This window comes from Limanda limanda, chromosome 21, assembly GCF_963576545.1.
Source record: "Limanda limanda chromosome 21, fLimLim1.1, whole genome shotgun sequence".
NCBI classification, from domain to species: Eukaryota; Metazoa; Chordata; class Actinopteri; order Pleuronectiformes; family Pleuronectidae; genus Limanda; species Limanda limanda.
In genome coordinates, this window is record NC_083656.1 from 15,425,703 (window position 1) to 15,569,881 (window position 144,179).

Consider the following 144,179-nt stretch of genomic DNA (forward strand, 5'->3'; position numbering starts at 1 on the left):
ATAAAATCTAGTTTTCAAGGTATCATAGAAATGTGGGTCACTTCAGGCAATGATGCAGCACTTCTCCTTCTCGTGGCCCGCAGAAAAATAATATGAGCCTTTACACTGGATACTTACCCATTAAATGAATGTATTTTTTCTGCCTTTTTATATAAAAAAAAAGTTGGTTTATTAAATATATTATATTAGACTATAATTAGATCACAGAATAGTTTTACTTGTTATTAGCTAATTAGCTGATTTTATGACTGGCTCTTATTTACATGATTTGACAGAGGTCATACAGAAATATATATAAAGATGATATGGCAATTCTCAAAGTGAAGTCAAAGCATCTATATTGCCCCCTGGTGACTGAGAGCACTGTTTGTCATATATCCCGCCTCCTCCTTGTTAGCAGATAGGACATGGACCAATCTCAAATGTCAGAGTACACATTAAACAAATATATCCCAAAAATGGTGTCTATCATTTAAGGTGGTTCTGTTCACATCAGGATTGGTCAAATGTATGTGTCAGCTGGACCACGATACCAAGGATCCACATCATAATCACAAGAGCAAAGACTGGCTCCAATTGACGTCTACTGTATTTGGGATAGTTTGGCTTTTTTTTTGCAATATTGACAAAAATGTCTATTCAAAATCTCTCATCTCATGTTAACAAAACTCAGACAATCACTGCATCATGACGTCTGTTGAAAGAGCTTTTTGTCGCTCTACAAGAATCCATGGGAACTTAACAATACCCAGCCACAGGGTGAATTATGGCAGTGGAAATGTAAAATACAAATATGACAAACATTACAAATTATCACTGATTCCTATGCGGTTATTTTGAATAAGGATTTATTGCAGGACATTTAATATTTGACATTCTTAACAGGGGGAAATGTATTCCTCTTGATGAGATGGTTGGTTAAAAGGTTGAAATGAAAGAACATATAAAACTAAACATTTCTTCAGACAAAGGCTAAAAAAAAAAAGAAAAGAAAGCATGGCCAGGGCTCTTTACCTCTCTGGCTTTTTACTTGACTCAGATTGCGGTTTTGTTGCACAGCCTCCATGAATAATCTGAGACAGGCCTCATTTACAAATAAGTGCCTCAATTGCTTGGAACTGGAGGATACTGTGTGTGTGTAGACACTCGTTGGAAGGATTTATAAAGTGTTTATATAAAGTGTGACGCGGGCGGATGATGCCAAATGTAGGAAAGGATCTCGAGTTTAAGCCAAAATGCTTGTTCGAGGAGAAGCTGATAACGGTTTGGTTTGACTGCAATTATAATTAATTAGTGACCAAAAAATCTATCGCCACTGCCAACACCAATTTTTTATAGGAACGCGCTCATGCACACGCATAGTCGTACATGAGTCGGGCTGAGGTGTGAGGCCTGGTTTTGGAACAGCTACTGCTTCGTTAATGGATAATTACATTGTAGGAATGTTTATCACCAATCTGTTTGCTGAGCAGCACCAGTTCCTTCTCTGTCGAAACTACAATGCCTTTCGATTGCTGCCCTTATTCAACTTTTAGAAAAAGCCTTGAGCGCTACAACAGGGTCTTGATCTCCACAACTGCTTTCCTGACAACAAACGTCAGAGAAAATGACCCTGGGTGCTCAGATTTAATATTTCAGTTTGCATCGAGGACAAATCTGGGGCCAACAGTGGCGTAAGCAGATAAGGCAAATCAAAAATTCAATTAAATTGATAATCTCACAATTTTCACCCCTTCTAATTTCTTCCACAGTGATTATTTGAGGCCTAAGGCACCAGCTCATCTGAATGTGACATTTAAAAGCAGGTGTGGCAGGAATATGCAGGATCTTTGGTAACCAGTCATTTCTCTAACGGATACTCAGTGACCAGTATGGACTTGGCATTGGCATGGGTGATTGAGAAAGCACTATTAACTCAAGCCTCTTTATATCAAACTATTACTTTTTTTTGATTGTTAATTTTGTATCTGCCAATTGGACCATAATCATGTAATTATGACAAGCAGTGATAAATAAAGGGAGAGGCTCAGTTGATTTAAAGCAAATCCATGCAATTCTTTTTTTACCTTGTAATAGCGGTTTCAAAATGAGATCTAGATTAAACCATACTGATAGCACCGCATGTTTGGCAAAGAGGCTCACATTTAGTTTGAGATATTTTAAGCCACATTTGCCATTTAAATAATGGGCCACTTTAGGTCCACATCTATTTTGTTCTGGCCACAAGAAGACCAGAACTGTTGCATCATTGCCTGAATCCGTATGCTATCTGGGTCTGGTGTCCCTTTCATTCCCACTCCTTTACCTCAATGTCTATTCTTGCTATATGTAAGTTTGGTGAGTGGGTACAATCTCCTGTGAGAAGTGTGTCATTGACTGATAGTCGCAGCCTCAATTGTCAAAATCAGGCCCATTAACTTTAAGAATAATGCTGAACTGATCAGTTTAAATGAGTCAGACGTCATCAAACACTAGTGTTTATATCCAATATTCAGCCAGGTTACTTTTAAAATATACAGAATTCTAAGCAGAGTTTGGTGTATGTGTTCCTGCAGGAGCTCTTCTGGTTCAGGAAGCTGGGGATCATGGGTAATATCCACAGTCCAGTTGCGTTTCAGTTCACTGAGTAGTACAACACAGAAAGAGCTCTAGACAAGAGATAAATAGAGTTGCTTTAATACACAATTTACATTACTGCTTCCATTTTCTCATGTGCTGTGGCTTCTCCCTGGCTTATCAGGGGTAGTCGGGGTATTTAAGTCAGGAGCCTGCAGTCAACACTGTCGGCCGGGGTAACACTAAGGTCAAGTCTGTTGTTGATGCTACTTATCAGATGAGATAAAGCAGGCAATTGAAGGTTGAGCTGCAAAGGTTTGTCGTTCTGTCTGCGCTTGATATTTCAAACAAATTACCATGTGAGCGTATAAATGTTGAGTAAACATCTTGGCCGGCCCAGATGTTGGACTCCCATCAGCACATAGCAGTATGCAGAAAAATCATCAGCACTACACTTTAAAGCTCAAGCCAAAAGGGAAGCTTCTCTGCCCATGTTCAGCCAAATCATGTTCGTAATTTGCTGAGAAATCTTGCTGACGAAATACCAAATCTAGTTAAGCCGACCTCCACCTTCATAGAAAAGCAGAAGACGAGGATGGTACACAGAAGTGCCAGGGCTCAAAAATATTATCAAACATGTCCTGTTCTCCTCGAGAGTTCCTTGACTTCCTCGTTTTGATTTCTAATGGAGAATATGAGATTAAAGACAGGCTCAAGACCCAGAGTACCAATAAACATAGACAGAGACATCAAAAGAGACATGGTGAGAAAGACAGATGTGCAGAAGGTGAGAGTCTCGTGTTTATGATGAAGATCTGCTGAATTACTCTCCCTGACACTGCTGGCTATGTACGATTTATGCCAAAAGTGAATACTGAACTAGATTGAAGCACGGCTTATAATACAGGCTGGGAGACGCAGAGTCAAGCAGAGCGGGAGACGTCTGAGTTATATCACCGTTTTATTGATTTAACAGATCTCACTGATGCTCAATGACCTGTCCAATTGTCTGGAAAATATGTGGACACGTTGGACTCGTAAATGACGATTCAAGTCAGAATGCCAGTTCTACTTGGTGAGATATTAAAGTGGTTTATATACAATAGATCTTTTCTAGTCTTATTGAGCACTCAGAGCACTCAAGATTAACCTATTCATACATATATTGCACTCCTACACATCACCCTGTTCACACTAATGCACATATTTTGCAAGACAAACTTTGGCTTGCTTATTTGAGCGTTTGGTGTCATTTCTGTGTTCTCATGTGGACAGAGATGTTTTGTAAAAGAAAAGTGATGAGGACAGAAATTATTTTAAACACAGAGGGGAAAATATCCACACACACACGCGCACACACAGACACGCCTGCGATTGGTGTACGTCCAGTCTCTATTCAGTAAATATACATTTATATGGATGCACATAGCATTTTATACTCATTATTTTTGGATACCAATTTACTCAAGTACTTTTCAATACAAACTTTTATTTCTTTATTGAAGGGTGCATATTCTATAGAAACTTTGTATTTTGATTCAATTTTTCATAATTCTTTTGTTGCTCTACTGCCTTTTTAAACTTCTTACCTTATCTTATCTTAAGTCTTTAGTTGCCCCTTCTGAATCCTTATGATCTGACTTATTACAATGTCTTAGCTCAGGCTGAAAATTCAGCATTAAAGATAACACCGAGCACCTCATCACACATTGTAGCTCCTCCATAATGGCCACATAATAGATGGATACGTTTATCATTTATATGATGGACGCCTACAGTATGTCCAAATAACAAAGAGCCATCATCACTATGTCTGCTAGATGGATTATGCAAGGTCATACTTGTTAACTTTTTTAGTATCCACCTAAAGAGAGTTTACTGGGGTCATCAATGTGTTGCTGTAGCTGGTCCAAGACAAACAGAGGAGCCCCGGGGCCCGACAGTGTGGACGCCACGTAGCAGGACAGCATTCTTGTTATTTTAATGTCTACTTCACTTGTGTTTATGGCTGTGCTTTGCTTATTTATGGTATGGTGCTGTGCTTATGTGGGTTCCTCAGAGTGCTGGTCGATCCATGTGATACACCAAAGTTTCTGCTCCTGTGCTTTGTACCTCAAATGCAGCCTGAAGCCTGTTTTCATCACTAGTTCTGTGTGTTCTTCCAAATACCCAGCTCTGGCCAAATCAGTGGTTTTTTTGGGATCCTGAATCCAAAAGTTTCTGCACCCTGCACCAGTCAGGGCTATATACGAGTCAATTATGGTGTTCTGCCCTACTTTGAAACACGGGATATAAGGTGCAAAAACATTTACACAGGACCACATCATTATTTTTATACTGACGATGTATCGAATGAATAGAAGTGACGAATCCACAGACAATTATTATCCAACCTGTAAGCCCCCCTCTGCCTTACTGGGCTTCTAAGCCTCTTTTAGCCCATTGTTTTGATATTGTGGTCCATGGCCTGCTTTCCAGCAGCAGCAGGAAGCTGTTTTCATTGAAGAAGCAATGTCTGGAGGCAAACACGTCCCCAGAAGTTGGTTGAGACCAAAACAGATTTTTGGGCTTTAGGTAATCAGGTCACCAGCAACATTAATGTTTTCTCTTATAAATGAATGTTATATAGAAATGTCTTACCTTCTTTCTTTCCCCGTGAAGGGAAAGCTACGTCCTGCCTTGGCTCATGTTGACACCTCAATTTCTGTGCGATACTGAGCTGCATTAATACAACATCTTGCCTGAAGATGAATGAAATGGCGTCTTTAAAGTAGATGATGTTGAGGCAGAGAGTGTTTCTGCTTTCTGACAGAATTATGCAACTAAAACCTATTTGAAACCTAAGCAACATACATAATCCACAAAAGAGAGGCCTCAAAGCAGAACACGCATATATATATATATATATAAATATATATATATATATATATATATATATAATTATTGATATTAATGTGGGGAAAATCTTTCTGCTTGAAAAACTAACCTTTGAAACTAGCAAGATCCTTTGCTAAAATCCTAAAAAAAGAAGAACATAGAGAAAAATAAGAACATAGAACATGTTAAATGAGCTGATTACATCTTTATCTGTTTAGGACCTTTTCCAGTATAAACACTGACCTTCTCAAGACCGTTAGACCGCATGGAAAGCAAAGTCTGGTCCTGATGAGGCAAAACATAATTTGTGAGGTCCTGGTTATAGGGGTAAGGTTTTGGTTAGGCTGTTGGAAGTAAACATGGCGTCCTAACAAGGATAGCTGTCCAAACCTTTGTGTTGAGTGTGTGATGTGTTTAATGCCTGGGGGGATTCATTCCCCTAAAAATAACTCAATTATTTGATTTTCCAAAGGTTCTAAACACCACGATTTATCCAAGCGATATCCTATTACTCTCTTGGCGTTAACATCCAAGCTTGGCTGGAAATACAGAGTGCCTGCCCATCGCTTATTCTTGGTTTTGATAAAAGACAAACGTTTGCAAAGAACAACAATAAAAATAAAAATAAAATGTAAATTTTTTTTGAATTAAGTTATTTTTTGAACTCACATATCTCTTGGACATGAGTGCTCTTTCTTTTTTTTCCAAAACTGCCTCGAATTGTTGTGCATATTTTTCTATGTGTCATCATAGTTGAAAATGTTATTTACTACTCTACAGTTAATTCTACAGTAAATAATTATTGTTCACGTCAGCTTTTCGCTCATAAAGGACTGATGAGTAGGCTTGACATTTGTGTGGAAATTGCAGCATTGAAGGCTTTTTTAAATAATCTCAAATGAAGGGCTGACTGTTAACTGAACAATTAAAAAATATAAATTACCTCATCTTACAAATTATTCGACTTTATAGACAATTACGTTAAAATTAGCATCGATGTTGCTGTTGCCAAGCAGCAATGTTCTCATGGCATTACTACTTGGACGCAAGCACATTGGTAACATGACATCATAACCACAGCACACAAGTTCTATTTGAAGGCAGCATGATGGGTTTATCAAAAGCAACTGGTTTAGGAGAATCGCGAATCTTGGTTTAATCATGCACAACCTTGAGTGAGTTCACCTGAGGGAGGGAGACATATGCTGCTTTCAATGAATCCAGAGAATTTCCTAACTTTTTCTAGAGGGGCTGTATATGACAACGCATATGTCCAAGTCCTGCATTCTCCATTCCTGTTGTTGTGCACGCATCTGACAATTTCCTCCTGTGTCCTTCATAGGTGAAAGGCAAACTCTGCACAATCTCCAGACCCATTTTTCCTATCGTTCATGTCTAAAAAGTGCTACAGTGGCTAATTTGTACTAATGCTAATCAAACATTTAATGCCTGTTATACCAGCAAGGCTTCCTATTTTACAGATGAGGTTTAAAATTAAATAATTTTCATTAACCATCTCCTCAATGGCTGTTGGTTACTGCAGGCTCTACTGAATGATAACAGCTCCTTTTATTCAAGACAGTGTCACACTCAACCCCACTCTTTGTTGGGAAGTCTCTGCCGCATCATTTCCTCCCTCCGTCTCGCTCTCTGTTTCTCATTTCTGGCATCTCTCGTCGCCCGTCAGTGTGAAATTCCCTGAAGGTTTGGCAGAATTCGTGAAATTTCTCCAATCAGACATCTGCTCCAGCGTTTCGCTGCATTTTCATCTGGCAGGAGATTTGAGCGGAGCTGCTGCTTTGTCGCAGCTTTGTTCCAACTACTGGGGGAATAAAGCTGGGGCAGCTCAGGTAGTTTTCTGATTGCCTCTTATCCTCAACGATCTACAGTGAGTGTGACAGCACAAAATGCTCCAGTGTATTCACTGTGAAACCGAAATACAAAGCTGATGTTTGGAGTGAGCAGCAGAATGCGCCTTTCTTATCCTCTGATATTATAAATACAGTCAGTTAGAGCATCTAAAGGCAGCTGTATCAAAAACAGTGTCAGGTAAGCCAGTCTGTGTATTTGTATGTGAAAAGCATATCTCACAGTTCTATCAAACTTATATATAAGCAACACGCATGAACGGTAATAAAGCAAATTCTGTTTCATTTTATGAAAACATTGATTTAAACAGTTTTCTAACTGAACTCTGCACCATAGACCGTTTATGAAAAGCTCTGCAGACAACGTCCAGCACACAAACACTTAAAAGTAACAGAACATTGTAGAACTGTTTAAGGACTCACTGAAGACAAGGAATAATTCTGAAGTAGCTCCTGAGCATCAACACAGGACAGGAGGAACAGATCATTCCAAACAGGCAGGGTCAGAACAGGCACTACCCTAGTGAATCACAAATAAGGAACATATCTAATGTTTGTTTTCATTTGGAATTTAATGGTAAGTAGTTATTCGTAATTCTTCCACAACCTAACAAAATATACACCAGGTCAGTGTTTGCCATTTCACTTGCAGAGGATTAGTGTGTGGAACAAACTGAAGTAGAACACAGTGTGAGCTGCTGAAGTTGGAGGAACAGAAGTCCCTTTACAACTCAGAGGATATTCTGGGTGTGTGATCAGCCGTCAGTGAATCACTACAACATGAACTGGACTTTTGGCACCAGTTTGCCTGAGTCAGTGGGCACTGCTGCCCTGATGAGCAACTATTAATCATAGACTGGTTTCAGCCAGTGCATTGAGGTCCAGTTTATATTATTTGATTGGAATCAGTCTCTAAAAAGTGTCTCATTCACAGCTGCGAGGCTCATAACATCAAATCATATCATGCAGGCATACAGAAATACATGCTTTTATTTCTAGAACCTCATATTAATATTCTACAACAAAGGTTTGATTTCGAAATGGAAATTCTTGCAACTTGCCAACTGTCGAACTCTGGAGAACAATGACAAAATAATCAGACATTTCCAGAATAAAGCTGTCATACCGCTTGGAAATATTCATGAGTTATGACTATGTGTTTAAGAAATACCAAAATACTCAAATTTCTGTCACATCAGCACCACATTATCATAAGTATCAGGGATTTGAGCAAGACACTGTGTCCATTCTGAAGAACCACACAGACTCTGAAGAAACTGGCTCTTTAGTGGAGGAGGAAATGCTGATAGTGGTCGACTGCAGGACTATCATTGGTTACATATGCGTTTTATTCAGACGGGTTTCTTAGTTTTGTAGATTTTGGATTCAGCACTAGTGGGACTCAAGCTAATAATTTTGTTTTATTCTCCACAACTCTTTTCTCAAAACAAACATCTTTATTCTCATTATACATCAACTATATTTTCAAATCTTCCCAATTTTCTTCAATATGGCCCTAATTCCCTGTCGGAGGAGAGAGAGGAAAAACATCTACATCCACAGGAGGCTGTTGATATTCTACTTGTTTAGGGATCTTCCTTCCTGACGAGATTTGGAGCATCCTTGTCTTAAGGAACATGTGTGAACATAAGAACGTCCCTTATGAACACATCCGTGGATGAATAAAAACAGATACCACCCCAGCAGCGATCCTATTGAGTAAGGAGAGATGTGTCTGGTGTCTGCTGTTCGTGCAAAGTAACTTCATTCACTCTTACAGTCAGTCAGACAAGAGCAATTCTTTAACTTTAACTTGTATCTGTATCTGCTTTTGCATCACAGGCTGAATCACTGCTGCTTGCTTTTTTTCATTTGCCAACTCTTGAATCTCGCTATAATAGGCAATCCATCACGGTGAAGATCATAATACCCCTTAAGGGGGAGCTGATTTAAAAAATGTGTGGTGGTGGTTTGTGTTCAAGTGTTGATGAAAACCACTGACAACACAGGTCATGGCGGCTTTCGAGCAGCCACGTAATTCAAGAAGCGACCAAATTCATGTGATCCCTTTCATAAAGTCTGTGATTCACTTTCTGACAACACCCTCCAAACATTGAATGAAATACTAGCAAGAATAACAGGACCTAAGCCTAACCTTGATATTAAAAACCAACAAAAACCTAACCTTACAGGGATTTTTTACACAAACATTTAAATTCACCATGATTTAGCCTAAATGTCCGCTGTGATCCACACGCAAACATAAGGAGGATAACAGTGGACATTTAGAATACAAACATGGTGTAAATTACCTAGTTTCAAGTCAAATAGGAATGCCGGGTCTTACGGACACTTGAATGACACCAAATGAGCAGTATGAAAGAATTGTGTGGTTTTTTTCTGTCGATTTGAAGAATTGGTCACCGTTTACTTTAATACAATTGTATTGGATTTGGCTGCAAAACTGGTTACCCCTGAAACTCCACAAGTGTTTTGTGGACTCACCCACTTCACCCACCCCTCCATCAGCATAGTTGTGAGTAGATAGTGAATTTTCATTTTTTTGGTGAACTGTCCCTTTAACATAAACCTAACCTTAATCTAACATTAACATAAATCTAACCTGACCCTATAACCTTATGGTCCTCACAAAGATATACAAGTACACACAAACTCAGAGGCTCATTCTCCTAAACTTTTATTTTCTGTCCGTCCCCAGGTGGATGAGCCTGGCGTGTGATAGTGACTGTGCTGATAAACATAATATGTGTTCTGGGCCTTCAGGACCTGCAGCCTGTGATCTGTTAAAGGTACAGCTGGCTCTTACAGCCACAGGTGGAGGGGCCTGGGGGGTGTAATGCTTTTTCCTTCACTGAAGTCCTCATGATTGTGGTCGAACGCTCTCTCTCCAGAAGTCTTGGCTCATCCCGCGCGGCTGTCATCAGTGTGTCTTTGATACAGGTAGAAATCCATCGCTGGAAAGACACCGAGCCGGACTGCTGCAGTGAAAGTGATGATAAAAGGCTGAAAAAATGCACAGGAATGACAGCTTGTATTTGTGTGAGTATGTTGGCAGCGGTGCGTGAAATACTGTACAACACGCATACTGAAAACAAATCAGATTCTGGTTCCTTTTCTTTTCCCTATTCTGCTTTCCTCCATAAATCTGAATTGGAGTAAAACTGTGTCCAGTAATAAAGCTTATATAGGTTTTATAGGACATAGTTTTTAAAGGATACTTTTTATGATACATCATTGAACTGTAAAGTGAGAAAATGGTTTTTGGGTTGTTGACTGGTTATATATATTATTTTTTTCAAAATCATCAAGTGCTATTTTGAACATCAAGACAGATTTCATCCTAAATGGACAATAATACAGAAACGAAGATTCCGTGTTGTATCAACGCATACAACACACGAAACACAATGTAAAAGCCAAATAGAGATTAATAGCCTTGAATCATATTAATATGACATGAGTCTCAGTATGCTCTGCATAGATACAGCTGGTAGAAACAGCCTTCAGAGGAGTACTTTGCATTTCAGAGCCTGTACTTTTATACTTTTATAATTTGAGTAACTTCAGAGGCTGTACATATATACTTTTATAAATCAGGTACATTTCAGACCCTGTACTTATATACTTTTACTTGAGGCAAGAGGTTGAATCAGTATCTATATTTCTACATAGTAATGAATGTATGTACTTTGGCCACCTCTGAATGTCACATCTATAATGTCAACTACCATATTTTTGTCTGGCATTTTCTCATCTGACCTGATGGAGGCAGTAAAGGACCACGTACAAAACCAGTCGCTTCTCGGCATCAATAGATGTGCGTCTCAGCACGTCCAGCACAAGAAGCTGATAATTACAGGCAATGGATAGAGAAGCATCGGCACCATATGCTCCCAGTTTCTCTGCTGCTCTTCTTCTCTGCTTTAACACCTTTGGGTTCAGTTCCTGCAGGAAAATAAAGCCTCTGAGGAAACGGAATCCTACAACTGTCATGCAAGGCCTTGAAAAATAGTATCACTCTGTTGCTGTTTTCTTTTCTTTTTTTCAGCTCATCATTTAATTTATTTAATACTGAGAAATTCATAAAAGCTATGAATACAGTGTGTGTGCGTGTGTGAGTGTGTGTGTGTGTGAGAGTGTGTGTGTGAATGTGTGTGTGCCAACCTCACGCTCAGCGATAAGATCCCACTCAACACACCAACACACATGCTCCGTGTGAGTAGGAAGCATGTTCAGCGATACTGTTTCCAACTGTGCTGAGGTAGAGAAGTCAGATGGAGCTCCCATATGTTCAGGCACCATAACTTTATAAAAGTTTAAACTTTACAAAATGTTGTGAACTGTTCTTTATGTAGGAAACAGATGTGTGTAACTCAATAAAAACAATCCTGATACCCAAATCGTAGAGAAGTAGCTGAAGAGACAAGTTCCTTGAAGTTATAACAAGTTTTTCTGGAGAACATTGGATCACTTGGCATGAAGGTATGTTGCTCTATGATAGTAGAGTGTAAATAACTTTGAACCTGTCTTAGAAAAACTTGTGTCATTACAGTAGTTACTCACATTTCTGAAAACACACTGTTTGGAATCTGCTATTTCAATGCATATGAATGCCGAACAGTGGCATAATGGAATGAAGCTTTAAGATACAGTTGATTTTTAACAGTTTTCATATGGATTATTTCTTTGTAGGTGTATTTTAATAGTTCAAAGTAAAGTGTTGATGTCATTTTACCAAATAACAAGAATATGATCCTTTGAAAGGGATATTATTTTGTAGTCCCGTCAAACCCACTGTTGAAATTGAAAACAAAATTAAACATTATCTGGAAGGGAATCTTAAAGATACTAATTTTATGCATAGATAGACCCTCAATCAATGAAATTAATTGTGGAACCCACATTCTCAAATCTGTCTCATAAGGCTTTAGATGTCAACAGAGGTGATTCATTTTATTTTCTGTTTTTGTTTTTTTTAACTTACGAAAGAGTATTAGGGCCAAGTTAAAAAAGATAAAATCTGAGATTTTGATAAAAGTTGTAATATTAATAGAATAAAGTCGCTATTGAGAAGAAACTCATATTACTAGATTAAAGTTGATAGTGAAAAATGATGAGTTATGTTATTTGCCCACAATATTGCAACCCAATACTCAATCTTCCTCATTCAACGAAGGCAACAGACTCATCCTCTGATATGATCTTGTAAAATGACACGTATCATAAAAATGTATTAATTAAATCTTAAGTCCCCTGATATTGTGCTTTTTTGTGATACTACGACTTTATTCTCAGAATCTCTGTCGCATGAAGTATTTTTTGTAGTAGCATTACCTCTGTTTGTCTAATTCACTCCATCTCTTTCCTCCTCTCTCACACTCAGGCCCACTGTCACAATCTGCCCTCGTCAGTTACAGTACATGATGTCAAGGATTATCAGCCGGCAACGCTCTGCTCTTGTTAATGATGTCATCATTAGGTCCCTCGTGGGGACGTTGAGGTCAGCCGAGGAATGATAAAGGGCCTTTAGTTAAACACCAGAATCGTGTTGTTAGCCCCCAAATTGGCAGTACAAACAAGATTACTGTGTTTTTGGAGGAAGTCAGTCTTCGGAGACTTGGCTGTGGTACCGAGCGCTGTTCCAAGAGTCTGGGTTTCTGTGGGTGGGAATGTGGAGACGGGCACAATGTGGGAGGCTCAAACAAAACACTGTCTGAGAAGAAATGAGACCAGGAGATTACATATTGTGTTACGGACACAACATTCTGTCAATCAAATTGTGCAGCTGAGGTCTGAAATAGTTTGAGGTTCCTCTGTGTCTGGTCCATCAAGTTGCCTGTCACTGTACTGCAGTGCAACTAGTCCTGGTTACAGTAGATGCTGAAAACTGAACATGAGTGCAAACTATTCACAGCAAGTAGCTTGGACTTCTGTTAGATACTGTACAAGTTACTCCACAATCGTTTTCAGACATGAAGTTTTCCTTGCACATAAGAAGAACACAGCAGGAGTCAGATGCGTTTCACAACAACAGCGAATTGCCATCCAGGCGAGTGGGGGTGGCGTCTCGGTAAAACCTGCTGCAGAAAGCACATCTTTGTTTACAGAACATCGACAACAGGCTCTGATCAACTCATCTTTTTTGGCATCCTCTGTATATGGCTCCACTTTAGAAACATTGAGATTAGTTCAAGATTGCAGATCCAGGACGCATGAATCTGGTGAGCACGGAAAAAAGTTGTTGTGTCAATATTATGGCTTTTATCACCATTAAATGTTATCTTATTTTTCATAATATTGTGACCTTTTGTCTTTGAATTACAAATGTATTCTATTTATGTTACAATATTATTCTTGAAATCTTAATTCTTCAATATCGCCTGAATAATCTGTTGTACTATTTTCAAGGTCTCACTCTTTTCTTTGACCAAAAAATACCTATACACCTCTAATTTAGAACACATACAATTGAACTGTAGTGTTACTGAGACTGTATAGGAATATTTTTCTTGTTTGTACACAAAGCCATGATAGTTGTTTCTGTACTTCCAGTTATGCTAGACTAAGCTAACCCCCATCTGTTTCCATCTCTCATCTTATCGCCATAATCACATGAAAGTGAGATCAACCTTCTCATCAGACACTTGGCCGACACATATCCAGAAATATCAAACCTTTACATTCAAATTGATTCACACCCATTGATTTAGGGAATGATTTCATTAAATAAGCTTGAAAACTAATGCTTTTAAAGTAAAACCCCTGTAAATCAGGGGTTTTAATATAGAGTACAGGTGTATTGCTGGAGGTAGCCAATGATGGGGAAGCCCCGGGCTGAGCTAATAATTGCTGTGGATCAGCTGTTTGCCTGAGTCAGCACGTAATCTCCCCAGCCACTGCAAATGATTGACACTTCAGCACCCGCCCTCCAACCCCCGCACCTAGGAAGACAGTGTGTGTGTGTGTGTTTTGTGTGCGTGTGTGTGTGTATGTGTGTGTGTCAGTGTGTAGACATAGATGACCTTCACAGCTGCAGTGTCACTGACATCAGCACTGCAGCTTTTGGAAGTTGGAGACCTCTCTAATTAGACCTGGGTGCCCTGTCATCACATGCTGCTGTTATCCCCGAGACAGCTGGATCACTCACACTCTCTCTCTCACACACACACACACACACACACACACACACACACACACACACACACACACACACACACACACACACACACACACACACACACACACACACACACACACACACACACACACAGGTGTCCAGGGCTGACACAAATAACGTAGCAACCTTGTGGGAAGCAGAACGAAACACAAGACAACAAACGTAGCACCAAGTCATTTGACCACACTAAAGCAGGTTAGAAGTACACAGGTGCGTGAACATACTGTTTAAATAAACAGAGAGTAAGGTCGTAATATTATGAGATTAAAGTCTTAATTGAGAATAGATGAGCAGTAAGGAGGAACAATACCACCCCACTAGAAGACGACGAAGAAGATGTCAACTTGGAAGCACGAAACATGACATCCAAGGGCCTGTCGATGTGTTGTTAACAAAATCTCGACTACAGAATTTTTACGTCACGTCCTGCATGCAGTTTCAAACCATCAGCTGAGCGCTCTGGAGATTTTCTTGTTGATGTTACGCTCCCGACAGCACAATCTCCTCCTGCTAGGCCAAGGTAAAACTTCCAGAAAAAAACAATAATTCCAGACCCAAAAGTTTGGACATTTTCCGGAGTTCATGTCTGACAACGGCTTAACAGTATTTCAAAGTTTGTGGCATATCCCTAACCTGCATAACGAGGATATCTTATATGGAGTCTTTTAAATATTTCAAAGGCGATGAGAACCTGACACAGTTTAAACATGGAAACAACACCAATAGAAAATTCAGACACATTTCCCCTGAATGGCTGCTCATCAATAGTTTTTATTACCAATGACTGAAATGACTCAGTGGGTTAGATCTTGTTTTTGCTGCTGAGAATAATCGATCAACACTCATATAAACCCTCTGAACACTGCAGCATTAAACAACAGAGATAGACAATAGAACACGGGGCCTCATGTGACGCTCTTATTATTCCTTTATTTTCCGACCATTTCTGCATCTAAACCAACCTAAACAGCATCTAGCAGTAGCCTGGGTCACAGCCAGCTGCAAGCACATCAGTGGGTGACTAACCTGGCAGGATGCTGACTGTGGCAGCTGGTAGTGATTCAGCAACACAGAGAATTGAGAATTGAACCTTCGAAACCACACAGACTGAATATATTTTCACCGAGTTCTGGGCAATGGGCTCTACTCAAGCCAAATGGCCTCAAGATTACAGGCATCCCAGCACAAGTCTCCGTTCTTCTGAACAGAGCAATTGGCAGGTTTGTATCGAAAGCTCAACAAAAGCTGTTGTAACGGAACAATGTTTAACACCGTCACTTGAAATAATTTGGTCGGATGTGAGAAAATGCAGGGAGGCAGAAATGGAACTGCTAATTAATTTTGTCTTTGCAATCGTTCACTGCTTACCTGGTTTAGATCTCGGACAAATTCCATAATGTGAACTGCAACACCAAATACCTATGGCTGCAGTAATAGATGGGGATCTAAATTCTTCAGGATTATTATGAAGCACTTTCAACATCCTTTCCATTCCTCCCTTGTAAGTTGCAGACTTTTAGCAAGAAAGGATAGAGTGAAACCGCCCACCCTGTCAAAACCCAGGCTGGATATAGACACAAATTACTGCCTATTGCTAATTTCCCTTGTAATTACAGGTTCAGGCTGTGCTCTAGAATTCACTGATTATCCTCGGCAACACAAACCAGAGCTGTCAGAGTGACAAAAGAGGGAATTTCCAAGGTTGAATTCCGTTGAAAAGGTTTAAATTTAAGAGCAAGACAGACAGTGAAGAAAAAAAGGCCTTTGGGTGACTTTTCTTATGCATCCTAGGATCTAACAGGAGTTTTTGACCAAAGTGACAAGTCCATGTTTGTTCTACCTGCACTTTCTCCAGTTGTACCGCTAAATTTCAATACTTTAACAGGAACCAGACTGGAATTGAAATGAAAAAATGAAAGATTCCACAGAGCCTATGTTGTTGATCTTGATGAGAATTCTTAACCCCCAACCCCACGAGGGAAAAGGAAATGCAGCGTAGAAGTGCAACCACAGTGAGACAAGAGGTAAACAATGAGAAAATAGGGAGTTTCTCCGATGCTGTTTCCCGTCCCTCTCGCTGCCGCGTTGACTTCTCCTGGAGAGCCGTGAAATGGAGAGGTGTCCTTTGACATGCGTCTGGAGCTGCTTGCCCCAACATGCAGCCACCTGTGACCTGCGTGAACCTGCAGTAGCCTCGGCTGGAGACAGAGGGCCGACCCACACAGTCCTAACATGCTGCTGGAATACTCCCGTGCCATAAGTACGTTGTACTCTCTTACGGTTCACATAGTTTGCTCACTTGATTATTTATTCCATTGTCTTTGTTGTTATTTTATGTATTTGGTATTGGAGGATTATGGGCTTCCATATGAGACGGTTGGGGGGACAGGTAGGAGGAACATTCTACAGTTGTGGGTACATTGGGCTTTTAAACATCTCTTTGTACATCCACTTGTAGATACACTAATGCTAAACCTCAGTAAGGACTTAATTAGAAATAAAACCACCATCAACCACATACATCTACCTACTAAATCCAGAAATCTCTGTCTGTCTTTTTGAGGCTCACATATCTCAAGAACCATTCATCTAATTGGCCTCACGCTTGGCATGTATATGGTTAAGGGCCAAAGGAAATGCAGTGTCGAATTTTGTGTCATTTGGACACGCGATGCGTTCAATATTAGTAAACTTCTGATCAACAAGTGGCCGTCACTCTGTAGCAGCAGGGGTTGGGACTCAATCACGACCACAACAACAACAACAACAACAGCAACAACAGTAACAACAGCCCATTCCAGAAAGGCAGGTTTACCAAGGCCACTGCACTGTCAAATCATTTATGTCAACTTAAACTGCAAAATATAGCATTGTAGGGTAAAAAGTAGCATAGCAGCAAGTGTAGCGTACAGAACAATGCTTCTCATACTTCAAAGCAAGTCGAGGGAGTTCACATCAAGGTCGTATAAACGCGTTGTACTCATTCAACTGTCATACTCCATCTATTCTTCTCATTCTTTTGTAACGTAATATGACCTATCCACCCTTAATCCATTGTCACATCTATAACAAGGACAGTCAGACCCAGATAACATATATTGTTCAGTTAGGTAGTACATGCCACTTTTATATACAAACATGCTTTGGAGCGCAAACCACATGTGCTTGAGCACTAATGTGGAAGCAGTTGTTGCCCCCTGTGACACCATTGGGATGAACTTGAAAAAATATGTACCTGCTTTTTCATGTAATGCTTTAATGGTGTATGAGCAAAATGAGTTGTGCTGCAGTTGTTTTCAAACTGACTCCGTGCCCTGAAAACAAGGAACTGTAACTCCTCTCATCTCAACATGCAATATTGTGAAGTGAACTTTCAACTGAGCCGCACCGTGTCACCATTCCATTCTGCATGTGTGCCATCAGGGAATATCAAACACTTGCAGTTCTGCAATCACATCTAAACCCACAAAAGAGATCTGAAATGCCGTCTCTGTCTTTTTCCCTTTTGCTTGACCGTTTATGATGAAATTACTCTAATTAGGCATAACTAGAAAATGGCTCTGGTGAATTTACCTCATTTGGTTGCTCTAAATGGGCCTTGTTATGGCCTTTACGTAAGCAGCACAGACCACAGCCTGAACTGTTACTTAAGCGATGTTATCAAACATGTACTGCCCAGGTTTCACTGTGGCTGCATATGAGCTTGGACAGAAGAAGAGGAATGAAAAATAAACAATAAACAAGGCCAAAGAGAAAGGAAAGTTAGAGGATGATACAAATAGGAAAGAAGATAGTTGGAGCTAAAATCAAGTTGGTAACTGACAGGATTTTTTGATCAAGCGTTGCTGTGCTTCATGGGAATTACCACCAAAGTTAGACTGCACCATTCTCCAATCAGATTACTTGGTTCAAACTATTTACTGTATAATTATATTTACATTCAGACCTTTGTGGGACGGACCTTGCCCAGCCAGGGCTGCATATTCCACCTCCACACCTTCTCTCTCTTCATGCTCTGCAGGCAGACATGTAGATAGCCCCGATAGAAGCATATGACATTTATACAAGTAGCCCTGGATCTGAAGCCATTATAAACAAGAATTATCAACTTGCGGTTGTACGCCTCCACCGACCAGTGCAGTTAGTCTGAATACATTTATTTCCAGACTTATGAGGTCATTTTGACCTTTTAACCACTAATTTCCATTTAATGAATCTGTGTCAACTGGTTTGAGATATTACGTTGAAGAGGCCAAAAACATGTTTTCTGAGGTAACAGCGACCTTGACCTTTTACCTCCAGATTTCCATAAGGTAATTGTGTCCAAGGGAATGAGCAAGAAGTAATGAAATTCACAATAAATGATCCTGATATGTCATGATCACAAGAAATTGAGGTCAAAGGTCTCTAATCTTTGACCAGTGCAACAGTTCATTCCTGAATCCGAGCGAACATTTAGACCAAATTTGAGAACATTCCCTCAAGGCATCTTTGAGATGTTGTGTTCACAAGAACAGTAGGTCACCATCAGTTTCAACTTTGACTTTTGACCAGTAAAATCAAATCAGTTCATCCAAATTTGAAGTGATCATTTTTACAAGAATGGGACAGATGGAGAGAGAGACAACCCGAAAAGAAGCTTCTGGCCAATTGCTGTCATGGAGGCATAACAAAATGATATCATGGTCAACTGAGTGGTATCAAATTCTGAGTACTGGTAAAAAAATCCCCTCCTACGAATGATTATGCTGTTTTTGTAGTCTCTGTTGGGAGAGACACAGCAGACACACAGTTCAGAGCCTGAGAACTGTGAGTGGGCGAGGAGAGCGGACAAGGCAAGTGGTTGATGTTTATCCAGTCAAATATTAGAGAATTCGCTGAGAGGACACTTGAAATACATTCACCAACACTTTTTGGTGCTAATGACCACAGGTCCAAATGTCCTTGAGCAAAACAATGCAACCTAAACATACCTCAGCTTGAAAAGCTCTACACATTGTAAATGGAGTCCATGTACATGTTTGGAGACTATATCAGCATTGTCTCTTTCTTATGGCTGCATGGTGTCAGAGTGTTGCCTGATGCACTTGTAATCACACTAAAACACAGTCATCACACAGGGTCCTGAAGTGCACATATTCATCAAGAAGAAGATTAAAGGAGAAGTATTTTTTGGGGCAGGGGGGTCCTTTAAAAACCTGTAATCAGGACGTTTTGTATATCCCGACCAGCTTTTGTTTTTGGCGCCATTACCAGTAGACAAGGGGATCTCTGCAGGAACCACACAAGGTCATACTACAATTGGCATTTTCAGTGCCCACTTTACAATGGTGCTTCATAGCATATACGGCAATAACATAAAACCATCAAAATACAATATATATCACATGCCACAATCATTTAAAATTGCTAATACATAGGTGCTATTACAGAGCAACTGTTTCTGCAACCATTCATTGGATGCAATACTTGTGGTCACCTGATCCACGTTAGCATTCACTCTTTTAATTCTGCTTTTGGTCTCCACCCACTCTGGAGCCAAAAAATCTGGCTCTTCAGCTGCTTGGTATACTGTTTGGTCCAAAATTAAATATCACAGACACTATTGGATAGTTCATCATGACATCAGGTATACAGGATCTCAATACAGGTTTGATTTGAGATCCGGGATTTACTCAAAAGCAATGATAATTCGCAAAATCAGAGAATAGTGACGTATTAACAATATCAAAATGGTTGTCAAGAGTCTTTCGGGGATTTTAGGGACTGAGATGGAATGGGCGAGCCAAAAGAAAGTCATTTACAACAGTTACAAGAAAAACTGCCCTGTCTAGTATTGTAAGAGAATCTGAGGGGGAGTTTTCCTCTGAGAACTGGACTTAAGCAAACTATCATATGAGGTCCAGGGCTGGATGGAAAGTTGAGGTCGATGATGCAACCACCTCTTTGTTTTTTAAACCTTGAAGTCAGACAGTCGGCCTTGACCACACTGCGTTAACATCTCAAAGGCTCCACACGAGATTCAGACATTCCCCGACCAAGTCTGAGGAAGCAGGCCTGCAAGGCAACAATATTTGCCTTCCAGCTTCATATATCAGTAAAATAACAGAGTCAACATCCCTCTGGCTTTAGCTATAGCTTATTCTGCTACACACCTGCTTTGAAAACACACAGGTGAACCGAACAGCCACGAAACAGGACAACAGGAGACAGGGCTTGTCTTTTCTAGATGTTCCAGAGTTATGAGTTGGTGTCGGGAGGTGATGAGTAAGGTTGGTTAACATATAGTAATCCAACTTATTTCTCATCTTATATTTTAGGCCAGCAAGCCGAGCACTATAACCCCAGCAGATAAAAATAGTTCTGCTAGAATGACACAGATTCTGAGTTGCAGGGCAGTACGAAATCCAAGGACATGCAAGATTCAAGACATCACTTTTAAGTCCGAACGATATTTACATATTGTAAAATGTGCATCCAGTAATAACCTGTCCCCTCTAGACTTTATTTTGTATTGCGTAGACTTTTCATTAAGGCCTAATGAACATAAATCAGAGTTTTTACATGTTTTTACATATCAAGGCTACATCCACAAGACTTTTTCTATTTAATTTCATTTTTTCATTCAGATCATTGTTTCTATGTTAACATCGGCCATCCACTCTACTCCAGGGTTTTCAATGACCAAAAAGGGGGGAAAGTTTGGGGAAATGCAACTGGCTCTGTTTTAGTTTGAAGGATGACCAGATGGATAGAATGACGCAGTCACCCTCATCCGCTCCCTGATTGGTTCCCATCAGTAATGACTCACCGATCAGCAATGAATGCCAAAACACTGGAAACAACACTTGTCAGTAACATTTTCACCTTCACCTTCATATGGTTCTTTCTGACAGCTGCATTTACCACTCTGTTACCTCACATCTGTTTACTTTCAGTTGCTGCAGGTCAACTTAACTTCTTTTATAAATGTCACTTCTGTTATATTTGAACACTCCTGCTTACTTATGTGTAATTACAGCAAGTAATCCACGCACTGATCTTTCCCACACAAGTCGAGCCCAGTGGACAACACAGCCAGCAACAAGAAAACAGGATGTCTGCTTTATGTTTCACATCTTGACACGTTGGTAATTACATGAGTTTTACTGGAAAACTGAATCGTTAGTGGTCAACTGCCAAAAACACACACTGACCATTGGGACCCATACTAACTTCTTATTTCAAATATTTCTGATACAATGCTTGATCTAATTGAATTGTCAATTTTCAACATTTGTCGGTGATAAATGTTTTTATTTTGGTAGTTAAACTGTCACCATTTAATCAGAGATTTAGAAAACAGTTTGGCCAGTGGAACATGTTTCGCTGTCATCCTGGACTTAACCATCAGATCCAGGTGAGACCGACTCATTTATCACTGGGTCCTGATTCGTGGTGACTAGCGGCTTGGCATAGGTATCTAGTTATCTCTGAATCTTGGAGCCAATAGTATGTTCAACCCTCAGTGCAGGAACAATTAAACATCTGCATAAGCACAGAAGCAGAAATTTGTTTTGGACGTAACTGCTGCACTAACAAGAATCTTGGTTGTAATGGTAATACTTTTTTTTCATGATCATTAATAATTGTTACTGCTTAGGTATTTGCTTTCTTGAATTTGAATGATTTCGACGATAAGAGAGCATTAATTAAATCAGACACAAGCACAATAAAATAAATCACAGCATTAGTTCAGTTGATGAAAGCAATGTTCCTTTCCGATGAAGCCCATAATAACATCTCCAATTTTCTGTGTCCGCTTTCTTATTAAAGGTTGATTTCAAGTAGTTGGTCTCCTGAAGAAAACTATCTCGGGAAATATTTCCTGTATTCCACTAAATCCTTCCTTCCTTCCTTCCTTCCTTCCTTCCTTCCTTCCTTCCTTCCTTCCTTCCTTCCTTCCTTCCTTCCTTCCTTCCTTCCTTCCTTCCTTCCTTCCTTCCTTCCTTCCTTCCTTCCTTCCTTCCTTCCTTCCTTCCTTCCTTCCTTCCTTCCTTCCTTCCTTCCTTCCTTCCTTCCTTCCTTCCTTCCTTCGTTTCATCCATCCATCCACAGTCTATGGTTGATAGTTTGACAGTTGTTCTCGGGCCACAATCGATACACCAACAGCGCGTGGTCATCGCATCTTTCTTTTCATTTCAACATCCATGTTATCAGGTTCGAGCAAACACACTTCCCACATATGTGACCGCTGCTGTTCTGCCAGAGACTCAGGGCCTCACACTATTTTGTCCATGTGCTGCGTATGGTTCACAATAAGATTTACTGTGAAAATGATCTATTCACTGTATTTCCTTTCTTCATTTTCTGTTGAATATGTTACAAACATAAATATTTGCAACACTTCCTGTACTTGTTTCAAAGTAAAGGCATCCTGGTTACGTACATGACAATACTTTTATTCAAGGATTTACAGTAGTTCCACCAGAAACCTCAAATAGCAGCTGAAAGAAACTCAGCACTTGTGTGAACTACAAACGCAAGCAAGATGCAACAGATCAGCAACACAGCCTTCCAGGGGCTGCACATGCACCTCGTGTGGCCCAGGCGGGAGGTGGGAGGTTAGAATGGGTCAGATTGACTAAATTGTTTTGAAAGATCTGCAGGAGCACAACGGCTGGAATGAAATACCGCGAACAACAATCCAGCTCATTTTATAAATTTGTTAAAGAAACAAAAGTGGAGCAGAGACGCTGTGAAAAAGGAAACTTTTTACAAAAGGATTGGCTCCCTGTGTTTATGTGCCCTCTGACTCTGAAATTCAAGATCTCACACACACTGAATCTGTAAATCCCCCATGAGCTTTCACGGTGGTGTAAATTAGAGTTCAAAGTGAAAAAAAAAGAAGAAACAAGCCACTCTTCCCCTGAAGCACCGCGAGTCTGTGGCTCTCATTAAATCCACACACACACACACACACACACACACTCACACAGACACACAAAACAAATGCACACACAGTATTTACATTTCCCTAAAGCTGAATCTGAGTTCGTTTTTTTTACGCGTTCGGCGCTAACGCAAAGGCAAACAGTAACGCCAGAGGGTCTAGCTGTCCTTAAGGGAGGTGTGTGCATGTGTGTGTCCTGCTGGGTGACCTGGTTAATGAAGAGCCAGTGTTGGAGAGAAACCACGACGGGACCCTCGGAATCGTGCAAGTCCCAGCAGAGCTGACTTGGCTGCTGTTCAACTCACCACAGAGGCCTGATGGCTGAGTGAGCAGAAACACTGAGTCTGTGTTATGGTGCGTAGCAGTGGTCCTCAACCTGAAATAAATTCTGCCACACAGTACACCGACTGTTTTGGCAATACTGTGAAAATCAAGGGTGAAGAGGGGTGATCTCTCAGCAAAATGTATCTTACAGAAATTCTAATAAACCTTATTTCTGTTATTTTATATGAATGATAGATCAAGTGAGTGCAGCTAATGTAAATGCAGAATTATTAGTGAACTCTGTAGTTCGCCTTAGCTCTATAGGCATGTCTTAGCATCTTAAAAAGGTATCCAGTTCAACCAAATATGCAGTTAATTTGATTTAATATGTGAATATGAGATTTAAGTCATGATTTAGAAAAAAAGTCATAATACTTTACAAGAAAAAGTTGTAATTTAATTAAAATAATATTTAGCCAAAACCTGTGTTCCCTGTAGTTTCTTTAAGATCCAAACTCTTGAATCAATCTCATTGTTTCTCGAGAAACTACAGATTTAATTAACAATCTGTGTGGTTATTTCATCAAAATATCGCCAAAGATCACCACATTGCTTCTAGTTAAATTAAGACTTTATTCTCAAAATCTCTGACTGAAAATGGCCTTAGTTCTCTGTCATAATGGGCAAACATGGGGATGTGTAATACAAAATACAATTTGTGTCTCTTGTGCGCAAGGAGAGGTTTATCGTTAAGATGAGCCTATTCTCAAAATCTTTTTCTTTTTAATTCCCCTTAAGTGTCAATTATACTCCTTTGTAATGTAGGCACTATTTATTTTTATATAGTAAAAATGTGCAGGTCTGAAGCTCTTAGGTCTAAATGACTGATGCAGGATTTGCTCAGTCACGAGAGCAGCAAGGAATCTCCATGAAGGAGGGGAGGATCATGTTGGTCCCGAGCTGAATCCATTAGAACCATTGCCTCAATTCCCAGCGACGCCTGAAGCAGACTCTCCCTGAGCCAAATAATGAGATGTAAAGTTTTCTACAGAGAGAAAGTTAATTTAAAAGGAGCAGGAAGCAGATGAAGATTTCGGAGTTGGGATATGACATTAACAGGGGGAATTTCTACAAAAACAATAAATTATGACTGAATGAAAATAATAATACGATAAAGTAGCATTTTCCACTTTGCTGATGCATGCTAGACCTTCGGGAAAAAAAACTTTGGATTTATCACAAATGAATGCTGAAATAAAAACGAGCTGTGTCTGACGTCTCGGTGATCCTTACCCAAAGCCTTTCATTAGGAGGGGCTGTGGTCTCTATAAGCAGAGCATATATACTCAGTCAGCCTGGCTCCGGGAACTCCAGAGAATAGTTATATTTTTTTATTAATACATGTTTAAGTGCTTTGGTCTGGCTGAGTATGAGCTCATCCTGCAGATACCTGGGAAGAGACTTCCAGTGAATGTGCTCAGAGACGGTAAATGAGAAGCAGTGACAGCGCTGATGGATGTGTGTGGCCCTGTTTTCATAAAGTGCATGAGACACATCAACATCCGACACAACCTGAGCGTCCAGGGAAGGTTGCCAAACAAGTTAACTGGACTTAAAGTGATTTCTGACCAGCGCTTTGGCCTTTGTGTTTCCAATGATCATCATTTTGCAAATGAAAGGTTCAACTGGAGTTTATGAGCCAAGGCAATTTAATTTATAAAGCAGCTTTCATAGGGAGCGGTAGATTCAAGGTGCTGTACAGGGACATTAAAAAACAATAACAAAATCTGAAAGAAGCTTAATTCAATTTTCAAGAAAAATAAAAGATTAAAAAGAGTAGAATAAAAGAGATAAAAAAGTTAGAAGAAAAGGTAAAAGGAAATAAAACAAATAAATATATATTAAAATATTTAAATAAGTTAAGAATATAATGGAACTGTGAGGAATACAGAATGTAATGAAATACACTGATGGATAACCTTATGTAATAGCTGAGTTAAGGTAAATTAGGAGGAATCCTAACCTCATCAGGCAGCACTTTGGTGACTGAAAGCTGCTCCACTGTTTAAGAGGCAAAAGATGTAATGTAGACATAATAATGTAATTGAGAAGAAAAAAACAAAAATACTACAAGAATAAAAACAAAATCATTTTTAGGAATCAGCAGCCAGTTGAACATTTGCTCGCTGCACCTGCACTTGTCCTGGATCCAACATTTTGATTTTGGATCAAATTCAAACCCGTTTCAATATAACACAGATGTAACCAACAATTGCTTAAAGAAGTTCCCCTAAAAATAATTTTTAATTCAGGACACAACTTATCCATGCTATTGTATACTCATAATTCTTCTCGTGCTCTGTACGTAGCAATGTTCCAGGATGGATTCATGACGCATTAACTGAAGCTGTTACAAGTATGCATATGCAGCATAGATGTGGTTTAAGTAAGACACATGCATATTTATATCCTCTTGATGCCAAGATCTTACAAGCACATAAAACAAAAGCTTACATGATGGGGCCTCAGCTCAGTAGGTCAGCGGGGGAGAGAGAGCACTGGGCCTTTCTAATTATTTCCTCGGGAAAAGAGAGGAGATGAAATGGGGAGAGGATCAGGGACAAAATCTAGTTATATTCTGAGGAATGTGTGTCCCTTTCCTGTTTGACTGTGACTGCGAGCTCGATGAAATTCATCCTCATGAGCACAGTGGGAGCACTCAGCCACGACGGGAGGGCAAAGTCAAAGTCAAAAGGTGTCCGAGACGACCGAACGACCGAGAGCAATGGATGAATATAAAGAGTATGTGTTTCCTGGCTATGCATTTCTACAAGTCGTTTTTTAGAAACTGTTAATGCACCCTAACCCTTCCAAAAAATATTGTATTTCAAAATATGACTAAAAATTGACTATTTTATGTGTGTAGTGGTTAAATTACAGATTTTTGATCAATGAAATCCCAGAAACAACATTCTTAAAAAAATTTCACTAAAGCTTTACGATGCATGAAAGTGTGTGGACGTTGACGATTATAAGGAGGATGCCAATGTTGCTTTTCCTTTTGTTGACATTGCCGCAGGTTAACAGAAGAAAAAAATGTGCTCATCTCGTGAGAGACTTGAAAACAAGTGAAAACAAGTGATGAAAATGAAACAATGCCCAGTGTTGGGGCTGCAGTGCCCTTGTAAGGGAGTTGGGAGATAGCACTGGTTACATCAACCTCCGGAGACACCGAGGAGGTTGGGGTGGTAGGGTGTGGGGGGGGGGGGTCTGCAGGAGAGGGTGAAGTCAGACCGAGGCACTGACGTCTGCTGCGATTATTTGCTTGGAAAGAGAACACGAATGGAAAGAATAAAATACCACTTAGGACACATCAAATATGTATGTATTCAGATACACATGTGTGAACAGTTGTAAATGAGAACACTTACAAACACACCACACACTTACATGTTTATGCACTCTGGCAGTTGCCTGTAGCAGACGTAACACCTGCGTGAATCCAAGTTTCTGCAGCATCTATGCTAAATGTGTTTTTCTATGGCTCATGTTCCATCACTGTTATAATGTAAAGAAGTCAGAGTTTGCTCTTTTTCTTTGCCAGAAACTAGTTTCATTGTGTCATGTTGCACTTATCTAGATCTACTACTGTACATTACATTGTTGGCAGGATGAATGTATCTCTCTACCTTCTGTAAGCGCCACCACTGTATACCCATAAACACAAAAGCAGGCACAACCCAAATCATTATTTTTATCCACAACCTAAGTTCCTCATAAGAGGTCAAGCTAGTGAAAAAGAGTACATTTTAAATTTACCTCAGGGGTTTAGCCAGGTCGATAAGTCCAGAGCCACACGCAAACACTGAAACACATTAAAACTGTGAGAGATTAGCCACTTTCGCCCCAGCGACAGTCACAGAGCAGCAAGGCTATTTGGGCTCATTCGTCACCGGAGTGGCTCCCTAAAGACCTCCACATTGTTCTCAAGCATGGTGGGGCCACGTAAAGTTTGAATCAGACCAGGCGCCCGACTAAAACCACTGGGGTGAAATTAGACATGGGGGCCCGCTTTTTCTCACTGCCCCTTCTGGGGGGATTAGATGACGTTTAAAGTTATTGGTGGACTAATATGTATGATTAAAAGGGCTGATTATTGTGCAAAAATTGAGGTGTATTTTATTGGCCTCCCTTAAAAGAGGGGGGGGGGAGGGGGGCTAAGAGGGTTCTTGGAGCAGTTAAAGAGGCTCACTCGAGGTCCAGGCTGAGATTGTGATGCCTTATTTAACACTCGATCTGTGGATAGCAGGCGGTGAACTGCTAGTGAACCTTAAGGGCCAGCATTAGAACAATATGTGTGAGGGGTAGCTGGCCCTTTAGTCGCCTTTTGTAGTTTCAGTGCTGTGTTTTATTAGCATAACCTCCAGGGCAGTAAAAGAAGGGGGCTTTTAATGTGAAGTAAGCCGAGGTATCAAATGACACTTAAGGATGTATCCAAATTAGACGGGGACACTTCCAGACTGTGAAACTGTCTCAATCAGGGTCACTGAGGACGCCTTCGTGAAGATGGTAGCACCGACGGATTTTCCCTGATATGTTTCCATGCAAATGTGATTTAAAACAGCATGTGTTCTAAGAAAGAAGTGGAGGTAACTCCATGTTCCTGTTAGTCCTCAAAAACAACTACTTGGAGAAATAGGTTACAGGAGTGACAAAAGTCAGAAAGTGATGTCGGTGGTCCTCACAAAAAAAAACAGGCACGTAAAACACTTCTGTTTACTAATTGGACCGGTAGCCGTGGTAACAGTGTGACATCATGTCGTCATTAACAGGTGCCTCATCCGGTTGGCTGTTCATGGGAAAGTTTTAATTACAGGTTCCCGGTCAGCCGTCCACACCAGCGCAGGCCAGCGATTAGTTGTTATTTAAGGGGCTGTTGTCAATGTTTACGAGGTGTCAGGGGGACGGGAGGCAGGCTCCTAGTTACTGCACGGGGTCAAAGTCAAAGGTCGGGCAGAGGGAGAGCAGGGAGAGCAGGCAGGCAGGAGGGGTGACCAGAGCTCAGTCCAATAAACGAGAGGAAATTATGCTGACCACTGGAATGGCTGCATCTGTTTTCCTGTTTACCTGATGGTTTCAGTGTGATTTGTCCATTAGTTGTCAAGATTTAACACAACTTGACAGCGAAGTGCGAGAGAAAGATGAAACCATGAGGCCAGGAAAGAGCTGAATGGTTTTGGGGTGGATAGTCCCACATGGCAGCTCACACTCATGGTTTTTGAGACTGGAACTCGGACTGGCTCGGGGCAAATTTTTCAATCTGAACCCATTCAAGACAGAGAGAAAACTTACTGAGCCTGACCCGAACTCGACAGGCATTCTGTTTTTATTGGTTTCTGAACTTGACCTAAGCCTAATGCAGTTAATATAAGCTGCACTGGGTTTGTGTTACCCTCTCCCTGACATGCTGACATGCTTTTTGGTTGTGTTCCCTGCTCACAGACATCGTAAAAAATGGGTAGGACCTGACCCAAAGCAGAATAAATTGTCAAATTTCTTTTACCAAATCTGGCACGGCTATCAGATCCCGACATGCTCGGCTCTGGTATCCACACTCTTGTCAAGAAAATGCTTCATAATGACTGTAATAAATTCCTGACATTTTCCTCCAGCACCAACTAGAGGTCAACACTCAGGAACCGCTGACTGCAGATTCATGAGCCCTCACGTGAACTGTAATAGCTTTGGTGATCCCTTGATCTTTCAAACTTGTCAGCTACTCCAAAAAAGAACCACGGCCACTATCAACCAATCAGCAACTGTCTGTTCCACAGCAATGCAAACACACACTGTACTTAGAGCACATGCTTTCTCAACAGTTGCGGTTCCAAATCTGGGCAGAAGCAGATGAAAGGCACTGAAGGACATTTTTGTGATTTTCTTGCCACATAACTGTCATTGCTTGCAATATTAAAAGTGACAAACATTGCTCTTGATTTCAGGTCTCCCTCATTTGTATCCTCTTTAACCCTTTCATCACCTGCCTGTCCTATGTGAACTATTCTGCCCCAAACAGACATCAATACCTTTTTCAGAACTAAGAACTATACAATCATTGAATTTAGTATTTTCTGTGGACACGTGTTTCCCCCCACAGGATGGCTGTGGCACAGTATCAAAACCAGCTAATACAAAAGTACCTCACATTCATCATGAGGACAGATGTTCGTATCTCCTGCTTGAAGGGGTTGGAGGTGAGAGGGGACATCAGGATCTGCCCGGATTCAACAACAACAGTGTGGTACAAGATGAGAGTAGCACAAGAGAGGGGAAATTGCTCTTGTTGTAGTTTCTCCTTCTCTCTCAGAGGAGGTCCTATCTATCGGGGTCAGAAGGGGAGCCAAACCCTGGCTCTGTTTCTACGCCAGTTAGAGACCCCCACCTGGCTGCCTTATAACAAACCAGTCAGCTGATGAAATACAGAGATCCTGTGTCTAATGGAGAATACAGAGTCGAATACTCCGCCACCAGTGAGTGTGTCTGACTAATCCCCGTTGCGTCGCTATTGATTATACCGTATTTGTTTGCGGTTTTAATTTTTAGCCACAGAAACATTGCTTGGAGGCAGATTGGCTTTAGAGACACGAAAAATGTATTTTGTTGATGTATTTGGATTCAAACATGGAGAACTGACTCATCAAGAGAAAAAAAGAGTTATATTTCCTGTAAACGTGGATAGACCCGTTCATCTGACCCCTTTGAGCCTGTTCGCCTTAGATGCTGTTCTATTGCATAGTACAGCAACATTCCAGAGCAGAGCAGACTCGCTGACGTTGACCTAAACTGGTTTATCAGCATCTAGAATAGTTTTTTCCCCAGATTCATCAAATGTGTTGGTCCTGAATGAGGCTCCATCTGTTATCAACTTCAAAGTTATTATATTTCATACCTCTGTCTGATATTACAGCATTTTGGTAAGGAGTGGGTCACAGTAAACTGACAAGTGAACAAACAGGCAGCATGCATTCAGACAGGCGGGCTATTTACTGACAGAAGAAGTCGGGCATTTTCTGTGTTGGACTAGATCACTTTAGTAGGCTACATTACATTGAGAGTATACAACTGGGCAACCATATTTTGGGAGAGGAAGTCATAGTGAAAGGCTCTGAGCCATGCAAAATCAGCAAAGCCTTATATGCTGCAAGGCTTTGAAAGGGCCTCAGCGAGCAGCACACCAGTTTAAACCATCTACCCAGAACAGAGCGTCCACTGGGATCCATTTGGCAAACACGTCTGGCCACGACGAGGCTTAGCAGAAAGCATATTATTTCTCTCTCTCCCTGTTTACCTTTATTTCACTCTGCAACTTGCTTTACCTCACTCTTATTGCGGCAGTCTAGACAGAGAGAGGAACGGAGGAGGAAGCTGATACTGAAGCCAAGTCATGTGCTGTCGAGAGTGTAGGTGACTGACACACACACACACACACACACACACACACACACGCACACACAAACACACACAGCTGGTGAGGTCTGGTTGAGTTGAAACAAACAAAAGGTAGATTATGACAATTAATGGCCTGGTCCGAACCCTGGTGTTTCCAGAGCATAGTTATAGGTCAAATTAATCAGCTCTCTGTGGCACACACATACACACACACACACACACACTCACACACACACACACATACACACGCACTATTCAGACATGTGGGAGCCATTTCTCCACCTACCTCCAGCTCTCTATGACAACAGAGAGGAACACAGCAACATTTGGGAAAAGAAAACAAGCCACTGAATCGACGGTGATTACCAAGCAACTCATAGTTGTAATGGACCAGGTGCGATTCTGATACTGTCAGTCCAGTGTAGGAGCTGTTCGTCCGTCACACAGCTACAGGGCTGGACGCTTGGCTCTGAATGTTGGATTCTATAAACGATGATGCAATGTTGTGACTTTTCAAGCCCTTGTTTTAATATGTTGTTGGCCTATTCTAAGCTGTGAGGTAAATCTGCCATCGAAGACTTTCATAAACCATTAATTTGGGATAATGTTCAATATATAGGACCATCGAATATATTATAATATATGGCTATTTTTATCCAGTGCAGAAGATAAATTACCTTTTGGAAATGTAGGCAACCTGTGTAGTTTTAAAATGGCAATAAAGGCCTTGCACCTGGAAAGGAGTTGACTGCTGAGAAGTAAACATGGACTTAAACGATGCAGGGTTCCAACAAATTGCTGGTTAAATGCAATATTAGACTAAATGAGCCATTCTGAATTAGATTGGGTAATGATGTCAGGAATATTTCTTAAAGGGATTGAAAATAATCTTTTTGAGATATTAATGGAAACAGGCAGCTGTTGAACATGTAACGGAGAATTAGAAGGTAAATAGCCAGATATTTCAGAAGTTGGCAGAGACCAAACCCTGAGCTAAAAGAGAGTGAACATTGGACTTACATCTATCAGGTGGACAGAAACCTGAGCCTAACTGAATGCACATTTTGCTCCATCTGTTCTGGCTGGTAATTATATGATAATTCTTTACAGTATGTTTTAAAGTTGTCAAGGAATTAATTAATTCTTGCTGCTTTATGACTGAGGAGAGAACTACCATGACCGATAGAAAGTTTACATCCTATCAAAATAATGCAAAACAAATCATTAACAATTCAGATATTATTGTGGTTGTTGTTATTGCAACTGGACAGAAAATACCAAGGAATCTGGAATCTAAAATATTAGGAGTTTCAGGGGTTTTAGATAAGTTTACAAATGGCAATAATGATGACTACTGTGAAGAATTAGATTTTATATTCACGGTGAATGCATTGTATACAGCTTCAAGGGCTTCATACCAAGAAGCAATTGTGATGATCTTCACTGGCACTCCCTGCTGACGCAACCTAGCATTCTCTTTTTAACCAGAAGTACGTAGAAGAAACAGCAACCCTGCTGAAGTCTCTTTCTCTCTTTTTTTTTTATTCAGTTGTAACCAAATGCAGAAGCAGCCAATAATACAAAGTTCAACTGCCAAAGCCACGAGAGGCTGAGTAACATTGAGCAACATTTAAACATGTTTGATAAATGAAAGAACTGAGGAGGGAGGAAGACAGAAAATGATTTGTTAGTTAATCAGCATCCACCGCGGAATGAGAACAGAATTTTAATGATGCCCTTTTACTTGCAGCATATGTAGTGAAATGTGCAACTGTTTTAATTTGCCCTCATTTGTTGTAAATACTTTACCTCAAGCGGCCGAGCGTGTAACTCGAAACGCTGAAGAGCAGCACTGTTTTCTAGAGGTCGAGCCCATTTATTCCTGAGAGCGTGCTCCGTCTGACTTCATGATACTTCAGCTAATACAATAATCCATAATTCAAAAGCTTGAGGGAAATGACTGCTACAGTTGCATATTCAAACACTCGCTAAGGCACACCCATGTGCACACACACACACACACACGCACATTGCAGATAAACCCTGCAGGGGAGGTTTGTGGCCCCTGTGATTGCACATACATGAACATTTGAGTATGTTAGTTATGAAAACAGTGGGAGCCAAGGAAATTGAGGGTCAGCTGGTTTTGCTAACCTTTCTCTCTTCAGGTGAGAAAGTGCCAAAAGCCTGGTTTCGAAGCAGGAACAAGAGAATATGTTATAGATGTGCACAACCATGTGCTTGTGGAGTTTGGGACATGGCCTTGAAATTTACTACTTTGTGGAACAAGTGACCCAATAACACCCGTTTCCTTGTGTGACCTGCACGTGGCAACGCAGTGGAAGGGAAAGAAGGCACCTATAACCGCAACTTTTTAACCTCAGATTCTGTACATCTATATTGTATTCTTATTATCATCTGCTTTGTCTTAGTCATATCATTAGCATGAGTCATTCCATCCATCTGACTCATCTCGTATATCTCCCACTGTGTTTCAGCCTTTCCTTGCCTTCATCTATATCCCTGATCATTTTCTGACTCTCTGAAGGCAGGACCTAGTCTCTTCTCATGGACCTGTGTCTTTGAGAATATGAGTCATAGGCACACACTGAGCACTTAGCAGTATATTGAAACTGAACAACACCATGATGTGATGAGACAAACCAAGGTGTCATGGTAATGGTTGAGGGGTTGATGGAAAACAGCCTCACCCATCTCTTCTGCTCTCTTTTTTTTGTTGTTGTTGTATATAAGGTAGTATATTTGATCAAGTTTTAAGCCACAGGGGTCGGCTGTTTATTGCTCAAACCATTAGCCAAGCTGGTGAACATAGTGGATAATTTATGAGCCAAAGAACCAGATATTTCCCTCAGACGTTGGCAGAAACCAAAACATGAGCTAAAAGAGATTGAATATTGGACTTACATTTATGAGATGGACAGAAAAAATGTGCCTATATACAGTATATGCTATTTTTGCTCTGTCTGCGCTGTGTGTGTTTACAGGGAACTGTTTGCTCATATGTTCACCATAGATGGTAATACGCCATGTGTTTACAATTTGTGTGATTTCCCCTCAAGTTCTCAAAATTAAAATCAGTTGTTGCAGCTTCATGATGGAGGAGAGAAGTACAGAGGGCAATTTTACATCACAGCACCAAAACATCTTGAAAGGGATAGAAAATAGAAATAATGCAAAACAAATCACCAACAATTCTGCTATTATTGTGGTTGCATGGACAGCAAATACCAATTGCCCTCCGGGGACTGATAAAGTTGTTGTGAATATTGAAGGAATCTAAATTGGCTTTGATCACGCTTTAATGTGAAAACACACATACTCTGCCACCGTTCTTCTGACCAACAAAGGCCAGAGTCCAAATCTGCAGTTCGACCACAGGTCAGTGTCAGTATGTAGCTGAGGATGTGCTTCCTGCTCAATGTGGAGGTCGGTCCAGTCCACTCTCAGGCAGCAGGCCAGCAGCGGCCCACTGATATCGAAACCATGTGTGAGATAATGCCCCGAACCACAAACATGACATCACCACACTCTGTAAGTCTCTGGACAGCCCCTCGCCCTCACCCCACCCCACCTTCCTCTTCTTCAACCACGCTGCTGCTGTTGCTGTTTTTCTTTGACCTAATTGTAACTTTTGTTTGGAACACAGAGGCAGCACGCATGTCTCTTCTCAGCATTGTCCTGTTTTACAGTAACACAATTTCACACCTGGTAGCAGTCCAGCACAGCTACATGCGTCAGTGCAAACATGAGGAACAAAATGATCTCCAGCTGACTGAGGCTCGAACATTGCTCATCAACTTTCTTAGTCCAAAAGTCCTCAGCTGTTCCAGGAAAAAGAAACGTTACAGCTCTAAGTTGGCTTTGATACAACCCAACACTATCTCAGGGCTAACACATCTCATCTGGCTAACTTCTAACAAGTCAGTCAGTGAGCCCCTCTATGATAGCTACACACTTTGCATCATGTCTCTTGAATGGGTTGTGCCATAGGGTCATATATATGATCAGATATACATATAACAGCAGCTCACCCGGTGCAATATTGCAGCTCACCCGGTGCAAGTCAAATATTTGTTAAAAATACTATTAGCAGCCAGCAAGAAAGCTGTAACACGAAAATGGCTACAGGCTGAACCTCCAACAGAGACTGACTGGATAGATACTGTAACTGATATTCAAAATATGGAGAGAATGTTTTTTTCACTGAATGTACGATTTGACAAATATCTGCAGTATTGGCAAAAATAGATTGTGTTTTTAACCTCACAGGATCATCACTGACCTGTTACTATATGAATTGACATTTATCATCATCAGTGTACCATCTGTAAAAATGTATAGGTGACCAAAAAGTGTTCTTCTTTCATTTTGTTTGTTTTGTTTCGTTTTATGTATGTATGTTCATTGTATCTTTGTTTCTTTAAAAATAAATTATAAAAAAAAAAAAAAAAAAAAAAAGCAGCAGTGAATGATACCTTTAGATACTGAGAAGAAAATATCATCATATTATGAATTCAGACTTGAGAAGTATATTTTTAAGCTAGAGTCTTCCCAAAGCATTGTATGGTGAAGTTAATCTGACACTTTAAAGCCAGCATGTGTAGCATTTGAAATCTTCTCACTTTGGGAGTCCCCACATTGGAACATCGCAGGTCGACTTCAGGACACACCTCTGCCTCGTCCAATAGAAGAATAGTTTGTGCATTACTTAGTTTATTGTCCTGGAAGGGGAAACTGAGTTTCACAACACTGCACATTGATTTGTTCTCTGCTCTTAGCACAAAGTTGCAGCACAAATTATTCAGTACCATGAAATAAAAATTTCCAGCATATATAGAATTTTTCTGCAAAAGCCCAACGAGGTAATTTGTCAGTACCCTTGGACACGAACCAGGACAAGCTACACACTACCCCGAGTGTACCAGCAGCAGGTGTGCCAGTCTTTACGGTAAAATAAATAATAACAGTGCTTAGAGTTATTGGCCCGTCAAAACATCTGTGACGTTTTTACCATCCTATGCAGGCAGGCAGGATTCGGCATAAAATCAAGTATGCAGTTTTCAGCAGGCAGACAAACCTGAGGACTGGGCGCATGTTCATAATCACTTACCCACCCATCCATGCCCCAGTGCTGCTACTGCCAGAAATGAATCCAATTATATGGTTGTGGATTGGGTAGTCTGAATCTGAAATGTTGTATAGGACAACAGAACCGTCAAACCCCAACCTGCTGCCACCGCTGCACGTGTTCCTAGTGAAACAAAACTGGTGATAATCAGCACTATACCACATGTAAATCACATAGGCTGTATTAGTTGGCTCAGTGATAGACTCATTCTGCAGAGTTTAAACAGTTGCCGAGCTGTGGCCACATACAGTACTGCCTACATCCCCCCCCCTCCTTCAGCTAGCAGAGTGGCGGTGCTCCACATGGAGGCCGAGTTAAAGTCTTATTGGCGGCTTTTCCAGGCCAAGGGTTGAGCCAGTAAGTTAAACAGATGTTCTCATAAAGCAAATACAATAGTGAGATGTCCAACCCCAGTGTCAGGGAGGAGGTGGGGATAGATTGATGGATAGTCGAGGGAAATAGAGAGGAGGAGGGATGGGGTGCGTTCAAAGACTGCCAGATAAGTGGATCGATGGACAGATAGGTCTTGAAAAAGCTCTGCAGATTATCACAGACGAGGGAAACAACAGGAGGAAAGTCAGTCATAACAGGAGGAGCAGATAACAGTCGGCACAGACATCATCCAACACACCTACACTATTTTTGCCCTTCTTTTCTAGACTTTTCTTTGGGATCTTTATTTCCTAGGGCTCTTTGCACCACACGCACAGACACACACACACACACACACACACAGTCTAAGAACTATAGGCCCTGTTGAACTTTCTCCCGTAGGTCAAGCGGTGAGGGAGGACAAAGTCGTATCTATGCTCTGCAGTTCATATTTGTGTTGGAGGCGCCACGCGGCCTGAGCTCCATGTTAGCTTGAGGTAATTACACCTATACACTACCAATATCCCCTCCCATTACTGCACACTAATGGGCGTTACTGCTCTCTCTCTCTCATACATACACACACACACACGCACACACACACTAAAGTATAAATACAATCACAGTAACACACACCACTTTGTCCAAGCAGTAGAAGCAAGTGACAACATCAGTTAGCTTCGATCTGACACGTCAACGCTCATGTTTTTCTTTGGTCAGACTCAGACCCACCCACAACCCCTAGATGAAGTGTGTGTGTGTGTGTGTGTGTGTGTGTGTGTGTGTGTGTGTGTGTGTGTGTGTGTGTGTGTGTGTGTGTGTGTGTGACAGGTAAATGAGAGAATTCTGCTTGTCACAGTGTTCACGAAAGTTAATGATAACGTTTTGGCGTCTTTATGAAATTATTTTAACTGGGGAAGCTGCAGAGAGGAGAGGGGGCACAATGATCCCACCAAATCCACTTTTGATATTATTTTAGATTTATTTAATAATAGGCAAATTAAACTAATTAAAGTGAAGGTGAATTGTTATTACTCTCCTCTTTTTGAGTCAAATACACAATAATACACGAGTATATACTGTATATAAACAGTTTTTGGACCTATTCGCAGAAATACTGTCAAAGCTTCATAGTTTGCAAGCAGACACACTTTATTACGGTCAATGGAGCATTCAGGTGTTATTCCAAGATGGTACCACCAGTGCTAGCTTTGTAGTTATGTCAGCTAAAAACTCTTAATTAAGCCCCTTTTACACTGATCAAGAAATTCACTAATATCTGGCTTTTGTTTGCGATGGGAGAGGATACAACTGAAATTCGGCCCTAGTTCAAATCATTCATTAGAGAAGTGAGAGAGCTTCTCAGTATCGGGCGCGTTTGTGACGACAAACATGATTCCCCGGGGGGAATAAAAACAGAAAGGCAGACTCTTCTCTCCTCTTCTGGCAATGGATCAGTCGCCTTTTATTTCTCCAGCGGGTTTACCACTTTCACACTTTCTCTAAACTGTGTTTTCCAGCTGCTTTTGGTGTAAAAGAGATATTAGCTGTGCAAGCACACACAGCGTTTCTCCCTATGATGTGGCAAAATGGATTCTGTAGCTTAGAGTTTGTCATTCTTCTAATAGAACAAGACAGGAACAATGAATCCTCCTTGTCATTTGTCATCTGGGGGAAGGAGCCTGGAACAATTTGCATCGTATTCTCAGATTCCTCCAAAGCTAAACTCATTTGATGGCTTTATGAACTTTTCGTTCTGTGCTTTATGGCCGGGAAAGCCCCGATCAGGCAGTAAATAACGGATGATTTATGCACTCGCATCCCACTGCTGCACCTCTGCGTCTCGTCCACGAGTGAGGATCAAAGCCAGGTATGTGCCGAGGTCATCCGCCCCTCTGTCCCCATACACACACAAATACACATATGTTAATATCTGTACGTATTGGTCTCTGGGATCCAGTGTGATTTGACCTGGTTGAGGCACAGCTATAGATCTGATACTCCCTCAGCAAATTCTGTCTACTGTGATAATATTTGAGATTTTCAAAACACAGTAAAAGGCAATTCAGGAGCCAAAGGGGGCCAACTCAGTTTTCCAGAGCAGCTCTTTCAGAAACCTGAGCATCTGATAAAATGTTTGTTATTGTCAGCCCTTGGTTTCGTTAACCTAAATCGAACTGAGACACTGGTCCTACCTGTGAGACACGTATGGGCCGTGTCACAATCTAAATTTCAAACACACACTTTCACTCTGTCTTTTAACCCAGCAGCGCCGCACACTCGCACCGACAGAACAAACACACTCCCCTCCCTCACATGGAAACGGAGCTCTGAGGCTCTTAAGATGTGAAAACAGGTTGGAGACAGGGGGGGTCAGATTTTAAATGCTGTCTAATAGCAAATCCAGGTGACTGTGAAACTGATCCTCAGTACAATAACAGTAAAACACACAGCGCACATGCACATCATTAGGCCCATCCATGGCTGCACACCGCAGACTGTGGATGTGTATGAACAGCTATTGAATATGAGGACGGTTTAGAAAAAAGCTACACTGGCAAAATGACAAGGTTTTAAGATTTGTCATCTCCACCACAAGAGGAAAATGTATTAAAGTGAGAGCAGGAATCAGTTTGTCACTCCTGTAATGTGTGACTGCACAGAAGGCACACACACATTTTAGTACACAAAGAGGAACAGGATATGATAGTGTTTGACTAGAGGAGCAAGAAGAATTCAAAATCATGCTCCTCACAAACAAAGCCATTAACAATCAAGCTCATCATTAAAGAGCTCATAGAACCGTGTTATCCCAATAAATCACTTTGCTCCATAAATACAGGCTCTCTTGTGGTTCCTAGAGTCGAGTGGAAGCCTTCAGCTACCTGGCTCCTCTCCTGTGGAACCAGAGCTTGGGTTCATGAGGCAGACACCATCTCAAGTTTAGACCTAAAACGTTCCTCTTTGATAAAGGTTATAGGGCTGGATCAGATGAGCCCTGATCCATCCCTTAGTTACGCTGCTATAGGCCTTGACTGCTGGGGGAACTATCATGCACTGAGCACTTCTGTCTCTCCCTCTCTCTGTCCCTGTCTAAAAAAACTGTATACATATATATAAAGTTTCTTATCCTATCTTATCTTATATAATGTTGCTTAATGTCTTTTTAAATATAATTCCCAATTTTCAATGGCTATTCTTGTGATAGCAATTGTCTGTTCTGTCACATAACATTTTTGATATATGCTTGGTTTCCATAGCAGCGTCAATATAACCAATCTAAACTCGTAGCTATTTCTTGACTTATTTCAAGAGCTTAGGTGTCTGTAAAAACATAAATTTCATTTTTGAAAAGGCAAGGCAAGTATATTTGTATAGCACATGTTAACAACACGGCAATCCAAAGCGCTTTACATAAAATATAAAAGGCATCGTGACAAATTGTAATAAGATAAAACAATTTAGGAAGCAATCAAATGAAAAGAGTTCAATCTAAAAAATGTAATAAATGTCTTTTCTCTGGGGAGGACATCTGGCCAGACCAGCCGCTAATTATGTATCTTAGTTTGCTCTCACATTTTAAAACTCACCCTGGCGCCCACGTCTGGAGCCAAACGTCGGGGTGTACATGTGACGGGCCTTCAGCCAGCTCTGCACTAAATACAACAGAGTGGTGGTCCAGCACTGAAAGATCTGAGCCAGAACATAACTTAGCGCCTCTTTGAGAGAGCAGGAGAAAAAGGCCGACAAACACGGTCGGATCCTTAATTGCACTCATGTAAATAAATCAAACACATTAGCAGCAGAGCGCCGAGGTTTTCGCTCCCCTCTGTTTAACAGTACTCCTCTGCTGTGAGCTCTGGTTAAAGTCAAGCAGGAGATGGCGAGCGACGCACAGATTGCAGTAATAATAATGATAATAATAATCAAGCATAAACGTGGAAACAGCATGAACACGCAATCCTGCACATAACGTTGTCCCTTGGTTCCATCAAGCTGGTGTGACATGGCTGAAATATTCGGGAATTGGCTCAGTTCAGACATTTCATTCAAAATTTTGATTTGGGACTAAAGCAATGATACTAAATAACACAAAAAAAAAAATCAATAAAAAGGTTGAATTACAAAACAAAAGCATTGCAAATATCATGACCAGTGCAACACATATCGCAGCACTAACAGTCCCTGAAGGCACTGCAGTCTTTTTCAACAAAGGCAAAAGTTGATTGTGTCCGTGGACAGTGCTTTCACACTGATTTAAATAAACATTATTATTATAAAAGATTCTTGAGAATCTGTAGCCTGCTGGAAATGTATCAGAAATCAGTTCTGAACAAAACGTCTCTGTTGTACCGTCGTATCATTAATGTGCCTTTTGTATTTTGTCCAGAACTTTATGTTTGAGCAGGTTGTGAGCAGACAGCACGTCTGCTATTTCACAGCCACTGACGGACTGGACCCAGTTAGATATAATAATTGGAGGGGAAATTATTATTACGAATTGGAAGACGCCTGGACAGCTTCCTTTAGGGGAAAAGTTGCTGTACTTTATATGATAATATTAAACGAGGTGTGGAATGTATACAGTTTGATCCGAATTAATTATTCACAAATTAAAGAAAATTACATACAATGGTATGTTCTTCAGGGTGGTCCCTTCTTAAACCCAGATGATAAACATCATGGCAACTGTCAAGGAAAGAGAAGTAGATATGGAATATTGTGCTGCTTACTGTTGTTTTCTAAAGAGTTTCTGGAGATGCACTTGCAATGATGAAAACACGATTTTGATAAAAGGGAGTAAAAACTATTGCATTTATTTAGTCTCTAAACTGTAATCGCAAGTGAGCATTTCTACTCTGCAAGAGTGGAAAAGTATCCTAGCATCCTTGCCTCCATTTATGCACCACGAGTGTGTGGATCCTAAAAATCCTCGGCTGTCGACACAAAAAGCTGATGTCTTATAATGTCCATGTGCAGATAGCAAAAGAAAAGGAAATTACATGAGTGAGACTTGTGATTCCTTGATAAACATCCAATTATCTTTTCTTCTGTAAGCATGTTAGTCCAGTCTTTAGACAATTTATTAAGTTAAGCCATGGCTACAGATTTAAACACACCCAAGCCAGAGGTTCTGCTGGGATAAGGTCGCACCGCATCCAAAATCAATTAATAAGCTAAGAGTTCAGTCTGACAATAAAACAGAGCAGTGGAGTCCTTTTCTCTCCTCTCTGTCTTTTCTCTCACTTCCTCCTGTTATTGCAGCCATTTTCATTTAACTATTGCAATAATAACGTTACACTTAAAATGTGCACACTTTACACTGTATATAAAGTTGGACGACCTGTCTCCACTTCCTCCCACGATCCAGAAATGAAGCCAAAATATCCCGGATACAAAGGCTGCCATCTTGCGCATTTGAAGCATGAGTCTGCCCAGTAGTGATCGGGGGCGAGAGCCATGGGAGCCAGGTCCTGCCAATACACATGCTGAACCAAAGGGGAATCATTCTAAGTTTGGCTCATGTCCCATTCACTAACATGGAGGAAGCAGGATTTTTTTGCCTGTACAGCAGCCAGCCACCATGTGGGGATCGTGATACAGTCCAAGGTAAACACACACATAACCCTAACCCTAACCCTAAACAGAAACACAAAGAATCCACAAGAATCAACAGTCACAAAACAACAACGATATACAAAAAAGTTTAATTTGAAAAATTTGTGTCACTAATAGGATCAGAGAGAGTGTTTAAAGATGGAAGACATGACGTCATAAAGGCAATAAATCCTTCCTCCCTCATGTCAGTGGATGAGACATGGACCAAACTTAAAACACTGGTTGGGTCATTTAGGTAGTGCTTATTACACTGGTGTTTGTTCAAGTGCTAATTTTTCTGTTAAGTTTAGTTTAAATAAGTTATTTGATGCTGTACAAACTGGGGAACATCATGATCGACAGCCGAGACTGACTCTCAATTTGCCCCCAGTATTTCGGGTCCAAGATATTTTGGCTATATTTCTGAAAAGGGGTAGGAAGTGGAGACGTGTTGTCTTTATATACAGTCTACGAGCAGGAAGAACATTGGAAACAGCTATCGTGAGAACAAGTCACCAGAGACAAAGCATTTTTATGTTCTCTTACTAACCAAGCGCCATTTCGGCTTCGCTCTTTAAACCTGCTCTATTTGTTGTACCTGGGACGTTTTCACTAATTCTGAAACATATTGAACCTCTTCAAAATGATTCCTGTCCTTGTTTTTCTAGCGCTAGCCTCATCGAGCCTCATTATTTTCAATGGCAATAGTGTTCTGTACCAGCTGCTTCTTGCCAAGTGCTAGCAGTTAAAAATACTTGAGTGTTCAACTCACAGACATAAAAAAGACTTTAAGTTTTTCATTTTTTATAGTTGCAGCGACAGGTACGGCCAGCGCTTTAAACGTGTTTCTTTTAAGCCAAAAGAAAGAAGTAGCCAACGGAGACCGAGGCTAACACTTCCTGTCAGTGGAGGACGTTATATGAGGTGGAAATCCAGGTCCTGCTGGGTTGGGAATAAAATGGAAGCGGAATGAAGAGCGCACCCAAACACATTCATATATATTATGGCAGATGTGATACAGGGGTTTAAATCAATCAACATAAAATGTCTTGTTTCATTGTTAAATATCCTAAAGAGAAGATTGTGTGTAATTTCATATTTTGTTTCAACGTCTTCCAGAGGGTTACACATTCAAAACTCCCTGAACACATCTTCTGTTTTCTTCTGTTAACTGTTTGTGTCCTCTCTGAACCTGGGGGTCAAAGGACGTCTGTTAAGTATAACCTCATGGCATACATGGGACACGGTCATGTCGTCCGACCACCGTCTCTCACTCTAATCCCGGCCTTCCGTTCCCTCTTATCCCTACAGCATGCCGGGAGTTGTGTTTCATGCCGCCTGGGGCTGGTGTTCATTTAGGGGCCGTCGTCAAGATTTCCCTCTTTTTTATGCAATAACTGACTCACAAGGTGACTAAAGCAGGGGGATAAAGTGCGTATGTGTGCTTTATAGGACATAAGCTGGCAGGATAAGGCACCGTATTAAAGAGGATCCAGACAGCCGACCACCCGCTGTGTACCCAGAAACCTGAGCAGGTTGTGTAAGATACTGTTTCTTACGGCTGCGTTCACACTTCATCGCATTCTGATTCCTTTATTCTGCAGCACTTACCCGCTCAGTCTAAAGAGCAGAATACAAATGATTTAATTTCTGATCAGTAGAAAAGAAATGGAAATAGTTTTGTCTGTATTATTTTGTGCCACAGAAGTGAATCCGAAAAATAGTTAACTCGCTTTTTAAATTAAAATATATTTAATAAAAATGGGATTTGTGTAACATCTGTGTGTAGTCATAAACTGACTTTCAAATTATAATATATAAGTGTACAAGTACAAGTATAATGTAATATAATATTTTAACATTTGTCAGTTTTTACAATTAACTGGAATGATTACAGTATAATGGGAAGTTTTTTTTCAAATTTTTTCAAATGTTCATCCAAAAAGTTTTTGTAAAAAAAAATGACATTTAGGATAAAAACACGGTGTAAATGAAATTGTTTCCAGTCGAATATGAATGTCGGGGATTGCGGTCACTTGGATGACGCCACGCAAGCAGAATGGAGGCATGTTATGTTTTTTCTGTTATTTTATTATGTCTTAAGAAGCGGTCGCAATTGACTTCAATTGTATTGGAATCAGCTGCAAGGCTGTTTACCCCTGAGACACCAAAAGTGTTTTGTGAACACTTCACCCACCCCTCCATCGGCTTAGTGCTGAGTAAATAATAAATACATTTTCATTTTTCTCTGAACTATCCCTTTCAGGAGCTTCAGGATCAGTCTTTTTAACTGTTTATACACAAAACACCCAATTTTACACACTGGAGGAAGGAAATGAGGAGAGAAGGATCCTGCACCACTGCAGAGTGTGGGTGGGTTCATTAGAGAGAGTCTTTCCTCCTCCACATAATCATTTGACCCTTTGTTAGGCATAAAACGTTGATTGGTGCAGCTTTAATGTCTGGAGCCTCCTTGATGACTGGGTGAAAAGAGAGAACATTAACCTGGTTACCTCTATGTCAAATCAAGTCCACTGTACATATAACAAGCTTTTATAGACTGATTTGTCACAGACTAGGCATACACACACACACACACACACACACACACACAAGAAATGCAGTAATGACTCACTCTCGCTCTGGCTGTTTGACACAGTAGCCTTTTAAAACACCAACTTAAACCTCTGTCCAAAATTATAGCCATATCGTGTTCACTATCTGGTATGAGTCGGCCTTTCTTTCTCCTCCGGGTACAAGCACATTGTTTATTTTCGTCTCATGCTCCGAGCACGGAAAAAGAGAGAGCCGGTGCTGACGGGTTGTAAACACCCAGATTAGACGGTGGATTGAATGGTGTCACTGAAACTGGACCTCCGCGTAATGACAGGCAATCACTGGGTTAACATGGCAGATTACATGATTCACAGACGCCAGTGGAAGATGGCGATGAAACCCAGAGCCACGCGGGCACACACACACACACACACACACACACACCAACTATATACACAAATGCATAGAGGCCCAGCACACACGCAGCCATCCCATACATCCACCATAATGGACGGAACAAATGCGTAGGGTTTGTTTGACCTTTAACCTATCGACTGATCCAACACCATACTTTCGGTAAAGGGCCTCCTCTTCCAGTAAACTCTTTCCTCTTCCTTCCAGTAACTTTGTGTATACATGGTACTCAAACCACAGAACCGCACGTGACGGAAAGTGATGAAATAAAATTGAAGATGGAGAGACTAGTCATGTATTAGGTGGAAAAAAATTGACATGTGAAACAGTTTGTCCAGGTCTTGGAATACAATGGTGAGACATGGTGAACATGCTGGATCCATTATCACCCAGAAGGAAACCAGGCCATATTCCTGCCTCTGCTTTGTATTCATATTGGGGAAACCAAGTGAAACTAGTCAGGATTTATTTCACAGGCAAACCTGTAAACTGTCAAAAAAAGACCCCCAAACCCATCATTTTCCAATCTAGTGCCGTGTAATGCCCCTGATCAGGCTGTGGTGTGACCTCGTTGGCTCGGTTCTAGGAAGCTGCGAGGCGATTGGCCGCCTGTCGCGGCCGTGGAGGTTTATGGCTCCTGGTGAACCTCCAGGGAGGCTTGTAACAGTGCAGAACAACAATAGAGTCCATGCTGTGTTTAGTCTGTGTCTGTGGGGGCTTATAGCAGATTTTGCACTTTGAAACAAGAGCCCGGCTTTTTACCAAAGACTTTAAGACTCTCTCGCAGCTAGCTTATTACATCTTAGTTGACTTTTCATCTGTCTCCAAGGCACACACACACACACATCGTCACACCAGAGCCAAACCAGAAGCATAAGTTGATATTCACGGCTTCTCAATACGCCAACTTCTAATGCAGCTGCTCTCCTTTTCTAAGTGACTGTATAAAAATTACACTGTTTTAAAATACTTTACGATAGTGCACAATCCATGTTGAACAAAATAAGTGGAATTAGCATGTGTCAAAATTATGGAAAGTATAACAAAATGATGAACCGTTCACTTAATACCTCAGCGTTTCCACAACTTTAAAGTAAGATCTGTCCCTTTACCTTCATTTGACACTTTTAAAAGGTAAATATTTACGTGTCAGTAAATGTATGTCAGTCTGCGTTAACATGAAACTACTCATCTCTATGAGCCGACTCTTTTGCATAATGTTTGGAACCGGCCCCCTTCTGAGAGCCATTATCTTTTTCCTTGATTAATTTGTCACAATTCACCATACTTCAAAGTACAAGCACACAGTTGCCCTATATCTACAGTTTTCTTTGTGGGGAGATATCTCCACCTCCCAACGCCGAAGTGTTCCTTCAAAACAAGTTCCCACCAACTCTATTCTGCATGGGCGCTGCACCCTGGACTTGTGGTTTCCTATAAGAGCATGGAACTTCAGTTTGAGAGCAGGACTTATTGATTTCATCTTCAGATGTTGTCATGTTTCCACTCAAAACCCTTCGCTCCCACTCACACAGTCCCTGCTTGTGCTTAGATCTGCACTGCTTGTGCTCAAACACTGTGCTTGCACTAGATATGTTGTTGATTAGACTGATCTCCTTTGCTCCATCTTCAGCTCTTCTCCTCATTCTCACAATGCTACTTCTTCTGCTTTTTGGTGCAACAAGTCTGTCTAGATTCCTCCAACCAGTAGAATACCAGGTGTGGTGTTGACAGATGAAGCTGTCCCGCTCTCAGTGCAGCCGGACAGTTCTCCTGCGATGACAGCCGAGGATATTGATCCCTTTCATCTGTTAGTGACCCATCTGATAGTTTTATGGGACAGTGAAAATCTGAGTATTGAGTATTGTAAGTATTGTGTTTCACCTTCTCTAAAATGAAGAATAGCATAAAGTTGTGATGAAATAATAGAATCACTGGACTATTAACAAATTAAATTTGTCTCTTGATTTCCCTGAATAATGTGTAACGTACCAATGCAGGTCTATATATTGTTGTTGTGATTTTATGTACAGTGCACCAACCACACCATGGCAATTTCCAATATATGCAAATATATGTGGCAATAAAAATAATTCTGATTCTGAAGGTTAATTTAGGTGGTGCTCAATATTCAGACCAAACACACATGCATGCACACATGTACACACACATACACGCCCACACTTGATGCTTGTCTCTGTCAGACATCTCTTGGTTTCTGTGGCTTCTCGGCAGTCCAGAAGGAGCCTAGTCTAAATAAATGTCAACGTGCGACCAGGGCTTTAAAAAACCCCGAAGCTCATATTCTGAGGGAGAATCAGACTTGTCAATCACATCACGCATCCGTCCGCCCCAGGGCTACGGGCGACAACTCCGGTGGGCTCGACTTCCCCCTACCTCCCGTCCCTCTCCAGTCTCTGTCCTCTTGCCATGAGAATGGGGAGAGATGAGGAAGTCCAAAACACACAAATGATCAGGTGCTGAACATTTACAGCGCTCGTGTCTTGCAGCTCAGCCCTAGGGTCTCGTTGGGTAAAAGCCAAACCGCTCCATTTTTTTGGGGGGGTATTTTTATTTTTATAAGAAGTGTTCGGTCCTTGGCAGATTATGTTTAAGGCTGGGGGAGTTCAGGCTTCTGTCTGGCTTGTGGTGAAAAGCTGTAATAAAGCTTCCCTTTACCCCACTGCTGAACCAAAGAAGTAGCGATGGTTTTGTTTTAGATGATGCAGCTGATATCAAGGTCTTATTGAATATGTATTAGTGTTCAGAGTCATCCACTGATTCTGTTTAACTGCCTGTGTTGTTTTCCTTTACATTCCAAATTAGATTATCACATTAAATATGTCACTGTTGATGTTCAAAAACAAATACTAAACTATACAAGTACATGAATCAAAAAAACACAATTTCAAGAGGGCTGCACTCTGTGTCATCACTTCTTTATTCTGCTGACTACTTAGATTTTTTTCATAGATGGCTGCAATCTTCTTCTATCTTTAGTTTTGTTTGTTGTTCTTTTGGACCTGCACAATAAGAGGATGTGGACAGAAGGATAAAATCTCAATCGAAACCTAATCGATTTTCATTTTGCTCACTTGAGACACATCTAAACCAGGTGTAAATGGAGTTTTTATAAGTTTATTTTTTGCGCATAATCTATTATCGTGTCAAACAATGTTACCTTATCTACATCCTTTATGTTATGGACGAAATGAATGGCTCAGTCCCTCTCTGTATGTATCTAACATGGAGAATAACAGTTTGTTTATGCTCTGGGAGTTTTATTCAAAGCAGAAACAACATGTTTATAAAAACAGATGAACAACTTGTGAATATCAAACATGAATGAGGTCTTGAACACATCGAGTATGTTCCAACTGTACCCTCAGATGGTCTCAGAGAAAATTCTGCATTGATGTTGACTTGGTAAACATCCACTGATGGGACACACACCCAAATCGCTCGTATAAGAACATCGGAAGCTATTTAGGGTTCAGTGTCTTGCCCAGAAACAGATTGAGAACAGCAGGAGCCAGAGGGTGCACCTCACAACAACACAATTTCTTCATGCGCATTTCACCGATCACCAAGGAAACTCTCTGCTGTCAGAATGTCATAGGGATAAGCCTCGTCAAGGTTTGCTTATTTGGGGACCACAGTCGGGTGGAAAACCTGAGCTGTGAGCAACACTTATACTTTCATAGCTGTGAACATGAGCATGGCGTTAACAGATGTTTTCCATTCCTAACAATCGCCCTCCTCCATCCACTGCTCTTACAATCCAGTCAAAATATGTTTTTTACTGAGTTTTGGTCTGTGTGTCCACTAAACATACCTCACGCCAGGTGGAATTGTCAGATATCCGCAGTGCTAACACTAAAAAAGCCATATCTGTCTGTCAAACACACACGTACACGCACGTACATGTATGTGTAGTACCTTGTAATAGCCACACACACATCACACCACTATGGGAAATTACTACCAGGCTCGCACACATTTTGCTGGTGGCTGGTATGTTACACAACACTAGTCATTTTGGCAGGAAACCAATCGTCACTGGAGGTATTTTATTCTAAATATCTACTCGGCTGATAGAGTGACAGTGGCACCAGCCGTGTTGGCCAGCGGACACAAGAGTTGTTTGCCTTGTTGAATTCACACACACACACACACACACACACACTCTGCAGTGTGTCCTGCACCAGATGGGTGAAATGCAGAGGACTAATTTCCCCAATGCATGAGTGTGTCTTTGCATGTTTGTGCATGTGTGTGGGATTAATAAAAGTGTATCTTCTTATCTTCTACACACACACACACACACACACACACACACACACACACACACACACACACACACACACACACACACACACACACACACACACACACACACACACACACACACACACACACACACACACACACACACACACACACACACACACACACACACACACACACACACACACACACACACACACACACCAGACTCTGAAGAGGGCCACGTCCAACTTTAGCTGAACCTTGATTAACAGTGTCACTCTAAATCACAGGGCTGATTTCAGCACTAAACCAGACCTGAGGCTGATTGGGGAGGCATGAGGGAAATTACGAAAAGAGGGGGAGGGAGGAAAGAAGGAGGGACAAGAGGAATGAGGGAAGAGGATGGATGAAGCAACAACATCAGGGAAAATAGGGGAGATCGTAGAGGAAGAGCAGAGGTACGGAGAAGAGGTGGGTAAATGGAGAAACAGTAGGGTAGAGGCAACAATCATACAAAGAGAGATCTGCTGCTTTGACAAAAAAGGAGACCGGAATGTAATAAAGACACAGAGAATTCCCTCAACGCGACAACCTGTTGTGAAAAACATTTAAAACCAAAACACATTTCCCGATTATGTTTTGAACGTGTCAGAAGCATTTACTGTGGGGTAAACCTTTTGGACAATAATCGCCCCCGACATGTTGAGTTGAATGGGACGGCGTGAGCGCGTAGCAACAGTAGCGGGAAGCATGTGTGTGTGTTTGTCTGTACACATGGTCCCACTTTAATGTGAACTCTGCTGACCGCACTTTAAAACATGCACGGCAGTTGGGCCAAAACCAGGACATCCAATAAAAGTGGCTCAGGTAGAGAGAGGGGGAGAGAGAGACTGGCACAGGCAGAGAGAGAGAGAGAGAGAGAGAGAGAAAGAGAGAGGCAGACAGAAGTGTGCAGGTACATATGCAAGACTGTTCATTTATGTACTATCTGTCTGAGGTCCCTTTAATATCTCTACTAGGCCTTTACCTGCTCATGAATGCCAACAAACTCCGCATTTGATGCTAAGTGCAAATGCTGCAGTGTTTCTGGACTTCATTTCCCAGCAGCCATCTGTCTGGAAGAGGCTAACGTCATGTTACCTGGTAATATACAAACCAACTTGAAAAAGACAAAGCTGTTATGTTACACAACTAGTAAACATTACGTTCACCTGTGTCGCAATAAATAATTCAACAACAGGGAAAGCCGACTTAAACCAATAACAGGATTAAAAAACCATAGCAACAATAAGCCTTTCCCAGCAGTGGCATCACTTTGAATTGTCCCCTGGAAACACTTACTTTGTGATTACTTATTTGTGTTTTACGTGTGTAAATTAGGCAATAAGCTATCTCCCTCTGCTTCCAATTTTGTCTGTCTTCATACCTTTCTTTATTTACAAAGATAAGATTGATATCAATCATCGCATCTCAATCCTGGATTCAAACATAAACACATTATAAACACATGCAAACACATTTAACTACAAAATAATGGCATGCAGTTAAGTTGATCCATTGAAATTTACTTTCAAATTGATTTGTGCTTAGATGATTTTCAATTCTGTGAAAAAGTAGGGAGATGTCTTCTACTATTTCTCCTAAATCAAATTCTGTCAGAGTTGCCACACACCATTTGGATTGAATTCAGAGATTAAAAATAGTCCTTCACACGTGGCAAAACTGTTTTGGCCCAGATTTGGCCCACATCCCACATCTGGCCCTGATACCACGTGGAATAATGGCACTCAGGCGGTCCGATCCTGTTTGCCACATCAGGGCCACAAATGGCCTGAATTTGTGTTGTGCATATCCAGATTACACCTTGCAGAGAGCACTGCATGTTTGCCAAAAAAAGGCCCACAATTGCTTTGGGATATTTTGGCCACATTTGCCGTAAATTTGGGTTTGAATCACATTCTGTCACTTGGCAGTGCTCACTTAAGTATTATCATGGAGCAAAACACCCATCAGGGATCACATTGCGTAGTTGTTTATAAATCCAAAGAAACAAAACACAAATGTACTGGTGACGTAGAAGCCCAAGCAAAGAGAATAACAGAGGGAAAGTGTTCAAAAAAACGAGAGTGAAGGAGAAAGTGTTTGACAAGAGAGAGGAGGGGAAAGACCAGCAACAAGTAGGAAAACCGGTTAATGTCAGGAGAGCGCACGTGTGACGTCAGTGTGGAAGGTGACACCTCTAGACCAATGAAAGTTTCCACTACACAGACACATGCACGTATACACACACACACTAGTGGGCTCCTCTGTGTTTTTAAGGCAGGTTGAGGTGTGCGTGTTGTGTGAAACGACATTTGTGGCGTCGGGTAGGTGGTGGCATGGGGTGTGTGAGGGGCGGAGTGGCAGGGAGTGTGTGTACGTGAGGGTGTGTGAGGGCGTGTGTGAGGGTGTGGTCCGTCAGTGGGTGTTTATGTCTTGGTGGCATGCAGCAGCCGTCTGCACATTAACAGGAGCATGCCGACGGTAGGTGAAGTGACAGTGATGTCATTGCTACTTTTCCAATGTGTGTTCTGTGTTTGTCTATGTGGGTATTCATGTGTGTGTGTGTGGGTGTGGGTGTAGGGTGTGTGTGCTCTACGTGGATTTTCAGTGTCACCTCAACACTCTTGTTTACCATGTTTGTGTATGAGCCTACTCTGAAAGACTCAAACCTCATCCCCCAGGAAACACCAAACCTGTTTTATTTACATGCTCTGTCATTGGTCACTGTTTCCTGTTTTTTCACCCAAATACAGAAAATGCACCACAAGTGATGGTAAGTGACGTTCAGAGTGATGGAACTGTTCTTTCATTCTAATGAGCAATAGTTACACTTCTTTTGAGTACTTTAGGTTTGTTCAAAATAAACACAAAGTGAGTTTTAGAAGGAGAACAGTTGTACACAAAGCCAACACATAGACATGATTAAGTGCAAACACTCTCCAATTACCGTGTGCCACAGTTTGATGCAGAGAGTGACTTGAAAATGTTTCCACTTCAACATTTGTTAGACAGAGGAAAGGAAGAATCATTTTGAAAAAAATAGAAGTACAGCAGTATGCAGAAAAAAACAAAGCAGTAGAAAATCTCTTAAGATGGACTTTAAATTAACCTTTAGTGCTTATACTATCTGCTACGTAGATAACAACAACTTTTCAGCACATTCATTCCGGCTGTCAAATTCTCATGATTAAATCAAGGCAGAAATTAGCTTCTGAATGAATTTGTTTTCACCCGTATGTCGAATTTCATATCACAGTCCACACTTTACATCTATTTGACATGAGTTTTTCATTTGTGTTTCATAGTGATCATGACTCTTTGGCGCACGGTCATGTCGTCCATCTATGTACAGTTTATGGTACTGGGCAACCCTGCTCCTCCCACCAAATTAAACCAGCCTTTCCTCACTCTTCTGATAATGTGTTACTTGTCTTTAAACACCAGGGGCATGACAAATATATAACTAGAAAAGCTAAATACCTACGTGGTGCCTGTTGACCTAGGACAGCACCTGGCACTAGGTTAGTGTTGATCCTAAAAAACTCTTCTCACTCATGATGCACCACTGTCCTCCCAACACTGCTCAGTGGCCAACGTTACACATCTAAATCACCCAAATCCACATACACACAAAACACTTGATTATTTTAACATGATGTAATTTGCATGTGACGCTGAGGCATCAAGCTTCACTGTGGACTGTCCCATGGAGAAGGATGTTTGGAGATTATTGCACAAGTCGCAGTGTGAGACATTATGGCCGGCCTCCCTTGTTGTGCTGGCATGGGCACCTCCAATCAGCTGCCTGTAAAGCTGTCAGTAGGGACCACAGACCCTGGAGGCACTGAAACACTGAGCCCTGTTAAAAAGCCACAGATCACCCTGCTGGTTTTGTTCAGGAAAAACACGACGCCTACATGTGGTGGAGGTAAAACAGAGGGAATCATGGGATAGGGTTAGGGAAGAGGCCAGACAAAGATATGTTGCGAGGCCTCTACTCAAAGCAATAAATCACAGCTTTTGTTATGTTTACCAAAATTGAAAAAGAAAGGGTCCTGATGGTTGTTTACCACAGAGAAATTCCACATTATGAGGTCGTTACCTTTGGTTGAATGGTGCACTCTGGCAGGTCATATTTCTCTCAGCGTATAATTAGGTCTGCCTGCAGCTAATTATTTGTGTAAACCTGACCAGGGCTACCGATGCTGGGTTTTATAGGATATATTAGTTATTTTAAATGACGTTGAGCCCAGCAGGGAAACAGTAACAGGCAGTTAAAACAAGACTGACACTTGTGTATGAGTGTGTGTTTCTGATGCTTTGAGAGCAATGCCACACAAGTATTGGAACCCACAAAAAGTAAACCGAGAAATATTGGATGAAACAAACTTGCTTACGAGGTAAGTAACTGCAATTATAAATGGAAATAAAACAAAGCTTATTTAACTGGGGAATAGTGTGTTAAGGAGGATCCTGGGAAGGTTGGGACCATAGACTATAAATAAAGACATGACATTTATTACGTACTATGCAAATTAAAATTACCCTCTGGCGACAAATAAAGTTGTTTTGAATTTGAATGTCGCCCCCCTTAAAGTGAAGCCAAAGGATCTTGATTGACACCTAGTGGCTGGCTGCAGCATAGGTCATAAAGTCCACATTAAATAATGTTTTGTCAAAGATGGTTTATGTCGTTTTAGTTGGTTCTCATCACACTGGTGTTTCTTCACAGTGGTCGTATTTTGTGTTTGAGTTTCGGGAATCTGAACAAACATTCTATGGTGGGGGCAATTAAGTTAGATCAAATAATCATAATTTAGGTATAATTATCTCTATTAGGGAGGGTACGTTTTCATCAGTGTTATCCATTACATTTTGGAGTGGATCTCGATAAATGATCTGGATATATTTTTCCCTTTTCTTAATATGATGAGATATGTCATTAGCCTTGGCGAAAGTATGAGCTCTCCAGTTACTATTTACAGTTAATTTGAAATATGTATTTTGGCAGCAGAAGAGGTAGAAGTAGAAAAGAGGGAAGTTTCATCCTCTCTTCAGACCTTCTCCTACTCAAGCGTGTTTGAAGGGACTTTGGGGGCCCCCGGCAAAAGGATCGATCCAAACTGAACACCCCCACCGCAAGACACCATGAGACATGATAGACATTCTCGTCAAACCTCTAAGATTGCACAGCTCATGGCAGAAAGCTGGAGGCACGGGCCTTTCGATCATGGTGTTATTGCAATCTACCGACATAGAATATCAGTTCTCAGGACACAGTTGATGATGTGGCCCCCCTCTCAGCTCAGGGCCCCAGGCTTTGTCTACACTGTGGAAATGTCCCTGCTTGTACCAAGAGAGAGAAATTGTCAATGATGCTTCAATCGCTTTCACTCACGTTTGTATTTCTCTACCAACAGTTCAGAATCTCTAAGATCTCAGACTACAATCAAAGTTCAAACTGCTTACAAGCTTTCCCACTTGAGCTGAACAGGAACAACTCTCGTTTCAGCTGCTTTCATCTTAGTTTACAATTAATTTGCTCTTCGTCATTATGCATTACATTTATTTCCATCTTAAATGCCAGTTTAACATTTTCACTGTGGAATAGATCATTTCAGGATTTTCACTGTAGAAAATCGATCATTTCAGGATACTTCAAAGTACTGTAAAAACACTTTGCTCAATAAGTTCAGAGACAGACGGATATTACTGTGTTCAGAACCTTTCTGACTACCTACATACGGAATAGCAAACATTTTTACTGGATAGATTTGGTGATTTCCAAAGTAAAGTCCAACATTTTCACTGTGGAATAGATTATTTCAGGATTTTCACTTCACACAATTCAAGCCCTTTCAGGTCTGTTCATAATGTCCACTATCAACACCACATATACAATGGCTGGTTTCAGTTCTCACCCTTGAGCTGCCACGTCAGTGGACATCATCTTTCAGTGGATGCACTTGAAGTGGCACCACTTTCATTAAGCATTTTCACTTCCTCCTTTGCTTCATTGCCTCACCCACATACTGACAGACATTTCAATTCATTTCAGTGTGGTGACTTCTAATGAATCATCGGCTCCTTGCAGCACTTTCCTCTGCAGCTGATACGTCAGCCAGACTCAGCACTGGAGTAAAAAACTGCTTTTCAGGTTCTATAGTGTTGTTTTTCAGCTACAACATCAGAAACAACTTGATTTGTTTCAATATGTCGAATGTTTGAAAAACCTAAATCTTTGTGACTAGCACATGTACCCTTTTTCAAATAAATGTAGCCCCATAGCCTCATTTGAAATTGGGGAAAAAAATACATAAAATCATTACACATCCATCATTCATTATGTCCTAAATATAGAGGTTCAACTCAGCAAAGTGTTATGTTTGTGCCCGGAGAAGATAATTTATAATATTTTGATACCATCAATCAATTTGTCAGTTTCCTTATGGTAAATATCTCATGTTGAACATATAAAAACATGGACACATGTAAAATCAAAAAAAGCCTGCGAGAAGCAGGCGAGCTGTTGCTGTTCAGGTTGTGGTCTGGTACAGAACAGAGGTGAAGTCAGATAGACAGTCTGCAGACCTGTGCAGAGAACCACCACCGCAGAGAACAGCAAGGCTCTGCCAGCCAGACGCAGCCTGCGGCTCAATCCTGGCATCGGCCTCCAGCAGGACTGTAGAAAGACCCAGAGCAGTCACCTTTCGTGTTGCTCTTACAAGCTTTGCTCTGACTTTTCAGAGAAACATTAGTACCTAAACCACTTATCCTGTTACGAAGCGACGGCTCTGCACAAGCGCCTCCCTGTGTTTTATGATCAGGTATCTCTGCTCCGTTTACTCTGACCTATGTCACTCCGCGTGTGCTGTAGCTAAAAGGTTTGTCACATTGCAGAGATTTCCATTAAGTGCGAATCCTTTGCCAAGTCAAATGCGCCAGGCTTTCGCACACTGTAAACACAGAAACAGGCAGGCACGAATGTTGATGAAGTTCAGCCAATGTGAGACTTTGAAGGTCTGCACGAAAATGAGGCTCTTTCTTGTCCAGTTGCTAATATTTTGTCCAGACTGTAGATGGGAACAAAAAAATTGGTACGGTATTCAAACATATAAGAATGCAAAAGCTTCTTGATCACCTGGTGGCAGGCAGCAGTATGGCTCTCAAATCGTGCCTCCTCTATTGGAGTCGGTTTGTGATTGACACATTGACCCATCTAAAATATTAAAGTAAATTTTTTTCATAGACGGTCTCTGTTATGTTAGCTAGGTCTTATCATTTGTTGATGCTAATTTCCCTTTGAGTTTGGTTTGGATTAGATATTTGATTTGGGTTGAAATGGGTGAAATGTAGTTATTGACAGCTGAGACTCGCTCAAGATTGCTTCTGTGCAAGATGGCAGCCAAGTTCATATATTTTGGCTTCACCTCTGGATAATGCGAGGAAGTGGAGACACGCCTTTTTTTTTTTTACAGTAAATGTGTTTAATGATGAGACAATCTATGGGTTTATTGTGCATCTGTGGTTCCTGAATCTTGATGTTTGTCTGACATACCCCCACAGGCTTAGATTAACTTTTTCAACGGTACCACCCATCACATTCCACATGTTTCTATGTGAACTGAATACTTTTAGCTATTCCAGCTGTTTATCCACTGCTTTTTAACAATTTAAACCTCTGTCTGATTGGCCTCTTCTGACAGTTATAGGGTTAGTTCACAACATTCCGTACATGTGACTGTAGAGGTCACCCTGTCTCTGTCCATGGCCTGAGTTGGTGGGAGTTATCACACTGCAGAAGTTTTCCACTGTAAAAAAAGGCTCAATAGCCAGAAATGATGGAGAAAACCTTGGTTTGGCTGTGTTTCCTGTGGCTTAAAATATTTTGGACAAAGAAATGATCTCTTTTCTTTTTAACCATGTCTGAGAAGTGATGCTCAGCTATGGAAACTAAAATGTTGCTGAAATGTGACAATCTAAGTAACCCCAACTTGTTGCTGTATGTATGTCACCTCAAGACTGGCATTAACACATTCTTCAAAATCGCTAAATTGATGAGGAAAGTTGACTTTGACTTAAGGCATTTTCAGACATGAGAAACGCACCTGGTGATTCTCCGGTCAAATGCGCTCACAACAACACAGATATCTACAGTGTGTTTCGGTGAGAGGTGACACAGCATGCAGATGTCTTAACATATACATTTACCCAAGAGGTCATGAGCTTTTGTTTTCAAGTTGTATGTGTATGGCTCCTCTTTATCATTTTAGGATATTTGTGTGTTTTTTTTTCAGTTTTGTGTCCAACGCTCGATTGCTTGCGGTGAAGAGTCTCCTGCTGTTTTTATACATTCAAACATACGGCCCCTTTTGTAAAATATCAGGACATTATCCGGAGTACAGTCCTTGTCTGAAAGCAGTACTGACAGTGGAGCAGATTTGTGTGTTTTTTTTTTATGTGTAATGACTTCCCCATCTGGAAATGTAAGAATGATTAGACATCAATCCTCGTATTTAATAGTGTTGTACTAGTTGTAGGTCGTTGATTGCAGCAGGGTCCTTTCAGGCAAATGTGAGGCTTGTACACACATGAACAGCTTCCATCCATTTGGCCACTATGCTAAACCGAAGCATGTAATTCCCGGGCAATGAGCCTGGCTGAAAACACAGAGGGATGGAAGTGAAGATGGATGGGGAGCCAAGCCTGTACAGCCTGCAGGAGAGACAATCAGAGCTGCTGCTCCCCACATACCAAGTCCTGTGTACTGTTTTTACAGCATGGAGGCAGAGCTGAACGGTAACAGACATCAGAGGGGACGGATGGGGCGAGCACTTCTGTAAGTTTAGTCTTTTCCGCTTCATGGTTCCAGCTCAACACAACTCGACTCTACTTACTATTTGTTTTTTCACTGCAGATAGAACCGTATGAAACCGCTGTGACGTTATCTTTAATGTGTCACAAACACAAAGTATGAGGATATTGGTTGACTACAGATATGGATTCTGTTTGTGGCCGTTTGTCACAGCAAGAAGGCAAATTTGGTTTCAGAAGAAGATGAAAAAAGATGTGTTGCTCCATCCAATTTTTGGTGAAACCTTTCATCGGCAACCAAGCAGTTGACCACAGTGTGGTTTTGTGGCATACTGATGTGTTGTATAGTGCAATATCACGGGAATGTATTGGTCTGCAGACGACTCAGTATTGACAATTCTCTCTGACCGGTCAGTAGCCTGCTGTGTTTTGACGTCACATTTTGCTTATGACCTCAGCTCACTAAGAGACAAAAAGAAAAACTGAGTTTGAGTTGAAGCATATATAAGTCATGAGCATTTTTCTGTCATCCATTTGCATTTGCTTGTGTGTGTATGCACACGTGCACAATGACAGAGTAGGCTTGGAGCAGTAACACTGTCGACATCAGCAGTGAGGCCGGTTGGATCGCAGCCCTGCCACAGTTTGTCTGCCACCTTGTCAAATAAATCTTTACAACACAACGCCCTGGCACACGCCGGGGTGTGGATGGATGTTCCCTCTCTGGGTCCACAGATGTGGTCTGTGTATAAATGTGTGTGTGTGTGTGTGTGTGTGTGTGTTTTAATGCCATTTTTTGATCAAAACCATATAAATCTATGTCTGCTGAGAATGTGTGTGTTTGTGTGTGTGTGTGTGTATGTGTTGACGATGACAGTATTGTTGGGCTCTTCATGACAGCTCAGTGTAGTGGTGGATGATGAGTATGTCTTAGTAAAATAGCACAATACCAGAATGCTGCTCACCAAATAATCCACTATACACTGTGTGGAAAATGTTTTTTTGCCTTTTCTTTGAATATCTGTTTCATTTAACTTTTTTTATATATATTTTGTTTACATATTTATAAATTGTTCATTTATGAATTTTTATATGAATAATCTAATCATATAAGGTTCTCTAATATTATGAATTTACATCTATAAATGTATATTTACTTTAATGTCAATATCCCCTTACATACATGATGCAACAATACTGTATATATTTTTGTGCAATCATCTTCAGCCACAATACTCAAATACATGTCTCTATCCATAATATTCCATCTGTAATAAATACATATATATATATATATATATATATATATATATATATATATATATATATATATATATATATATACCTTCCTATGTTCTCTTGCCTTTTTTGACTATCTGCTGCTGTAGTAAGTGAATTGATGACAGTACCCCTCAATAAAGCTTATAATAAAGCTTTAAAAATTCTCAAATATTTGAAGAAAGTGTTTGACATATTAATATCGTCTTGTATACACACACACTGTTCTACTGAAGATAAAAATGTAAAAATAAGCGGGGTTAAAAAAACACGGCATACTTTAATTTCTTAAATGATTCTGTTACATTCTAAGCCTTGTTACATGAAGGTCTAACTCGTGTTGCTTTAATGTATTCCTGTAAACCCATTATTCACAGAAGAGCTGATTAATGCAAAGAGGAAGCGTCTAACATTATTGAAATCAATCTTGTGTTTTAAAAGGACAGAAAAGCAATAAATGATGTCACTGTCAATTAAAGTAATGACAATCAGAATTTACATGCAAGTACACTAAGGCCAAATGAAAGTGATTCTTATGGCGTGATTAATAACACTGACCTTGATGTAAAAAGTAATGAAAGATCTCTGTGTGTGTGCGTGTGTGTTGCGTTTGGCGAGCTGCTGTAGCTTTGTGTCCTGAGGAGGCGGAGCTGCTCCCTGAGCACCTTGTCTGACTCATGTTCATTATCCCTACCACTAGGGCCCTAATGTGGCTTTATGAGGGCGGCGTGTGGCATCCCACGGGACAAATTAGGTCCCAAATCGCTACATTTTGAAGAATAAAAGTAACCATTCAAAAAGCAGATTGTTTTTATTTTTGTCATTAGTGCGATAGCTGGTCGGCAAACACGGGGCGTCTGAGTTTAGTCAGAGATATTTGTTGTTTATTCCTAAAACCTATACAACAAAAAAAAACATACCAAACCTCTCAATAGTTCATATTTTTTATGTTGATTGTGCAAAATTGTCATTATTGTTGTTCTTGACTCTGAGGTCCAACTAACTTTAAAACATAATGAAATCGTCACACACAGAGATACACATGATACAGTTCAGGATTATATCCAACTAGAAATACACAGTGTGTCATTGTTCTGATAGAAAACGCCTTTGCCTCAGGACCCTTGTGAAACTATCATGGCTGCTAAACTCTGGATTAGGTGTCAGCCTGAGGAGGTCTGCAGCTACTGAACCGGAGGGAGGGGGGGCCAGCTGATGAGTTTATAGGAGTGAGGGGAAAGTGTGATAATTGTGATATTTCTTTGGTCTGCATAGAAAGTGAGGTAATCTGTAAGTCATTACAGTTATCACTACATCATAATAATAATGTTTACAACAACATTATTGTACTGTAAAGATACTGACTCATTAAAGTCCTGACAGGTGATGATGTTCCCACACAATAAATTTCCTTTTCAGCTATGATCTTGTGCCAGAATTTACCAGAACTCTCTAAGGACTTGAGATGCACACAAAATTGACATATTGCTACACAAACATGAACTTGTTCCCGCAAGGTTGTTTACTGGACGTTGACGAGACGTTTCTTTGTCTGATGGTATACAGGTTATAACATCGTCATCTGTACTGCACCTGAAGAGTAACTGTAGTTTCAGTGTGACAGGAATCCTCTCTGCATGAGTTCATATCTGCCTGCAGTGATTCTCCCTCTATATTCAGCCGTGGCGGCCTCATCAGGAATCCACATGGTGGGGATGTGCCTTCGCAAATCTCCTTCGCCCTCTGCGACTGCTCAAAACCCCTGGAGGAAAAGGCCTGGACCAACCAGCCAGACTATCAGACTCCAAAAAGGCACTGGGACCCCCCCTCCCCCCCAACCCCAACCCTCATCATTTCCCTCCCCACCTCCACATGAGTCAAAGAGCCCTTCTTCTCCGTGCCAGCTGACTGCAGGAGGAAAGAGAGGAGCGTGGCCTCGGGGGTGCAGGAGGGGTTAGGCGGGTTGAAGTGCGGGGGGTGTGTGTGTGTGTGTGTGTGTGTGTGTGTGTGTGTGTGTGTGTGTGTGTGTGTGTGTGTGTGTGTGTGTGTGTGTGTGTGTGTGTGTGTGTGTGTGTGTGTGTGTGAGGGGGAAGTGATAGAAGGGAGAGATGCTCAGGAGTTTAACCCTCTAACCTTTGAATGCACCAGTTGAGCTCGACGTCCGCCTGCACGTAACAGAACCAGCCAATCACAGCTCATCAGACTCAACCAGGGTGATGCAAACCTGTCAGCATGTGGACCTCTCTGCATGCAGGAGCATCGTGCATGGGGCTTTGATGAGACAGAGCCTCGGCTTTTACAGAGTTTGGATGGTGGGGTTTGTTTAGTCATAGCCTTCACAAAACTGAAAAAAAGCAAGATTGTAGGAACTGGATTAAACTGTTTATTTAATGTTACATGTACATGTGAGCATGTCCAGCTGCCCAGTTCACCACCCACAACAGTAACAATCTAAGCACGTGTTGCCTGAAATGATCATTTCACAAGCTTGTTATATGTTACATGTTAGGAGGCACCGACGTGTATTCTAAGATTTACCTGACTGGATGCATGATGAAATTAAAGGTAATTAGAATGAATACTAAGAGATGTTCAAATTGGATCATTAGTAACTGGATTAAGTGTAAGAATCAGAAGGGATTTATTGCCAAGGTTTACACCTACCTGGAATTTTCTTTGGTAAATAGGTGCATACATTTAACATAAAGCATACAAACACAATAAGTACTTCACATAAGAAAGAAATAACTAAAACAAACCAAAAATATGTACAAGATATAAAAAGTTAAATAAAGAGTAAAATGCAAAACAGATATATACAAGATATAAACAGTTAAATAAAAAGTAAAATGCAAAAAAGGAGAGAAATCTGGATGTGCAATATGCAATACACTGTTATGTGTGTTAATGTAACACAGAATTGAGGCATTGTTACCATTGATATCCTCACAGTCGACCACTACCAAACATTTCCTTCTCCACAAAACAAGCTACTTAACCCACAAACCTGCCTTCAGACTATCCGCACATCCTCATTTTTTTCAATTTGATGTTGTTGTGCATGTGCTAAAGCCAAACTCTGGGTAATTTCCGTAGCCAATTCTCCAAATTGTACCCGTGGGTCATGTCTGAAAACGCTTACTTGCACAAGACTTTCAAAGTCCTGATACTTATGATAATGTGGTGCTGATGAGCCAAAGTCTTTTTTTTATATTTGTGAAACTTATACTGAAGAAAAACTTAAAGAGATGCTCCACATTCCTCATTTCAACGCAGGTGACAGGCTAATCTTCTGATATCTCCCAGTAAAATTCCTTAAATTCAAACTTTAATCTCAATTTAACATTATTCTTGTAATATTTAGACCTTATACTCCCTTTTAAATGATTTTCATACAAGATTGTTGTTACATGAAAAAATAATGTGCATTGGTTGTTATAGTCTTTTCTCCTCCACACTCTATAGAGTTCTGCAGTGATGGCTGGTGTGAACACAGGGACGGGGAAGGCGGTTCCCAGTGCTTCTCTAAAGAGCAGCTTTGAAATGTACTCTGTTTGGGATTTTTAAAGGGGTTCAAATAAATGGTTGCCTCTTTTTATTCCATTTGCATTTTGTTGCCTCGAAAAATCTGGGCTTGAAATGACATCATATCCATTGGGGAATAGCGGTTTGCTAATCAGGGGAGTTTCACACCTGACAGTCTGACCCACCAGTTTAAATGTTTTGAAAATAGAGAGACATCATATAAACTTTGAACTGTTCTGCTTCTCTCTCTTCTTCCATTTTTAATGCCATCCCAACTTTCTGCAGAAACAAGAATCTGAACTATCAAAAAGGGTTTTCACTCTAAGACAGAACTACTAACAGTGTATTACAACACCTTTTGAAATCAGAAATTTGACTTGAGGGAATGTTTATGTTAATATTTCAGCAAATGGGAAATGTCGATGTTCCAGGTCAAATGGAACCAACCATTAATGTTTGAAGAAATATTTGATCGCCAGCAGGCATTTTATCCTTCAGCCTCAGTAACACACACCCAGGTACCCACCCACACACACACACACACACACACACACAGTGTCCTCCATTTCTCTGTGTCACATCACCCAACACCTGAGCCTCACATACAAACAAACACAAATGTCCAAAGTCTTAAAGACGAGACCCACCTGCTTAATCAACACACATATTAACAGTGCACACACACACACACATACCCACACACACACACACACACACACTCAAAATGAGACGAGGTTTCCTGCACGTTTCTTCCACCATGGGCTGGAACATGTTCCTGCAGCACAGAGCGTCCTCACAGTCCTTTGCTGAACAAGCAGCACCATTTCTAATAAGTCAGAAAAACAAATATGGAAAGTCAAATTATACTCTGACTCATATTTTGCATCGCATGTTCAATTGACACACAGTAACAAGTCACTCATGTGTGCTACCAACAGTTGCGATTAATGAAACTGGATGGAAAGAACTGTTGAGCTCAGCAGCTTTCAATCAGGCAATAAAACAAACAAAAAACAAAAAGTGAAAAAACATTCAGTTTCGACCGCAAGATTTGTGGTAAGTGTTTGGAGGAAGGGGATGTTGGACGTTCGACAAGTGAAACTCTAGAACAGGATGCATCAGGGATGTGTCAAAGTGGAGTAGCTGGCAGCCCGTGGGCATGTAGCAGCACAGGGACAATCCAACACACACAGAGAGACACACTGCATTGAGACGGGCAGGCGTCCATCACTCGCTGTTTGCTCCTCTCTGGCGCTGGCAAATTAGCAGGAATTTATCAGAGAGGGGCAATTGTTTTCTCTTAAAGCTGGGCTTGTTCGCTGGGGAAGTCTCTCTCTCTCTCTCTCTGAGTATTGTGTGATGGTGAGGTGAATGGAGGCCTTCATAAGCTGCGAGGTGGCTGCGGTCACTGCTGCCACGCTGCCAGCCACGCGCCCTCTCCCACAACTCTCATGCCGATTGGCCCGCCTGGGGGTAGCACTCCCGAGGGCCTCGGCAGGTCCTAGACGGCATACAGCTGTGGAATGACTTCAACTACTGGTCCAACAACTTTGATTGTGCAAAGGGATAAAAAGAAAAGTAGGGGTTAAAGATGCTTCATTACTTGTCAGTCTGTCAATCATAACGTTTGACCCTGTTTTTGTGGCATCAAATAAATGAATAAAACCAATCCAGATGCTTTGGCTTCACTTGGTCCATCTTCATATACAGTTTATGTGCTGTACTGATTTTGTTGAATAAACAGTGAACAAATAGTGACTAGTTTGTAAGCTGGACCCTAAACCTGTGACACCCGTTACTACGGTAACTAGACACCTATGCACACTTGGAAAACATAAAAAATTCGAAATACATTTCACTGATGATACCAGAAGACAAAAGCTAAACAGAAATGCAAAAAAATTTAAGACGAAGAAGAAGTTGATAATAAATTGATGAACTGGTGCAAATATTTTATTTCAGAATTAGAAACCCGAAGGTTTCTGGTCCCAAAAATATTTTTTTTTATAATCACATTAAGAATCAGATTACAGAGATTCATTTCAGACTAAAAGTTGTTGCATGTCTGTGCCTGGATGTCATTTTTTGGGGGGGGCTCTACACAGTCTTCTGTTTTATATTTTTGTGCTTTTCTTGCATTAATTACTTACAAATTTATAAATGTTATCATTTTTTCCCCCCTTGTGTTCAGGTTATTTGACGCTGTAATGTCATACAAAGCAATTGAGTTATGCAATGCATGAGCACATTTACTATTCATGAATGAAAACCAGCTCCCTGCCGAACCTTTCAGTCACTTTTCAATTTTGTCAAGTGTTCGATTTTTCACACTCGGAGTGAAGAGGAGAAATAATGAAAACCTGCCACTCGTTGAGTCCGTTCTGTCCTGTGTCTCAGCCGCTGCTCTCAGCCTCTGTCACCAGGACGAGTGGACCTCCCGTTCTCCCTTCAAAAACAATATGCTCCATTTAGCTTCGCTTCACACTCACACAGCTCCGCACCGTCACACCTGGGAGCTGCCCAGTAACCACAGCCCTTGCACAGTGCCTTGCTTAAGGGCAACACACACACACACACAGAGCACACGCCCTTTACCGGCCTGGTTTTCGCAGCTGTTCTTGGCCTCTCAGCCTCGGCAATTCAAGTCTGACATCTCTATTAATCACATCCACGTCCGAGCTAAATCTCTTCTTTTTTTTTCACCGCTCGTTCTAGTTTTCCGGGAAGAGTTGTGTATCCACTGTCATGTTCTCCGTCCACGATGATCCCACATGACAGCTTTGTTTACACATACGGCTCTGAGGCAGCAAATGAGCAAGGACTCAATGGAACGTGACATTTTCAGAGATTTATGGATATTTTCCTTCTTACGTGACAAACACACGAAGCGGTGTACATGGATCAGGTGGATGTGTGCGTGTGTCGGCGTGGAGGACAGAGACCAATATAATTTTGATTCAGACAGGAGGACGTTGTGAAACACATCTGGAGCGACGTCCCTCGTGTGCGATGCCCGTGGTCACTGTTTATTCAGTGTCATCTCAAGTGGGTTTGCGGACACTTGTGCCCAATAAACGTGTGTGTGTGTGTGTGTGTGTGTGTGTGTGTGTGTGTGTGTGTGTGTGTGTGTGTGTGTGTGTGTGTGCAGACCACAGATGAGTGTATCCACACCAGTATGATCACAGCAGTGTCTGCCCTCTGTCTCAGACACTATTAAAACCTGTACCCTGCCCTCACTTCCAGTTACAGAAGCTTAAAACAACAAATATACGCTGCTTGTCTCTCAGTCTTCACACACAACCTTTGAGCTCACAAGCACACGTGTGAAACACTTTCACCGGTTATTACTGTAGTGTTGTGAATTCATTGGCCAGACAGAGAACTCCCAATTGTAGGTTCGAAAAACTCCGCCAATTTATATTCTGATGTGTCCCTGGTCGGACATGAGCCTAAAGTTGTCCACTTGTTAAATAGAAATTGTGGCCCAAATATCCCAAAAAAGAGTTGGACCTTTTTTGGCAAACATGCGGTGCTCTCGGCAAGGTGTAATCTAGATGTGAACCTAGAGTTGCCCATGTGGTAAATGGTGAATGTGGCCCAAATAGCACAAAACTAATTCGGGCCGCCATTGGTACCTTCGGTTGACAATCCTATGGCTCACTTGTGGCCCAGATCTGGTTAATAGGAGCAGACCGCCCAAGCACCATCATTCCACACGGTATGTGAGCCAGCTATGGGATATGGGCCAAATCTGTGCCAAAAGAAACTATCTGTGCTGGTGGGCAAGATACTGAATTGCCTAATTTCTATTTACCATTCAAACAATCAATACAAATATAATCCACACGGAATAAAGCCTCTCAGATTCGAGATAGCAAGTTTTTTACCACCTGTTTACCTCCATCAAGGAGGTTTCCTTTTCATCTGCGTCTGTTTGTTTGTCGACTGGACAGATAACCATGGAGCTTTGTTGAAGGATGCAGCATGGGTCGGGATAGAATCTATAAACTAAATTCTGCAGATCCATATCACGAGGCAGATCCAGGAATGATTTTCCTTCACTTTCTTTAACATTGAGAGATAGGATACTTTTTTTACATTTTTGTTATATGTGATTATAAATAATGGATCCTAATTTAAAAGTGGCATGTTAAGGGACTGATATTTATAAGCGCATGCAGTTTGATTCATCTCCAAATACAGACAGTAAAAGAGGAGCCGTACACGTAGAAGACACGAACAAGATATCAACATGGAATGACAACAAGGGTTGAGAGCTTTTGATGATTACAGCCATCACATTCAACATGAATGTGATGTTGCTTCTCAGAATGAAACATATGATCAAAGGTCAAATGTTTGAAATCTGAACCAGATCAGTTACTTTATCCCAGAGTCACAGTGTCGGCCTCCAGGTGTTTCAATGGGACCCGCTGTCCAGAACTAAGTGTGGCAGCCGCTGCAGGTGGGCGACTGCAGGAACCATCTGTGTGTGTGTGTGTGTGAGTGCATGTGTGTGGGTGTGTGTGTCCAGCCAGCAGTGTGGAGAGTGAGAGGTCTTTTCCACTGTAGTCAGCAGCACCTGAGCCAGTTCAGGGCAGCACCGGCAGCAGCCAGGCCAGGCCACCCAGCTTATCCTGTGGACTATTAGTCCCAGACTGTCTATTGTTGTTTTAGGGAAAATCCCCCTCAGATACTCTTACACTGCTCATCAGTCTGCAATGCTCGATGCATTCCTCAAGTTAATCTGAGACCAAGTGTCATAATTCACTCTGTTGCTGTCCCAGCCTTCCCACAACCTTCTCCTCCGATGGCATTTGAGAAAATGCTACTCAACACATTCGGCCAGACAGAGGCAACTAATGAGGCTGCAATTATGCGAGTGCAAGGTCTTTATCTCCTTTAATCGAACTTCAACATGTCTTAAGGTCTTGACATTTTTATTGGATGAAACTAACTATCACAGTTGATTTAGCTGGACTAAAGTTCAAGGTCGGGTCATTTGTTTCTTTCTCACTTCTTCTACTTATGTCCTGATAGCCATCAATAAATGAAATTGTCTGTTTATTACAGTCCTGCAAGGGCACCTGCTTTCTTTTATTTTTCAGAGGAAAAGTCCTTTTCTAGAAGTTGTCAGTCAGTGCATGTTCATGTGTATTGCTGGTGCAGCTTTGACGAGAGGGCCGATGGGAGGGGGTGGAATGTATTGGTTGCTAAGCCTGCTCTTGCCAACCTTTCTAGACCTACCAACCCTCGCTTTAACATGATGAAAATAGTGAGTTGCCTGTTCACACACCCAGCAGACACAGAGCAATATCAGCATTCCTTAGTTGTGTCTCTGCATGGTTTAAGTCAAATATTCACTCTCCTGATTTTTTACTTGTTAGCTGCTAAATGTTCCACTTTGTTCATCAACATTGACTGCTCACCAAAGTGAAGCCAAAGTGTCTTGATCGCCACCTGGTGGATGGCTGCAGTCCTGGTTATAAATCCTCCATGTTAGTGGATCGTACATGGCACCAAAAGAGTCACATCCAATATATTTTTGCAAGTTTTAATACCTATTTGATGCTATAACAACGGCTTGAAGCATCATGATTAACAGTTGAGACTGAGTTAAGATTGGCGGGACCTGATATTGCAGCTCCAAATGAGCAAGGTGGCAGCATTTGTTTCCAGGATATTTTGGCTTCATTTCTGGATAGTGGGAGGAAGTGAAGACACATCCACTATCTTAATATATGGTCTAAGGTTCATTACTACAATTAATTATTGTTTCACCGTACCTTTATTCTCATTTCCCAATTTTGATATAATAATTCTGATTGGTGCAGCTTTAAAGTACTGAGATTTGGTCAGATTCATTTTCTACTACAGATTAAAACCTTGTAACAACTGTAGTAATAGAAACTATGTATTTGCAAAACTGTTGTATTTACTTGTATTACAAACTACATTATTTTTGTCTCAGAAACAAATTCTTCTTAATAGTAAACGTTTTCAACTATATTCTTTATCCAAGATTCCGACTTCAATTTGACAAGTTCGCGTTGAATACAAGACAGACTTCTGGAGAGAAACAGATTTTTTAATTTGTTTAACAATATTTTTTTGGTATTGGTATCAAACCTCAGACACTATGCAATACTTTAAAACAGTACGCAGCCCTGTGTGTCTTACGGACAACTTGCTTTTCAGTTTTATAAGGCTACCATTGGTAAAGGAGTCGTGGATCTCTGATGAATTCCTGTCCAGTTGGTGCAGCTCTTTTGGGACTTATTCAACATCCACATGATAGATAAAGACAAGCTTTCATAGGTAGTCCTTGAATACATAGTTATTTGGACTCTTACCCTATTCCTAAAAACATTATCCCTGGCATATGACAATTTTTCCCTCAATTCTATAATTCAAATAAGGAAAATGTTCCTCTCCTTTTCTTGCCAGAAAAGAGCTGTTTTAATTCTGTTTACCCTTTCAGTTAAAGATATATTGGCTCCACACCTGAATTCCAAAAGCCTCTCTGCCGTTAAATGCTTCCCTGTATTTCAATCAAAAACCAAACACTGTACTTGAATCCCACCTCGGTTCAGGGGAGGAACGGGCCTGTTGCAGCTGAAGCAGTTTAATCTCATTTCTTCCCTCTTGGAGGAGAATTGTAGCTTAAAGCTACCGGGCATCGCTCCTGCCGAGGTTACGGCAGCTTTTAGCGCGATCAACAAGCCGTGAAAACCCTTGCTCAGGGTAAGAGCAGCTTTACTGAGGGATTTGAGACCTGTCTACCTCTTTTTCCCCTCACTCTCTAACCCCTTTTAACTTGGATAAACAGAACATAGCCTACTATTCACGTCACATCTTGCCAGTAGCCATCACCTCGATGGGAGCCAGTGCTCCGCAAATGGTCTGGTGTTGAGTTCCACCAATGGGGACAGGTTACCGGCTCCCGCTGCCAACAATGTCCGTGGAGTGCAAATGTTTATTTAAAAAGTTATGTTCGAGTATTGATTTTATTTCATTTTCCCTCCTCCTCGCCCGCCCGCTCTTGGCTCAGGTAAAGTGCCTGTCTATCATGAGGTTTTCCCGCTGAAGCTAGGCGTGTTGTCTGTCTCATAAAAGCTGCTACTATAGTATAATGTAGCCCCGTGCCCCAAAATGTCCGCCTTTCCTCTCCGAGCACACTGGGCTTCCACCGAGGACATGTGTATGTGCTGTGTAAGCAGCGGGTGGGCCCTGTCCAAGAAAAATATGTTAGGGGGCCTCGCTTCTTATAATAGTCTGGACATAGAATATCTCACCTACTAGTAGGAAAAATATAAAAGTTAAAATTAATACCTGATATGTCCCTTTGCCCACTTTTCGTATTTTATACCCCGACCCTCTATTTGTATTCAGTTAGTTCTAAATGGGTGTATGCCTGACATATGGAGTCACCCTTACATTCTTTCTACTCAAAATGCATTTAATAAAATATACAATCTACACTTTCTGCAGTCACACTGGCTGCAGCAGCTTGTTGGGCCTCTGAAATGTCTCTGTCACCATAAAACTACCTACCAACTCCACAGCTGTCTGCCTATGTGTCTGCAGGTGGGACAATTGGCTTCACACTGGGTATATGTAATGTCAAGGGCTTTAAGAAGTGCAGTGTGGAATTTGGTGCGTTTTGGACATCCAATATATTCAATATTAATAACATTTGAATAAAGTGGGGGTGGGACAGCATGCCTCAGTCTGCAGAGCGATTAAAATCTTCTACCATGTACTCCATCAGTCTACATTAGGGATCAGCAACTTGCAAGATGCGGCCGATAATATCCGTCCTTTCTGTTAATTTTGATGATATTATTTGTTTTTAATTTCACCATATCGGGCTGGTTCTAAACTCTGTCATGGAAGCGACATTCATAGACTAACTTCCTTCTGAGCAAGTTGTCTTCAAAGTAAAAGCACAAAATACCTTTGGTTGCTGGAAAACATTATATCGAGTTCAAGTGTTCTGAACATTGTGTCAGTTGCTTAACAGAAATAGACAACATTACCTGTTCGGTAAATGATTTAAGCTTATAAGTAAACCACAAATGAGAAAAGAAGTTAAGCAATGTTCAGTTTCAATTTATGAAAAACAATAACTATAAAACCTTCATTGCAGATAAACCAGGTAGGATGAACAAACAGTTTTCTAACTTCACTCTGCACCAGAGGCTGTTTGGTGGCATGTTGACCATTAGGCCAAGAGAACAGCCCATTTCAAACAGGCAGGTTAAAAACAGGCACAGCACTAGTGTGACTAAAGCCAGAGACACTGTCACTCTCTGCAGCACCTTCAAGTCTGGCTCGGACAGAAGATCATGTCATTTGTGCCCAGGACAGGAGGAGCATTCTGTCCTTGTGGTGTTCATCACAACAGCTCTGGACATCTCTCCTCCATAAACATCCAAAAAACTCTTCCCATATCTGTTGAAGCCTTTAAAAAAACATTTATTCACACTGGCCTTTTTCTCATCATGTACATTATACAGTTTGAATCCATGTGTTTTACTGTCTTTCTGTTAATACATATATTTATTATGTATTACTACTTTCTAGTTTTTTTTATTTATGTGACACTACTGAATTAAATAAGCTTTACTTACTCATTGTTGTAAAACAATGTCCCTAAGTCAAATCTAAAATTCCCTGCTCCTAGTGTGTGTGTCATTCAGTGCATTCTTTAACCTTTTTCTCATGCATTACTGCCCACAGACATTCCTTTAAATCTAATGTTATCCAATTTTTGACCTCCGTCTTCAAATACAAAGAACAGGGACAATACTCAACTCCCAGAGTGAGTTCAGTGTTTGGACCCCGCATTTCAAAAAACCTGTACGGCCACGAAGGAGGGCCGCGAGAAGGGCAGTGTGTTATTAGAATAACGAGACAACATTAAAACATTACAATCCCCAGTGAACGGCATAGACGGCCAAAAATATGGAGAGGCAGAAAGAGGCTGGGGGATATCAGATGATATTTCAATGAAGCTACTCCCACTGTTTGGCTCCCCTCACGATCTCTGAAGCCAACATTTCTCCATTTAATATATATTTTTGAAAAATTGTGTAGTAGTAGATCCAAGCATTTCATTTTGTCACACCCAACAAATCCAAAGAGTGATTTTTACCTTTCTGTTTGTGTGCAGACATGAAAAACACAATATGCAACACATTTAATTATTATGGTTAAGTAGCTTCATTGTTTTAACTTAAGAAAGCATTGGATAGTTGAGCTCCTCCATCTCTTTGCTGTGATTTCACATTTCTTTATTGTAATTTTTTTACAGCACCTAAGTCAATTATTCAAACTTATCTACAAATCACACATATGAACAGTAATAATGCAATTTCAGTTATATTTTATCAAAAAGGTTGACAATAAAATCTTCAATGCAGATAATGTATGTAGGATGAACACAAAGTTTTCTAACTTCACTCTGCACTATAGACAATGAAAGGTGAAACTGGCCCAGAGCAGGTTTCAGATCAAGCTGTGGATCTTTAAAAAACGATATAACGTATTAAGTACATTTACATCTTTATTTTACTTAAATAAATGTTCCATTCATCTGTACTTAGTTTCTGTACATTATACTTGTCCTTCACGACATATATCAGCAAATATATGTAATTTCTATACTTGATACAAAAAGTACAAAATCCAAAGCACTCTTTCCGTTCAAATAAATTAATTCCAAAGAAGCAAATATGAGTCTTAATTAGTCTGTGGTGCAAAAATGAAGTATGCATAAGTGACAGTCCTTTTAATCCAGAATTCTCCGATTATATTCCCTTGCTCAGCTGCAGTGGAGATATTCAGTATATTGGGGTTTAACAGTGGAGACCCTAACTCTACTGAAGACTCATTATGATTTCAGATTAACTTGGAAACTCATTTTTGGATACAGGGACAGTGCTGGCCCTGCGAATATATACTATATTTTTAAAGTGACACATGGCAACAAGTTGGACTGCGTGTTGAGGTATAACCATTCAAAATTGCATCTATCCAAGCCAAAGCGTTTCACATGAGGTATCAAGTGCATCTGCCATGTGCCATACAATGACCTCTGTGGAGCTCCCCTTTGCTCCCTGTCTGCCCACAACAGCCAAGATCTAAATGTCACAGACTGTCATTCACATTCATGCTGGAGCTCTGTTGTATTCAGCTTAAATAGGTTTACAAGAACTCTTCCATGAGTCATTCTAAAAGTCCTGAACTCCAGCTTTTTCTTCCATGATACCATTGTGTCGTGGCCACGGTGCAGCACAAGGGAAGGTACTGTCAAACTGATCCAGGGCAGGGTTCAGATCCAGCAGTCTATCTTTACATACATATACAGTATGTGGAAGTGCAAGCATGCATTCAGTTTTAACTGCATGTATCTGCACACAGAAAATACCCTCACGCACGTCATGAGTAGAGATGTACAAATGCTGAACGTTTACAGTAAAAATAAAGAGTAATGAGTCAGTAAATTGTATTCTTTTCTTTGGAAGGGGCTTTCAGCCATTGCAAGAGATTATTTCAACCATCACAAAATATCACCCGATCTCCTTTTTAAATAAATCATTTACCAATGCAACTGGAAAACCTTTTCCAGTTGCACTGCCTCTTAAATCTGATTAGTTTACTTGTTTTGGCTTTAATATCCAGCACAATACTTCTCATATCTGAGCATTGGCTCATAAATTGAGCAATTATGGCGGCAGAAATTGCTATTTGGGCAGCCGGTCAAGCTTATAAATCTATCAGACGGGGTATTAAGTAATCGCAGAGTTGTTACGTTATGCCCTCTTTGCTTCTCATTTTCCCCAACATTTACAACTAAAACTGTGTGACAATCCAGAGAAATTAAAATGTTGCAAACAGTCTCTAATAATTCTATATGTTTGTTGAAGGTTGGCTTCTGTAAAAATGATGTTTTCAGTAAACCAGGAATCCAAACTGTCTCGATTAAGTTTTCCAACAAAATATTTGTGCCAAAAAGCATTAAAACCTCATTTTGTTATCTGAAACTACTATCAATCGGAATGGCATTATCCTATTCTCCCCTTTAGCAGTACAGTAGTCAGTGACATTTTCACAAAACCAACAATGAGTTAAAACGGTGCAACAATGACGTAAGTGCAGCAGCTGAAATTGAAAAGAATTGCAGGTTAAAAGTTAGACGAGAAACAAGATTAATCAATCAAAACTATTGTAATTCATTTAGTATAGGACACTAGGCTTGAAAGTGCAGAGAAAGCCAGCGAGCCATGTGATGCTTTCACTGCAGCACAAATAAACAGAAAAGGGCGAATTTGTTTTAAAAAGTAAGAAAGAAAAGAAAAGGCCTAATAAACTGAGGCAGAGTAACAGGCGGAGCTTTGCTGAATGGGACGTGGCTCATTACCTGTAAATCAGATATTAACCAGCCACTGACGGGAGAATTAGGGAGCAATTATGTGTGTTACCCAGCTGAGAGGCCTCACTGGCACAGAGACCCACTGGCTCCTCAGATTTGGCAGAGTGGAGCGCTGCACAAACACAATGTATCACATCACACACAGCCATGCGTGTACAGAGACAGCAAGGAAACCAATTTGAAGAAAGAAGAAGACTGTGTTGCCGTCGGTCCATCCTGCTGAATTATGGGATTCGCAGTTTGAGGGGGGGATACGTTTCACGGCCTGTTGGGTTTCAGAGGTAAGCAGTCAGCCTTGAGCAGCAGCGGAGAACCTCTGGCACATGTGTCTCCACGTTCCTTCTGATACTGTGACTGGCTAATGCAGCTCGTTCTCCACCAAACTAATGTTTCAGTTCAGACCGAGGTTTTACTGCGACTAAATCCAGAGGGAAGTAAAAAGTACAAGTTTGTTGTCAGTTTTTTCGGAAATAATGTGCTTTGGAGATGCAATGGAAATATTTAATATATTCTCAAAATAGTTTGTTATTCATCAGGATTATGCACAAACTTGTCAAGCAATTTCCATGAAAGTTCTCAGACTGGTGGGGCTTAACCCAAGAAACACCTGATCGCATTTCGGAACTGATCTGTATAAATGGGTGGACGGAGCATTTTTATTCGTGAGTTAGATTATTAGCCTTGGCGGAGTAGCTCTCTCTTATTTACTGCTTACGTCTTCATAAATGACATTTCCAGCAGCTCCAGGGGTACGAGCAGGTGTCCGCCCACCATGGCATCACCCCAGTGAGCTGCCGTTTTGAAGCCTTAAGTTTGGCATTTTGTCCAGCTCCATCTGCTTCTTTTTTATAAACCAGAAGTAACCACATTTAGAGGAGCAGAGCACGCCCACCTATACCCGTAAACTGCACCAGTTGGATGGTACTTGCTGTAACTCACACGGTGTCCATGCCCCAATGCATACCACGGTTTTATCGTCCGTTTGGGAACACATGGGAAAATGATCACACTGTACTGAAGAAAACTTGAAACTAGCACTTGAGGCCACAAACTTCTTATCGAAAAGTTTAATGATTATAAATCAAGTGAGAAGTAGAGTCATTTCCTAATAGACTTCTATGACTCCTCCTTTCTGAGTTGGCTTCTGCTGGTTATTCAAGAGAAGACAGGTTTCAAGCACTTACACATTGGCTTCACTTTCAAGACCAAGAGTCTACATGCATTTTTACACACAGTCTATGGGTACGACCTGTGATTCACTAATAAATCAATTATTTTAAGATTTTATTTAAGACATTTGTTCTCTATTATAATATTTTTTTTAATAAATAAGGGGATATATTGTATAATAATTAATTTAACTCACAAAGTCACATATTCCGTTTATAAAATGCCAACAGAGGGCACAGATATTGTATTTACTTTAAATTAACATTTGCATTTTACAATATTTTACTTAGATCTAAAAACGTTTTAAAGTATTATATGATTTTAAGGCTGTAGTAATTGCTTGATAAGAAAAAAAAATCTTCCATGTTGAAAACTCAAAGGGCATTTATAATGCTGAATTGACAAATAATTTGTGCTAGTTATATCAGGACAACTGGTCAACTTTCTGTTTTTTTGTTATTTTGATTGAGTCCTAGTTAAAATACAAATATATAATAACTGCTCTTGTAGTCTACTATAGACTTACAACGATTGATGACAAAAGCTGTTTGCCACCACTTTTCATCTGGTGACAAGTGATGATAGCTTACTTTTCTTCTCTTCTCCTGCAGTTCCTTAGAAAACACTCTGACTCGGAGGCCATGTCTGTATATAGGCGTCTATCTCTGTCTCTGACTATAAATAACGTGTGTTTATTCCAGACATGGTTCGCAGTAGCCTTCTCGAAAACCAGCACTTCCTTTAAATAAACTCAAAGCAAGCTGAAAAAACTCCAGTCTTGTCCACAGCTGGGCAGCCCTGCGTATTAGGGCTGACAAACGTCATTAAAATTCACTGCTCCAAATACCAAATCTTTCAGCAGTCACACACACACGCACACACACAAACGGTCACACGCACACACACATGGTCACGCACACAACTTTCAGCAACTCAGCCGAAACAGGGATATGCAAACCTCGGCAGAGGATGTCCTTCGGGACACCGTGGCCAGACTTGAGTTTCCCTCCTGGGACACACTCTGGCTAGCACACATGCTAATTCTTGGATACTTCTCCTACCTCTCCTTCAGTCTTCATAAAATAATCTGCCTCTATTGGGCCTCCGACCAGGCTTTTCACCACCTATTAGCTCTTAAACTAGTGCTGGTGACAAAAGAAGAGTTTTGACAAAGCGCCAAAACAGATTGTCACAAAGTGGTCGATTTCAAAAAGCACCTCGACCAACCCGATTACTTCCCCGGACTGAGGGACCGCTGATTAGTAGCCGCTTGAGAAAACGGAGTGTCAAGAAAGCTTTGTGAATGATTTAATCATTCAAATCAGTGGACAGTCAGTAAACGAGATTTGAGACAGCTTTGGTTAGGTCTGCTTGAGAGTCTGTGGCTAGAAGACAAGCCATCTGCGCAGCTGAGTAAAGCTCGACCACAATCTCTCAAAGGCCAACAACACGAGTGCCAACCTGCTACACAACCAGGGCGGAAATTTGGCACTTTGTGAAGGTGCAAGGTTTCGAGGTAGAAAAGAAAGCTTCTAGCAGCCGCTTACCTCTGCTTTTTCCTGCAGGAACTTTGTCATCACTGTACACTCAGCAAAAATGATTTTGGATGACTTGGTCTAAAGCTAACAAATTATGTCAATTTTATGCAAACTAGTGCAGTGCCTGTTCTAAACCTGCCTGTTTGGAATGGCCTGTTACTCTGGCCTGTGGTAATGTGCCCGAGCCTACCCAAGAATCATTCCTTGTCATTAGTGAGTCCTCCTCACACAGGTCTACAGTCTAATGTAAATTGTGTATGTCTGTGTGCTGGACGTTGTGTGCAGAGCTTTTTAAAAACAGTTTATGGTGCAGAGTGCGCAGAGAAAACTTCATATTCATCTTACCTGGTTTATCTGCAATGCAGGTTTTATAGTTGTGAACATTAATAAAGCTAATTTAGTTTAATTTTATGAAAAACATGTGGGTTTTGTATATAAGTTTATACTGGTGTTATTTATGTTTAAATTACATGCTGGCTTTTTTTCAGGGCTGTTAAGCAACAGACCCGACCTTCAGACCCAAGTTAACATATTTATACAATAAAAGCTCTGTAATTCAATAAGGATTGCAGCTACGAGACAACTATTGTGCTTTTACTTTGTAGACAAATTGCTTAAGAGGAAGTGAATCCATGAATGTTGCAGCCATGAAAGAGATCAGCAGCCACAACACTTCACTCATCAGTTAGATATTGTGACATGAAGAAAGTTATTATTCAAATGTTCTGGCTGCAATTTTGATCCATACTTTGACTCCAGTTGTTCACCACTTCTTTATTTTATCCAAAGATGTTAAAAAAGACATGTTCAACTGATTTCACATAGTCCCGCCCCCACTGACTGCTATAGAGTACCTGCTTATTCAATTTGTATTAATATTGAACATATTGCACCAAATGTGACACTGCACAAAGAATACGCATGTTAGGATGTTAAGATGAAAGAGCTACACGTTCCACTTAAGAGAATCTATTTTCATTGTACTGACTTTACTCTTTCTATCTGTTATTATGGCTTACATCAAACCACCAAAAACATTGCTCATCATGGTTATTACAAGTGACCAAATGCATGTGAGTGAAACAACAAATCTTACTAAACGACCATACTGCAATGAAACCAACATCAGCAGAACACAGCTGCATTTTTTCACAGCCTCTCCTGCACACCCCCCACTGCTGCACGGCCCACAACACAGACAGCAAGGAGACTGACTGACTGCTGACATACATGGCACAGGGAACATTTGTCAGACTTCCACATGTGTTTCCAATGGCGGGGATATTAGATTCCGGCCGGGGTACAGAGTGTCAACTACGACTGAGGCAAATAGTACACGGGGCTTTGTCTGAACATAAACACACTATGCATGCGCACAAAACTATGGCACGAGATGTAGACAGGTTGTGATAGCAGTGTGGTGGCAGTGGGGCAGTGGGTCACTCTGAGTGAATTTAAGTGTGTGTGTGTGTGTAGGGTTCAGGTTACTGTGTGGCTGCTGAATGTCTAACGAGAGAGGATGTCAGTCTTGCTTGAGAAGCGGGCGTGACAGCAATGAGATTCAGAGGAAAATGAAACCTCAGCAGAAAAGATTATGTACACAGTGGTAGCCGTTTTAGCCGTTGTGTGTTTGTCCTGCTCTCAGCCGGCAGTGCCAATGCTGTGAGGGCTTTTTTTAATGTGACAGGCTACATTAAAGTTGTAAAACCAAACTAAAACCAATCAATTACCTTGCATTCGCTTGTGACATTATTGCGAAAGAAAGGCGAAGCTTGAAATAAAGTGATTTAGGCTGGGATGTAGAAAAAACTGCTTTATCATCTCAACAAACTTTGTTTTATTTATGAAAAGGTTGCAAGATACGTTATAGTTGTGTCTGACTAGGTTAAGAATAAATCCTTGGGCCCTTGACATTGACTAATTTAAATGTAGGTTTTATTATTAAATGATACAGCTATCAAAAACTTCTCAATGACTAACTTTTACAGCTCAACCATCTTTTTCCACCCCCAAAAAAAGTTTACATTTTGTAAAATATTCTTATCAGGTGTCTTTTGGAGAGTTCCATTGATAAAATATTGTCAGGGTGTTTAGCAGGAGGTGAGAGAAGGTTGTGTGTGTGCTCAGATGCTCATGTGGGGCTATAAGAAAGGGGTGAATTGAGGTCATAGGTCACACGTCCTCACAATTCTTCAAACGCATGTAAAAGGCTCCTTACCTCAATCGATACAGCAACGACTGGCTACAAATGTGCAAGATGGCAGCATTCCTATTCAAACATTTTGGCTTCTTTCTGGATAGTGGGTGGAAGTGGAGATGCTCTCGGAAAGGAAGCGCATCTGTTTGCCAAAAAAGTTGAACTCCTCTATCGTATGTATGAATATATTTGTAGTTTAGTAAAAGAATGCTTAACATTTGTTAGCTCTCAAAATTTGAGTTGACAAGTTTTTGGATTAATCAAGACTTAAAACAAACCTTTTCTGATAGAACCACTGTAATGTCACGTATACTCAATCTAAATAAATGTAGCCAGGACATGGAAAAAGAGCATAGGTCGAGAGAGACAGACATGCCCACTAATTCTCTTTCTCTCCCACTCTCTCATTCTGACTCCAGCCAAAACCTCCTCCATGGAAAAAAAAGCTTACATTCTAATAACACACAGCTAAGTAAAAGTTTATGTTTTCAGCGGCCAACAAAATAAATGAAGCTGAGCAAATGAGAACGCAAGACGCTGGCGTTTTGAATTGTTTTTATCAAAGCAATGTGGACTTGAGGAAGTGGAGAGAACGGAGGGGTTGGTGGAGCACCTGTTTATTTGCACAGACTTTAACTCTCATGATGTCATCCTTTGTCAGTAAACATTTATCTGTGTTTTATAATGGGGATCCAGATCCAGGGTCATTAGCGAACACTGAGTCAGGGAGGGAGACCACCATCTGAGGCCTGAACCTGGCCCCAGGTCACATTGTCTGGAGGTTCTGTGGCTGCGTTAAAGTCACTGACACGAGGATGGTTTATTCAGGGAACTGGCAGTGAGTTTTTTTTTAGTTTCCTGGATGTGTTTTGGGTCAGGAGGTCAAAAGGCGGACTAGGCTTTGAAACAAGTGTTAAAAATAAAGCTAATTATAGAAATGTTCATGATTAAAGCGTCAGAAGTCAGTTAATTGTGCTGAGCATGCAGAAAATGTATCTTTAATACAAGAGTTTAAATTTGTGTTTATTTAGGATGCTTTCAAACCAATCTTATTTGATACGATACTTCAGACTTTTCAGGTCAGTCCGAACTAAATTAACAGGTGTGAAAGGTGCCTTGGATCACAGTCTGGAGCAAAATTTGTCCAACCAAAAGAAGTGGTCCTGAACTAAAGAGAGCCATGATTCAGAATGTGGCGTTTGACATTTTTTTTTTTTTTTATGAAAGTTCGGACTTTCAGCCCAAAAGAAGAGGAGACACAGTAATAAACATCAAAAGAAGAGAAGAAGCGACTCGCATGATTGATTGTTGTCTTCAAACTAGTAGTAATACTATAATAATATCACAATGGTAATGAAATTGACAATGTGAGCCTTTACAGTTATTTTCTCCATTCAAAATGTAAAGACAATTTTTTTATGCACTTAATTCTAAAAACGTTAGTGAAGAAAAGAGACGGATGGACAAAAATGCTGATGTCAGATGACTGCCCGCTACAAACCAGCCAATGCCAAATACAGGTTAACACACAGCCCATGTACAGTAGGTGATGTAGACAGGACGTACGTATGTCACACAAAAGTCTTTAGTATGGTTCCTCATTTGCAATGGGAAACCATAACTAACCATATAAACATCAATTGTAATCAATGTAACAAAAACATGAACCAGGGTTTAGACCATGATCACACAAGTATCATGATCAAGAGTTTGTTTCTGTTTTGATTTTGTGTCACTTTTGAATCTGAATGTTTGTTGATGATGATTTAATATATGTTCTTTAATTTATTGTAAATATTTCTATGCAGTCATTCTCGTAAAACAAAGATAGTGCAGTTGGAAATCCTGGTATGACTAAGCCAAGAACCTTGGAATTCTGAAGATTGCATTTCCTCTCCCAGATCACAAATTATAACATATTGCAAATAAAAAATTACTTATTTACACAGTATTGCAGAAGAATCACCACCTAATTGATGAGCTGTTGATAGATGAGTAATAGAAAACCAATTGTGTAAATGTACCTCCCCATGCCTTCCCTGTATTGATGTTGCCAGCACTCAAGCCAACAGTATTCTGTAGCAACAAGCAAAACGACTATTAGACATCACTGCCAAAGCTCAATTAACTCTCTCAGAAGTTAGAACAAATGTCATCTTTAGACGTACATGAACTTTGGTGTATCCAACGCTCTTTTTCAACAAACCCAAAGACGACTCATTTGCCATGCAAAGTAAAAAAAAGGAAACTAGATCCGAACAAAGATCCAAGTAAAACGTTTTTCACTTGCAGATATGCGGTCAGAATGCAGCGCTGGCAAACCCGCGGCAGAAACTGTGACATCTGCCTCAGTTACATCTGTGTACACTCAATGTGCCGTGGACGAAACTATCTACCAATGGACAAGCGTTACAGGCCTTTTACGGCTCGCACACAAGGAATTCGGGTTAGCAAGTCACACAGATAATGGTGCGGAACCTGTCCGTACAGCGGGAGGCAATATTGGTGTTGTCCACACCGCTGACAGTAGTTCCACCGACCTGTCTCACCGGGGGTCTGGCCCACACACAGCTTTAGTACAGTCCAAGCGTGGAGAAGGTAAACAGTGATGCAGCTCTTGCCTCCCCCACGCAGCGTGTCGTCTCACCACAGACAGAAAGAAAAACAATGAAGCCCAAGTGATGATCCGTGTGAAGGTTTGGACGAGACACTGCTCGTGGAGGTCATGACAGGTAGCCAGAACCATACTGTTCAAATCCTCCTTTACTGGACATCTGGTCTGTTCTCGTGATCTTCATGCACGTTCTCTCACGATTTGATGGTGCAGTAGAGTATATTTACAAGAAAAGGTTTGTGTAACATTTTCTAAAACTGTCACTATGATCTGAAAGTAGTAAATAAGGCAGATAATAAAATCTAGTTACCCTGGCTCCATCTACAGCTCATAATCAATTTGGAAGAAGCCAACGCTCCAGCTGTATCTAAATCACCAATCAGAGCCAGGAGGAGTGTGCCAATCACTGCTGTTGCACAATACCACAACACGCTATTTATGCAAGTGTTGCTCCAGTAGTTTACTGCGTAGCATGAGTTCACCACATGTCCACTTTACAGCCGTCATGTTGCCTGGACCAAGCAGTCGAGCTAACATTAGCTTGTTTTGGGTTTTGGAGATAGTTTTGGATCTAAGAAGAAAGAGAGGAAGGGTCCAGAAGTTTTGTTCATTCAAATTCTCATGTTGTCTTTCTCTAATGGTAAGGCACTTGTTCATTTTTTTCTTATATGGATATTTTTCATTTTTTGCAAAGCCATTTACCTCTGGGCTGCATTGAGACAATGTTTCAAATTCAGCATTCAAGTGATGTCTCGTACTGATCAACCTGGCACTCCTGTGGTTGTTTGAGCCTGCTCCCCAGTGTCACCCTCCTGCAAGACCTGGTTTGTAATCATCTGTATCAGTGGCCACTGCTCCAACAAGACCCCCACAGTCTGTCATCCTGATCTCCATGACAACAACGGCCCCTGAGAGCGTTCTGGCTCCTGAGAGTTCACAGGAAGAAGAAAAGGAAGGAAGGAAGTTTTGTAGTTAGACTCACACTGTCGACATGCACATAAACATTAAAGATGTCAAATGCTTCATGATCATAGACTGTAAATAAAGATGGGACGTCATGACAGCTCCCTAAAAGTAAAGCCAAAGCGGCTTTATTGCTCCCTGGTGGCTGGCTGCAGTATAGGTCTTACATTTTGCCTCTTCCATGTTAGTGGAAGGGACATGGACCAAACCAATATGTCATATATATGTATATACATTTTAATGATTGATTGAGCGCTTGAATCGAAGGGATCTTGTTTGCTATCATGTGGACTCAAGATAATGGAGACACATCGTAAACCGTTGTACAAAATCAATGCACATAACTGACACATCATATTTGTATAAAGTTTCTAGCGAAACCACAATTGTGCAAATATTTTTTCTTTATATTTATTTGTATGCATTGTTGTATACATTCATTTACAGGTTTGGAAATGTTTTATTTTGTCAACCAAGGATTTAAATAAGCCACCAACTTTCAAAATAAAGCGCATCATTTATTCAATTCCTAGCGCCATCAGACACACAGTCTCCACAAGGTGGACCTTATTCCTGTTGGTTGTTGGTGTTCGCTAATATACTTTTAACGAAGACGAATAGGTCAAACAACAAGGTCGAAAGTGCAAAAAACAGGAAATCGCCTGACGTAGAAATGTCACTCCTTTATGCCACAAGACTGTTTCTGTTCCTTTGACACCTCCGTAATTACAACTCATAAATTACACTGCTGTGCCTGGCAGGCAAGAGTTAACCCAGAGGGAGAGTTTGGGGGGGGGGGTCTGCAGTGTGGGGCTGTCTGTGTCAGAGAAGACATGAACTGATAAATATAAGTAAAGTCGAGCACCAGGAAGAGCGTTCGATGATCAGTGCATCAAGACTAGAGGTTGGAGGAGATGGAGAGGTGAAGACATTCTAGATATTGATATATATCGCCGATTAAGAGAGATAAAGTGCTTGGCGGGTTGTCGGCTTCAGGAGGCAGAATGATTGAACACGCAGCTTTCAAACATGTTGGAGTAATCCTCGAAAAGCAAACAAGCTTCGTCTTAATGTGAGGAATTTTACTGTGCGCCTCATGTGTGGGAGCATTGGCCTGTGTAGGATACTGAGAGAAAAACCGTGCATGTGTTTAGCATGAGCTCATATGTATCTCTGCATGTCTGTTTCTGCATGTGTGTGTCGGAGGTTCCGGTTCAAGTGAGAGGCAATCAAGCAAAGTTTGTGTACCTAGGCAAGGCATGACGAGTCTGGGTAGGACTCCGACTTTGTTTCCCACAATCCTGCTGTATCTGTGTGTCTGTCTCACCCACACACCGACACAGAACCCCCACAGACTGAAAGCTATTCCTTATGATCCACGTTCAAGGGTAAAGACCGAAATCTTAAAGCACAACACACCCCCTCCTCCTGAAATTCCACACTCATCCTTCTAATCCCGTCCCATCACAACGACAATCCCGTTTCCTCCCCTCTCGCTGTTCGGGGATAGATCCGGGGCTCAGACGGAAAAACATACATCGCTTCCACAAAGCTGGACACACAAACACACACTCCCCTCTCTTTAGACTCCCTCCGCCCCCTTCTCACTCTCCCTCAGCTGACCCCTCTCACCTTGTGCTCTTTGTTTGCTTGTGTGATCCCCCAAAATTCTCACTCCACCCTGCTATTAACTCACTCCCCATCCAGTTGTTTGACCTTTGACCCCCTCTTTTTCTTTCTGTTTCAGTTCTTTTGTTTTAGTTACGGAACGAAGAACACACATGTATTTTAGGTAGACATAAAAGAAAGGTGGGAATTCTCCATAACTGCTGTAATCTTGAACCTGTGGATTGAACCTATTGATTTGAACACCTGTCTAAGGCATGGTGAAGAAGACAAAGTGAACAGAAAAGTCACTGGACACGTTTACATGGACACATATTCCTAATTAACTTGATTAAGACAATAGTCTGAATAAGACACTGCCATTTAAAATAGCTTTGTGATGACCTTAACCAAAATAAGGTCATACTCAGAATTACCAATAATCAGATAAAGGCGTGGACTATTCTGACCTAACCCACATTTTGTAGACATGTATACGTCTTAATTGTATTATAACATCTAACTGGAGCTTTCAGAGCATTTTGCAACGTTGCAATTCGCTTGATAAATATCAGATGTCACATGTTTGCCCCACGGTTAATATTTCTGCCTCTCCTACATATTTTTGAGAAAAGATATGATTTTAAAGCATAAAACACTCATCGGCCGACTTCATCGTGTAAGCCACTTTATCAAGGGAGGGGACAGGGGAGGACATTTCACTGCAATATGTTACTCTGCCTTAAACGATGACAAAACATACTGCGTTCATTTTGCCAACAAATGTTTAGCTAGAAAGCCCTACCAGTGCCACTAATCTGTTTTTGAAGGGCTTGTTTGAGAAAGGCCAGCTGACCCCCTTTGAGAAATGGAGTGGTGTGTAAACACTTCGAGCAGATTAGGTCGGAGAATGCAGGAGGTGAAGGCGGGGGAGGAGATTTGGGGGGGGGGGGGGGTACTGAGGGACAAAGGGGTTAAAGGTAAATTATAGTGGAAGCAGAGGGCTGAAGCTGTCAGATGAGGATCAATGTTAAATGTTGACTTTGAGAAAAGGAGGGGACATGAACTTGACCTTCCCAAAACTTCTTTCCAATGGACAAAGAGAACTGCAATTGAATTGTTATTGCTGTATATCTTGAGTTTGAACTCAAGAACTGTAAAGTACCGTTCGGAAGAAGAGACAGAATGACAAGTTAGGAGAGAATAATTTGTATTTCATTTAAAGAAACTATAGCTAATAAGCTATAGTGGCAACCTTAAGAGGTTGATGCTGTTGCAGTATCACTACGACTTTGAGATGGCAGTGATTTGACAAATATCAACATTATTTAAAGGTTATGAAAGGTTAGACCAAGGTTTGAGTCTTTGTTTCCATGTTCACATTTGATCCGGTAAGTTGTGGTACCACGAAGCAGTTCAGAGAGCAGACTGTCAATGTCTTTGTGGCCTGCCTTGACTTGACGATGATTAGTTTGTGGACAGACGTGCTCCTGGTGCCGTTTGCATCATATTAATTCAAAAATATCCAATAACACAGGATGGGTCAAGATATGCTCTCTTTAAAATGTCCCAAAAATAAACTTCATAACAGTGTTCCAGACCTAACAAGTAAAAAATGTACCCACAGCAGGAGAGGCATTAAGGATGTGGTCTCACAGCGCCTGATACATTTACAGCCAGAGTCCAAAAATGACATCTGCACGCCTCTATAAGCGGATCAACAACATAAGAGAGGCCCACGTTACCTTCCTCCTCAGTTGTGACCGGCTCATACCAGACTTTAACAGGGCTTATTTTGTGATATTTGTGATCTGTGGTTTTAAGTATAAACCAGAAACACAAGTTATGGACACGCTGGAATCAAGACCCAACCAACATGTGGCTGAATGAGAATAAAAATGCAACTCCACTCCGTATTTTGTTGATTACCAAATCGTTTAATTCGTCACAAACAAAGTGTAATGTGCACCCTTTACAAGCCTGGTGTTCCTGTAACCAGCAGGTAGCTTTCCGTCCTCGTCCATCATCTGCTCTGGTTCCAAAACCTGATGTTAAAGCTGTGCATATAAAAGTCTTGGTTTCCAGAGCAGTGCCAGAGTAAACTGGTTGGTATATGGTTTAGAAACATTTCCTTCTTCAAGAGAGAGGGTCCCAGGTCCCTGTTTGTGATGGAACAGTCCAGCTCTTGCCAGGTGCCAACCATTTCTTAGGGCCTCTTTGTGGCTTCGAGGAACACTTCAGACACCACAAGTTATCATTGGACCAGAGAAGACCTGTGGCGCACACACGACTATCGCCATCAACCTACACCCCATTATAGGCTACTCTGTTTTGCTAACCCCTACAGACCTTGAGCAATCCCCGACCTTCTGCTTTCCATCTGTCGGTCCGCTGCCCGTTTACACACCTTTCTCCTTCTCCTCTCCTCCGCTGGTGTGCCAGTGCCAGCCGCCTGCACCTTCCGTCTTTCTTTCCTTCCTTCTCTCCTTGGCCATCCATCTACAGTGTCAGCACTCCATCAGTCTTGTCCGGCTGAGCCATCAGAATGAATGGCAGTGCTGCCCGCCAGATACCTGCTGCTTTACAAACATGGCAGATAGCTGGGGCCTGCTGTGTGGCCTGTTTTTTGCAGTGGATAAAATATGCAGAAAGAAAGTTATTTATTGCACCGTAGCACAAACTGAATGTTATTTATCATGGCTGCAGGGAGAGGAAACCATGCACTTAATGAATATCTCATCGGGTGCTGGCATTTGCTCCTCAGGGATGAGGACAGATTCAATGAGAGAATGTGAGGTTTGCGTCACGAGACCATTACATTTTCAGGTCAAATAAAAAATGCTAAGTTCTAGTGAGACAAATTAATTAAATGATTTCTACACTAGATGCATATCTTACTTCACTTAAACTACCAATATTTAGCAATTATAAGCAGTATATAAACACTCAATAACCAAGTTGCACACTAAAATAAGGATTTTAGTGTTAAAACATGTCTTTGTTTACAGCTATAAAGTTTACAGCTTTAAATCAAAACCAGATAATTGTAATACCTTTAAACAGCTTCAAAATCATTTTGGATGGTACACAAACATATCATTAGGAGAATAGCATGTCTGTCATTGCCAGAGCTCTTCTTGGAAGCCTTGAACTACTTTATGTAACTCTAGTATAACGTGCTGGCCTGCATTATGACAAATCTCACACCAACAACCCGAGCCGAAGCTAGCAGGAAGAGAGAGACAACTATTTCCTGTGTGGACATCATGGCAGAGCCAGCAAACAAACAGACATTGTTGGACGAAACAAATTGAGCTGAAGAGAAAACGACAGAGTAAGATACTGACCAAGGGTGACTATTTAAGCATATTTTGCTGGTTGGTGAGCGCTAAAAGAATGTGAAGGATACAGGACAGATGCCATCTGGCCCAGGTGAAGTTATCCGACTCTCTTGTTTATTATCAGAAGCCAGGTAAACCAGGTATACCAAACAAGTTAACCCAACAATTCGAGTCTTGCAATGTCTCACTTTAAGGTTCCTTCTTGACCTTGAGAAATAAGAGATTAAAAATCTTCAAGGTCAATGTCCACAACAGAATTTGTCTGCTTCCCCAAAGCAAACCCTAGTCCACTTCCTGCACCTCTCTCGTCCATGTACTCGCCGCAGTGTACAACATATGATATTTACACAGAAAAAGTGAGGTCTTAAGAAAATACTTCTAAAAATCGTCGTTGTCTATTTTCCTTGTGTCAGGCGGTCACGTGTGTGCGCGAGTACGCTGCCTTGAGAAAATATTATGATTTGGTTTTGCAGTTATTTTTAGTTGCCTTTTCCTGGTTAGTTTTTTTTTATCGACATGTATGGTGCACGTTGTTCCACAGAAGAAACTCTGATTTCTTTTCTGTAAATAATGAAAAAGTGACTTGAATTATACTGTATGTTATTTCGCGCTGATGAATGTGGCTCTCGTTTTTCCCCCCCTCCTCGTTTAATGGAACATGTGGGGCATTCAGGATAATATACATGACCTGGAAAGTACACATTCATATTTGGAGAGCATTTAAAAAAACCACAATCAGTAATAAGTTGTAAAACCTGCTCGGAAAAGAGCAGGAACAGAAACAATATACAAGGCTGACACTATATAAATTTGAGCTGGGAGCAGTGATGAACCTCAGGTGTAACACCCACTTACATCTCGCTGTGTTTCATAAGCCTTGACTATTATGTTGGACTTCCAGTGTATTGTTATCATTAAAAGAACATTCACATGAACTGGAATCTGAACTTTATATGCTTCTTAAAAATCAAATTGCAGCAATTATTCAAATCAAACTTTCCTCATTAATGACCGCAGATAGGAGCATCGTGAGTCAGGAGGGGATTCCTCTCCTCTAACCAAAACATCCCTTTTTCGGTGATCCAGAATATTCTCTCCTGATTAGACAGAGGTTGCTTTCACAGCAGCTCCCATGGTGCTGCTGTGGAGCGAGTAAATAGAGATCTGCAGCCACAGCTCCCAGATTCTTACTGACAACCTTGTTCCATTGGCAAGAAAAACTGGTGATTGATACCCCTGCAACACTCGGTAACTAATTCATGAACGCATAAACATTCGAACATTCTCCAAGAGCAAATACTCTGTATTTATGTTTATGATTTACAGTTGCAGGTCGGTTCAGAGCTAGAATTAGATGCAGAGTTCTGAAGGTGTTGTTTAATGTGGCAATAATTGCCAAGAGGCTGTGATTATGTCCACAGCTCTGATGTGGTTGTGTCTCAGAACATCAACATGTCCATAACAACATTATGACATGATACCAATGCTTATACATTTAAAAGGTAACTTACTTCTGATGCTTTCTCAAATAGAGAGAAATATATTAACTTTTGTATAGTGTACAAAAGCACTAGAGCCAGGAGTCCAGAGCAGAATAGCTCCAAAGGCATTCTAAGGTGGCACTCATAAGAGTCCATACCTCTGCCAAGGCCCAACAGTTCCCTTAAACATGCGATATGTAACCTTGTGCCACTAGGGGTCTCTGAATCAGAACAATAACAAGTAGCAGAGACGGCCAAAGCCACGTTTAAAATGAATAGGATCCTATTACCTAGAATAAACTTGTAAATTTCTCTGAGTTTAAACATTGTTGGAAATATTTTTGTATAACTACACAAGTCAATAAAATATACAACATATGTCTAGTCGTCTTTGGACATTTTATTGAAGAAGTGCTATATAATATAAACCTTTAAATTGAATCAATCTGCAACAAATTGCAAACAATCATAGAAATCCGTACCCTACATACGTCGGATTTTTTTTTTTTTCAAGCTCAACATGTCAAACATCTTGCAATATTGAAACCCCTTTGTCTGGATCTGCACCAACGTTTAATGGGTTCTTTCTTGGCCCATGTCACATCCTACACATTTAGTGGAAGTCTTTTCCTTTAGTTTTTGCGTGATCCTGTTGACTAGGAAAGACTTACAGGGCTGAAAACATGGTGGAGGTAAACAGGGAACCCAGTATCAGCAGGTGGAGAGTGAGCACCAGGAGTCTGTGCCAGCTTCCCCCCCAATAAACACATTCAGAATCAAAAAACAAGTGCTTTGTGTTATTTCTTCCCCTATCAACCTTAATCTTTCAGCCCGGGTGGTTACCTGTCTCACACCATGCAGTCTGATCCCTGGTCTGACACTGCTGCTCGACAGGTGGCAACTTCCACCTCTCTTCAGTGTGAGCCTAATTTGTGCCTGCTCACTCTAGTTGGGACTGTGCCACTCTTCCAGGATCCTGCATCAGACCTTTTTGGCAGCTTGGCTCCGTCACCCGAGCACATAGGCATGTCCCTCCACTGTGTGGGCGTGTGTGGCCTGGAGGCGGGGGGGGGGAAGGCGGCAACCAGAATGGTGGTCTGCTGCACGGGCTCATTAAGCGAGCCCGCAGAGAGCTTTGTACCTGTTAAGCAGAGGAGCGGAGGCCACTCGACAAAACCAGTCACATATGAAACCCGAGGTGCACGGTGGATTATGCACAGGCGTGACTGCTCGACCGAATGAAAATGTAGGTTTTGGCCCCGGACGTAAGAATGATTTTATTATTTTTGTATCCCCTCTGCCCCACTCCGCTACTTAATTCCCCAATGTACATGGAGCTTGGATGCTATAAAAAGGCCTTGTGTACTCAATAATTGCTTAATAGTTGCATTAAATGTCATTAACTGCTCCTGCTGGTTAGGTTACATCCACTTCAGCTACCAGAGGGACTGAGGCCGCTCACCCTACATCCTTCACTTCTGACCTCCCGCCTCTGTTTTCCTTTTGTCATTTTCTTGCAAGGATCTTCTCATATTTCCACCTTTTCCTTCTCCTCTGTTCCTCTTCAAACCCCTTTTTCTTCAGCCCTTTCTTTCTTCCCCCAACTTCCCTCTCACATGGCCTTCCTTTCTCCCTTCCGCTCGTCCATTCCTTCTTCCATCCGTCACCGTCCACCGTGTTAGCGATACACCGCCTGACAGGTGAGACATGTGCGGCTCCCTCGCCTGTCAGTCTGCAGCACACGGGTCAGTCAGAGGACCTCGTGCAGCCACGGCACATCCAGATCCAAACCCTGTCTACCCGGCCGCGTGGCCCATCACCCATCACTCTCAGATTCCGAAAGGGGGGGGCAGAAGAAGAAGGCCTCGGCTTCCTGCATGAGGTCATCACTGCGCTGCGGCGTCCCACCCGCGGTCAATTTATGCCTTCCGCTACTCACAAGCTCCTTGCGCCATTCTTATTTCAGCTCCATTAAAAATAATTGGTATATCGCTCCAGAATAAATGTTGAGGGGGAAACTGCGGCAGGTCATTCCAGCGGAGCTCAACACATAAAGGGGATGGCGAGCGTCGGCGTACGGTGTAAAAGTTCACAACGTATTTATTTTTTCCCTCCTATCACTTATCCAAATTGGCGGTCACTATTTGCTCCGGTGCTGATCGCTCACAGTGGATAGTTTTTCTGAAAAGGATACGTCTTAAACTTTGGTGTTGAGCGCTGCCAGCTCGAGAGTGGAGAGCACGTTGAAAGCATTATTCTCAACACTGTGCACCCCCCCCTTCCTCCCCTAATCTACCACACTAATGACGTTAATGAAAAAATAATTCTAATCTCATTAGCACATCTCTCCAACCAGTCTCATTTCCCTCCGAGGGTTTGATTAATTTCTGACGCTGGCAGAGAGTTACCTGATTCTCTCCAATAACCTTGCAGCTGATTCTGAGGGAGCATCGTCAGAGTAAGAAATTCAAACCCGAAAAACAGACAGTAGAGTCTTTTGTAAATTTGTTTTAAATATAAATAACTGTCTGTATTTTCCACTGTGTCCATTTGCCACTGAAACTAATAAGTAGTGCTTTATGTTTGTCCCAGAACGCCCTACTTGTCAATTACAGCCACTGAAACATTATTTAGATCATCGCTGACGCCGCAAGTCTCTGCTGAAAACTACTGGAATTGTTTCAGCGATGTTTTTTCTGTAAGGCAGCGTGACCAGCCACACCCGCTGAGTGGCTGAGACACCGCAGGACACACTGCTGCCTTTAAATGAAGGATGAATGATGTTACAGGCTGATATTGGGGATTTTATGTTCTTAATAAAATGCCAATACTGATCTCATTTCTAAAACAAATGTCTGTCCAACGTAATTTTTTATATATGCTTAAATTGTCTTTTGGTTGAAAGAAATCCTTACTGCAATCCAAAAAATCATCAATCCCAAAACCTATGATTCAATATTTTGCATCTCCATGAATGCACTTTTCACTGGGGGAAGAGAAATATGCTAATTCTGTATGAGCTTTTTCTCCATGTGACAATTCCAGCATAAATCCAACTGTTGCATGATTAGTACTCATACAGCTTGTTTTGGTCACCGTCCAACACAGGATTTCGGAAAGTGTTGCCACGGTTACGGAGCAAACACACATCTGTGTGGGAGTCGGGACGCAGCTGAAAACTCTTAACAGAGGCAGAGAAGAGGGACAACGAGTGGGACTGATATTCAGCTGCTCGGCATCGGAGGATTCATGAGGTTCTGCGATGTACTCTGGCAGGAACATCTTGTAACTGTTAACATGTTTGTTGTCATGCTTTGACTTATGTGCTCCTCTGTGGGTTTAAAAAAAAAAAACTTCACTGCTGTTAAGAGACATCAAACTTTTGAAAGGAAACTGAATTTACTCAGAAATTAACAGCTAATACTGCTATTTCTTAAAATATAGTGTACATGTACACGTGTATTATAATCTTAATTGTATTATTATGTAGATAGTACAATGATCTTATTCTTAAATCTGTCATATCTGAAGGTCAAGGATTTATTCTGCAGCTGACATGTCGGAATTACACTACAGTGGTTTATAGTGAGACTATGTGGCTATTAAAAGGTGCAAAAGCCAAATACTATTTCCAGGCCTCATATGCATCAAAACACACCATTTACAGTGTTTCCCACTGAACTAATTAAATCTATAGATATAGTGGGGCTGCACTGAACTGTCTGTGTGGACGGTGCATTCCGCTTTACAATACACAGAGGCTAAACACCACAATAGAATACGGTGGGCAACCATGTTTGTGTTCTCTACCATTGTTTATTCTGGCTGCAGTACAGGTCATAAACCCTGCCTCCTCCGTGTAGGGACATGGGACCGGGACCAAAGAAGAAAGTCATATAAAATATGCACATTATACAAGAAGGCTTAGTTTTCATTGGTTAGTTGATGTCATAAAAACAGGGAGAAATGATTGACAGCTGAGACTGTCTTTGGTCAAGCATGTGTAGCGGCACAACCTTGATACCGTAGCTCTAAGGCCGCTCATCGCTACTGCGCAGACTCAAAATGAGTTTAAATTCTATTCTGGATATTTGAGCTTTATGTGTACATTATGGGAAGAAGTAGAGACGTGTCCTCCATCTTTCTCTTCAGTCTTATATGTTTATACTCTACATGCTTCGACATACTAATTATGTCTCATATGACGAAGGGATTTAGTTAAACATGAGAGTCTGAGGTAGAGGTGCAGCACTGAGGCTGACCCTCAGTGCTGCACCTCTACCTCAGACTCTCATGAAGAAATAAATATCTCGAGCAAGGGTCCTCGCGGGTATAGTAATTGGCGTGTTCCAGCATGTGTATGAGACATGTATGCTACATGCTGCCGTGCACTTGGAGTCCCATCTTCACAGCGGGATGATCGTCTGGCTCTAATTCCCTTCCATTAATCATTGGACTAATTTGTTTTCACAGCGCTGCGCTGACAGCACGAGGTTCTTGTTACAGCACAGAGGCTCCTGGAGACTGTGTGTGCGAGTGTGTGTTCAGGTGTGCGTGCAAATGTGCGCATATGTGTGTGGCAAGGGGGGGGGGGGTATTCTCAAAGTCTCCTGCCTTCGTTGTCATGGATGTGGATAGTTTGAAGTTAAATGGAAAGTTGGGAGCACAAACAGATGTTTACTTCTTTAAATGATTTAGGAAATAAATACCCGACGAGACCTTTATATTCTAGAGACTTGATATTGATTGCTGTTAAACTGTTTTGAATGTGTGAACTTGGCTAAAGTATTTTGGGAATATTTACTGAAACCTGAAGTGAATGCAATGAAATAGGGAAACAGCATACGACAGCACTTCCTATAGAGTGGGTGCCGTAGTGATCATTGTCATCATGCACTTGAGTCAGTCTCATCTGTTTAACATGACTTTTCCTCCGACTTTTATAGCATCAAAAAACTGATGAAACCAAACTTAAAAATGTACACTTAAAGTTGTATAAAGTGGTGAAGTGTCAGGTTGCAGCTGAATCCCTCTATCCTCATCCTCGCCTTCCAAACATGAAAGAGAACCTGTGGTAACCTTCAGTTTTAATACAAATTCAAAGGGTGTTTTGTCTGGTCTTGGCTAATACAAGATCCCCCCCACTGATGTAAATATAAAGTATTTCAATATAAAGGGCCCATTCTAGGATAAATAACAATTTGTATAATTTAGATGAAACACACTCGTGAAAACATCACTAGAATTATTTTATATAAAATTTCTGTCAACAGATCCCTTTCACCTAAATCTTGTACTCTGGACTTTTAAACATAATTTCGAGAACCGCATAAAATGACCGAAACCATTTTTGAGAACAATTGATTTGATGTAGTCTCACATCCACTAACATGGAGGAGGTGGGACTCTTACCTATACTACAGCCAGCCACCAGGTGGAAACCAAGAAGCTTTAGCATCACTTTTGGGGAACCGTCATGTCATCCATCTTTATATACAGTCTATGGTCAGAACAAATGAATTAACCTTCTTCACTGACTGAAGGACTGTGTAGGTGATCACACCAGCACCAAACGTCAGACACACGCCCACCATCAAGCACTCACATGAGGAGAACGCATGTGATTGGTCACTGCTGTTTACCCTGTTGACTCTGTATTCTTCCCACTAGTCATGTTTTCAGATTCACCACAGCTTATTGCCTTGAAATAAAATGGTAAAATATTCCAATTAGGAACCGGGTAATAAAACATGATCGGGCTGCTTCTGTAAAAGACTGACTCTCCCCAACACCAGTACATCACCCTGTAAAAGGCATTGTACATCCATCGTTCAAAAGTACATCACTATTTAAGATTTCAAACTTTGCTTGCTGCAGTTCATCCCGTCTCTGTGAAGCACCAGCAGCAGAGGAGACAAGTTTTCCCAGAAAACCTCAGACCACCCAGACGTCCTCAGCAATTGGGCAAACAGCATCACTACTCTCCTTGATGAGCTGCAAACCACTAAGCCAGAGCATTTTTGTGTGGAGCAGTGACAGTGTGTACTTATGATAAAATTAGGTTATTTTGTCATGGAAGCCAATAAAAGAGAAAGGGTCGAGGTTATTTGTCTGTACTGAAGTGACTGCAACTGGGACGGCTCTGGGGAAGAAACTATGCAGCTGTGATAACTGGTCAGACAGTGGGTCAGGTCTTGCATGCTGATTCAGCGTCTGCCATGTCTTTTCTTCCACATGACTCGTCCTGTCAGTGTTGTGTGATTATATGATTCTACCAAAGCGTATTTGATCTGCAGTGTTTTCCCTTTCTCCCTCTGAAAAATAGACATCCAGCAGACGGCCCAGTTTAAATTGATCAGAAATAAAAACCATTATAGCAAGAACGTCCATTCTTTCTATCTTTCTCCTAATTCAATGCACACTCGTGATGACCTCATTACATTGTGTTATGTAGAGCTTAAAATGTGGTAACAACAGTCGGTTGTGTCGGGGGACTAACTTCTGAAATGACCACTGTAAAGTTGTTTGCTTGATTGTTTTCAAATCTGTCTACCATCAAAACCATAATAGAGCATTCATTATTTTTGCAACAGGAAGTTGGGGCCTCTGTCTTCCACCTCTTTACATATTAGTCGTGTGATGATGTCATTTCATTATCTACGTTGAAATAAGTGTTGATGATTTTGTACCAGGAAAGGGGCAGAGAAAAGAGTGTCTGTTTCTGGACTTGGCATTTGTTGGGATCAGCATGATGAATGTGTTTGTGTAGCAACACATTTGTTGGACGGTGCAGTCACTTTTGTGATTAAAAAAATACAATAAATAACAATTACTATATTGTAATGTAATAATATTTAATAATATATTTTTATTATTATGGTGTATTGACTTACATCACTTTTTGGCTGTGGTTATGAAGGAAACATATTGACAGGATATCATAGGTAGCAAAAGTACAAATATAGGTACTGGCTGACCCTCTCTATTGCAAAGTTGAAAGGGTTAATGAGCAGCCTCTGAATCAAATCAGTACTTGACCACGTTTCAAATTTGAAATCTGCCCATACACACGTTTTGAAGGAATCCGGCCGGCAGGTGGTTCCAAGAATCTTAAAGAAATTGCTACATGTCTTCAATGGATTTAGTCTCAGTGTCCTCGTGTGATCCTAGTCTAGTTCTCTATGACTCCATGGGTATGTTTGAGTTTACTGTCCTGCTGCAGATGAATTTAAGAGCATCATTGACGCAATATCTGAATATCAAGACAAAGTACATTTGTTTCTGCAAATATTTTGCCTATTATGAAGTTTAACCTCTGTGGACCTTTAAATTACAGCCTTTTAACTTAATGTACAGAAGATGCACTTAGAATATGTTAGGTCTGGGGACGGTTTTTTTCACTCTATTGCTTACTCTCTAGTTTTCAAAGTTCTCATTGCAAAACTTTCAAATGTATTCTGTTGACCACCACTCAGGGCTGCTAACTGTGTGTGTGTGTGTGTGTTTCCAGTGCTCCAAACAAGGTCCTGCCGGCGTCTTCTCCTCCAAGTTCCTTTGATTATGTCTTCATCTGTCATCAGGGGGCTTTTAAGTGCACGGGCAGAACCTCGATCCCATGGTGACATAATGTTAGGATCCAAACTCCACAGGTAATGCATTAAGCTGTGCTGCTTTTATTTCAGCAAGACATGGATGGCTGGAGCAGGACCAAAGAAAACACAATATATCTATAAGCCAGGACTATTATTTTGTTAATGTGGTGGTGCAGAGAGAGGGAATGGGACTACAAAGAAATAATTTGTAGCTCACTTTTTAAAAAAGACCTTTGGTATGACAAGAGTTTGCCAGCGGCCAACATATTGTTAATGCTCTCATTCTTTCTTTACATATCATATCCTAAAGGCACAGACTGTACACTGCATACACTGTATCCTCCTACCTAATAATTGCAACTCCTACCTGATCAGCAGCAAAGCAGCTGAATCACATAATAAAGTCTTTACTAACATGTTTGTTGTTTCTGTGCTTGACGCCACTCGCAATTAATCCCAATCAATAAGAACCCTTGAGCCTTTCCTCATTTGTTTGGTTGACTTTATTTCCTTGCTGGAAGGGGACGCGGAGCTTATCCAAAGTACACAAACAGGCCATGGCACACAGAGGCATGGAACCTAAACTGTGTCCTACTGACGCTCTTAATATCCTGCCATGAAAGCTGGCTAACCCTGATCATTTGATTCAGACCGCCTGTGTGTGTGTGTGGTAGTACCTCATTACTTCATACTAATCACAACCAAAATGTTCACAGTCAGGTCAGTGGCTTGTGTGCTTTTGCAATTAATGATGAACCTTTCAACCTTTCAGCTGCACTTAGTTGTTAATATCCATTAGTGTGTTAATGATACTCTTTATGCTTTGAATTGTCAAGTTTGATGTGAAACGGATTCTCTTCACCCAATCACGTTAAAGCTACCACTAAGTCTTTTCCAAGAACTGTATTTGTAAATATGAACGTATTTATATGAACAAAATATCAAATTACTTTGATGACTTAGTTATGTGTTGTTTCTCAACTCACTGTTTTGGTTTTACGACCCACGGCTTTAATGTTGTAGTTCACTCTCAAAGCTCTCATCTACATTATTTCTAACAACTGCTGTTAGCCTGCTGTTGTACACGAGCAGATGATCAAATCTTAATCAAAATTAGAAGATAACCGATATCAAGAAGATATAAGAACATGTTAAAATCAATATAATCGAAAAAAAGAAATGACAGTTTATTTAAAATAATGCATTAAGCGCATGCAATGTTTCAAGTTCCCTGAACAAGCATATACATTAAGTCTAATAAATATAATATATTATATGTAATAATGAGCATAAAGTCAGATGCTGTGGGAATCTCTAAGAAGCATGAAAAACTTTTTTTTTTTTAAAGAAAATAAGCCATGGAAGAAGACTGGGTGATTACTTTACTGCAACTCAACTTGTGCAAATTGCTCATTCATCGAGGTCATGAAGTCACAGGTGGAAGAACGGAGGGCGTTCAGTAAAATGAATGTGTAATTAAAAACAGAATATGTTTTGTCCAGGAGGCAACTAAAATGAATTGTATTGTTGAATGTTCTTTTTCATATTACACGACCAAAAATCCTCACCACACAACAGATGCGGACCAAGCCTGCTTCCATTAGAGTGAAATAGTGTGTGGACCACATGTTGCCAACAAGTTGAAGGCTCATATTTGGTTATACATCAAACCACATGACAGTATAAAACATTTTGAACATAGATCCAACTGCTGCAACAAAAAACTTCTACTCGAGTTGTTTGTCAAAAATATGACATTCATAAACACGCCATCTTTCCTTTGCTTAAACTTAAAACCTGCCTTTTCAAATCCGATTTGATATAATCAATAAAAGCTTTGTGGTTGAACATCCAGGACTTTCAGTAAATCGATCTAAACAGCTAAATGTAATCTGCCTTCAACAAAAGAGGAAGACGTACTGTATATCTAGTCAAAACAAAACACATACAGAACAGGGGCCACAGGGCTGAGGGTGCGACATTAGTTTTGCTTAAGTGTAATTAAAGCTGAACCAGGATGCTGTTCTCACAGCTTTCAAAAATTATACTCGCCAAGAACCATTGCAATGTCTTACGGGAAAACTTACTTTTTGACTAATTCCATTGCCATTTAATTTGAGGAAAGCAAACCTGATGGACGGGGGAAGTAAGTGAACCAAAGACAAATGGAAATGTACTGGGGGTACCTGGGAGACAGCTTTCATATTCATATTTTGCCCAGAGGTAGTGAAAAATGTACATGAAACAGACTTAATCCTATATTGGCCTGAGCAATCGTCTCCATAAAAAAGGGCTGGGTGGGGGGGACTCCCGGCTGTTAGATTTATGGACAGAAAACAGGCCCTGTGTGACAAGAACCTGAGGCTAAGAGCAAGCAAATTCGCAATCCCTAATCACCAAATTGGGAGTTATAAATTCACTGGGTTTTTAATAGGCTGTCGCCACAGCCCAGTTTACCAGTGCAGTACATGTATATAATGGCATCTCATGTGGAGCCTCACGTTTGTGTATGAGAGGGAGCGTTTATGTCTGTGTCTGTTTTATGCCCGTCTTTACATCCCTCTCTGCACTCCTCCTGCCTCCGTGTGCGTCTCTCCATCTCTGGGACTGTTTGTGTCCTTTTTTTCATGTGTCTACGTGAGCGGGTACATGCGCTCATGCGTGTGTGGCCCTGCAGTCAATGGCCCGTTGCATTTTCCCCCGATAGCCGTCAAGGAGGAAAATGACCTTTAATATGCCCGGCCCTCTCCCCCAGTCCATATTAATGTTAATCTATCAGACTCGGTGTCTCCCTCGCCATACAACGCTGCCAATGTTCCCAGGGCCTTGGGGTGCAATCAGTGGTGTTGAACCAAGCAGTGCTCACTTTAAGGGTGGGAATTATTTTTTAAAAAGCAAGCGCGCACACACACACACACAGACACACACACACACACACAGACTGATCTCTTGCTGATTTTCTTCAGCTAAACAAGCCAACGGCACACACCGAAACCACTGCAGAGATGTACTCGATGAAGAACAACACAAAGGAGGCCACGTCATTAGTGTTGGGAGGAGTGGATGCAGAGGTCACTGGTTGACATATGCCTGAACCAGTTTGGAAATGTTAAGCGGATATTAGTTGGTTAAACTGGACAACAAAACAGCCCTTTCCTCCTAAACAATTCTTTAAATTTAATAAATACCTATTATTTCAAATACCACAGCACACACACTAACAAAAGGTCACAAACACCATGGTGACCTACATGCACCTAGCCTGGGTGCCAGACGAACTTAGCCCCGCCCACAACATTTGAGTCCGGGAAGTTCGGTCTGGCATCGCTCCGTTGGGGAGAAACTATGCCCGATCAGGAGCTGATCGGACCAATCAAATTGTCAGGGCGGGCTTTATACGATGATGGACAGATGATCTACAGGGACGTAATCAACCACGTCACCAAAGAGCGCTGCCTGCCGCTGGAGAGCTGAGATATAAACATATATCTATGAGCTGAGATGTGTCAATGCTGCCATCGAGTCTGTTCCAGCAGACATCGACAACGCATTCATTTTGAAAGAGGAACAGAGGAACGCGATCAAGGCATTTGTAGATCGAAAAGATGTTTTTGCCGTCCTCCTACGGGATTCATAAAAAGTTTAATTTATCAGCTGGCCCCGATGCAGCAGCCACACAAGCAGTCATATAAATAAAAAGAGAGTGGGGGGGGGGGGGCGCTACGCTCCTCAGCACATAGGAGACAAAAAAGACACATGTTGGGACGCTGTTGATGTTGGAGCAACAAGGAAGTGTATGCTTGAAAACAACGATTAACTGCCGTTTCTCCTCCTCGCTGCCCTGGTCTCCAGCTGCTTCCGGGGGGCTTTGCCTCCGGTGGGTATACGAGCGGCATTTCCATTGATTTATTTAGAGAGTGAATAAACTCGTGAAAACAGACAACTGACAACAACTATGCTCGCTTGACATACGTCACATACTACGTTGCCCTTATTGGTTGTAGGTCTATCCAATTGAGCGAAGAGACATTTCTTTTCCTGGTTCAGTTGAAACACGCCCCATAATCACAGCCCAATGGAGCAGTATCAGACTCATATTCTGACTAGAATAATGAGTTTGACAACGTCAGGCTAACATGCACCATGATACTGTCACAAATACTATTGTACTTTTACCATACTACATAGTACTCATACCAAGATGAGTTTTACTTATGGGAACTTCTAAAGCAAAGCTCTTCAATGTTGATTGACTGTTCATCAAGCCCTGCCACACTTATGCCCTGTCCCAATTCCCCCCCTTAGTCCTACTACTTGGATATTACCCCTACCTAGGGGAAGTGGCCATCCAGGCCTCTATACACCCCTTCAACTGTAGTGTATTCAGGACCCCTCTAAAAACGAAGGGGTAGTCGGAAATTCCCAAATAGTTTACGAGTGGACTAAGCAAATCAACATGGCACAGCTGTTGGTACACACAAAAGTAAGTTTTTCTGGCAAAATAAGCATTCCACCTCTTTTTAAATCCAGCAAAATATCTTATTTGAATTCGGGAGCAAATTAAATTGAATCGCTTTGACAAACGTCCTGTGTCCCGTATATGAAGTTTGAAAAATACTTCCCTGCTAATGTTATATAAAGTTTTTAGTGCGGTGCAGAAGTTTCTATGGACAGGACTAACGTTACATTGAAATGATTTATATAAACCCACTGACTGACTGTGTATTTATCAAAAGATCAATCTGTCCTGTCTGTCCTGCAGTGGTCAGGTGTGTCACCATTATAATGTTAGGGTGAGGGTTAATTTGGGTGTTGATATTGGGCTGATGTAAGGCTAACTCTCTGTTCTCTAATACAAAAGTTCTCAAACAGTATGTTTTCCCGTTTACATTACAAGGTGCTACATAAATGAAGTAAAACATTATGGTTGACAGCTTTAGTTTTTATTACTTTATTAATCTCTCCTATCTCTACGATGATGTGTAATGCACGTCAACTCACATGACTCTGGCTCCAAATGTACAAGGTGGCTGTGTTTGTGTCCAGGACATTTTGGCCTCATTTCAGAATAGTGGGAGGAAGAGGAGACACATTGCCCCTCTTAGAATACAGTCTATGGTTTTTGGAGGTAAACAAAAAAAAGGCTCCACCCTTTAAAGTCAATAGCAGAGTGTTGTTCTTTCGGGACCTGTGGTTTCTACATTCACAATTAAAGTCTGATTGTTCCGGTTGCTGTTTGAATCAGGGGTTCAGTGTCCCATTGAAGCTGTGGAAGGACACTGTGGTTACACTGGTCAGTTTTCCATAGAAAATGTGTTTACCTGTGTGAATTATTGGTTAAGAGAAATAAGAAGCATGAAGGAATCTCCAAAAGCTTCTGGCCAATGTAAATATATAAATAAACATTGATTCTTCATTGACAGAACTAGCGAGCACAGCCCGTTCCATTCGGTCTGAGGTTTGTGGTCTCGAGTGACCATTTGATTTGATTTGAGTAATCAGGTTAGAAATGTGCGTAATCTCACTTCTCCATCTCTAACTGGACTGATTCACGATATGTTTCTGTCCCAATGTTGCCTGCTGGAGCAAAACTATGTTATAAGAATGAGTGGATGCAGCTAAAACGTTAAAGGCTCAAGGCAGTATTTTGCACTTGCAATTTGCAGAAAAGTAAATGTGAAGAAAACTGTTTTAGAAAGCCCCAGTGAAAGAAAGGTAAAGTATGCATCTTTCACCTGTATTTTTCTAAATGTAAGAATAACTTCCAGTGACTCCAGAGAAAATGGGATTGGGGAGAGAAAAGGATTGAGAGGATTTTAATGAGAAAACAATCAGTTCTGTGGCTGACAAAATAAACCTGCACGCCATTACAATTTGGATGAATGAGAGGTGAAGGAGAGGAAGAAAAACATCACTTGGGAGGTCATTAGGTGCCAGTTCAGTCAGTCCTGTGTGTCCAGAGGTGGATTGACTTCGGAGGTGGGTCGAGGAGAGAAAGGCTCCGGTCATTTGGGTAATCTCTGCGCAGATCTGCCCCCTCAATTGGAAAGTCTATGCTAAGTGCAAGCAGGGAGGAGCCGTTTCGAGGGAGGTTTGTGGAAACAAACTGCTAATGTGTTTTTTATTTGTGGCAGGGAGATCTTATCGAGATGCATGGCATAAACTGTTTGGACTGTTTGGATATCTCGCTCTGTTTCACCCTCTACCTGCCGTCCAGTCTTTTCCCTTTGTCTCCCCACAGACATGGCTCTTGTAGCCTTGATTTAAAATTCAGAGAGTTTTCCATAACACTAAATTTGCAGCTACAGTATTTTCTTCTCTCGTACTTCTCTGGCTTTTAATAGTCCTTGTGTTGTTTCATAACAAAGTGGTTGTATGATGGTTATAATATATACCATAATATAAAACCTTGAATAACTGACTCTCTAAAGTGAGTCATTTAAGTTTAGCTGTTGAACATATATTTAGTTGGATGTGCTGCATTTGAAAAGTGCATGAGCAAAGTTTTTGTTACAGTAATTTTAATACCAATAAATGATTTAATGGTAGTATAAATATTGCACTCGGCTGGATGCATTAGGCATTAGAAGGATGTCAACTTGGAAAGACTCAAATTTTTGAGAGCATTTGGTGATAAGGGCCAATGCCGTAAACAAAAACATGCGATTTCCAGAGCAAACGTCAAGCATCTGGTCATGTCTCCTTCATGCTCTGTCCAGCTGCTGTCTCTTGCCTGATGTCTACGAATATTTCCTGTTGTTCTGATCGCGTCTGACTCGGACAATCTCCTGCCATGCTATTTAAAAGAGAAAAAATCCGGAGAAGGTTCGGACCCAGATTTACGGAGTTGTTGTCTGAAAACAGCTTTACTGAGCCTCACAGATGTTCTATAACTTCTATACTTAACATGGCCTTCTTATCTAACTTTAAAAACTGGATCTCACAACCACAGCCGTGACAAAATAATGAACTGTGGTATTTCAATGGCCCTTTTCCACCTCCAAGCCCCAAAATAATTCCTACATCAACCTTAATATTGTGTTTGTGACTAAGCACTTTTATGACAATCTTGGATGCTGCATGTCCGTAATGCAGCTAATGGTTTGACTCAGCCCTGACACATCCTGACTCACGCCATCACCGGAGGCTATTTCAGACCGCACACGCCTCTCCCTGTAACCCATCAGCAAACCGTCTGACCAGGTGGTTCAATACATCAGCTCCCATCTGCCGTCACTCCGCACCTCGCCGCGTCTAATGTTGCTGTCTGGTTGCCATGAAAACCGGCACGGCAGGTCCCGCTCGCCCCTTGTTTGCCGTAGCCGGGCCCTGAGCAGTGCGTGCCTGCATGCGACGGCCAGGAGCCGGTGGTTTGTTATGGCGTGTCGCCACCCTGGGCGAACCACACAGCCTCCTGTTTGTTTGAACAAGTCCCCCGATGCCCGGCTGTTCTCTCGCTGTGGCGGAGGAAAATAAAATGTAGAAAGCTGTCAAGGCTCAGCTGTCACTGAGAGCACATGGGAGGAGCAATAAAAGAGGGAAAGACAGAAAAAGGGGTTTTCGAAGTAGAAGGTCAGAGGAAAAGAATAAAGGGATTAGCACGAATAAGGACAGAGGGATAGGGAAGAGGAAGGAGGGAGCAGGGATGGGTAGAGGAAGGGGGCTTGTAGATGAGGCGCACACAGCAGGAGGATTGTGAATATATGTCAGGAGGAGAGGCGAGTGGCGCTCCTGCAGCACGGTGGGCCACTCCCGTTTCCATGACTAATTGAAATCTTCCACTGGGCTGCTGGGGCCTAGCTTCTTTTCCGACGCCACCCGTCTCTCTCCTTCTCTGCTTCTGTTATTTTCTCCCTCCCTCCTCTCAAAACACATCCTGTGTAGTGTGCGAGACAGAAATATGCATGTTTTCATTTTAAGGTCTTCCCGTAATTTCAGGCAAATTTATACTGTTTCCAAATAAACGCGACAACAGGACAATTTGAAACGGACACGTTTTCAAGTCAAAGTTCACTTCTCCTCTGACATTATAGGCAGCTCTTATCAAGCTGATATTTGTCCAAGTGCTTATATGTCAGGTAACTTTTATTTAGAATATTGATGCTATAAAAGCAGCATGAAACATTATAGGTCAAGTGCATTTATAAGTGGGACATTGTGACTGCAGCTCAATTCCCTGCTCTTTATACTGTGAAGGCTCTGGCTCCAAATGCACAAGATGCAGTGTTCATGTCCAGGATATTTTGGCTTCATTTCTGGATAGTGGGAGGAAGTGGAGACGTGATGTCCATCTATAAAGTCAATGGGAAACAGCAGAAGATTAGCTTAGTTTATTTTAGCTGGAAATATGTTATATCCATCTATGGAGAAAGCCAGGCTACCACCATCCTTTTTGTTTGTTTAAGATATGTATCTTATATAGTATTTAGCAGCAAAGTCTTATCATCTCTTTGGAGGCAAATACCTGTATTGTCTACATTACCACTGAAGGAACTCCATGCCGATATCTCTTTCCATGTAATAATTGATCATAAACTTTAACAAGATGCTCTGTGTGAGCGAGGGGTCACACCTATGTGTGTGTGCCCCACAGCACCTGGTGGTACATGCTAGCAGGCGGTAGAGGAGGGGTCCTGTAACGGGTCAGTAGCCGATACAGACACCGAGGGGTCTATGTAACTCACACCCGGCAGAACATAAGTCCGCTGGGGCACAGCTTGATCCTCAGACTAACTGCTTGACTGACTAAGCCACATATTTATCGCTTACCCCGGTCTGACCGTAGCTGTTGCACCAAGCATGTCAACCCTTGGGTGATTCATATCAACTGTATATATTTTGCCCAGAAATCAGCAATTAATCACCTTTTAATCAGGCTATTAAAAGCCCTGTCAAAGCTATAGGAGCAGTCTACGTTGACTAAATTGAATGTGTGTGTGTGTGTGTGTGTGTATTGAAGACCACTAGTGGATCGGGTTGAGTTTCGCCAAGCGAGAGCCCACTCAACATTTCTCGAGTTCAGCAGAGTGCTCGGAGGTTGAAACCCAAACACCGATGATTTGAGAGAAGGCAAAAGAGCATGAAACACGATTAGGTTTCAGCAAGAGCTACTATTTTATTACACTGCCTGATCAAATTTATAAATTGAATTAGGCCTCCTTTATCAATCCAGACAGCTATTGATTTCATTCTCAGAGGGTACAATGCGCTTGTGGGTGTGAGGTGATGGAAAAAATATGAAAAACAGGGACGTTTTCGGGCTGTTTTGCTGCAGAATAGTGCTTCCATATGGATTTTACAGTTGATTTTGCTGCACGGGGTGTGATGGAGGAGGGATATTCTTTACAACCTGTCAGATGCAGGTAACCTAAACTTTTATCAAGTCCGATCGTCCCACTATTTTGCTGAGATCAGGCCAGAGGATCATGGAAGTTCTCATGATATCCCATCATCAAACCACTCAGCCCTCCTTGTCTTTTCTCTCTCCTCTGCAATATCACATATTTTTCATGGATTTAGGAGGTTCTATAAATAGAAAGTGTTTCCACACTCTGTGGTTTCAGGTTCTTCCCACCTCAGTCATTTATTTATCTGTGACTGGTTGAGACCACACAGATTTTGTCATGCATGTCAGTTTCGGCTGTGACCTCATGGTAACAGCAGGTTGGGTCAGTGATGTCATGGATTAGCTAGCTACTGCAAACGCTGCACAATGATTTGTATGTTAACCCTGCATCTGTGTTAAATTACTGATGTGGGCAGCTATTGTTTGTAGTGTTTGTGTTTGTAGTAAAGACCTAAGGACATAGAGAAAAACATGCCTTTAAAAAAAAAAAAACCTGGTAGTTACACATGCAAAATATCTGGGTTCAATTTAGATTAAGACGTAAAACACATTCATATTTGTATTTGTATTATCAAATATAATATTAATATATTTAAATATATGTTATATCAGTATTTAGTTATTGACATATATACAGATATATTAGTTATATACATATACAATTAAAAAGTTATATATATATTGTGGCGTGCACTCATGGGTGTGTCCTCTCACCCAGTGGGTCGATGGGAAATGTAAAGTCTGTAGCTATATATACTTCCCGTATGGGGAACATGTGCCTGTTCTTCCTGACTACTGATTAAACAACAGTAAGCAGTACCTGCGTCTCTGCCTTTCCTTGTCCTGCCACATTGGTGACCCCGTTTTTTTGAACATGTTCGAGGTGAAGGAGGATAGTGTCCCTTCCTCATCGGGGGAAGACGTTTTTTCTTCCCCGGCTCCCGTGGACCGTGTCTCCACGACGACCATGGCGCAGCAGCTTCCAGGATCGAACAGCTCCGCGGAGCACGTTAAGCTCCCGGAGTTTTGGCGGAACGACCCCGCGCCGTGGTTTCAGCACATCGAGGCTCTCTTCCATCTGCGAGGAGTAACGGCAGACGACTCCAGGTATTTTTTGGTGGTCGCGGCTTTGGACCAGCAATCCACCCGGCGCGTGATGCAGCTCCTGCGAGCCCCGCCGCTGCGGGGAAAGTACACCGCCATCAAGCAGCTTCTCCTCCGGCGCTACAGCTTGTCAGCCGCGGAGAGAGCGGACAAGCTACTGTCGCTTCCCGGTTTGGGTGATGGTTCGGCAGTGGACCTGATGGACGAGATGCTGTCGTTGCTGGGCTCCGAGGATGAGGGTTTCCTGTTCCCGCACATCTTTCTGCGCCAGCTCCCGCTGCAGGTGCGCGCAGCCCTCGCCAACTCTTCCTGTTTGGCGGCCGGCGACTTCCGTGGATTAGCTGAGGAGGCGGACCGGATCCTGCTGACTTCGAGGAACGTCTCCGTGCAGAGTGTGGCCGTGGAGTCCTCGCAGTCGACGTTGGAGAACGAGGTTCCGGCAGTGACGGCTGCAGTCTCCACCCGCACACAGCGCGGCCAGCTGTGTTTCTTCCATCAGCGCTTCGGCAGCAAGGCGCGCCGCTGCGTTCCTCCGTGCGCGTTCCAGGCACCGGGAAACGGAAGAGCCGGCGCTCGGTAGCAGCCGTGGGCAAGGTGATCAAGAGGAGCTGCTGTTCGTTCATGACACCATATCAGGTAATCAGTTCTTGGTGGACTCCGGCTCGCAGAAGAGCCTTCTCCCTCCTGCAGCTACGGACCTCTCGGCCCGTGGCAGTGGTCCGCGTCTGACAGCGGCTAACGGCTCGGCTATAGAGACGTTTGGTACCAAGTCTGTGACTGTGTGTTTCAATGGACGCAAATTTCTGTGTGATTTTGTTGTAGCCTCCATTACGGTTCCTATTATCGGAGCAGATTTTCTGTGCACTAATGGGTTGTTAGTGGATGTAACTAATCGCAGGCTCATTGATGCTGTGACTTTTGCGTCTTTTCCGTGTCAGTCAGGGGGACCCGGGCCGTTAACACACGCTAATTTTGCGAAAGGATGTCTTCCAGCGCTTACTGGCGGAATTTCCTTCGCTCACAACGCCCGCATTTTCTGCCGCGGTTACTAAACACGGCGTGGAACATTTCATTCCCACTGCGGGTACGCCCGTTTTCGCACGTTCGCGTCGCCTCGACACCGTGAAGTTAGCCACCGCGAAGGAGGAGTTTGCTACCATGGAGCGTTTGGGGATCGTTAGGCGGTCCAACAGCCCGTGGGCTTCACCGCTCCACATGGTGCCCAAGGCGGACGGTTCTTGGCGGCCGTGCGGCGACTTCCGCCGTTTAAATAACATTACGGCCCATGACCGTTACCCAATTCCGCATGTTCAGGATTTTTCGATTCGTCTAAAATCGATTTGGTGCGAGGTTATCATCAGGTGCCTGTGCGGGCAGAGGACGTGCCCAAGACTGCTGTCATTACGCCGTTTGGGCTTTTCGAGTTCCTGCGGATGCCGTTCGGCCTTAAAGGCGCAGCGCAGACGTTTCAGCGATTGATGGACTCGGTGCTACGTGACCTCGCGTTTGTTTTCGTCTATTTGGACGACATCTTGGTGGCCAGCTCGTCGGCTGATGAACATTTGTCGCACCTTAGGCAGGTTTTCCAGCGCCTTGATGGGCATGGTCTCATTGTCAACACAGCCAAGTGCCAGTTTGGGCTGTCTGTCATAGACTTTTTGGGCCATCGCATTTCGTCGCAGGGTGCGGTTCCTTTGCCCTCGAAGGTGCATGCAGTTGCGGATTTTCCCCGTCCGGTCTCGGTCAGGTCGCTACAGGAGTTTTTGGGCATGGTAAACTTTTACAATCGTTTCTTGCCGCGTGCGGCCCAACTCCTGCAACCATTGTATGGTGCTTTGAAGCTTAAGAAAGCCAAGGACCAGGTTGATTGGACCCCTGTGAGGATCCAGGCTTTTGAGGGGGCTAAGGCTGCCCTGGCTAACGCGGCGCTTCTGGCGCACCCCGCGTCTCGGGCGCCCATCGCCCTCACGACCGATGCTTCAGATGTGGCTGTTGGTGCAGTTGTTGTACAGCGGGTTGCGGGTGCGTGGCAGCCCCTTGCATTTTTTAGCCGCGGTTTGCGAGACAGTGAGCGAAAATACAGTGTGTTTGACCGGGAACTGTTAGCGTTGTACCTGGCTACGCGTCATTTCCGTTTCCTGCTGGAAGGCCGCCCTTTCACAGCCTTTGTTGACCACAAACCATTGACGTTTGCTATGGCAAAGGTGACAGAGCCATGGTCTGCTCGCCAGCAGCGCCATCTAGCGGCGATCTCCGAATTCACAACGGACATCCAACATGTGGCGGGTAAAGCGAACCCGGTTGCAGACTGCCTGTCGCGGGTGTTGGTGTGCCCTGTGCATCTTGGGGTTGATTTTTCCGCTCTGGCTGCCGATCAACCTGGGGACCCGGGTATCGTTGCACTGAGAGCTGCGAGTACCGGTCTGAAGCTGGAGGAGGCAGTTGTGCAAAATGGTGGGCCTGCCCTCCTTTGCGACGTCTCCACGGGCCGCCCCCGCCCGGTGGTGCCGGTTGCTTGGCGCCGTTGGGTCTTTGATATGGTGCACTCTCTTTCTCATCCGGGTGTCCGGGCGTCGGTGAAGTTGGTGTCTTCGAAGTTTGTGTGGCCTGGCCTTCGCAAAGAGGTCAAGGAGTGGGCGGCCACATGTGTGGCGTGTCAGCGAGCTAAAGTTCACCAGCACACTAGGGCGCCCCTCGAGCCATTTTTGGTTCCAGCCAGGCGTTTTGATCATGTGCATATCGACCTTGTGGGGCCTCTTCCCCCTTCCCAGGGTTTTACACATCTCCTTACCATGGTAGATCGGACCACTAGGTGGCCAGAGGCGGTTCCTCTGTCTTCCACGACATCTGCGGACGTGGCACGCGCTTTTCTTTCAGCTTGGGTCTCACGTTTTGGTGCACCGTCTGATATCACCTCTGACAGAGGCCCGCAGTTCATTTCGGAGCTCTGGTGGGCGCTAGCAAAGTCTTTGGGCACACAGGTTCACCGTACCACTGCCTACCACCCCCAGGCTAACGGTTTGTGTGAACGTTTTCACCGGTCGCTTAAGGCGTCATTGCGGGCTGCGCTCTCAGATGCAAACTGGTTGGATCGGTTGCCGTGGGTGATGCTCGGGTTGCGCTCGGCTCCTAAGGCTGACCTGGATGCCTCGCCTGCAGAGTTGGTGCTCGGTCAGCCGCTCCGCATCCCAGGGGAGTTTCTGCCTCACAGCTCGGCCCCCTTTCCGCGTCCTGCGTCACAGTCCGCTTGTGCACCGGTGCCCGTGCATCATTTTTCTCCTCGGTCTTTCGTGCCAACGGATCTCGCGACCGCTCGGTTTGTTTTCGTGCGTCACGATGCTCACCGGTTTCCCCTCCAGCCCCCGTATGACGGCCCGTTTAGGGTGTTAGAGGCGGGTTCTAAAAGTTTCATTCTGGACATGGGCGGGCGCAGGGAGCGTGTTTCGTTAGACAGACTTCAGCCAGCTCATCTGTTGGCCGGCGAAGAGGTGCTACCGGCCCGGGTTCCCCGTCGTGGTCGCCCCCCTTCTAAGACCCCTGTGTTGTTTTCTCCAGTTGTGCCTCCTGATCCTGTGTCTGTTGTAAATGATGTCCCTTCTGCTTGTTTCACCCCTGCGTTTGCGGACGGGGATCGGCGTAGCCGTTATGGTCGCCTCGTTAAACCCCCTGAGAGGTACTGACTTTTGTCCCATTTTCTATTTTTCCCTCCTGGTGTTCTGGGGGGGGCTGTGTGGCGTGCACTCATGGGTGTGTCCTCTCACCCAGTGGGTCGATGGGAAATGTAAAGTCTGTAGCTATATATACTTCCCGTATGGGGAACATGTGCCTGTTCTTCCTGACTACTGATTAAACAACAGTAAGCAGTACCTGCGTCTCTGCCTTTCCTTGTCCTGCCACAATATATTATTTACTTCATAAAAACTTGGTTAGGACATGAAGATGCTTTCATTGCGACAAACAAGTCACCTCAGCAGGTTGTCGAGGTGACAGCATGTAAATAAACTATTTAATACATTGTTTTTGGTGCATTATTTGTGGGCTCATGAAGGAATGAAGGTAGGTGATGGCAGCTCAAACAAAAGGAAGCAGTAAAGCACTAAAGGCTTTATCTAAAGCTGTTTTCCAGAGTTTTCCTGTTGCGTTCGAAGAAGTCAGCAGGTATTTGTCTGGGTCAGATACGTTCACAGCAACATGAACATTCAGGTGAGGGGTGTTGCCTGGGTGGAGCTTGCAGGAGGCGGGACATGACGCGGAAATTCCACAGTGGAAAGAAAAGTGTTTTCCTTTACAGCACATTGACAACGGCGTCAGATCTTATTTCTAAAAACTTTTGATTCCCGTTGTGTTTCCAAGTTGACATCTTGTCTGATATTGACATTAGAACAACAGAAAGTAAACTCAGGAGAGCACGTACCTACACCAAGGCCAAACCGTTCCCTTAAATCAAATCGAGCTGCACCAAATAACAGAGACTCATAGATATCAGTCATGTGTAAATATTCCAGATTTTTTTTATCAAGATCCATGAATTATGAGTTGCATCTGTGAGAAAATAAGAAACACTCTCACAATGTAACGGTTATGGTTTAGTTGACCAGATGCGCCCCATCATTCCACAAAGTTTTGATATCTTTTCATATGTTGGGACATGGTTTTTATGCAAATGAGACTGATCTTAATCAATAAATTGGCTATCTTTTCCTTTCTATGAAGGGTAGTGCCCCGCGAGAACTTAGTCAAACTAAAGTTATGATTCAATATTAATATTTTAAATATTAATGTTTTATATTTTATTTTGATAACCAAATTTATTGAACGCCTAAAGGCACACCAACTTATGGTATCATTCCTAACCATTATTGCACAACACATAGTATTTGCACAACACATAGTATTTGCAATATCCAAAAAAAGGAAAACAATAATCCCAATTTGAGTTTGAGAAAAAAACTTATTCTTGTATTCCTCTCTGCCTGCTCTCCTCTTCTCATCACCATGGCTTCCTGCCTTGAAGAAGCACCACTTTATAATATCTCATTCTCAGAGAAGCTGTAACCAAATTGGGAAATCCATTTTTTAGGTATCAACAGTTAAAAGATCATGTTGTGAGATGGATATCTACGTACAAAATCATAAACGCATTGCAGAGCTACACATTGAGAGTTATGGTGACATCTGAGACAAAGCCATCAATAAAATTAAGTTCTGGGCTATTAATTCTAGCTTGCAACTTATTAAATTTACAGTAATACATGGACTACATTACACTTAGGTTGTAAAGTTGTCTGATGTGTTTAAAATCACTTTATCGCCTGACCCTGAAACAGCATTACTCTGCCGTGGTGGAGAAATTGGACCATTTGCACAGACGGGGTACATAGCATGGTAATTGCCAAGAAATGCATTTTAAAATTGTGGAAATCTGAGTGTTTCTTAACTTGAGTCACGGCTACGGGAACTCTTGGGAGTTTTACATGCTGAGAGGTTAAGATATGAAGTGTCTGTCAGAGCACATGGGGACTGAATGCTTGTCTTTGTATTGTCCTGTGAAACAGGAAAAACTATTAAAAAATGAGTTCATGGGAGAGAGAGTGAAATTATCATCACTGATGGGAAATTTGATTTAAAATTCAAGATCAAATTTATTAATAAAACACCTTGTAGCAGTCTTAGTGCTTTTCAAATGGAAATGTGAGTAAAACACAAATGTAGGCAAAGGGAAATAAAGGCAGAACAAATAATAACAGCAGATATATACTGTAAAGTGCAACAATAATATTAAATTCTGTGAGTGCATACCTCCACCAAGGCTATTTCCCTGTTTCGCCATGTCAAAGCAGTGTCTCCCATTCATTTTCTAGACTGTGGCAGCCAGCCATATTCTAATTTGTCCTGCCACATGAACCCAAAAAAAGTTAAACCTCTTATAACAACATATCATCCCGTTAGTGCCATTGATCAAGGTGAAAGTAAAATTAAATTCCTGGATCTTTGATTCAGATCTGCACCACATTTGATTCAATTGGTTGTTTCCTTATCAGAAAAGCATTCGTTCCATCAAGTTTTGTATTGGACCATAAAGAGGTTTTTTTTTACGTCCGGCTAAATGACAGACAAACACCGTGAAAACATAACTTCCTTGATGAAGGTCAAAAACACAAATAAATTGCTTAATGAGAACACAAAACTGTATAAAAAGGACAAATGGGCTATTGAAAAAAAGACTTAAACCACAAACTGACTATCACATTACTTACTGATTTGTCAATCAACTGAATTAATCAGTTAATCGGTTGTTCTTATTGTCTTTTACATAAGCTCTGTAACTGTACTGTTCTTCCTGAGGCAGTAAGGTGAGTGGGTTTCCATTCGTATTTCTGTAAAATGGTTTTACTGTTTAAAATACAACTAAAGTTAAAACTGGCAGCAAATTACATTTATTAAATTATTATATTTTTTTCTTCCATGGTTTGAAATTACAGAAAGATGAAATGAGAAGAGGAGGAGTAGAAGAGAGAAGATAAAGATGCCACTGTCACACCCACTTAACCGAGCACCACCGCCGCAGGGTCAGTGCACTCTCACTAAAACACACGACAGACATAAGGTCTAACACATGCAAACACACACACACGCACTCCTGCCTTCCCCCGTCCCTTGCCGCCTCCACCGTGCTCCGATTGGTCCACAACACGTGTGTGTACGTGAGACATGAGGGCTGCTTCAGCGTGTCACCGTGTGGGAGTCGTCATGATGTGGTTTGCACGGCTCACTGCTCACATACTAAACTGTACCTGCCACATTATAAATCTGCGGAGAGGGAGGCAGAGAGGGTAAATAAGAGCGGTCAAATATGGCGGAGATGGAGTGAACGGTGCTTGTGCGTTATTATGTGTTGCATTGGTTTTATGCAGAGGTGTATCATTTTCTTGAATTATCTTGCAACAGTCAGGTGGAGGCTGTTTGGGCGGAGCATTTCTTTTCTCTTGCCTGACCGAACCACACATCAGATGACGGATTCCAGGAAGAGCGACTGTCAAGGCTGCACATTGTTATGTTTTTTTCTTTTTGCGGTTCTATTTTTCCTTATTTGCCCGCTGGAAATAATTCCTGCGTCTACCTGCCTCGCCTGCCGAGTAATGAGGTGAAATTATTCTCCGACCCGACTGACGACGGCGTCATTTAGTCAGTCAGCCTTGGGGACCTGGCGTGATGCCTGGGAGACGCTCAGCCTCATGACTGACCCTGTGTTTTCACTCAAAATATATATTTAAAAAAAAAAAAAGGAGCTCTCCAATTAATTCCCATTTACATATTCCTGGCTACGGTTTCCAGATGGGGTATACAAGGGAGGGGCTAGGCTGGGTGGTGTTGGCCAGGATATGAGACGCCTCTTTGGTCGCCACCTTGATTATTTGTTTAGGTCATTAATAATTCCTGAGGTGCCGTAATTAATTTTGAAACGAGCCAGGTGATTGGCGCTGCAGGGAGCAGGGGAGGCTGGAAATGCCGGAACAGGGTGGACACACACACACAAACATTCCGGCTGCGGTGACATTTACTGGTAAACAGTCCCGAGATTAGTCGCAGTCTGTTTGTTTTCGAGGTGAGTTAACGCTGTCACTTTCGACCCCGGCTCCTGGGATAACCTGCTTCACGCCGTGTCACCCGCTTCACAGAGGTGGCATAAGAGGGTCGGAGGATGATTGAAATTGGCAAAGTGAGAAGAGGAGGTGGAGACTGAGAGAACGTTTTCCTCCAAGCATTTAAAAATCCTCCGGTAGCCCTTTACAAGCACTACCGTATAGCATGAAACCAGTGTGTTTCATATAATTTCTCTCAGGACTATTTTATTTAGATCTTTACTGAGGCTCAAATTTGACCTATAAAGCATTCTGTAAAGCTGTGGTGGATAAAGGATTTTTCTAAGCCAGGCAACACAAAGGGGCCCCAATCTACACATAGGGGCCAATTATAGAGAGACAGCCGCGGGGCAGGAGAGGATGGGCGACGTCTGGGAGTAGTAGACGATGTGGTGGTTTGAGGGGTTTGGTTTCAGCATAGATTCGATAATGAACGCAGCTCTCCAGATTTTATTCTGCCATTAAGTATTGGCCCTTTAAGGTCTAAGACAGTTTGAAACACTAGGGGGCATTATGAGCCATGTTCAACCCATAAATGGAGATTTTGGTAATAAATACGATATTAAAATCAATCATATTTATTTATATAGCCCACATTCACAAATAACAATTCGTCTGTGACATCCTCTGTCCTTAACCCTCAACAAGAGTAAGAAAAAAACTACTAAAAACCATGTAGAAACCTCAGAGAGAGCCACATGTGAGGGATCCCTCTCCCAGGACGGACAGAAGTCCAATAGATGTCAAGTGTAGGAAAACATCATCAGGATTAAAGTTTTTTTTAGCAGCATCGATGAGGGTAAACATTTTTGAAGGATAACTTCAATATTATATGTCAAGTGGTCCTGCTGCAATCATAGTCTCTGGTCAGCAGCCAGCAAGATCACGATCCAGCATCAAGATCGGATCCACTATAGTCCACAGTCATTGTCCACTGCCGCCAGTTAGGATCCATCATCAACCGCCGCCTCGGTCGTGGTCCACCACAATCCGATGCCAACGCGACAAAGGATCCTCGATTACCACTACGATCAGCAGGCACGATACAGAATCCACTAAACTGGATCCACCATTGTGACCTCTGACGCGCGATCCACAATCATAATCCATGGTGAGGCCACAGCTGTGGCCCTGCATCTGCGGGGGGGGGGGGTAACATGTACTGATGAGATAAGAATTACTTTGATGTGATAAGTATGGAGAAGAGGAAGGAGAAGCAGGAAAGAGAAGCTCCGTGTGTCATGTGTCATAAATTCCCTAGCGTCATCAGGTGTTTCTGCCTTTTAATCAATTTGACAATGATACAGGCCGAACTTGAGGCTACACTGAGGCTCAAGGTAAATCTGACTGGCTACTGGTTTGAATGGTAGTACGATGAAAACCATGTGGCCCACTCAGTAGATTTAAGTGAGCAGTATCTCTTAAATTGATTTTTATTGTTACCAACATGGTGGACAAGCTCTTCTTGCTTTTGGGTGTCCTTCATCTGTGGAAAACTCTTTTCCAGTTTAAGAAAGGAGGTAAGAGCAGCTGCTCTTTCAAACTGATTGGCTGGCCGGCTCTTCTATCTGTGATTCATTTATTTATGGGCACAGGGTCAGATTCAGTATCCAAGGTATCAACAGTGCATGCAAATAACTGAATCAAATCAAGACCCTGACTGGAACGTGGCCAAAAGCAGAGCTCCTTTGTACACGTAAGGTAGAGACAGAGCAAACGAGTGATGCTGTCATGCTGTCAATGAGAACCAGAGTGTGGGTGAGGAGGAGGAGGAGGAGGAGGAGGCGAGCAACACATGAAGTCATGGGCCTCACAGTGAGATCCCAGTTCTCTGCTCCAGGTTTGATTCCTGTGGGAGCAGGAGACAGCGACTCTCCGGCTCCACGGCTGACGACCGTACGGTGACTGTGATGTTCCACACGTGGCGGCAGACCTCGTCTCCCCCCCCACCGCCGCCGCCGCTGCCTCCACTGGTCAGCGACAGCCACGCTTGACGAGGCAGACATACAGGGACCTAGTCACAGCCAAGAGAAGCAACTGTGAAGGCGTTGACAAGCGAAATGATAGTTTCCATTTTGGCCTGACTATTGTGAGGTGTGATTGCATTTTATTGGCAGGGTCAGTGTTTAGGAATAAGGCCAGGGTAACTGCTTCCAAACACGTTCATGTGTTTGACCCACAGAAGTCCTTTGACTATCATTCACAGGAGTCTATGTAATATAGCTACATTAGTGTCTTTCCGCTGAAAACTATTCTATTCTAATTAATACACTCATCGCCGGACTTTTTCCTTTCATGCTAATTTAAACAGAGAGAAGAATAAAAGTTCAATGTGTCATACCTCACAGTCCTTGAGGAGTTTGGCCACAGGGTAGAAGAGTTAAAAAAAGAGCCTGTGTAACCCTGTAAAGAAGCTCATAAAAAAACCTGCAAGGAGAATTAGTACTGTGGCTTAGGAGGTGGAGGGTCATCCATTAACCAGCGTGTTTGTGGTTTGATCCCCTACTCCCCAAGTCTGCAGTCTGAAGTGTCCTTGGACAAGATACTGAGCCCCAAATTGCTCCTGACGGCTGAGCCAACGGTGTATGAATGGTTTGTGATGGAAAAAGCATAGAAGCATTATATGAATATGTGAATGTGACTTGTACTGTAAATCACTTGGAGTGGTCAATAGGACTGGAACAGTGCCAAATAAATACAGTCAATTCATTCCATCTCTTACTTTTAAAAGTTAAACTAATGTGTGAATTAGAGTGGGGCCTGAGACAAAACAGAGCTGAACCTGAATCCGACAGACTGTGGTCTTTCTAACAGTTGAGACGCCAGAGAGTTTGTAAATAGGTGCACGAGAAACCAGAAGACACTCAACACCAGCGTAGCAACTCTACCACCTCATGTCTCACACACCTACTCAACACTATGAATGCTCTTCCCCATGCAGAGGCTACATGTGCACCTATGGCGTAGTTTCGACGCAGGAGCATCAATCAACGCATGTTGATTACTTGATTAGACATGTTCAGTTTGAAAAAATATCAGCCCAGCCAAGGTGACATACCTGACCTGGTCCTGAATATCCTTTCAAACTTTTTGTAAAACCCAGCCTGGGTCGGATGAACTCTTCAGTGCTCTACCTCCAACAACACTACAAAACTAAGTTTGCTACTATTTTCAGTACAAGCCCAAACATTGGTGGTGTCTTGAGTTGTCAGGAATAGACCTAGTTACTATTCAGCAGCGTGTTGCCTCAAGAATAAAAGGCAGTTTCCTCACACACTCTGTGGTTCACTACATCCCGACTATTATAACTGACGACCGTCTTTATGTCCCAACTCTACACTTGTCCTGTCAGGTCACTTTAATGAAGGCTGACATAAGAGAATACTGGGAAACGTAGGGACAGCCAGTGTGTCCTCATCCCATAATTATCGTTCCTGTTCTGCAAAATGTACAGTCTTGCTTTATATAAAATGACACCATGTGGAAATAGCATGGGAAAAACTAAAAAAGGAAAAATATAGGAAAATGGTTGTGGTGTAAAACATGGCTCGTTTCCAAACCAAGAAAGAGAAGCAGGTTATATGTCTAGGAATATATTGAATTTATAATATTTTCGGGCGGGTATCGACGGACAGACATGTACTAGTGTCAGTCTGAAAAACTACTATCAGTCAGTTCATGGTGGGAGCAGCATTAATAGTCATGACCTCCCACTTCCACGAAAGCACTCAGAAGTGAAGTGGCTACTCAAGTGCAGCTCCAACTGAATTGAGGTTCGAGTGTGTTTAGAGCAAAATGAATGTAGGCAGTGCGTAAACACACACACACACACACACACAGAGTCGTCAGCTCCCAGTGGGGCAGGGCCATTGGTCCTGGCCGACCACCAGGAGAGCTGGCTCGGAGCAACGAGACCCTAACAACACTCCAGTGGACCTTTAAAAAACACTGGGCTCTGGTCTCCTTTCCCTCCGCTCAGACGTGAGAGCATGACACTACCGGCCTCTGCTCCATTTAGGTGACTGATAGCTGGGCAGATTTTCTTAAAACAGCCCCCAATTACCAGATGCAATTAAGGCCCCCTGCCCAATTACAACACCCCTCAGAATGAGCCTGTGTGACGGAGTGTGTTCCACTGGTGCCCCCAGCCAAATGACTGGTGGAGCTGATGAAGGATGATTGTGAGCCTCGGAGCTGAGTGCATTCACAACACAGGTACTGGAGGTACTGAAGCCGCTAACGCAGGATTAAAGTTTGAAAGAGTTAACTTGGAGTTAAGTATTAATAGCTAAAATCCTGGAGTAACCATAAAAGTTTACTTGACCCTCACCTTGCATTCATTCATGATGGTGTCGTTTCAGATTTTGGGCACATTCCAGGGTTGTCACGTTCTGAAAATCAAGTTGGAAGAAGTTTTAATGACACACAATCTGCCAAAATAACCCCCGTTAAAGTGGAGTGGAGTTTTTTTACAACAACAAAACAATATGGGTTTTTTTTGTGTTTCCTTGAGGTCGAACAAACATGGTCAATGTAGCTTAATCCCCATAAACTAGAATGGCACTGTTAGTGACAACCGTCCCCTTTTGAAACCACATTTAAATTCACTAGATCCAGGTTTTTATGTGGATGTGCACCAAAGTTTTATGAATTTTACCCTGATCATCACACATCCTTTCACTAAGTTCCCTGGTAATCCATCCTGTTGTTTTTAGGTGATACTGCTAACTAAGACAGACAGCCATAATTAAATAAAAAAAAATATTGAGTCACATAAGGCCTCATAACGGTTTCATATAGTTTGCTGTCAAGCACTTTTTAGGCTGCAATAATTCAAAATTAACAGTGCCCCAACTTTTCAGTGTGTAACCAGCGTGTATCCTTCAGGTTTAACAAAGGTGTTCAGTGCAGTTTCTTCAATGGTTTCCTTATCAAACCAGCCTCTTTACTTGCAAGCAGTCTTCTTCTTTTCTGCCTTTGTTTGTACATTCCTGCATTTATTTACACTTCATCTGTCAGTCAGGAGAGTTGCTGGCAGGAATTAGTTCTGTGTTGCCAGCGTGCTTATAAAAAAAGAAATAATCCAAACATTGCTCCATAGCAATATTTCAGAAAGGAAGTTTCTCTATGATCAACTAACCTGTTTACTTTAAATATAATACTAATATTCTTACCACCACCTCCTCATTGTTGCCGAGTGATTTTTTTAGTGAGTAAACCCCCTTCACAACAACCATTCATAGGAATCCAGATGTAAGTAAAAAATCATGTGATAAACAAATTTTGCTCCCCACCTTTTACCCAAAGCCACAATTTCCTGTCATTGCTCATTTATGAAGATGTAAAGTTGTTAAGATCTCTCTCTCTTCTGGTTTTCAGCCTCATGAGGCCCTCAGTCCGGCCTTTCTGTTCAAAAAGAGAAACTGACACTCATCTACAGCCTTTCTGTTCCGTGTCCTTGCTAAACATGAGTTTAAGGTTGTGGTGTCATGCATGAGAATAAACCCAATCTTATTTGCTTTTACTGTTTCTACAGAATAACACCTCTTTCCCAGTGGAAACACTCCAACTTCTTGAATGCAACAGTATAACTAAGCTCCACAAGAGGGGGCAAAACCCCCATGGGGAGTCGCATCACTGGGCCAACAACTTTCCATTTCCTGCCATTGTTTGAATCACAGCAATAACTCAGCTCCCCTAAGTCAGGACCCCACGCAGTCGATGCTCTTGGACTCGCCTGTTGCAGATGCACGTGTCATTTAATTTCTTTATTTCCCTATTCTGGCTTTTCCTAGTCCACCGCCCCTATACACACACCCCACCCCCCAGCCCCGTCTCCATGCCAGCGCTGGCCGGGTGTGTGTTTCATCTAATTCTCTTTAATGAGGCTCATTTCACTGTCAGGAGCCTAATGATGCTAATTAATTAATCCGCCCACCCGTGGTAAAGAAAAGTCTGTCAACCCAATCCTGCCTTAAAGAGTATATATTTATATATATATTATGCCTGAGAAAATAAATGGTATTGTTTAAAAAGGTATGTTTTTATATACGTTCAGTCGGTGCAGTGGCAGCAGAGTTGGTGTTGTACATTAACTTTTAGACCGTTCACTAGAGTTCCTCTTCTCAGAGCAAAGGGGTTACACAGGGGTTATAACTGAGGACTTGACATTGTATGACCACCAGGTATCAAACAGCCTAATAAAGGCGTCTTTGTGTTTATCACTACTTAATATCAACGGTTCTAGTGTCGTTCAGCTATTATTTATTTTTATATTTCCTTTTAACATCTATTTTAAGATGTATTATTATCTTCTTTTTAAGGGATCAGGATTTATTTAGATGTTTCATACTCTGATGTATTTTGAGTTTGTGTGTGTGTTTTCCCCTTGTCTGTGTTGTGGGTGAGCTTGCCAAGACAAATTCCAATCCAAGTATTGAACCTTGAATCTATTAAAAGGTGTTTGTCTTAAAAAGGGCTCCAGAGCTTCCACTTTTCAGAGATGACCTCCAGAGGATGTCCACAGAGCTGGGTTCGCACTTTCTCTGGAGTTTGCATTTCACACATGACCAACACTGGATGGTCCAGGGGAGGAACAGAAGACAGAGGCAGGATGTAGCTTATAAATTACACTGTGGAGATCACATGTTTTTATATCAACACCGGCGACGGCTCTTATCAACAAAATCACTTGACATCTTTGTCGGCGTCGTCTACAAGTGGCACCGCTTTTCCATTCGAAGATCTTTGTTTTCTATTTGTATTCTTTCCCCTTCTTGTGTGTCAGAAATGTCACCAACACACCCACTTGCTCTCCTGCTGTTTCCTAACACTGGCTCCTTCCGACGTTCTGCAGACTTTTTACGAGGGGGGGGCCATCCGGGAAAAAAAGTCAGCTGAAAGTCTGGAGCCTCCAACTCGGACATTTGCCAGAGAATGTCCAGAGTAGAGATGTGCACATGTATGCTTGACTCATCCATAACCTTGCTTCCCCCAAACAGAGAGCAAATTGTCCTCTGATGACTCGTCCAATTGGCCCATTTCACCCACCCAAATAGAGGAGCTATTATCAGATCTAAACTGTGAGTCTGCAGGTATAACTGCATTCTATGCATCACCAGTCCAGAGGCTGTCCTGAGTTCAATGCATGTCTGAAAGCAGCTTTAGATTTGAATAGGTATTTTGTCCATGTTCTTGTAACCAGCACGTGTTTAAGCATGTAATGGCCCAGCGATAATATGATGCAAGTAACACACGGCTTCTCTCAACCTTGAAAGAGACTTACAGAAAGGCTGGGACATCTTCATTTTTTTAATATAACCATTTTGCAGTCATTCTCTTCTGCTGAATATGAAAAAGTTACACTGGAAACCAATAGGTCATCAGCCATGCTCTTTTCCATCACATCAACATAACATTCCAGTATCTCTATGGACCTGCATTGCAAATGCTGAGCACGTTCTCCCTGGCGTCCACAAACCTCAGAAACGTCAGTCACCATGATGCGATGATGAATGACTGACTTTCACTTTTCTGCTGTTTATTTTTGGTAATCAGGGGAGACCAGCACTTCTCTGTGACATGTCTCTAAATAAAGCTTGATGAAACGCTTTGCTCCACGGCTGGTTGCATGGTTTATACGGGATTTGGAAATTGTTATAAAATAAAAAAGGTATGACATGTAATACTGTAGGTTTGGCGTTAATAAAAACCTATTACATGATTTTGGCTGGTTCGCTTTTTGTGGAATAAATAAATGTAACTCAGGAGCAGGAGGGTGGGGGGGCTGTGTGTGTGTGCGTGTGTGAGTGAGTGAGAGAGAGCAAATCCTGCCACACATTGTTCTTGTTTGCACAGACCGTAGCCATTTGTTATGGCTCTGCTGTTGAGGCGAGACATGCTCGCAATCTCTGCATCTGTGTGTGTGTTTATGCACGTTTGTGCGCGTGCATGTGTGCGTTTGTGTACCTGTGAGTGCGTGTTTGGGTGGAGAGCTCTACATGCCAAACATCTCCTGCTGTAAGTGACGGGACAATTTTATGTGGTTTGATTTGTGAGGGCAAGAGCAAGCCCACTGCCTGAGCCCTGTGTTATTCCTCCTTCCTGATTTCCTCTGCCTTCAGACCCTATTTACGTTCATTCGTTTTCATTGCCTCTCATTTGTTCTCAGTCAGGAGAGGGAGGGAAACATGCTTAACAGAAAAAAAAATCTCCAAACCTCTTGTCAGAACATTGATTCATAGACAAGCAACAGCAATGAAAAATCTGTCCTTTTTTGTGTGGCTTTTTTTCATTTTTTTATCCTCTTGGATTTCCATGCCAAATGTCTGAGACCTGCTACTTGCCAGAGAGACCAGCACATTTCTTAATTTTCTTCTCTTTTTTTCTCCCTGCCAAGCAGTGACAGCTGTAGGCCAGGGTGGCGTGGACTCGGCGGTTTCAGTGGCACAGAAGTTGCATTTGATTGGCGCCTGGCTCATGAACCGCGGCCCCAGCGTGAGTCAGCAACGCCGGACACAAGCGTGAGGGCTCGTCCGCGTGAAATGCTGCGTTGTCATAGCAACATGGATACATTTATGGCCGGTATGTGCATGTTTGTTTCCCCGAACATTATTCTTTCTTGCCCGTATCGGGCTGGAGCGTCTTGGAAATGCACAGATCAAATATGGACGATGAGGGGATGGAAGGAAAACTAACGTGGCTTAAATTGTCACTAAACTGTCATTCCGCTCACCTGAACATTACACTCCGAGAGCGACATGGAAAATGTAAAGCAGCGTTCCTTTGTGCAGCATTAGCGCACACAGCATGAATTAGGATTGAGCTTGGTCAACAAATGACACCATGTTGGCAGATAATCCTCCACGTTATCCAAGCAAATATATAAGAGGGTGCTGCTTACATAATGAACCCCGTCAATCACTCAGAAAATTACCATGTTAGCAGAGGCTGACGCAGAGAAAGGTAACAACGGTGACATCACCCCGACTGAGTTTGTCTCCACTGGACTTTTCCCAACTCAGATCCCCTGGCGTCTCCTCCGAGAGTCCGTCGAGCATGTTTGGTGCCGGAGGAAGACACGGAGGAAAAATAAGTGGAGCGGACGCACGTAGACCTGTTTTTCCTGTGCGTCAGTCGCCTGTGCCCTGTCAGCAAAAAACACAAACATGACGGAATGCAGGTTGTTGCGTAAATAGCAAGATGGCGCCACGAGAAGGTTTATCCCAACATAAACACAGACGAGTCTCAGACTAATAGGCCACACTCGCTTGCACACACTCGCAAGCAAATAAGTAAACAAACCGCGGGCATCACTGCCACGGAGCCTCCGTTTCCAGAATCCTGCTCCATCACTGGTATCTATTTACTGGTATCTGAGAGAGCACAAATCACTCTTTGAACTGAAATGCACTCTTACAATTCTTTTGTTAGTCTTTTTTGCTCCATTGCTGGCGCTGTGACTTCCAGACTCTGCGGTCCGTGGCACCAACCTGTGCGTTGACAGCCAAAAGCCAACCTGCGTCGGACACTCCCTTGGCTAGAAAGCTGAGTCATTAGAGGATGCTGTTGGCTGCAGTGATGCACATTACGTGTAGGTGACGGGTGGCCGAGCTGTCATTTGGATGGTGTGGACAGTTGCACTGATTCAAATGAAGTTGTATTGTCATTCGGATTGATGGTGAGAGAAAAAGACTGAAAACGTTCCCAAAACCTGTCTCAATATTAGTTTTTCGAAAAAGTTTTATCCTTGTTTTATAAAAACTGCTCTTACTTTCTCTTATATCTGCTGGTACGGTTCACTAACCCACAAAAATAAGAATTAGCTGTAAGGTATATTGTAAATATATACATAAGAAATTGCTGGCACGACCCAAACAACCTTCATCACCGGTACTGTTGAGATGCCTCAAGTTTTTTGAAACCAGTGGTAACCACATTAGTAGAAGCAGGGTGTGAGTCTTACTGGGACCTTGAGGACACTGCACACATAGGATGGTACTAGCTGTCACTCACATGGTATCAATGCATCATCAATTTTACTGTAAATGGGACGATCATTTACAAATTGAACATCATGCTATATTAAAGAAGATTTGAAACTATGAGGAAGAAGTGGTAAGTAAGGTCATCCGGGTAATTTTCTCATAAACGTCTTTAACACCCAGAGTCTCTGTCCATTTTAATATTTACAGTCTATGATTGCTGTAGATTTAACAACCCATCGTATAGAGTAATTACAATTAGCTTCATATTTACCAGCTACAATAAATTAATATTGCTGCAGCTAGCATGTGTTGACTGCAGGGAATACGCAATCAAAGTTTTTAGGGCCGGAGCACCTCCGGTGGGAGCCATCAAAACACGAGGTTGTGTATCTCAGACATACATGGTCTAATCAAGTCCAAACTAAACACGTAAGACAAGAGTGATGACATCTACACAGAAATCATGACCTAAGTCACAGCCGTCCCGGGTGGCAACAGGAAATGTCTTGTTTTTTTTAAATAAAGCCTTTAAATAAGATTACACTTCAAAGGATTCAGTAAGCAAATAATTAATTGTTGTCCTTAATGTCAGTGTCAGTGGTGTTAGATTCCTTTGATGTGGTGAACGATTTATAAGACCTGAAGAAAGAAGACTGTTTTTGACCTGACCAGATCTATTCTCTGCATGTAGTGACAGGGATATCACCACCTACTGCCAAAAGGAGGTAAGCCTCGTTTTAAAACTAAATTCCATTTAGATAACATTTTCACCACGGGGTCTAACTTGACGGCGTGGACCATAATGCTTGATTAGTGGGCGTGGTCCAGGGCTTTTTCAGGGCCTAGAGTCTAGACTCTAGAAAAATAAATGCGGCTCCTCAATATCTTCGGTTCATCTTCTTGAATTTCTCATAATGGTAGTCATAGGCCTGGTAGTCATCGGCCTAGAGTCTAGGCCCTGAAAAAGACGCTCAAATTTGATTTCGTGTTTTCGTCACACCTGACCATGATGTGGCGTCAGAGTTTGATTACAAGCCGTCAAAACACGAGCTTTTGTATCTCAAAAAAAACTTGTAAACAAGGGAATGGATTCCATTAACAGAAACGCTGGAGTGCTTTTACTTTGAAAAGGCATAAAAAGTGTTACAACCATTTGTTTGTCACATGAATTCATCAGATAAACATTAAAACTCAGGTAAGAACGTTTTCTGTTTATTCTGCTGTGAACCACAATGTTTATCTGTTCATGACACAAATGTATTCACAACACTTTCCGAACCCGTTTCAAAGTTAAAGTACTCCAGCGTGACTGATGTCATCAATAAATTCATGAAGATTACTATTGTACACATTGATGCTTTGATTTCATGCCCGAGCACAGACCAGTAGGAGACAGAGTTGCTCGGACCCTAATAATATTGATTTGTCTGCCCACAAGAAATCTGAAGCAGGGAAATGGATGGTCTACCAGAGATTACACGGAGAATCCCTCCAACGTCAACACATCCTGTTATACAGTCTGTACTTCAAGATGACCTCGAGGGTCTCAAAACATTACTGAGAGACAATGACATCGATGGACTGTTCCCCTGCACTGAGATGGGTTGTATAACCCCACTGGCGGCTGCTGTTGTCTGTGAAAAGATGGATATTGCCATTTACCTTCTGAAGGAGAAGGGCGATCTAAAGAAAGCATCAGGAAATCACAACTGGGAATCAAATAGCAAAAGATGGAAGGACAAATTTGAGCGGCTGGTACACTGCTTAAATACTTGTGAAAGTAAAGTCACCAGGATTGGAAGCGTTGCTTTTGTCGATGATGTTGACTTTCTTGAAGGAATACACCAGAGGCAATGATGGCAGTCTGTGTCCAGAGGATCTAGTCTCTGACGTCCTACACAGTTTGAGGGCACTGCATTGCGAAGAGCCGCAAATTCTCCACCGACATCTCACACCACAAAATGTTTTGATCGGTAAGTAAAGGAGACAAATATATAGAACAATGTAATTCACTGAAGCTGATATTTGAATTCATGTGGTATAAAATATTTATTTTCACTGCATCAATCTACTCCATTTATCTCACAGATGTGGAAGGAAGGGCAAGGTTAGCTGGTTTTGGCATGAGCAGAATTTTGCCAAAAGACCAAACTACCTACCAGTCACACAGGGCAGAAACGGATTGCTGGATGGCCACCGAGAGTTTAAAAGAAGATGGTGATATTCAATCCACCACGAGCACAGATATACAGGTTAGTATTTGTGTTGCATGTTTTCTCTTTATGATTAAGTGAAACAAAATGTTTGGTTGATTAAACTGCTTTGCTGTCTTTTCAGGTGGCAGGAATGCTGACTTATTTCATCCTCTCCGGTGGACACCATCCTTTTGGTGATGAACGCTCGAAGCTTACCTCAAACATTCGAGAGGGGGAGTACACGTTGGACCATGTTGAAGATGTGGTTGCAAAGGATCTGATCAAGAGGATGATTGACAAAGAACCACAGACAAGACCCACAGTGGAAGAGTGCTTGAACCATCCCTACTTCTGGACCAGCACCAAGTAAGTTTTGTCATAGCAAGTTATCTCAGATTATTCAGATGCTGCAGATTTATGTTTTAGAGCTAGCACAGTGTTGACTTAAAGGTTTACATACAGTAGCTGTTTTCAGACACTGGTTTCCAGTTTAATGTTAGAGTGGTGATTCCAAGCAGGTAAAATCTTTACCATGGCCACCATCTTAGTTTAAGATATTAGCATGTCAATATTTTCTAATAAGGAAATTTAATACATACTATCTCTCCGAAAATGTGAATGTCTTATGTCTTGATCCACATAAGGCTAAATGAGAATATTGGAAAATGGCGGTTCATTCCATGCTTGCTCATCATATTTTGCTAAGCATGCAGTCTAACTTTGCATGCCTCTCTTTTTTTCTCAGGAAAGTACAATACTTGAGGAAGGTTGCAAACAAGAAGGAGGTGGCAAGCCGACGAAGAGTTAACAAGGAGTTGCTTTCGATTCTGGATGAGTATGCTGAGGGTGTTTCCTACACAAAGTGGAAAAATGAGGTGATTGCAACTTGAAATTCATATGTGGGTGGGGCTTCAAATTCATTTTTGAAGCCCCACCACTTTGTTGTAACAAAGTCCCTTTGTCACCTTTTATAACTGTGAATATTATTTGTTTGCCACTGTAGTTTTCACCCAAGTTGGTGCAGAGGATGGAAAAATATATAAAAGGAACCATACCCAGAAAATGTACTGGAATTACTCCGCTTCATGCGAAACGTCTTGGAGAACTGGTAAGTTAAAAGCATGAATAAACTCGATATTGAGATATATTATTTGAAAATGTTCCATTCCCTCCCTGAGCACCACAACTCCATTCACCTCCACTTTTAAAGTGAATTTACAGATGAGCAAAATATGTTCATGAGGTTGTGATTTAAAAAAAAAAAAGTATTTGGAAACATTTTAGGAGTTGAACCATCCAAACAAGGATTTATTTAGTTCTAGATTTGATTTTAATGGAAACAAACAATTATTTATTGATTGCATTATTCAATGACTTTTTCCCCAATGTTTTATTAATATATTGGTATTAGTTGAACTAACGTCAACCTTAACATTGCACATAGTTGTTGACTATATGTCTGCACATATACTGGTTTGTTGCCACTGTTTGAAGTTACTGGTCTAGTGTACATTTGAATTTTGTTCGTAATATTATTCCATTTCTCTGTTTGCAGTCACGATGAAGAAGCCAACGTTGATCTGCTGTCCCTGTTTCCTCACCTCTTTGGATGCATTTATCAATTCACCATAAAGCAAGGATGGAATTTAGAGCATCCCCTGAAGGCAATGTTCACACCCGAAGAGGACCAACGCTACTACTGACAAGAATTGGAACCCGTAAACTATGAAGAACACATGGTCCTGCAGTTCAAGAACCTCAACAATTTTACTGCGCCAACGAGCGGTATCTATTCCAGTAGAACCAACCTGGACAGACTCCAAATGGATAATGACACTGCACCATTAATAGAGTATATTTGAACAGGCAGTTTGAAAACATATTCATATTTTTAGGCTGCAATTTAAGTTGAGTGATGTTACAGAAGATTCCACTGACCAGTTGTCTCACTGCTGTGACCTTGACAAACAGGGAGTTTGCTACAGCGGGCGGACACAGATGATGTTTTCATGTCTTTTTGTTCATATTGTTTTATGAAACACCTCTTTGTGTAAGTTCTGGCTTTTGTGAATTTGGGGCCAGTTCTATTTTGAGCACTTGTGTTTGTTGTGTTTACTCTGCAGAGCTTACTATTAAAAAAAGACTCAAAGGCAACTCCAGTCTGGGAATTCCATTATTTCAAATCTCAAGATGAATTTCCATCACACTGATTAAACCACTCAAATGAAAAATATTAGGGCTGTCAAATTAACTAATTAATCTCACATTTTGAAATTCATTAATCTAGATTAATCGCGAATAAGTTTGTTTTTCTTCTAAAGACTAAATCTTATAAATTAACGAGTTATCACTTCAGACAGCCTGTATTTTACACAATGTTGTGTTTTCAAAGAGGCTCGATCAGGCCTATAAAACCTACCTATAAAGTGGCAGCCAGGTCGTTAAATATCATGTATGATAAATTGTGTGGAATATTTAAAAACCAGCTGAAAATATTCCCAATGTCCTTGGAAACAATAACACTGCTTATATCTTCATTGAAACATCCAGATTAGTAAAAGGTAAAAAAAAGGTGCATTTGAGACACCATTGGTACTGTCATCTTTAACATTGAACAACACACACAACAGCATAACAAGTGGCCTTGGTAAACTGAACTGACATTCAAATCTGTAGTGTTAAAGTGCAAAAACTGCAGTGCAAGTGCAAACAAACATGAAAATGAAAACAGGAAGATCTCTGCTACTTCAAAGGCCCCACCGTATGCCCATTTTACCACAGTTAGTCAGTTGATATGGTTCCTTGGGGTCTTAATGAAATGTCTGAAACATATTTTGGTCAAAATACCAAAGGGATCATTTAAAACAGCACCTTTTCACCCTGTCTAAAACAGCCCTCCTCAGATTGACCTGTTTTGAGTGCTGGAGACGAAGATACAATCTTGCAACCATATTGTTTTGAACCAGAGTCAGGTGGGCCGAAGCTGGCTGCGAGAGCCCCAGTGCAGGCCCGCAGTGGGAGCTGGAGCAGTTAGCTCCGGCTCCCACTGCCCATAGCTCCGGTTAGCAGCCCGGTTAGCTCGCTAGCCCCCGGAGCTAGCGCAGCGGAGACGAACATGCGCACACACACACAGTTCGAGGAAGATAAAAAAAGTGAACATGAGGACGGATAGAGTGGAGTTGCCTGCCTGGTTCAAGTAGCTTCTCCAACTTCTCCAGTTTAGCCAGCTCCGGTGAAATCAACATCGAGATGTTGGTCTTGTGCTGAGCTAGGGTGGCAGCAAGCGGACCCTTGTTTCGCTGGATCTGTTTGATAACCTCGAAGGCAGAATTCCACCGTGTGGCAACATCTTGAACAAGCAACTCTTCCTGCTGTCCTTGTTTGCTGTGCTTTCATTCAGACAGGACTTATCTTTTGACGGGCTGTGTTTGAAGTGCGTTGAGGAATTCCTCCGCACAGTTCTCCGCTGTATAACGAGACTGTTTTTTTTTACTTCCAACGCAAAATATCTAGTTTTCCATACATTGTCAATTAAATGAGTTGTGACACCCCGGTAATTGTCATTGCTGAGTGCTGACTGACGTCCAGTGGTCACGGGTGAGTGCGACGCTGGCAGCTTGCTCGAGGAGCTGCATTTTCTTCCGCACACCGGAAGTAAACAAAGTTGCGTTAACTGCGTTAAAATATTTTATCGCATTAATCTCGGGCACAATAATCTCATAGATTAACGCGTTAATTTTGACGGCCCTAAAAAATATATATAAGAAAATTAGTTTTGAGTCATTTTAGCTTCTTGAGATTTTGTATTGTTCTTAAAACGTTTCTGTTTAAATATTATACTCAATCATAGCCTACTTGATCTATCCAAACATGTCAAAATATGATTGTAAGAAATGTTTAATCTTGTTTTGTTGTGTTCATGTGATGCTACTGCCCACCCTGCGCGTACCCTTGTGCGAGAGTTTTTTGTGGGTGCAAAAGTGAACGCGGTTCCCGATTCGTTTTGATTCGAATTTTGAATGTCTGTTTAGGAAAACCCCAGATTATATATATATATATATATATATTTTTATGCCTGTAATTCATTCATAGTTACTCCTAATGAGACAAGTTGACTAGAGCTGCAGAATATGCCTCAAATACCATTGGTGTAGATATATTTAACATTTTACTCTTTGAGGTTAAATGGAGAAACTGAGAAGAAAAGGCATCCTTATTATTTATAATACTCTCCATTTGTTGTTTATTAAGAATACTTTTGCTACTTAAATCACGACACCAAAGCCCAAAGGCTCCCATACTACAGTCACACAACAAACCTTAACATCCCCAGTTCACCGTATCACATATCTCTCATCCAAAACAGTCAGTAGCGTAAGGTAGCTTCACACCGACCTGTGTACCTAGCGCTGGCTGTGCTGCAGTCACGGCAGAGCCTCTATTCACAGTCCATCCCTGGATGAGAGGTCTGAAGCTTAAGTGCTATTGTTGCACCACGCCAGCAATCACAAAGGTAAGTCACTGAATATCCCCCATCACAGACTCCATGGCTCTATTATAGTTACTTCCATTCAGTCTCTCAGCTTTTCCCTCACTCTCAGGAATCACAGTTTAATAGCAGTGCTAAATCATTCTTGTGTTGGAGGATCCGTATTGTTTGGAAAGGGTCATAAATCTGGAGCCGATGATGGAAAGTGTGTATCGGGATTTAATTGGGCTGCAGTCTGCTACTCTACTTCAGTTCACATCTTTTAAATCTCTGCTACTTTCACTGGACAGAAATATTGGGTGACATGTTCATGCAGAAATGTGGTTTTTGTTTGGAGGCAATTTCCAGCTATTTCAATATGATCCCTGGCAGCTTGGGATTTACAATATGGTGGACAAGTCAGGACTCTTTCTACAAATGGGTGCATGTGTGAGGCTGTTACCCACATGTGTGAGTGTGCACACCTCTCCGCGCTCTGATCTGCAAATGGAAGCGTTTACACTTTATCGCCTGCTTACTTTGACAGCATGGTAATTTCAGTGGCCTAAGAAAATAACTGACCAATTGCTGATAATTGGTAGAGATGGCAGCCATGTTGGGTGAAGGGTCGAAGGTCGTTGTTGACGGGCTGCTAACCAGCTGTGGATGGGTCAACAGGGATTATGTTTGAGGGATGGTCAGAAACAGGAGTAAGAGTTGGGTGGGAGTTATTTTTAACGTATTTGTCTGGTTTTCAGTCAACATGTGTTTATACCAGTACAGAAACACAGGGATTTTGTTTTAATGTGGAAAAGAATACTACAACAGTGATAAATTTAATCTTTCAGATGAGTGTAAATAACTATGAAAAATTTGTTTGGATCCTACAAACTTTTATCTGTAGCTCTACTGTGAATTTTACAGTTTTACATTTTTTAGGAGTGGTATCTAAAGGTTCCGCTGTTTTCTAGGTCAAACAAAGGAACTAACCCGTCTTTGAACTATCTTTCAAGTTGTGAAATAGTTATTCTAACAGCATTTCCAACACAGAAAGATTTAAAGGCAAAACGACATAATTTAGCTGAGCGGCTGCTCAAGTTACAATCCAACGTAGAAAATAACAGTCAGGTGGCTGCTAGGATGTATGTAATCGGGAACTTAGCTATGTTAACATGAGCCACGTTTCCTATTGGTGAGATAATGAGCTAGTTAGTGTAACTTGCATTACATCTGCTTCAGTTGAATAAAATATGCTCATATTTTTGTATTAATTTGTGTATTTGACAAGTACAGAGCGCATGAATTAATATTAGCATAAAATACCAAAAGTATGTACGCAGAGTTAACAAGAATACTAATTAAAATTTGCCATAATAAAGCTGGTAAAGAAAAATTAATTAAGTAATTAACAAACACATAGTTCTTTATACTAGTAAACATTTTTGGCACCACACTGATAATAATCAGAAATACATATTCCAGCAATAAAATTGATTATACATTCAATTAGTATGTGTTGGAGAGCCCCGTGGCATGCTCTACACAGCCAGAGACGGAACGATTGCTTATTAACATTATTTCTTCACCACACACGTGATCAAACATATAAACCTATCACACACAAGCTTTGCAGCTTCACTCCGGCTTCTCTCAGTCTCTTCCTTCTCTGAGTCTCTGAGCGCCATGAGGCAGCGAAGTGGCTGCCTTTTTAAAGTGTGAGGACCGATCAGCTAACAGCTCTCACCTGCGCTGATTGATCCTCTGTGGTGCAGGTGAGGGTGCTCTCCCAGCCCCCTCACATCCACAGAGACCCTGACCTGAAGCTAGTCCCATGTGCGAACCCTAGTTTTCAGTCTTAATATTATTTAAAATGTTATGCTTACACATTTGGAAATTTGATGGTGAGAGGAACAGGACATCAATAATAACCCAGCTCATATCTGCCTCGAGCATGTTGGCAGATTGATTCTGCCATGCAGTTTGAGTATGCCTTTAAGAGTGTTTAACAACTGCTTTAATGTGCTGTAAAGTAAAACTAATCTCTCCCTTAACCATTTTGTTACCACAAATTTTGGACTCTTCAATAATTTTCCACTTTAAAAAGGTGGACTGGGCTTATTTCACTGCTGTAGTTCTACATGCAGTCAACCCAAGGAGCTTAGAACTGTGGGTTTTACTGAAGTTATATAGAATTAAAATGCATTTGAAATTATTACCTTCAGACCACCGCACTACACTATATACCCAATTTGTACCACATGCTTTTTTTTATGATTGCTGCTTTTAAAATATGATGTTTTTTTTTTTTTTTTTAAGGATAATTAACCAGAATAAATGTTTGCAAGATGACTAATGGTTTCCACGGTAAGACAATTTTCACAGCGAATTAAAGCGGCTACATGAACGGACACATGAGACACACTCAGCTGTATAGACTTAGTGAACACTGAAAAGGACAAGCCGGAAAAATCTAAAGTAAATGTGACAACAAAACCACCCTGGAAAAGAAAATTCATGTCCTTCTCTCTCCATTACTGTTTGAACACCGGCCACCACTGACCAGCCTGCTGTTAGGACTAATTTCACAATAAGCAGCACTGTAATCAGTGTTTCCATCAATGCAGTGGTAGAGATGAGTGTGAAGAGGATTTTAGTATCTCTCAAAGTCTTGCATGGCTGACAGTGGATTTGGAAGGAGCATATAAACAACTAAATAGGGGGTGGCTGCGCTGTGGACTCAACATTTCATCGGTTTCCCAAATGGAACCCCTGATAATCATTCAGGGAACACTGCTTTACATGAGAAGGCAACAACTGTAAATTCTCTCCATTGCCATTCGAGTGTCACTCATCTCTGACCGCAGAGTCTGTGAGGCCAGGCCCGCGGCGAGCTGCAGAGGGTAATCAGTGCTTTGATTTTCCTCTGGCGGCGGAACGTAATCACAGACTGCGGCACCACAGCGTGGTCGCTTCTCCATCTCCCGCTGACCGCCGTGCGACAGCTAAATACCCAGGTCCGTGTTTTCCCATTAGGCTCTTTCTGATTGGCTGGTTTGGTGCGGTTAAGCTGCATAAATCGACATCGTGTCTGGGTGGCTGGCCTGGCTCTCGCGACTCCCTGTAATGGGGCCCAGCAGTGTAGGTATTAGTAACTACTCAAAAACATACCAACACAGGCTTGAAGTACAAGCGGCTGTGATTTGAAGGTAAAGTGGCCTATTTACTTCTAAAGCATAACAGCACTTTTAACACTGACCTCTATAATTACCCTGTAACATTAAGCACACTGAAATGGTTGCACTTTATTACTCCTTTACTCACAACAGATTTTGTGTATTATCATCCAGGTGTTTCCAGAATGTATTTGAATGTACTTGTTATCAAATGTGTTGCTGTATTTCCTGATAATAATAATGAAGATTGGACGTCCTCTACAATAGAGTCAATACCATCTATTAATTACATGTCAGTGAACTGTGGAGAGAGAAGCCCCTGCTAGTTGACTAAAGTAAAAGCTACAGTGTGTATGCTTTAAGCAGAATGAGAAAAATACTGGTCAGATCAACAAATGCAGGTGCTTCCAACTGTGGTGGGTGGTTAAATGGTTACTGCATGTGCGAAATTTTACCTGTTATCCTATGAGAGCCTCACATTAATATGAAGATTAGCGATGTGGCCTCTCACCCGATGTCAGCTGGGATTGGCTCCAGCTCCACCGGGACCCTTAAAGGATAAGATAATGGATGGGTGGAATAGAGGTTCATCACAGTATACTGATATGGGTCACCCATGTTAAAGCAGGACACAGGACCCACTACACCACGGCTGTAGTTATGCATCTTAAATGGATTAAAGAGTTTTTCCAGTCTCAGGACTGTTCAGCAAAATAAAGGCAGTAACATGGTCTCTGTAGAATGCTGTGTTGATTAACATGAAAGCATAGTTTATGTCAAATAAACAATGAGACAGATACGACTAGAGGCCGCATTTGTTGACACAGCATAAAGTTTCAGGAGCGTTCAGGTCACAGTGGGAAAATCTGATCTGTAAATCTAATATTGACGTGCAGTATTATTGACTCAGAAAGCACATATGACATGTTGCACTAAGGGTTGCCTTTTTACACAAGCAGCAGAAACAGGGCAGTGCTAGATTAAGTTTGGAGTCCGATACTTTTAGTTGTGTTGGTCCTTAAAGTTCTCTGTGTGCTACGTGTTCCACAAGTTCACAAAGAACACAATAAGGCCATAAAATCCAATCATCTCATCTTTGTCAAACTGCAGTTGAAGGGGAGCTGCTGTCTCATTGTACAAAATGGGAAAAAAAGTCAACAGCTGACTCCTCAGTCCGGCTGACGACGGGCCGCTGCTGACACCAAAAGTAGCTGTTCCCACATTTCTACATGAGGTTTTGTCCAATTTGATGTCAGTGAATTAATATCAACAATGTCCTGATGATTTGGGTGGAAAACTGTCTGCAAAAGGCCACAGCTTTCAGGCCACAATTTACATTGAAATTACAGTATAGGCAACTGCTGTCCACGTTTAGCCCGGTCCACCCTTCATCTGGAGGCCTGTGAGTACAAGCCCCAGGGAGAGACCCGGCCCACAAAAGGCAGCCTGTTGGCACTTCTCAGTTTGGGTGCTTTGACGACTGGGTAGCTCCCAGACATTTGGCCACTGTGGCTCCGACTCTTCCAGGTTCATGTCAGGATCTTGCAAACAGGAACAAAACTACCCCACCCTCTTTCTCTGAAAAGAGTGTCTTATGTTTTCTGGGATAGCAGAGGAAAGAGGGGAATAGATAGAATTACTCCTGTGCTACACATCATGCCTGCTGGCCCTCGTGCCATAGATGTAGACGCTCGATAGTGGTTTAGTCTTGCGGGTTAGTCATGCCCTGACTCACCTTGCTGACAGGGAAATCATGAAGCAGCTTGACCGCTGCTGTTGTCAGGTTGGCTGGCAGAACCGCTGCCCATGAAGGTTGCAGAGTCACGGCTTCTGACATGTATTCCTAGCTCTAAATTGGTCTCAGTGCTCAACTATGACTCTACAGGGCTGGGAAAACATAAATTCCATGTATTTCTTGCATTATACCATGACAAGTCATTAGCTATTAGCCCTGTGGATGAGTTATGAGTCATATCTCCTACTGACTAGCCAAAAGTATGACAGTATCCATGGCTTTGTTATGAACATGCTTCTTACTTAGCCTAACATTTACCGTAGTCAGCTTCTAATGTTGTAATATTTCAAGACATTGGAAAGAACAATAATCTTTGAGGTAGCAGTCAGATGACATGTTGTTGTTAGCAGTGCCAGCGTGGCTTAACAAGCATGGCAAAAGCTGTGGAGGAAAGATTCTCATATTTTACTGATCCACTTTCCCCACAGTGGTGCACCTCGATTACTCACCACTCCTCACAACCCATTTCCCCCTTTAAGGAAAAAATTGGATGTGTCCAATTACTTACTCTCCAATTACTGTTTTCTGTGTATGGCGTGTCAACAGCTTGACTCAGTCTCGGGGCTGCGCTCGCTCTCTGTTTTCCACCAACACTTACTCTATCATTTTTGTTCTGATCTGTGTTGCATTGTCATTACTTCTGCATTGTAATGTTGTCTAAAGATGTATTACTATTGCAAAGCAAATTGTTTAGATTGTTCAAATTTATACTTACAATTTTAAAGTATTTTGTATCAAGCTAAAAAACATGCAATGTTCATTATTGCTACTTAAAACATTACTATTAACAGCCATTCACTAACCAATTTAGTAGAAAAGTTGAGCCCAATTTCCAACTTTATTTCTTTACTGGTCTCCAACATTCATGGCTGTCACTTTCTGATAGTGAGCTACTGTAGTGTCCAGTGCAATAGCTTCTTTACCCAGACAACATTGGTAATGTACCTGAGGCGGTACAGTTACTGGCAACAACACCAGAACAAGAGTAAGTTAATAACTTAGCAGGTTAGCTCACAGCTGTTCAGCTAGAACAGATTTCAGACCATATCACATTCGTCACTGTTGCATTTACACTTGATTGAACTGCACCCTAAATTGAACTTGTACACTGAAACAATTTCTGTTGGTCCACTTGTATAGATTTCATTTTCCCAGCTCCTCTTCCCAAAAAAAGTGTATTCTTACATGTGTAGTCAATGTTCCATGGCTCAGACCCCTGTACTCTTTGTTACTGCCTCCAATATTAGGGTTTATGGCATTTTGCCTCTTTCTCCTGGTATGAGTTACTCAGAAATGTCAGAGAGGCTCAACCCTGTTTATGCATATGAGGAGATTTTCATATCAAGGGCCACAATTTGAATTGCAAACATTGTGGACTGCTGTACAGCAGCTGATGATTGTGCCTTTAAGAATAACCTTTTGGATTATTTATTTTTTTCACTCTCTTGAGGTTGAGACTTACTGGTAGTTATGTTTTTGCAGCTTTGTTTGCTTTAGCTTAGTATTTCCCCCATTATCCCAGGCGCTTTCATATTCATTGTTCTGTTCAAACAGGACATCCTTGACCCACTCATACATTCTTGGCTTTTATTGTGGGAATATAGCTTAGTAAAATCAATACACTATGCATTTTTTTTTATTACTGGTCAGTATATAGTATCTGAAATCTGTCTAATATGAGTTATGTTCTGTGATTTTTAAAGTAAAACTAACATTTCATCTTCTTTTATTGTGTCCTCAAATGTTGTTCTATTGTTAATATTGGGCGGTTGTGGCCCGGGAGGTAGAGTGGGTTGTCCACTAGCCAGAAGGTTGGTGGTTTGATCCTTGGCACCGTCAATCAGTGTCAAAAGTCCTTGGGCAGGAGAGTGAACCTTAAATTGCCCTTGATGATAGTGTGTGTGTGTGTGTGTGAGCCTCTTGGATGAAAGGTGAAACGTCTTCAAGAAACACAAGCAACTTTTAGTATGGACTAAATGCTTTAATGCAAATCAGTTTTAGGTGCCTGGAGCAGAAAACACGGGAGCTGTCTTCTCCATTTCTAATGCTATGCTACGCTACCCTATAGGGACAGACAGCAGATTTGTGTCAGATATGTGCAAAGATGTGTGGGGAATATGTCCAGGATTTTTTTTGTCTCAAAGTTTGTTTATATACAGAAAAGTAGAGCAATGACCCAAATGGTGCACAGCAAAAAAATGGCAAGCCAACAGATACAGAGCAAAATGATGAGTAAACCATTTTCTACATTGTAGTAACTTGACACAGCCTCTTCTAAAACCTGGATTTCATTTTCAATTTTCAACGTGCTCTTCAAAAGAAATACATGTATCAAGCTCAAAATTATTCAATGCAATGAGAATGAATAGGATTCTCTTGTGATTCTCACAGCTCACGTCACAGTCAAGAGACTGGTGTGTTCTAAGGACAAAAGGTTGGGAACCAGGAGGGAAAATTATGATTTCAAATAAAATATATTCCAGGGATAAGAATCATTCTATAAAAAGACCAGCTCTGACATTTAACAACCCATATCAGTCAAGTAAATCCCATATATGGTAGCACCTGTTTTCACAGAGACAGGGCTCAGCTGCCTGGCCAACGGGGAGACTGGACAAATTGCTGAGGAACGCTGCGACTCCCATCTGAACGTTACGAGACAAAATTCTAATAATCCATCACTTGAATAACAGTGAGAACATCATCCCCTGCTCTCTCATAATGTGACAACTGCTCCTCCTTTAACACTTCTCCTTTAAAAAGCGTCTCGGTCAACATTAACAGAAGCCTCGGATGACATAGTGAGTGCGAGAGACGCATGTAGGAAAATTAGGAGAGGAGTGAAAAAAAACAGGGTAAAAATCACTTCTTAAAGTGACCCCAGGGGGCCAATGTGTTCCTGATCTACGGCACACTGCTTTGATATGTTTAACCCACGATGGGAGAGAGACACAGAGAGAAAGAGAGAGAGAGAGACCCCACAATTGGAGAGAAAATGTGTTTCCCAGTAGTGCTCCATTAGCACAGCTGCTGGAAGCATCAGGAGCTGTGGATGCTTGTAGGGCTACTTTGTGAGGCCGTCCCTCGGGCCCTCTCAAATACACACCCCCGTGTGCTACCCTGCTTTAGCATACATCCAATCCAGCATGTCTGCGTTTTTTAAATCAGTCTTCATCGTCGTCTTTTTGCCAGTTTTCTTCCACAGCTCCTTCCCAGCGTCTGTCCTCCCTTTGGTGAACTTTGCCCTCTTTCGTTCTCTCAAGCTTTTTTCTCCCATCCATCCACCTCTCTTGTCTCGCTCTCAACCAGCTCATACCTCCTCCCTCCTACTCCCTCTCCGCAGGAGTCAGATGGAGGAGGAGGAGGAGGCCAGGGAGGCTTAATGCATCTACCATGACAGGAGCTGGATCAGGATGTCTGGCTGTTGCCCATGACTTTTTCATGACTGGTGTTTAGTGCAGTCTGGGGACAACAGGACACATTGAGGTACCAGTGGTATTTGTCACTCTGACAAATGGTGCTGGGGAGATGGATGGATAGAGGAGGGAAGGAGGGAGAGTTTGAGAAAGAGAGCGACAGAAAGACGGAGAGTTGCTGGAGATACTCAGCTGGGATTCGACCATTGCCTTGCTTTTTAAGACACCTTAATTGTGTAGAATAATGCTGGACTCACTGGGCGCGCCCCATGTATATGGTTCTGCCGCGATCATTATAATGACTATCACAGTTTTATTCTTTGGAAAGACAGGACGGCTGACATTCATGATCACAACCATATACAATGCAGAAGAGAGAAATGCACAGGAAATAAATAAATAAATAGCCATAAAATGAATCCAGGGGGAAGCAGCTAGCATGGTTCCATCCAAAGATCCAAAAAAACAGGTTTATTTGATCCGTCCAAATCCCTCAATAAAAATAAAATCAGAGTTCGCAGTTTCACAGTGGTTGGACCATCTCTTGGCAGGGTGCAGTATCTTTTTGGAGTCCTGAGACAGTTAAAGCATTGCACGAACACGTTGTGATGGTCTTACGACTCCAGCATGTCAATGAATCCGGCCAAGAAATAGTTCAGCACATAACCCCCCCATAAAAACTGCATTTTCTCCTGACCCCTGTGGTAGAAAAAGGTGGGCTAATTCTTTCCACTGTTTCCAGTCTTTCTGATATGCTGAGATAATTGCCTTTAGCTTCATATTTGGTTTACAGGTAGGAGTGTGGTATCCATCTCAGAAAGAAAGTGAATGAGCATACTTCCTCAAAAATCTAACTATTCACCTTTGGAGACTTTTCCTGACTTTTCTTTTTTTTTCTAACTTTAGTGTGTAATGCCAGATCATAAACTATATTGTAAAACCAAAACTTTATGTCCCATAATACTCTTCTTTCCATTATAAGGTTCGAGTTATTGATGCCTTGCAACTGAAACAGCAGGTGAATTCAAAGTGTATAATGTGATGGTAAGGGACTGCAAAATATTTTGGCTGCACAATACAACAACAACGGTATTCTGGCAAATCACTCAGCGGAACTGCCAGACCTGTGAGTTCATCTCTGCAACAACAGAGACTTTACAAAAATCTTTGATTGAAATAGTGAAGTCCAGGCTTGTTCCACAATAACATTTTTATATTTTCCCCTCACTTTAAAAGAGATACTTTAAATTCAGCCTTCACGGCCCATTGATGGGACCATTCTTTCTGTTGGCGAAGATTTGTGGGACTCTCTTTCCTGGAGATGAAGTTTACCTCGGCGAGGCAGATTCGGGTCAAAGACAGAGAAAATCTTCACTTCCCCTCCGCTTGCTTTTTAGTTCTTTGCCTTAAATCTCAACTGAATACATAAATGATCACTTTATTCAGTTTCACTCTCCAAAGTTACATAACTCTAAAACTCTTTCTTAATATTTATTAAACTGTTTGCTTCTTCCTCTAAAACCAATCCTTTTGTTCCGCTGAATTCCTAAAGGTTACTCAACTCTAACAATAAACAGCATTTTCTTCCTTGTTTTCAGTATGTCTTCTGTCTTTGTAGAATAGCTGTTATGTGTAGGTAGTAGCCATTGTGTTTTTGTGTGCACTTTTGGTATTAGGTTACATTTCAAATATGTTCTGTTGAAAAGACAGAAATGTTGACGTGTTTCCAAGAAAAAAAATACAATGGAGCAAGAAAGTTGTTTTCCCAAGAAAGAAATGGTGATAGCTGATCTGTTAACCCCAACGTTTCAGATGAAGTTGTGGGAGTTTGTTTAAAAACGCAAACTGCAGTTTCAGAACAATCCTTAAAAACCCTGTGGATTTAAAGAAACCGCAGTTTATGATTGTGCAGAGAAATTCACACAAATCAGCACCCTGGTAGATTAATATATAAATAGATAGATATTGACATAATTCAGGTTAGAGATGTCTTCAAGCTGACTGCATTACATTACAGTGTGCTATTTACATGCAATTAATGTTGATGTAATGTCTCAATGTAATCTTTTTGGCTTGGGACTTTGCAGCAACAGGAGGATGAGGGCACCACATAAGGAGGAGGCAGGTTAGTTCTTGGCTTTAGCATTGGCTCAATGAGTCAAATGGGGCCGTGACACAACCTACATCAGTTCTAACAACACTTTAGATATCAAATTACATCACGTCAAGTAAACCTGCCAATCAGCTACCACCAATACCACTTTTATCCACTACCTTCACCCAATAATATGCAGCCTGTTTGCCAAATGCCTCTCTGGATCTAAGTATTTGTGATATCAAATGATCAGATCGCCCTCTCTTCTGGAAGGACCAACGTTTATTTTTGCGCAATTTGTCAAAATAAAGTTCTTTTATAGATTTCTTTGAAGTTATTTTGGCTTCCTTTGACAGTATAACTCAAAGCTGAGAAAGGGAATTTGATATGAACTGTATGCACCCTGTGTTAAAGCAATACGTCTTTTGGCTGAATCTTTGAAGAAGTCAAGGCAGGCAGAGCTGACAGTGTAAAACTGTCATGTGGCCTTAGGTTTACAAGGGTCACATCCCCTCCCTGGTTGGATGGAGCCATGGAGCACTGTGACACACGTTACAATGAAATAAGTGTACATGTGCAAACCAACAGGATTTGATGTTGGAGTACTGTTTTGAATACTTTTGAGATTATTATTATTATTAGAACCCTGAATAGAGAAGTCCAAAGAGAAGAAGATCATTGGGTCTTGGATTGACGCAACTATGCCCATGTGTAGCAGAAGTACAGCCTTTGGGAAAAAGCCTTTTGGTGGTTTTTAATCAGAATTGACTCGTGATTCTAAATATGTGGATCTTATTACTTTGTGACCGTTCATTTTGACTGGGGTCTGGTCTTCTTTACCTTGAATAACTTCCCAGGGATGTTTCAAAGAAGGTTTCAGAGTGGCAAGGCTTGGTGTTGTTGTGTAAGCTCTACACACGGATACAGTTTAAATAATTGAAATTTCAATTGAGCACTAAAAGAAGGTTGGAAGTCATTTGTTGGTGTAAGCACTGAAAACAGCTCAGATGTTATATAAGGTGAAGAACTAAAAGGAGCTGATATGTGTCAGATGAGGTTTGAGTGGGTGGTCAGACCAGAAACAGCACCCAGACTACAATGACCATAATTGCAGACGCTCATAGATATCACTTCCTCAGATAACGCAAAGAAAGTGTAAAAACAACTTCCTCGATTCGCCCCCATCTAGATCTCCGCCAAAATGTTATGCGATCTCTACGGCCAGCGGTCAAATTCTTCCACCAAGTTTAGTGAAAATCCATCATGTCGTTTTTGCGTAGTCCTGCTGACAAAAACAACTTATCCTCACAAACTGATGATTGAGGAAATAGATGATGGAGAGAAGACAAATGAAGTGTAGCTGATTCTTAACTTGTGGAGTCATAAGCTTGTTTTGTAGAAAAGCTCAGGGGAACAATCCTCCTCCTGTGTCCTTGATCATGCTGAGGTATAATACCCTGTCAAGTCATTTAGCATGTGTGACCATAACCCATCTGATTCTGTGGCCCTAACAACATACACAGGATATAATACAACATGGATACATATTTACTGGCACACAAGCAACTGAAATGCAAAAGTGTGACTGACTCCATAAGTTTAACGGTGAGCATGAAGAACTGTGCAAATATCCTGACATACCAAGAGGCCAGTATAACAGTGAAGGCATGTGTAGTCCCCGGACAATCCTTGATAACCATCTGAAATGTATCCCTATACTTCCATGTGCTAAATAACACACCGACATCCCACTCACCTTACTGGTGCATTTTGGTTTACGGGGAGAGCTTTTATTTCAAGTTGCATGAAATCAAATCTGTGGGTGTACGAGCACATCTGTATCTGGATTATTAAACGAA